Source organism: Amblyomma maculatum, chromosome 11, assembly GCF_055883805.1.
Source record: "Amblyomma maculatum isolate TAMU_Amacu chromosome 11, ASM5588380v1, whole genome shotgun sequence".
Lineage (NCBI taxonomy): Eukaryota > Metazoa > Arthropoda > Arachnida > Ixodida > Ixodidae > Amblyomma > Amblyomma maculatum.
Window position 1 is genome coordinate 103,624,846 of NC_139354.1, and position 144,179 is coordinate 103,769,024.

Here is a 144,179-nt window from a genome sequence, read left to right on the forward strand (position 1 = left end):
GCTGTGTGCCGATCCTTCCACCATTCATATCGATATTTAACTGATTTAAGACTACTGCATCAGCCCATGTTCAGAAAAAAAACCAATGGCTGGAATTGATGACTTTGGTGTTCTCGCAGCGTTGCTCTCAGCTCGAGACCGAGTGTTAGGCATGTTTCCAACGCTTACGGAGGTAGCCCGGCTCCACTTCGGTCATTTTAAAGACACAGCTGCAAACCCTAAACTCTAAACGTCGCCGTCTCTGAATTTGCGTCTGAGCTATCACTGGTCGTGTAGAAAAAAATAATGGTTTTAGGCTTCAGCATGAAAAAGCCCCAACGCATTTTTTTTTCCTTCGGCCTTGTAATTCCAGGGCAGAACTTTTCCCAACCAAACGTTGTGCGTGGGAAAAAAACAACCTGACGTCCTAGGTCACCCAATTTCTCATCACTGAATACTTCCTCAGTGGATACGTTAAGAACAAGATTTCAACTTTACAGCAATCACGGCAATACAAATAGTGCCAATATACCAGCAGCATTCAACGTTCAATAGCAATCTGCACGCTGTCACAGACGCGTGGTGCGTTCCTTCCACAAAGCTAGCGACGAAATTTAAAAGTTAAAAAAAGTGCCCTCCGGAAGTAAACCAACTTTCAGAATGCCAGGGCAGCGCTTATCAAGGCTCTCAAAATCGGCTTTCCATAGCTGACGATGACTATCCTTTTTGTTACGCCGAGAAACGAAGCAAACGATCACGCTGGTCGTGGTCTAAGCTGAGCGGCGAGGCTCCCAGGACACGCGGAAAAAAACGTCGGATTTCCTCGCACCGCAAGGCTCTAGAAAAGGAGTTTTTCCTAATTTCAGAAACTAATTTGGCTTCGTATCATTCTTGACATCAATTTCTACATTGGGACTAGTCACCCAAATACAATAATAAAATCTAATTAGTGGGTGTTTGTTAATTACATGAATTGCATAATATTTTGTGGGCGAGGGCAGGGAGTGTGTTCCCGGAAATATTTTGTTTGTATTGTTTATCGACTATGTTTTAAAATTACCTAAAGTATTTATTTATTTATTTAATTTACACCAAATTGCAACAAAATAAACCTTATGCCGAGTAATGAACTTTTGACTAGAAACTATTTTCAAAATCAAACTATAAAAACTCCCTTCCTAGTGTCCCTTAAATATTTTCGGAGAATGTTTAAGAAGTAGGCAAGAAAGTGAATGAAAAAAGATGTTGAATTGTCACCTCCTCCTGGGAGAGGAGGAGGTGACAGGAGAGGAGGAGAGCGCAGTAGCAAAACATGCAATTCATATTTAGGATATAGCGGAAGCTATGAGTGGAAAACCAAAACGACCTTTTGAAGCGAAAGCTTCACTATGGCGGGTAGTGTGAGCCTTCAGTTTAGCGTCGGGTTTCGGCTTCAAGTGACATTGAAAAATACTGCGCATTTCCTTTTTTGTAAACCATTTTACAATGGAAGCGAAATCTTCGCTGCACTAGGTATAGCAGGTCTTCGTGAGACCCTAAATTTGCCCTTCAAATGACCTTAATGTAATTTATTTTGAGTACAAATGATTTCCTGGTGTTCAGCCAAACGTATACCGCCTTCCTTTCACCAAAACCATGTTAAATGTTTTAAACAAATTTAGAATATAAGATAAAACATATAAAAACCGATCTTGACTTGGGTGGTAGACGTTCACATTTCCGTGGCGTCCCCTAGAAAGAATAAACCCCTTGATTTGCCCAAAACCTAATCTAAATAAGAATTATGAAAAATATCGCGAATTGAAAGTCTGGTGTTACACAGGATATCAATGCAACATACAGCTTTCGCTCAATCACTAGGTTCAGGAGAGGGAGGAAGATGAGGAGGAGAAATTATAGGGAAGTTAGCCGGTAGAAGAAACCGGTTTGCTAATATTAGGTTATAGCCGAGCTTAAACCCACAAAACATTTTTTTTTCTCTGCGCATGTCCATAACTTCTGCGTCCAAAACAAAATGCCAGCATGAAATCAAAACATAAACACATAACAGCTTCGAAAAGGGAATGGAAATATTCTCCTGGTTATGGTTTCCTTCAAAGCACTGGTATCATTATTTTCCTAGAATATAAATTAGTAAATGCTTTCCAAACGTAGACATTGATCTCTTTCCGACTATAGAGGTTCAACACAACTTGAGATGATTCTTCCCGCTTGTTATTGTATATTTAGTGTATACCCTTGCCTTAGGTGCCTAAATTGACTCCTGACATTTGTTGATAATTTTATTATGCTGTTTTTGTACTTGTAATTTAAAACGTTTCATGGTGCATTCTGTCGATGAATGCCAGTTTTAGCGGTTATTGGGTGCATTATCAAGGTGATCTCAGCAGCGTTTATTCATTTAACCTTGCCGGGATGCCACTTCTAATCTTTAAGAATAACACATTAAATCGAATTGGAATCTTACTACTAATCTTACGCACTAATACTCTTCGGAATGCATAAACTAATACAGGATCAAGAAATGATCTAAAAATTATTTCATTCCCTTTCTGGAGGTCGCAGCACTATGGGTCACCGATACATTTTTTGGTCACCTTCTGTGCCTTGTGCACACATCAGTCACACTGCAGGTATTCCTTCTACCGGTCCTCATCCACATGGTGGGGGCGTGCCCCTCCACCCATTCCTTACATCAACACAACCCTCCCCGCCCCCTCCCCCCCTACCCAGGAGGACTGGAGGTGACCCTACTCGCCTGCTCCAACCTTAAAGCCCAAAAGGCGATGCTAAAACGAGTAATGGCGGCAGCGGAAGCCACTGGGGTCCGTACTATGGACTCCATCTAGTGTTTGTAAGGGGAAGGCCAGTAAGCATGACCCCAAAGCAACCTCTCTGTAACTCTCTCTTTTAATAAACGATTCTACCACCACAGCTAACGGTGGCAACTTTACACTCATTTTCTACTGCTAAATTAATTGTTGAATTTCGTCCGCAGGCTCAAGCAACAGTTTATTGTTTTTCGGCCTTCCTGGTATGACACCAATACAGACGCAGATTTTATCCCATTCGTGCTGTCTTTTCTAATGTTGTTTAGGGACGGCTGGCGTTTTACTAATCGGGCCACGCCATCGCAGGATTCTTGTTCTATGTTCTGTTCCAGAGAAGAGCCCCCTCCTCGACCGCCGGGATTGTGGCAGGGGATGCTCGCACAGATGCCAGCATAAAAGTGCGCGGGAGGACTGTCAATAAATGTGTTTAAATCACTTTATAGTCGCGTAGGTCTTTGGCCGCACTTCGTACAAACGATATTTGTTTTCATATGGCCACGTATGTGAGATGATCGTAAGAGAAAAAGGCATTCTTTGTTTTCCCCATGCATGTTGCCTAAAGCAAAACCGGAATGTGCCGTTTCATAGTCAGATACAAAGAGTGATATCGCATAACACACATTTTACATCCCACAAACCAGAGTATATAAAATTGCTTTGCTCCAGACATGGCCTATGTGCACTATTAATCGCTCAAAATCCCTACGGGTGGAGAACGCCTTCACCGGAGTTACCTGGAAGCACTGGCGATGTGGTCTGTTAAGATGTGCTGTTTGCCATTTAACTCGGTTGGGATCTCCCTCCGACACAAACTGTCTAGGCTGTCACAATTGTTCGGCTATATCTGCGAACAAATGTAGACCAGGAAGCGGCATGTTTGAAGGCACAAGATACTAATCGGATTCTAAGTAACACTCGGCTATATCAGTCATGTTCGGTAAGGGAGGGGGCATCGTGAGTACGCATTTTTTTTTTCATAATTGAAAATATTTCCCCTTCAAAATTGGATACTTTTACTGGTGTTCTTGAAACTACTGCCCATAAAGAGATTAGACGCTGTCTTCATTTGTTGAAATGGAAAGAACAGTATATTATAAATTTGTTAATATGTCTGCGCCCCGCCGGCGGGGTGGCGCTATGGATAGGACACTCGACTACTGTGCGAAAGAACACTGCATTGAATGCCGGCCTCGGCAGCCACTTTTCGATGGGGGCGAAAAGCTAGGCGCCCGTGTGCTGTGCGATGTCATTGCGCGTTAAAGAACCCCAGGTGGTCGAAATTTCCGGAGTCCTCCACTACGGCGTCTCCTACAGCCTGAGTCACTTTGGGACGTTAAACCCCAAAATAACAAAAATATGTGTCTGCATGGTCTACACATTCACGTGGAATACATAGGGCATGTTTTACAAATACCCTGCCTTTTGAATAGAGTTTCATAGTGTGATTTTCACGGCTTTTGTTGCAAAAGCAACATTACGCCAGGTTTCAGGTCATACCGTATGCGGTCCGTGTCTGTCACGGCATATGTGAAAAATTTAAAGCAAGCGACTGTGTAGTACCGGCATCGCGACCACCATTATGTACTTCTGCCGATTCTACAAGAGTAATAAGTTTGATCTTTGATAGCATGATATGGTACAAAATGCCGCATTATTCTTTTTTCCATATCTTCTCTTGATACTTCTTTAACAGTGTGTGAAGAAGTTTTAGAAAAATTACGAAAGCATATTTTCTATATTTAGGATTAGGTTTCCTACGCTTCCCTATGCCGTACAAAAAGTAAAGTCAGTTTTGTTTATTATTGCACAAGTGGCAATCAGTTTTGAAAATCATAAAAAAGTGCGGCTTGTTGCCGCAGACACAAGACAGAATATTTGGCCACTTTTTGAGTTGTCTTGCTTGTATTATATAACACAATGAGAGCATGCACCACCGAAGTGGATTTATGTACAGTGGTACATAAATCCACTTCCAGGTACAGTGTACAGCCCTGTCCAGAGCATGCTGACGGTGCTCCGCGGAGAAAATTCGCGCAATCTTATAATTAATACCTTCCAATCTCACGTTACCTTGTCGTAAAGGAAGGGAGGAATGTGACACCTTTGTCACCCATTTTACTCGAAGCATCATGCACCGCCACGTTCGCAACAAATGCTTTCCCTCTTAACCACTTTAGTCGTCAAAGTGCCTCATAATTTTGTTTTTGGCCTCATGTCCTCTAACTGCTTCCGTTTCATGCCTCCAGGTACATGCCTAATATGTAACAGCGGCCGGAAAACGAACGGGTTTCGCGCGACACACGAAGCGCCTAGGCAAGCAAGTGCAAGTGATATCGGGTAATCGCCCAGTTTTAAAGCAAGTGATAGCGGATAATCATGTGTCTCAAGCACGAGCTAGGATAATATCCCTGTTACACAGGCAGAGTTAACCACGGTTACTCGAAACCATGGTTATCGCATGTTACACGGCGGACCGAACCGTGATTACGCCACTAACCGCAGTTATCGCGAACCGAGCTTAGCGACCTCGGTTTACGTTGTTAACCGTGAAGATGGCAACGTCCATGGACGGAGGCAGCGCGGCGGCAGCGCTCATGACCGTGTTACAAACTTTTCATATCAATACTTTTGCGAATCAGGACACTTTTCACCGAAATCATGTTTAATAACAAATATCTTCTAAATAACGCACATATATGCTTACGGCACTTCGTTCCGCCGAATCGTCATGTCAGTTCGTCTTTTACACCGAAGGGGTCGTTAGCTGCCACAACAGAGTAAGGCTCCCTATAACTGAGGACTCTCGAGTGCTGCGTAAAAGCGACGAACCGCGATTTGTGATGACCACAGTTCACTTCTGTAACCACGGCTAACTCTGTCCGTCTAACAAGGGTATAAGAGGGAGAGAATCGGGACCAGTTGTTTTTGTCTGTGTCTTCGCCTGGTCTACATAAGGTTACCACTACGCACCATGCGTTGCAGGCATATTGTTGAATGGCGGCTCTTTGAGCTGGATTGTCCGCTACTAGGGAAACCGCTTTTGGCATATCCGTACAGATATAGAAATTTGACTTCCTTCACTCGAAAGCACAGGTGCAGCTACTGGTGAGTATGCCGGAAACCGCTTTAATCGGCAATCACTCGTGCTCGCTCTCTTGGCCGAGTCGTTATACTCGAGAAATACAGCGATAGAGACGCGCAGGTGACCGTCGCGGCCTAAGAAATGCAGGTAGCGCGGCCTTAGCGGCACTAAAGGTACTTGCAAAAAGGGGGCTGCACAAGAAAGCGATGAGCAGGCACCTATTTGATTTGCCAGGCATGCACATGGCACGCATAACACAAACCCAGAGCCTAACGTTAGATGTCGTTGACTTGCTCCACAGAGCACTGTTGGCGCGCTCTAGACAAGGCTGCTCAAAACCACCTTTTTGTCACGGTAAAACCTCCCTTGATCCTTACCGCTCGTTTTGTATTTTTCTATGTTATATACTCAATATTACGTGGGTATTCTAACCTAAAACAAAATATATTAAACATCTGAAATATTTTGCCAGTTTAATCAGTTGTGAAATCACCCTGGCGAATATTTTTATATATTTTTTGCGTGTGTCGAATATTACGTGCTGTCATTCTAGTTGCACAAAAATGTGAGGTGCTGGAGGCATGGAAGCGCTGTCGTATTTTCGTTATCGATCTACACGCTGCTATTATCGGGCCATGGTGGCCCTATCGCGCAATTGCGGTATCGGGGGATTCTGTGCTTTTATCAGGATTATTCCTACGGCAAGCAGCTGCTACCTGCCAGTGGAATGGTTCATTATTAGCCGAAATTGTCAAAATCATGCACATTACCTCAATTGCATAATTTTCATGGTTATTAATTCTTTTAGAGGATTTGTTACATTCTAGACCGTCTTCTGCCGCGTTATTCAGAGGGCACAATGCGAATGCGACATAATATAAACAAGACAGTTGCGTTAGTCTCGAGCTAGCTTTTTCGAGGGAGAGCACATGATTTAAAAAAAAAAAAAACGACAGTCCATATGGTCGCATATGTTAGTTTCTTTTATACGAGAAAGGAACTCACCCGTGGCGCCTTGGACTGAAGGATGTTGTTCGCTCAGTGAAGCCCCGGTCACTTGTACTTGTGGCGTCTCATGACCAGCAGTGCACAGCTCGGTTGCTGTAGGCTCTGCAGCTAGTTTCTTCAAATCGCTGACGAATACCGCTTGCTGGAAGATACCCTCAAGGGGGCCAGGTGAGGTTTGTCCGAGATATATGTCATCACCGAGCGCAGAGAGAAACGCCGCATGTGCGGCAACTTGAATGTGGTCGCTACTGAAATGCAGTGCCAACAGTGGGCGTGTGGTGCATAACGCAAGATAAACGACCGCTTGTTCTACAAATCGTTTACGCAAACTATCTATCAACATATAGCAATAAACTACACTGTCAGGCAAGACCCATTTATGAGGCACTTTGATGCATTTGTAGTTCAACTGTTGCAGGGAGGATGCCAACTGAGCCACGAGAGTTGCGACATTTTGCGGTGTCTTAGGTTCAAGAACGCGGTAAATGCACCACTTGTGGATATCCTGGAGAGGTATCAGCCAGGCGAAAACTGATGCTGTGCACTGGAGGCGTTTCTTTAGTGGCTTGATTTTCTTCAAAGCTTTGCAAATTACGTCAGGTATGCTGCTTTGATCAAGGTCTCGCAGTCTAGGAAGCCAAGGCCAGTTGTAGTCATCGAGAAGCACCAGCTTTTCCGGCTTGACTCCCGTTAGCAGTCGATGTATATCCATAAGTCAAATTTAGTGACGTCGCCAATCAAGTCCTGACAGCTCAAAATGGCGGCGAGCTGATGGTGAACTGCGCTCGAACGATCCCTGCTGACTATTATGCTTAGCACGAAAAGGAAAAACGTGAGAATGGGTCAACCGCTTTTGTAAGGGAAGGAAAGGCTAAGCAATAACTACAAGCTACTTCCTTATTGTACCCAATTGTGAAGTATGGGCCGCGGCATTTTCGCTTATCACACACGCCTAAATGTCGACAGATGTGCCCAGATTAGGTGCCACATATTAAGTTATAACTTTAAGGTTCTGATAAGGAAGTTTTGTAACGAGGATCCAATTGGAGGAAAGAACGCCTATTGGCACTGTGGTAACTAGCAAGTACTGTATTTAAAAGAGCAAACTACAGCACAAGGCCGCAGCTGCACGCTGCGCAACAGTTGCAGGGTTATCTCAGATGACTGTTGGATTGAGAGGTCAAGTGATATGGCTAGGTAGTCTAAAAATAATGAAAATGTTCGTCACTGATAATTTCAAGTACCTGCACATATCTAAAAGAACGAGAAATTGTTCAGTTAAACGTAATCGAACCGGAATATACCCGCCCATACCGCTTTCGCGATATCTCTCTCGTTTTAAGTTTGCCCCTAGCAAGAACCCTGCTGGTAAGTCTGGGGTATTTCTATCTTTGTAAATTGCGAGGCGCAAGGCTGCGGCGTACCGATCTTTGTTTTTGTCTTCCAGCTGGATCAACGGCTTTTAGACCCGAAGCCGGTGAAATGTAAAAGTCTGATCTGCTGGAAGCGTAATTGGAAGGTTGATGTGAAACTTTAGACCTGTTGTACCTTAATCCTGCTCTTTATTCTTCTATTGGCTGCAGCCGAAACACACGTCTAATCTTGGTTTCCACATGTGTGATATAGAACATAAAAGCGCTCAAACAGATTGGAAATATATATTTCAAGCACTTCTGTAATAAGTGCGCAATTGACCCAAATACCGAAAGTTACATTTGTCAGCAGGGCATTTTATATTCAACCATCTGCAGTTGCTGCCGATCTTATGTAGATTCAGTATCAGTATTGGTCCTATGGTAAGCATGTGGTTTATTATGACTGACATTCGCGGTTAGTCCGTTGCCATTAAGAAGGCTGCACAGGTGCGACACAGTCCACCGTATTGAATAATGCAAGACAGAACGCGTTGATATTGCAATAGCATCTCCGTGTAATGCATGTTTTGAGTGATATGAGTGCGATAAACCAGATGTCTGTGTCTGCTTTTATACGAAGATCAAGCACTTTCAGTTTGACATCGTATCAATTGCGAGGTGTGATCAATGGCACAAAATGATATGAAGCACATTTCTTTCAGCTCTTCACAACATGTGCGTGATATCAAATACACATCTATACTGATGGAAATATTCGTATCACAGTCTATTGCAGAAGATCATTCAGGTGGTGCTCGAGATTATTATAATTCCGGGATACCCCATCGTTCAAGACCATCCGTTCTGTTTTGGAGATATGTGACAGAAAATCTGCTGTGGTGTGCAGATTGCTTTATTATTGGACATCATAACCAAGATGTCGCAGTGATTATTACGTTACGTTTTAAATATATCCCAGAAACAAAATGAATAATTGTAAAGAACGTAACGAACCGTTTCACAGGTTTTCATTTACTTGATTCTTTGTTGAAAGGAATTAATACGGAACGGCAGTGCAAAAGAAAACTGCACAATTTATAATTAAGGTAATAATTGGTTATATCGAGCCATAAATTGCGATAAGAAAAATTCTACAGTAGAATCATGCAGTGCAAATAGCAATTACGCGTTTTATCCTTTCCTATAACCAGGCCTTTGGCACGTCTTGGTCGTTTTATGTACAGCTATACCACTGCCAATTTTTACTTTTCACTTTCATGTATCATCAAACGTAATTTTGTGAGTATTACAGTCTGATCAAACCAAAGGTAATGACAACACAGTAGAAATTTTTGAATTGCAATAGGTGTGTCATGCACTCTACAGCATGTGTACAAGTTCGAAGAAAATATTTTCTAGCTTTAAATAGCAATTATTACACAGCAAATTACATGAGCTAGACGAAACTAGATTGAAATATCAGCAGACTCGTTTCTGTAATCGTTAGGTGGAGAACCAATTCGCGGAACTCGCCACCGAAATTGCTGAACATTGCTGATTTTCTCGTTTTGCATATTGTTCTGCAAGTAGGAAATAGCTACTGTATAAAATTTCTTTTTTTCTTCTAAGAGTAAAGCACCGCCAAAGTTTTTATATGATTTATTCAGCACAATAAGAGTGCTACATTAGACTGAATTCACGGTATAGAGCCATTTTACAGATATTGAGAGAAACAAAATTTACTCAGAACAAAGTGCTCATCTCTGCATTTAGAGTAACAATTAAACTGACTATAGAGCTAGTTGGTATATTTTCAAGGAATAACAGCACGGACATGAGGGATAACGGACAAGGAAGAAGAGAACACTGGCGCTGACTATCAACTGCAGTTTATTAGCAGGAAACAAGCAAAAAGAGACACGCAAATCTATTTGACAGCCAGGCTGCATTGGCTTCATTGATTGCTCTCTGTGCTTTCAAGGCAAGGTTAGTCTCTTGGCATGCCAGACGAGCGTTGTGCCCGGTGGAGGTTCGCATGTTGGGCGGCGGGCTGCTTCCATCAAAGGGCCACACGCGCAGGATGTGCCGGGTAATGTCATCCGAGTGGTGGTGACCACATCGCTTCTACAAGGACTGCCTCTGGGTAGCTTGCTGCCAGGATGACCATCCCGTCCAATGTTTCCGTGAGTGGTGTGAAGTTGCGCACAGCACACGAATTTCCTTTGGTACTCGTCCCGACATTGGCTGCCTACGAGGAAGACGCCTCCAAAACCCGAAGGGAAGCAAGTGGTGTTGGGTGAGCAGCGAGTATCAGAAAAGTTTCAAAAAGTGCTGAAATTCAGACTGAAGTTTTGTTTTCAGCCGATGCCTAACAAAGAGGAAAAAGTGGCTCTCAGAAGATCTATCTCGTATCATGCCCGGAAAGAGGGGCGCTCTAGGTGCCTGATTGAATGTGTTGACACTTTTAAAAAGACTCAAGGCGTAACTATGAAAATTGGTAGTTTTGCACCATTGATCTGAAGTGCGAAAGGTTAAGGGTGATTTTTTCTGACAAAGAGGGGTATTTTGTTACTTTCCCGGAAAATGTGTTCAATGAAAATCTTGCGAAGCTATTGCAAGAACTTTAAACAATCTCCTGTCAATGTAAAGCAGAAAAAGCGTGAAGCGCTGCGGTTACTCGCGGAAATGAACCTAGCCGTGCTTTAGTCTTCTGATAAGAATGCAATAAGGACTGTTTAGATGTATTTTTGGTTCGGTGAAAACGCACACGCCTGATTTTCCTTTACGCTGCATTATTACAGAACGCGCAACTTGGCAATACGAAGTTTTGATTTTTTTTTACAGAAAACTCTTGGTTCTCTCACAATCGACGATCCGCTTCTTGTGTCTCATTCTCTGGGTGTTGCTGATTATTTGAAGTGTCATAATCAAGATTTGTGCAGTATATTCATTATAGAGATTCGGGATTTGTTTTACTCCCTTCCGCACTATAGCTGACTTCAGTTTGTTAGCAAATGTAAACACGATGATAACGATGAAGAAGAATTCATTTCGAACTGCAGAATTTCTGGGGTTTTTTTGAACTTTTGTCATTTTATCTTGGATCCACCTTTATTGAATTGGAAGGAAGACTGTATACTCAGAAAAAGTGGGCATGCATTGGCTTAAAGGAGGCTCCGGTACTAAGTAACATCTTTCTTAGCTATGTAGATAAAGCTATATTAAGTATCCTGTAGGTCAAAATAAAACATCTTGGTATGTCGATGATTACATTGTTTTTGTCGATCGCGATGACTTCGATAGGCAGGTCATCGACGTTTTAAAGATTATTGGGGACAGCGGACATGGCCTTACATTCACCTTTGAAAAGCCTCATATATTACAGCTGCAATGTTTAGATATCAGACTGGAATTGAAGCCGGTACATGTGTGATGATCTTTTCTGCAAAGATCCGAAAATCATTTACTTAGTTACCATTCCGCGCATTCTAAGATTGTAAAATGATGTATAGCAGTTAAAATGATGTATAGTGTATGTAGTGTAAAATGATGTATAGCTTGCTTAGGTACCGCCATTTATAAATCCCGTGTACATGCTATCAATGACAATTTTAATCGACATGTTCAGAGGTTTCAAGATGATGTTATAGTTCTTCCATGCAGGAAGATAATAAAAAGGATAAAATATTGCGATAGACAAGAGTCACCACAGCATTCCAAAAACAGAAAAATGAAATTGCAGTCCTGCCGTATATTCACCAAACGTGTCACTGTTTGAATCAAGTAACTAGCAGATATTTTCTACACCTAATAAGCTGGGAAACATATGCGCTATGGCAGAGGCAAAAACAAGGGATAACAAAAAGAAACGAAGAAAAACGAAAAGAAGGTACCATATAAAACATGACTTGAAGTTAGTCTGCTGCGCAGAAGGAGTTGTGTATAAAGTGCCTTTTACATGCGGGACGACTTACATAGGTAAAACGGGAAGGTGCCTTAATACCCGCGTACGTGACCACAATACTTCATTGAAGGGCGCACCCTCTCAAACCTTGCTATGCATTACAGGAACTGTTCTCATAACGACCAACCAATTTGTTCATAAAATTGATGTATTCCCCTTTTTAATGAAACCAAAATTCTAGACACACACAAAGGTAAACAAACTAGAGACATCAGTGAAGTGTTTCGTATTCATAAAAATCATGACTTGTGTCTAAGCACCCCTTCTCTAAGTGTTGATGACTGGGAATTAATATATCTTGATTCCAAAGACTCATTTATGTGTTCGGCGGCTGGTGTTGCACATGCGCTCCTGGTTGTGAAAAGAGTATATTTTGCGTGTTCTTTCTAATAAACTGCAGTTGATTGTCAGCGCTGGTATTCTCTTCTTTATTGTCCCTTGTCCCTCATTTCCGCGCTGCTATTCCCTAAAATTTAGATTGGCCGTGAAAGAGAATGTGAATAGGTACGAAAAATTGTAAATAAATTTGTATGCTAGATGAATGTTTTAATAATTCTGTAATAATCATATTTGTGTCAAGCCTTTTGTTTTGAAACGCGCTTAAATGATAAAGTTTTACATCGGAAGTTCTTTACAGATTACTATTACTTCTACCTACTACCATGGACCTTTGTAGTTCAGTATCACATCTGAATGTTTGGTATTTAGTTACCCACTAGCAGCAGTGTAAACGCAGCTGGACTACTTGTTGCAAATATTAATTTTAGTACATTCTTTCCGCCGTTCTTGAGGTGTTTCATTCACGAAAATTGGCGCATCACTGAAGCGTAAGTGAGCGAACTCGGTGACAAAGTCATCCCCATTCGTTGCGTTTTCTGGCCTAACCCAGCACCGTGGTTTAAAGGGACACTAAAGACAGCCAAAGATAGTATGAAAATCTAATGAACTACATTTGGTGACACTGTCGCCGCATATCCGGCAGCAAAAAATAGAATAATTGCTGAGATATTGCGATAAGAAGTTGAGGTTTTTTCTTGTTCCCGCCGGTCGAATTCAAACTGTGCCCTCCGACTACGTAGTCGGAGTTGAGTGACGCACACTATGACGTAAGCGGAGACTCCGTGATAGCTAGCCAGCCGGCGCGGCCCGCGGCGTCGCATCCCTCAGGGGCCAACATGGCAACAGCGTACTCGCAACGACGGCCTCAGCCGAAATAAATAAAACAATGAAGAGAGTAATTTACCGAGCGATGGACCCATAAAGGAAGAAAAAAAAACATAGAGCGCTTGTAATGCACAATACTTTACATGTTTCTCAAGCTTTTGAGCTTGCACTGTGTATAAACAAACCGAGCCCTCGGTCATCGCAACGCTTCCTGACATGTTTACATACAAATAAGATTTATTTACCAGCAAAATAGTGTCCTCGCTGCTGCGCTTGTCAGTTTTGAAGCTTCGTCGCACTTTTTCCTTCAAGGTTTGTGCTACAGCTCCGTGTTCAGCGAAAATTACGTCCGCGGTAGCAGAACATGACCGAAGTGCCGGCGCCACTACATTTGCCAGCGCTGTGAAATTCCACATGTTAAAATAGATCCAGTGCACAATATAGTGCGCATAGGCATCCAGAACATTAGTTGCAAGACGTGAGAGCAGGCAGCATACGCCGATGATCAAGAAGTTGTAATGTTTAGATCGGCAGCAGAAACACTTTATTGTAAATGGGGCCATGACATAAAAACTAGAAATATTTCCCAGGTACCTGTGGCGCGGCGTAGCCGAGCGGTTAGCGCCGAACGTTATGGAGCAAGCAGTAGCGATTTCGAGTCTTACAGCTACTAGATTTTTTTTTTTTTTTAATCGATTTTTACAAATCGATTTTTTTTTTACCTTTTGTAATGTATTTCTGGTGCTTCGTTATTTTTAGTTTTTAGTTTTTACCTGAGGCCCTTTTTTTGGCCGGGCGACGAGCGCAATATATCGACGCTCTCCTTGGTATGAGCGGCAAGTATGCCCCTTTTGTTTACAACGCCTGCAAATAGCACGTTGAAGGTCTTGTTGACGCAGTATATGTTGGTCAGATGTGCCATGATTTAGTGAACAATTGAATGATAATGCGTTTTTCCTTCGGCACTTAGCATATGTATGCTTTTAGTGGCGTACGTAGCTGCAGTCAAGCGGTCAGGTCGCAGTCGAAGCGGCAACGGCGGCGATATGTTGGCGCAGAAGTGTGAACGAAGGAGCGTGTCGGCGGTAGCGGATTTCGCTCGCGTGCCTCCGAATGCTCAAATGGGAACCATCAAGGCGCATCTGCTGCTCCAAGCTTGTAATTCAGGCGCTGCAGGTTCAAACAAACTATCCGAGTGCTTACGAAATGCCTGAGCCGAAACATAACCAAAACTGAAGTGGGCGCCTGTGGCGCCTCCAAGTATATTTTTGTATTTGCCTTGCAACGTTTACGTTATCTTTTCGCAGTCGTTTACGTATGATAAAAGCATGTTATCATGTTTGAGAAAAAACGTACTACCGCATTCAAACATGCAATGTAATTCGCATTTGTCAGCCTCCGGGATTCCTAGCGCGTCACGTGATTTGTAGTTGCGAGCCTCGGCCGTTTGGCTGTGGTGGCGATACCTGTATTTCTGTTATTCTTCTTTACTACCTTATAACAGCTCTGTTTTCAGTAAGAGTGGTCTTTTTGTAATCAGGAACTGGTATTCTATCGATGCAAACCCACTTCCTTTCTCTCTTTAGTGTCCCTTTAACGTATCCCTAAAACACCTGCTGAACAAGAAACACGTATCTATCGGCGCCTAAAGCGTACAAGCATTGATGATAATTGCCACTCCTATCTTATTACTGCGTCACAGCACAAATACGGCCTCCAGCACGCTAAGCACACTTTTTATCACAACACACTGCCCGAATTTCACGCTTCCAATACTCAAAAAGGCTGGAATATCATTAAAATGCGATAAGATAGACTTCATTCCCAACATAACGTCCCGGTTCCACTTAAAAGTGTTGTGATGTTTTAAACGATGCATTTTTCTAATCATTTACCAATACTTTGTTGTCTACTTTACCCGATATTTTGGTTTCAGAACTGGCCCCGATGAAGCCAATTACTGCATTTTTTATCTTTAAGCGAATTGTACAAGGACAAGATGAAGATTCGTAAGGGGTACCCAAGACCGCGTGCGGGGATATATTTCCTGGCTGTGATGTCGATAACTGCTGCGGTATGGAAAATAGAGCAGCACCGCACAACAATTGTGTGTGCTACCTACACGAAGTGGAACTTCCGGGTGGGATCATCCATTGCTCTTTTTTGAATAGTATGCGTGGTAATTTCTTTTCCTTTTCAGAAACTTTGTTTTCAACTGTCTGTCATCATCATCATCAGCCTGATTATACCCAATGCAGGGCGAAGGCCTCTCCCATATTTCTCCACTTAGCCCGGTTCTGAGCTAGCTGCATCCACTTGACCCCTGCAAACTTCTTAATCTCATCCGCCCACCTAACTTTCTGCCGCCCCCTCCTACGCTTTCCTTCCTTTGGAATCCAGTTTGTTACCCTCAGCGACCATCGGTTATCCTCTCTTCGCACTACATGTCCTGCCCATGTCCATTTCTTCTTCCTAATTTCCACTAGAATGTCGGTAACTTGAGTTATTTCTCTGACCCACTCTCCACGCTTCCTATCTCTTAATGTTACCCCTACCATTCTTCGTTCCATAGCCCTCTGGGTTGTCCTCAACTTAAGTAGAACTCTCTTGGTTAGCCTCCACGTTTCAGCCCCATAGGTGAGTACACGCAAGATGCAACTGTTGTATACTATCCTCTTGAGCGATACCGGTAAGCTGCTAGTCATAATCTGCGAGTGCTTGCCAAATGCGCTCCATCCCAATCTTATCCTTCTTGTTATTTCATTTTCATGGTCCGGATCTGCGGTTACTACCTGTCCTAAGTAGACATATTCGCCTACTACTTCCAGTATTTCGCTACCTGTCTGTGCAGTCTGCTAAAGGGGATTTTACGATGGGCGGACATTGCGTGCGTGATACACACAATGATCAGGAGATTATTTAAATTGCCCTACTCTTTATTTTAGCGGGTAATATTAAGAAAATGAAGCCATGTATAGAGCAAGTAAACCTTGTTGTCAAAGTGTTCTTAAAAGGTTTAGGTGGAATGAACGGAAGAAGAATGCTATGCGGTATGAAAGAGCACTGAACAAGGCTAAAGGGGGAAGCCTCAGTTAGCAGGTGCAGCCAACTTTTCGACAAGTAGACTTGTATTCTGCACAAGTCCACTTGTGAAACCGTTGGCACGACTTTAAGAACTTTGTGATTCGAAATATTCAACGTCAAAAATGCGCATTTTAAAGCTCACTTAGTTGCCTTTCGTGCAATGCGAAGTCATAAATTGATTTCTGTCGCACATCTTGAGTATCAAATACAGATTTGCGTTGTGACCGAACGCTCCCCGTGTGTTATTTTGGATGATAACGGCTGATCACTCCCCACCGGCTGTCAGTTTTAAGCACAGTGTCCCGTACACGCATTGCAACGTTTTGCAGTTGGTTACACACTGCGGGCGTGGCTTGTGTCTTCTTGTGTTTTCCTCCCCCACTGACGCGCGGTAGCAGAACGGTTCCGCCGCTCGCTATCTCTATCCAGTCACCTCGCGTACTGGGGACGCGTCCTCTGGTCTCCCAGTGCAGCATAAAAGGGCAGACGGCGCATATAAATTTAACCGCGTCACCTGAGTATTGTAGACGCATTGGCTATTGTGGGGGCCCACCCGCAGTGCCGACTGCTTGAATGGACTAAGACAATCGCTGGTGGGCATCAAGCTATTGTCTACTGTACAATGGTGTGTCATAGCTTTACTTTAATTAAAACCTACTCTGCAACTTCTCTCTGTCTCTCGCCATCGTTTTCTTTCCGCCGATATAGTTCAGGTATTTCAGTTTTTCAGATAGCAGATACTAGAAATGGTAAACATCTTTTACTTCGTTGTTTGATTATTTCAAAGTAAAGATCGACGTACTACCTAATAGATAACTACATACCATGAGCTTACCATGAGTACTACTTCTTCTTGTACAGTTGTGAATTTAAATTAAGCACGGGTTTCGCGACTTGTGTGGCTAAGGCGTCGATTAGCCTTCATTGTAAGGAATTTGATCCATTAGAAAAGTCGTTAGTTAGGCCTTGACTTTGAATTGGCTTTGAATTTTGTTCTTCATCTTCTTCCCAATTTCCTGCCATTCCACCGGTTGGGTTGTGCGCGTGCTTTTCGGAAGGAGTCTTCGTTGTTTTCTTCTGATCAATAAATATTCAGTTGATAGTCCAGCTTTGTCCTTTCCTCTTCTTTCCTGTGTCTTGTCCTTTGGCTGGTTAAGTATGAACCCCTACCAACGTGCGCAGTCGTCAACCTTGTTGGATATAATGCTTTAATTATGGTACACAACAAAATGCGCGCTCATAACTTCAAACAGAATTTAAATTGATCTAGAGTGGTGCAAAAATGTACGAAACATTATAACCAGTGCGGTTAGCCAGCTGAACTCTTATAGAACAATTCTACTCGCTGGACAGGGTTAGAACAACAAACTGTTTTGATAAAAACGTTATGGGAGTGAAGCCTTTTGGTTGTGCATTGAAAAATATTGATTTTATGATATCAGGGCAAACTATTAGGGTGCGCATCCTTTTATAAAAAAGAAAGAATAGTCCTCGCTTCTCTCTGCTAGCTGACAGATATTTAAAATTGCACATTTTAAGCATTATTGTGTCATCGTCATCATCATCAGTCTGACTATACCCACTGCAGGGCGAAGGCCTCTCCCATATTTCTCCAATTAACCCGTTTCTGTGCTAGATGCATTCACTTGACCCTTGCGAACTTCTTAATCTCATCCGCCCACCTAACTTTCTGCCGCCCCCTGCTACGCTTTCCTTCCCTTGGAATCCAATTTGTTACCCTAAGCGATCATCGGTTATCCTCTCTTCGCACTAAATGTCTTGCCCATGCACATATCTTCTTAATTTCTACTCGAACGTCGGTAACTTGAGTTATTTTTCTGACCCACTCTGCACGCTTCCTATCTCTTAATGTTACCCCTACCATTTTTCGTTTCATAGCGCTCTGAGTTGTCCTCAACTTAAGTAGAACCCTCTTGGTTAGCCTCCACGTTTCAGCCCCTTAGGTGAGTACAGGTAAGATGCAAGTGTTGTATACTTTCCTCTTGAGTGATACCGGTAAGTTGCTAGTCACAATCTGCCAGCATTATTGTGTACTCGTAATTAAAGCGCTGGCCTAGGTACCTTGCTCTCACTGTACATGAGTATGTAGTAAGTAGTGGTGTAAGCCGACCTGCATTGACCGCGCATGCACATCTCTCGTATAGTTTTTAATATCTGAGAGGGTTCTTATTTGCCCCTGAAGACACATTCTAAGTGTCAACGTTCTGATCTAATACATCCTGCTCTTAAATGGCGATGCCGACAACAAGCAGTTCGCCTCTAATAATAATATACCATGAAATACAGTCACAAAGGCCACTCTTATCTAAATTTTTAATTTATTAACCTGACAACTGCAGAAAATTTGAAATATAGATTGCCTGCAGTACCAGATAATTTCCCATGCGGCGATAATAAATTTGGCAGACAGATACTAGAAGATTCGCAGTGCTGCCATTTCCATAAAATAGCATAAACCCAACATGTCAATGACAGTGTAATTAGTTCCAAATATCTTACCGGAAAGATTGTTAAACCAAATTCGATCTCCCATAGAAGCGCCTTTTGAGTTCACACAGACTTCAAATTCGCCGACAAGTGCCAGAGAAAAAATATTCAGTTGATAACAGCTCAAAGTTATACCTGAACGAACCCCATTTTCTCTCACGTCTTTGCTTTCAAACCCTTCACGAGTAGACAGGAATTATTCCGCGGCACTCACCTTGGAAAACTAGATTTTATATTTGACTTTATTGATGCTGTTTTAGATTTAACTTTATCAATTTCGAATGACAGCTGTGGTGTATATTTGATGCTTAGGTCAAGTGAGGATAGAATAAACGACACTACACCTCTTGGTATCGCATTTGGTTTCATCCCAGCCCTTGAAGTAGCATCGCTTATGCCTAGCAGCTAAAGCAAAATACGCAGCGATTAGAGGTTTCAGTGCCTCAAGTGTCCTTATTTAAACGGGCTAGAAGTAATCCTACCGATGGGAACAGTTCTTGAGAAAGGCTCGAATCTCAACGGGTAGCGTTGCCTGGCGGCTCGAGTTAATGCGGGAGCATCAGCGAGTCCTAGCAAGAGACTATAGCGTCACGTAACAAACACTTTTCATGTTGCATCACGCAAACCACTGAAGCAAGGACAAGAAAGGAGATATGATCACACAGCGGGTGCCTCGATAGCGTCTCATCTGCAAGTGCGATCGCAGCATTTATATACGCGGCACATCAGAGCAAGATTGGATAGAGCTAGATTTTAACGATAACAAATACTGTGGCCGGAACTTGTTCAGTCCGGCCGCACTGAAGCAAACGCAGTGATGCCGGCGGAACCTCCTCACCCAGGCGGTGTCGGTGCTTCTCTCTCCGAAAGCAAAGCTTGATAAGCGTGAGTGCAATCCCACGCACACACACGAAGGCACGTGGGGATCCAAATCATCAGAACATGCTGGCCGGAGAAAGCTTTGGGCGATGGTCTGCGCTGCTTTGAAATGCCTCGAAGTGTCCCTTCGTACTAAGTATTGAACTTGAATTGAACTGACGCCGCAACGGCGATCCGACACGAGAGTGGCAAAAACATAACATACCGTCCCGACGAGGCAGGGATATGACGATGGGAAGGACACTTCATTCTTTGTCTAGAAGGATTGTAACTGTGGTGCTCCTACCGAAGTGTGCCATCCTCGGCGTTGAGCCCAGCGCAACAAGAAGGCGTGCTTCGAATGCGCAGGTTCGCAGATACCACAAAGTAGCTACTGGCGAGTTTTTATTTGTTCCAATTAGGCGCCATAACTATGCGAAAACCTCAACGATTCAGTCAGCAAACGCGACACTAAGTACAGTGAGTAATGCCAGGCTTTTCTCTGCTTATAAAGCCATGTACTCTCTTACAATAGCTCTGGATCACTTGCAACATGTCCACATATTAGAAAGGTGTAACAGAATACACATTCGAAGGGAACAAATTGTAGCGTATCAAGACAAAGACGAATAGTGAAGACACACACACAGGTGTGTGTGTCTTCTTCGTCTTTGTCTCGGTGCGCTACAATTTGTTCCCAGCAATCATGTACTAACAAGCCCAAGCATCTTCCCTTAAGTAAACACGTATTCACTTGAAGATATTAGCAAAAATATTATATTCAAACTTCAGGAACAAGAAAACCACCAAGTAGCCAACTTAAGGCTAGCACAAATGTTAAGAGCCCCTACGTAAGCCGTCGGCATCACCGTTCAAAACCCTTTTTGGAAGGAACCTGAAATGAATACAGCTTCGAAGCAAGATTCCAGCGGAAAAGAAGTCGCTTCTCGTGAGTCTCTAGCCACGCCCGGTGGAAACACGCATTCACTGCTGCGACGTAATGATGAAATCGAATGTCTTCGCGAAGCCTTGCCAAGTTTGCCGTCCTATTCATCAATCCGCAGTAGCGTGAAAAAGAGGGACGGCACCGCTGCGCGATGTTTTGCCAGACGAGGGAAAGCCTGCCGTCCATCCTAGCTTAGGGCAGTAGGCTTTGTAGTAAACCGCTGAATCTTTCTCATGCCACCGCCTCTTACTGTGCCGCAAGCAACTTACGGCTGTGAATTAAGCTTTATTGTTTGCCCTTCGGGATTCCACCATCTAATGTTGACTTCGAATGGCAGATCCGAATCAAGGTTTTCTTCTCCGTTTGGGGCAGTGTTATGCCAATGACAGAATGGGAAGGAGAGCTGTCTATTCCAATGGCAGATTATGATCGGGTGTGGATTCCGAATCACTCCATAGAGCAGTGATAATTGCTCCGCCGAAGTCGGAGGATACGGCGGGAAGCCCGTATGCCGCTTCTCATGTTTCCGCTTCTACTCCCTGCCACAACCTGTGAATCCTCGCGTTCTCGTCGCTGCACGGTGGTCCGCGCAGCTGTGGATAACATTAAAGCTGCGCCTGCTAGCCGACCTTCAAATAGGGAACTTAAGCAGCTAAATACTCGGGGCGAAAAATCTTGCACGGCGGGATGTATAGAAATCGAGAAAGGAGCAGACGCCGTCGGCAAGCACCGGCATCAGTCCTATCGCTGTGGGCAGCCTTATCAGAAGAGCAGTGGCTACCGGTCCCAAAAGAAGTTGCTACAGCATAAGACGGAATAACTTATATGTAGTAAGCTTTTCTGTGTTGATAACCTTACAAAGCACTTTAGCTGAGTTGCATGCATTATTCTCAACATTGTTTCTGCATCCTTCGGCAGCAGCAAGGCGACGACACCCCGCAGCCAGCCGCAGCCAAACATTCTAGGCTTATTTTTTTTCGCATTAGGATCGCGTAAATGGTTCCGGATCATTAGGTTATGCTTTATCAGAAACGCAAATATTTATGCCATCTGATAAATCTTTGACAAAAGCTGCAAAAATGTGCTCGAAATAGAGCGAACAATACGGCGGCCATTGCAGAAGGCGTAGCCACGAGAACCAGATCTGCGTGGTTATTGGCTTTCACCAGGGAGCATGCAGCCGTGGGAGCAAGCACATTCCAATGGCAAATATGGACGAAGAGATCGGAGAGATGCGCTGTGTTTGTGAACGATTCGTTTTCGGTTCCTGACGCGAAACGACTAGGTATTCTGATTAGGAACAATATCGACCGAGCCGTCTCCGTAGCCAATCGTTAGCGCTCCGAATGTGATGGACCGTACATTTTATTCGGAATGCTTTGTTACTTAGTTGGTTTCCGGCTCACACTCTGTCCCTTCGAACTGAGCACCACCCGTTAGACCATGATCAGGTCTATCGTGCACAGCAGTCGCGCACACTGCAGCCTTTGCCCAAGCTTCCACAACGGCTTGTTAGAGAGCAGCGCTTCGTGAATCTTTTGCGGTTACGTTCAGTTGGACTCCACTTCGTTCTTAATGCGATGTTTTCAGCAACACGGCCTGCTTCCTTCTCGCTGCGTTTTTGTCCTTCTCTAAGTTCCTCCTTTTGTGCTGCCCTAAAAGCTTTCGGTTCATGTTCTTCGAGTGCGGACGTACCCGTGTTGTCTGCGGATACAGAGATGGCACAGAGAGGGTTCTAGGGACCTTCCTTTGGATTGCAAGGTTATTTTGACGCATGCTGTTGGTTTTTCGGCGGGTTGCGTCTTGTTGTTGCGAAAGGCTCCCCCTCATTCTGCGTTATCTTGCTATACCGACTCCAAAGAGCGGCTAATAAGCTCCGAGTTTTACTTCACAGGAAGACCTGGAGACTTACCAACTATTTATGTGCCCAATAGTGCAGCTGAGCGTGTTGATATGTTTGAAGGCACGACTACACTCCTAGACATTGATAGGAATGTTGTGCTAATGGGAGTCTTTAATTGTACATGTCACCTGAATGATCGTGCCGTGCCTAGTGCACACAGAAACAAAAGTGGGGAAATTTTGCATGTTATAGATGACGCAGGACGCATTGATACAGGGGCCTCACATCGTGCAACTACACTATTCACGCATATCCATGGGAGGTTCCAAGCGCGCCTAGACAGGATTTATGTTTCTTTCTCGCTGGTTTCCAGTGATATATTGTGGGAAACTGTACGGGTCCCTTTTTTAGATCATTGTATGCTGGCTGCTCTGCTCGGGTGAACTTACTGTTTAAAATTTAGGTCACAGTGGGAGCTTTGGAAGCTAAATTCTTCGCTTGAAAATGACCAGGAGTTGCATTCCGAATACGGCCACACCTACACGTGTAGTTGACAGTCGCCATACCAATGTTGTCCCGTGCCGGATCAAATTATTCCACCACCGAAAAAGAATATCTGGCTGTTGTATGGGCGGTGATGAAATTTTGACCCTGTCTTTACGGCCGGTACTTTCGAGTCGTGAGCGACCACCACTGTCTCTGCTGGTTAACGAACTTGCGAGATCCCTCCGGACGCCTTGAACGATGGAGTTTACGGCTACAGGAGTTCGACATGACCATCGTGTATAAGTCTGGACGTCAGCACAATGACGCCGACTGCTTGTCCCGTTCACCTGTCGAGGCTGCGTGGGAAGACGAAGAACCATACTTCCCCCTTATCGCAGCCGTCGACGCACTCCCTGTTTCGCAGCAGCAACGTGGCTCCCGGCTCTCGCATCACCTATCGATTTTATGGAAGCGTGCAGTAAAGAAGTTCCCCGTCTCTTCGCCAGAACTCATTCATCGTTTTGCATGCGAAACAATGTTTTATATAAGATCAACTTCGCTCCGACGGGAAGAGATTATCTACTAGTCGTACCAGAGTCTCTTCGCGAAGAAAATTTACAGGCATGTCATGACGGCCCCACCGCGGGTTACCTGGGGTATGCTCGAACTCTGACCCGAATTAAGAAGAGTTATCACTCGCCAAACCTTGCGGCCGCAGTACGACGTTACGTGAGAACATGCCATGATTCCCAGCGACGGAAAACACCGCCTATGAAACCGGCCGGTGTACTACATCCTGTTGAAGTGCCAAGATACCCATTTGAACAAGTTGGCATGGATCTGTTGGGTCCTGTTCCAAATTCTGATTCGGGCAACAGGTGGATAATTGTCGCTACAGATTACCTCACGCGTTACGCTGAAACAAAGGCCCTCCAGCGTGGAACGGCAATCGAGGCAGCGAAATTTTTCATCGAACGCATCGTCCTGAGGCACGGCGCCCCGACAGTTATAATAACGGACCAAGGCACTGCTTTCACTGCCAAGCAACTGGAATCTGTCATGCAGCTAAGCGGGACTACACATCGCAGGTCAACTGCCTACCATCCACAAACTAATGGCTTGACAGAACGTCTGAACAAAACTCTCGCCGACATGATGTCCATGTACGCGGATGCTGAACATCGTTCTTATGATGACGGCCTGCCGTAAATCACGTTTGCGTACAACATGGCGCAGCAGGAAACAACACAAATGACGCCGTTCGCCTTATTGCATGGCCGCGAAGTTTCGACAATGCTCGAAGCAATGTTGCCCCACGGCGGCCGTGACCTGGAAGTTGGCGCCGAGGACTTCACTCAACGCGCAGAAGCGCGACAGCCGGTGAGGGCACGCATCCGGAAGCAGCAAAGTTGAGACGCCCAGCGTTACGATCACCGCCACCGTGTAGTGACTTTCGAACGGGGCGACAGTGTGTGGCTCTGGACTCCGATTCGACGTCGTGGACTATCCGCGAAACTTCTGAAGCAGTACTTTGGCCAATACAAAGGGCTCCGTCCGCTGAGTGACGTCACGTACGAAGTGCTTCCGGACGGCTTTTCTTCTACTCGTCACCAGCAGAAACCCGAGGTTGTTCATGTCGTGCGCATGAAGCCAATTACTTTTCGCGAGAAAATTAGCGCACCGCCTACCGCATGTTTGTTGCTTTATTTTTTTCCTCTCTGCTTTCGAATTCATCAAGGTGACGTTTATTTTTTTAGAGAGGGGGGTAGTGTAGCATGTGCAACAGCAGCCGCTAGGCGGCGGCTCGTTGAGAGTCTCGTGCGCGGACTTCAAGAAGTGGCCCCGTGGAGTTCGATTAAAAGACGCTGAAGTTGGCTGCTGTATCTCGGTACTCTGGATATGCCATTTTGTCTGAGATCATCATCATCATCACCTGCTCTCCTGTGCCTGCTAGATCAACCCCCCATTAAAAATCAATCTTCTGGTTACGGGCCTAAACGGCTACGTGACAATATGCTAATCTGAGTGATTTATATAGATGAAAAATAAGAGGGGCCTAAGGACAGATCTCTGAGGCATGCCAGCACAGACTTTAAAAGAATATGAGCCCACACTGTTTACCTTTGCATATTGTGAATGGTTCTAACGAAAGCAGTGCAGCCATGCAAGTACATTAGGCCCTATGTTAAGGTTATCTAATTTAAGAAAGTGAAGCTTGTGAGAGGCCTTGTAAAACGCTTTCGAGCAGTCAATCAATAGGTAATTATCCTGAGACCTGCGTTGGAGGATGTAATGAAGGAGTGAATTTAAGGCTCTTGCCTCACTGTGAATAGCGTTCTTTTTCACCAATACCTTGTCGTCGGTACCACACCGTCTGAGACGGTACAGTCGACGATAACTGGCAACGACAACTTGACTCGAGGGAAAACTGAAACGAAAACTTTATACAGGATTGTATATATTAACAGCAGGAGAAACGACAAGCACGATACCATGGAACTGGCTACACTCTCCGGCATGGCCGACGAGGCGAGGGATCAAAATCTAGCTCAGAACAATTCTGCAGGCCGCGGGCCCAGTTTTCCACCTTCTGAGCCCGGCTTACATGTTTCATCAACCAATCACAACGATCTAACACATGATTCGTTCAAAAACACATTGGCGTGTTTCTGAACGAAAACAAACAATGCAACATGGACAACAAATTCGTTTCAAAACAGAGTTTTGAGAATGGACTTCGAAATGATTGCCACACTGGGTCACGTGCCACGCCTTATGCTTTCACAGTGTTAGATAGTGTTAGGAAGAAAAACTTCAACACAGTAAAACACATAGAAAACTCAGTCCCACGTGCAGCGCAACCATCGCCCAACGTTGCGTCCTTGGCGGCTCTTTTTACAGGGAAATTATCGGTTCCGAGTCGGCAACTTTGGCTGACCACATCAGAAGAGCTGAGTCGCGTCTTCACGGTCCAAATTTTATCCATCACTGTTACACACGCGCCCAGATGTCCGTTCAGCGCCGCCGTCTCCCACCATTGTTGGCATCCAGGGTTAGAATCGTCCCAGAGACCCACTCAGCGCGCCTGTTCCAACTAATTGTCACTCTTATGGGCGCCCCAAGGACAAGGGTCTTACACCATTCAGTTTGGAAGCGTTTGCTCTTTAGACACTGTGCTGTCCTTTTAAAAGATGCGCTGCCTCCGGGCGATGGGTACAGTCGGCGTACTACGAGGTCGGCGGTGTAAACAGTTCGTAACGCTCTTTAAAAAAAAAAAAAAGCCCTCCGCTCGAAGCCACGGCGAGAACAAACTGCCTGTACCCGTGTCCTCGAGCGCGTCCGCTAAGTGTTTGGAAGAAGGGACCTAATATTGCTACGGAGAAGTGTTTAGAGGAGCCAGGGAAAAGAAAAAAAGAAGAGGTGATTGAGCTGTGCGCGTTTCTCTCGGTAGCTAAGCCCTGTCTGCGAGCAGGTGTTTAGCGCGCTTTTGCCGCGTAAGGCAGTTGTTAAAGCACAGGTGAAAGTTGGTGGCAAAATGCTCCCAGGTTGTCAGATAGACTTCATGGTTTTTAACCCAGACTACAGAGGTATGTGTCATGAAGAAAACCACGTTGGCAAGCTAAGCGGTGGCATCCCATCGGTTGTAGCGGTGCACGCGTTGATATTGGGTCAGCCACTCGTCAAAGTCTTCGCAAGCCGCTCCTACGAAAGTCCGGAGCTTTCGATAGTGTTGCGAGAAACCGGCCCTTGCGCTCACAGGCCGGTCTCCAGCATGGATTGCAGCGTCAACGTGGGCTGCTGGCGCGGGCCATCGGTAGGTTGCACAGCGCTGGTCAGTGGTTCAAGGCCCGCGAGGCAACGACTTCTTCGATGCTCTAGTTCTGGCTGCGCTGAATGTAGTGCCTAGGATGTTTCCTCGACACCACCACGACAATGTCGCGCCCATAACGTCATCAGGAAGACCTGGCAGGTTTGACAGGTCAGGATCGCACAGACAGCTGGCAGTAAGCCCAAGCACCACCAGGGAAGGTACATTGGAACGCGCACGTCTCGTCCATCTCTTCTTTCTTGCTTTGCCTGGCTCTCCTGAACATTTCTCGTAACAGTATTGTCAACGCCGTCAGAGAACAAAAACCTGAGATTTAAACTTTTTCGAAGTTTTAAAATCGGAATGACCACCTATTTCGACGAACGATACGAGGAGGTTAATTCATTGGGTAGATAAGCTGGGATGAATGAGTTCGGCTGGCATGAAAAAATACCAACCCAATGACGATGGTCCATCCAAACGGAAACCTTATTTTTCGTTGATAAGTCTTTAAACAATACATATTTGCAGCGCGTTCAGCACTTTGTCCTGTAATTATAATCTTCATCTAAAATGCCTTAATAGACGGCAATCGTGCAATATTTGGCGCCTGCTCTTTTTATTGCGAACTAAAAAAAAACGAGAAGTCACGCCACGGTGACTTGCGGAATAAAAACTGTTGCTGTTGTTGTTGTGCCCTGAGATGATGTGTTACATTTAATGTGATATAAAAAAGGTGCTCTTTAAATCCTACACAATATACTCCAGATCACATATCTGGAAATGGGCATAACTGAAACATTTTTTTTATTTTTTTTCGGCATTATAGATACCGAAACCACATTATTGGTGCAGCGTATACAACGAGCACTAGAGGAGACGAACACAGCGCTCTGTCTCCTCTCGTCGTCATCGTATGCGCTGCGCCGATAATGTGTAATCAGCATGCCCAATCGTCTACCTTTTCTTGAAGCGATAGGCACTGTGCCGTTAAATCGGCCTCATGCAGGAAAGCAAAATATACGCCTCTATAGTCTCTCTATCTATCTCCAGTCTATGAACGATTTAAAAGAAAACGAATGCATGAATTCAAAACTTTTGCAGCCAGGCATTCTTAGAATAATTATGAAATTCAAAAACTACAAACCTACATACTGTACCTGTTATCAGCATGCTGAAACAAAGCCCATTAAGATGTCATCCGAGATTTCGTCGAAGTGCTTACTTTATTTCAACTAAACTGTTCTCTTTTGCAAAAGCAAATAAAAACTCTTAATATCCATAGCTCAGAAAAGCCAAACTGGAAGAATTACACCATTCCAGTGATTTATATATCTCGCTCTATCCTATCTAGAGCGCGATAGTTGTGTCCAACCAGTGGCTCTAACAGTCGCGGCTTGATACAAGCAGCCCCATGCATATAACAACGCCCGCAAGCCACGAGTGAACAAGTTCCGAATCTGCTTCAATGCCTACGATATTACGAACACTTGAGGCATCGCATGCGACTCACTGAGGAGTGGTATGTAGGACATGATACCATTGCAATGCCACGTTTTGTCGCTCCATATGTAGTTAGTATGGAAATTTTAGTTTATTTGGCAATAACGCCGCGTAGTGGTTTAAGAGGATAGTTTTCCGTAACGAAGAGATTTCAAATTTGTGTAGTCCGTAAATTACGTATTGTCTGGATTTGACACTTCTCAGATCTAATGAAATAAGAATTGTCATAATTGAAATCGTTTCTGTTGCGATGTTATGGTTTCATGGTGATGAAATCAATGTGTCAATGAGGGGGAATTCTATTATGTTTATAGAGAGGGCGCCATTTCTGGTAGTGTATAAAATACAGGTGTGTACTTTTCCTAATTGCATCATAGAGTTATTCAACACAGCAGCAATGTTCAACTATCTGTAACGACGTAGAAAAGCTTCCCGCGTTGGCGGCGCTGATATATGCAGCGCAGAGAACAGCCTTCTTCCAGCATATATTATAGGTAGTGGGCGGGCTAGCTGAACGCATGCATAGCGGCGCGATTATTCACATCTTGACCTTCACTCTCCAGTGTGCATCAGAAAGTGTTCACCGAAAGTAGTCATTTCTGGAAACCGCAACCCACAATATGGGTAAAGCAAGTCTGGGCAGAGCATGTGTGGATCAACTGGGAACAACGGAGCGCATGCATCGCATGCATATTGGTTGCTGAGAGATACATCTCCAGGAGAAGGTATGACGGTCTCGCTGGAGGAAGCCTTGTCTGCTCCGAAAATTTGTGAAAGGCGCTTTTGTTGTTCCCTGCGTAAGAAAAGCGCAATTATTTTAGCGAGAAACTATACTTACAAATTTTTCCATCAAAAATAACAAAATCACGAAGTGAAAATCACGGATCAAGGAAGGAACGCACAAAGCTCTAACTTCCAACCAACGCTTATTTAAGAACATAAGGGTGTTATTTATACTTTTATAACAGAGCGAGCCATCAGGCATGTGCTCTCTAATCGCCTCTTACAGACAGGCGAGTTTGATTGGCAACATTATAACAGAAGCACTAGGTTTTTTATTTGATATCATGACTATGTTGGTTCATGATATTCATGATACGATCTACAATTCTAAATTTCTCTAAGTAGGTTTGAAGCGTGCTTAGTTTTTTAGCAATTAGAGGGAAATAGTTGAAAAAAATGTTCTTTCAATATTTATTTCTATTACCATGCAGGTTATCTTACAAGTGTTTCTTAGACCAGGAATACAGCGCCTTAAGAAATATATACTTTCTGAACAAGCAGTTGAAATAGGCTGGCGTTATTTTGCCGTACATGTAAACCTGACAAGAAGAGAAAACGCAAAAGGAAGAGAAAACTAATCGGAAATGGCTGCGCAGGGCTCACTGGGACTGGCAGCCGACAATCAGTGGAAAGCCTTTCTACTCGTAGCTAGAAAAATATGAAATTTGGGATTGCCGTCATATATCCACGGAAGAAACACTCATGGATTTAGAGGTGGAACTCAGCTGACGCCAAGAAATTTCACAGGTTGAACTAGTTGCCCCGAACGTCGTTTACCTGCAGCATTCTTGATTTTTATTTTCTCAATATCTTTCAATAATGGAACATTCTCTCGTTCTTTTATTTCAAAAGCGTCTGCACTAAAACCGCTTATAATTCCATGACCATCATGTCACCTGAAGAGTACAGTGGAGACTAATTTTGATTTTAGTAAACGTGAACAGCTGTCGTCGACATTAAACAAAGTGCTGTAATTTAATCCAGCCTACTTGGCGGTCGGCGCTCGCCGACTATGGTATCGAAACAGCTGTGGGTGTACTTTTATCAGGAGTACAAAAAGAGCATTCTCAAAATCGGGACCAGTGAGTAAATGAAAGGGCAGCTCAGCATGAGCGGTCATTAAAAAAGATACGTGTGCATCGTTCCCTGTATTGCGCTGAGTGCTATCAGTAGCCTCGAGGGGCAGAACAATCGTCACGGGTGAAATGCATGTACTGTAAAAATTGTCCTCCACGATTTCAAGACAAAAATTCTAGGTAGAAGAGGAGGATTACTTCTGGTGCAAAATTCCATGTCTTTTGTGAACAGGCATCTGCACGTACTTATCAGGTAGATATCTCATGTTACAAGATCTCAGAACGGATGGAATTGCCTCTGTTCCGACTGAAAGGAGAACGCATACCTAAGAGGTGTCCCCCGCGAATCATTTCATTATCTCTTTATTACTATTCGGCCTGTAAACCCAATATAGAATCATCAACTTCAAAAAAGCGTTCTCTCCTTAAAACAAAAAGGCTCCGAGAACAATTGGTCAGCACGATTTAAACGATACTATGTAAGAACTTAGCTGCAACTTATACATTTAGTAGGCATGTCTCAAACAAAATATATGTACCAAATATGGCACAACACTTTTTTTTTCAGGATGGGCACATTTCGCTCTAAAATATGTAATGAGATTGCGCAGACTGTACAGAAGCGGCGACACATATGATGTTGATCGCCAATGTCGCAAGAATGTATGACGTTACTGCAAAACTGTTTTTAGAAAAATAATGAAATCACGCGACACAAAAAATATGTCCTACAAATTAGTTGTGTGGTTAAAACCCGCAGCACATACGCAATATCTGAAAAAACCTCAAGAGCAGCGGTATGATCATCATCAGGCTGCTTATACCCTTTGCAGTGTACAGACCGCTGCCATATTCCTCCAATTAACGCGCTCCTGTGCTAGCTGCATCTACTTGACCCCTACGAATTTGTTAACCTCCACCGCCCACCTAATTTTTTGCCGCCCCCTGCTATGTTTTCCCTTCCTTGGAATACAGTTACCGTAAGCCATTAGTTATCTTCTCTTCGCACTATAAGTCTTGCTCCTGTAGTAACTTGAGATTTCTCTGAACCACTCTGCGCGCTTTCTGTGTCTTAACATTACCCCTACCATATTTTGTTCCATAGCTTTCTGCGTTGCCCTAACCTTAAGTAGAACCCTTTCCTTTGTTCCAGCCCCACACGTGAGCAGAGGTAAGATGCAACTGTTGTAAACTTTCTACTTAAGCAATACCGGTAAGCTCCTAGTCATCATCTGCAAATGCGCTCCATCCCATTTTATTCTCTTTGTTATTTCCCTCTCAATAACCAGATGTGCTGTTATGCCCTCTCTTAAGTAGACATATTCGCCTACTCACTACTTGTGCGTCGCTATGTAACCTAAATTGCTGTTCCTTTCCGAGGATGTTGAATATTGCATTAGTCTCCTGCATATTAATTTTCAGGCCTAACTCTGTCCTGTCTATGTTATCAATCATTGTTTGCATTTCATCCCCTGAGTTACTAAGCGAGACAATGTCATCAACGAATAGCAAATCATTGAGGTATTCTCCACCGACCCTTATTCCCAACTGCTTCAATTCCAAGCCACTTAATACTTTCTCTAAGCAATCGGTGAATAGAGCTGGAGGGGTCGTGTCTCCTTGCCTAACACCTTTCTGTAAAGGAATTTTATTTCTATGCAGAACTACGTTTGCTGTGCAGCCACAGAAGTATATTTGAATTTTCGCAAATTATATAGTGAGATCCACTTTTGCACTCATCTGATAAATACAAAAGGCTGTCACGTGACCAAGACATTTTATCGCCAAAGTGTTTAGGAGATATTGATTGAACCGGTTCAGTAAAGGACCAGAAATGTTATCGACAAGAACGGAGGGGGCCGAGCGCGAACCCTGATACGTTTTGCATGCAATGAACCTGCTACGTATAGGGGTGGCTATATTCTGAGCAGTTTCTATAGATGGTACAGTACCCTTTCCGAAAACCTGCTTGATGATTTTTTTTATTGAAGTATATTAAGCTGACTATTAGCGACTGCGCTATGCTGAATTCCAGTTTGACTAAAGATAAAGCGCACAGGAAACACACACAACAGAAGCAAACACAGGACATGCGCTCACTTTCATCTCACTGAAATGAAAGTTAGCGCGTGTCCTGTGTCTGCTTCTGTTGTGTGTGTTTCCTGTGCGCTTTATCGTTAGTCAAGCAATGCACCATCTAGCCCAACTTCAAGTTTTCTTAATTTCCAGTTGCAGACCATTAATGGTTGGCCGCATCAAAAAAGAAACACATTGCTCCGGTGGAGTCTCTCCAAATTTGCCTTTTGAATGTGTTCTCTTCAGCGGGAGCAGGGTCACGTACACATGAGCAAATCAGCGCGCAGAACAGATTTTTGAGGACCACCCTCGCCAACACATACGTCCATAATCGCACTGTTGCGAGCACGTTTTTGAAACTGTTGGCAAAAACGCATATATAACGCCATGGTTCTTTGCGTTTGGGAAAAGGGTAATCAGATCTTGGATTGAACCTAACACATGTTTGTGAAGCATCAGAGGCGTCGTTTGAAAAAACTACCGACGCCGAACTGCTTACAAACAATGCTTAACAATGCTTACAAACAAACCTCTCACGTCAATTGTGAAGCGGAACCATTTAAAAGTTCAAAGTGCGATAAAATATCCCTCAAAAATCTATGTTGTTATGACTGATTGCGGGATTTTGTCGCATTCGTGCATGAACAACGTTACCAATCATGCGTATGACTCCCATGATATGCCTGGTAAGGCTAACAAGAAATAAATGTTTACGACAGATATATAAGCCATGTCGTGCGACAATATCAATTACGCCGTGATAGACGGTCAGGTGGTACTTCTTCGTGGTGCTACTCAAACTCGGAAGGTACGATATTTATAGCTGCCCACCACGCATTTTTTCTTACGCCATTTCCTTTTTGTCGACGCTTGTGTTAGTCCGTTGTATGCTGCAGAGTTTCTTTGCATTGGGCATCAACAGCAAGAATGCAACGGCTCCTCACTGCGATTGGCCTGGTGGCAGTGCGTGTCAGCGGGGTCCTTCCTCTCTTCGAGGATTGTCCAACGTTGCCGCTGCACCCCGCCGCAGGAGATTTCTCACCGCCAGAATATCGATGTGAAAGTTATTTCCTTGGAGGTCGGCAAGCAGAAGATAAAGCGTTCATGCCAACCTTATCTTACCTGACCACCGTGTAGCGATGAAAGGAAGCCAGGATGAGCAGGTCGTAACAAGGAGCAGAAGCGGAAACAATAGAAATGTCTTACTGTTTTTCCGCTACATCTCAGAATTCGGCGGAGCGAGTAACGGTCGACCCAGGATCGGACTGCTGATCCCAATCTGCCATATTAACAGGCAATCTCTCGCTCCTATAATGGCATTAGTATACGATTCTCCGTAAAAGCAGAAACCTTCATCCGTATTTAGCATTTCAAATTAAAATTATTACATCTATGAACATAAGGATACTAAGCTGAGGTTGTGCAATATTTCAAATCCTTATGATCAACTTTCTTATGGGTTAAGATAATGTTACCATTCTTCCAAAACTCCAACTCAGATGCACATCTCAAAATCTCTTTAATGTTGTAGGAGAATATAAAATGCACCTGACCTTGGTAGGTCCCAGTATGGGCAACGGGGGCATAGGTACTGCCCTTCAAAGTCTGTTGAGTGATGAGACCAATGCTCCTGGGCACATTGTGGCGACGATATGTGGTGGCTTCGGTCTACGTCACAGAATATGGCGCGCTGAGGGTTAACCTCTACTTGGGTGGTGCCTGCAATGGAACGTGTAGGGCCTAAAACTTTCTTCAAATGTCAGGTTAAAATAAATACACGTATTATATTCGTGGGCATCGCATGTGTTCTGTCCGTGCAACATGGGCACACGACCATACATAACTTCTTCAAGGGGCACACAAATGTACCTTTTCTAATCTAGAAAGATATATTTTCAGCGTATGTTTCAGTGAGAATTAGATTCCTTTTTATTTTACGTATTCTTTCATGGAAAGGAAGCTTTGGAGTAGTGCATGAGCTAACATTTTGTTCTCGAAGTAGCATTCAACAAATAGCAATTTACCAGGATTGCGTGTGTATTTGCCAGCAGCTGCCACATATGTAAACCAGAGGTAATCTAAATATTCCGAACTTTCCCCGTAGTCAGTGTAGTGTTGCGTCGAAGTTTAGATTTGGGCACATCACTAAGCTTACGTTCCTACTAAATTTTATTGCTACTTACGTGAAACTTTGAGCCTTTTCAGCCACTAAATCTCATTTTTTCAAAACTTGACGTATTCCATCGAGCGAATGTTGCCAGGCCATTTCCTATAATTCGACTGTCAAGCGCTTACAGATGAGACTACCGCTGCCAATGGTATCAAATTTGGGGTCAGTAGAAGAAGCGATTTTGCTACAGTGATAAATTATAGGCATTGTGAAATATCTGTCAACTCAGGACACACACTGACGCCGACAGTCGCTCATTCACTCTATTGCCATCCAGCACTGCTGATGCTGGCCTGGATGATGATGAATTCTTTGGAACTCTCAAATCAACATTTGCTTTACTATAACGAGACTACGGCGAGGTTTGCCTGCTCTTGGATGGAATTGGAGCCAGTTTAGATTGACGTGACATGCCGACGTGAAGGACGCTCCTCACATCTGTCGTTTCTCGTATGCGCGGAACGCATTGTCCGAAGGTAACAGCGTACTATAAAAAACACATATCCGAGCATCTCAATCCATGTTCATGGGCGGATGGACGTAAACAAAGCGTGAATTTTTGCTTATAACGTTTTTAGAGAGTTGGCTATTGAAACGACCAGCGGCGGTAAGTCCAGACTCTTAAGCGCCAGTGCACTTTCTCTTCGACTAATAACGTTTTTGTATTCCAACAATAAAGGCATGATTGCTATTAGAACAGAATGCGTGCTCCATTTTCTCCTGCCCGCGTTTATGGTCAACGCACGTTGCCTAGTTGTCACTGCCATTGTTCCAGTTGGCGACTAAAAAATACTGCCGCCATCCGCTTGGGTCACTTCAGGCGCGAAATCACAACATGGCAGATTAGATGCCCATATTTGGCCGATAACTTGTTTGTCTAGCTTCCCTCAGCGTAGCCAATGTATGGATGGATAGATGGAATATAGGAGCGTCCCCATTGAAACGGGGTGTAGCAGTTGCTATGATGCTGAATTTCCCCCCGATATCTTAATTACTGTTTCAAACTGGTCAAGTATACCATCATTCTATTTATCGCATTTTTGTTTCTATGCAATACTAACATCAAGTCAATTTTCTGCGTTTGCGCCACCAATCTTCCAACGGCTTTTTGCTAGCTTCCCCGCAGGTTCATTCACCCGGCCAATAGTATCTCTAAACCTCAGAGCCTCAGGAAGAATGACTGCGCTTGCATCGACTTCCGGATGGATACCAATACATTTCAGTATAATGTGGTCAATTTTGTTTTTAGTATTTTAGTTTTTATTTATTTGAAATGCATTTCATTTTTACAGTTCAGGAAGGAGGCCAAAAGGCACGACGCCTGACGTGGGCCTTCGTCCCTGGGGGAAGCAAATTGTATTTCACACATGTATACAAAACAAGCAAATACAATATGTGTAGCGGTCATCATGACATCAGTTTCCACAAGCACATGAAACAAAATCCATTTCAAAGCTAACAATACCTGAACCTAAGGTTTTCTGAAAAAAAAAAGAAAAAAAAAACAACAGCATGAAACCATCACACGCCACGACTGCTGGCACAGCAATCTACGATGAACATACAAGAACGAAAAGCTGTACAGAGCATGTTACAGTAAATTCAAATTTCTTGAAAAGAAATGAATAAATACAGGAAGTTATGAAGGGAAAGAAAGAAAAAGAATCATGTTCACTGATATGAATACACAGTATATCACCGGATGTACCAAAACGTCCTGCAGTCAGCAGTGCGATCACTTTTCTCTTGTAAAGTTTTTTACTTTTACATTGGTACAAGAGGTCATGGATATTTCTGTTTTCATTTAAAAGGGCCGTCATTTGATATCTAGACTTTTTAAGCCCGTAATTTGCTCTTGCTTTTGGTGCTCTTATTTCTATATGCCGAAGATGATATGAATTTTGAGGTAGTTTTGACGTTACAAAAACCTGAGGTTCAGAATTAATTGTATTATACGTTTCAAGCGCTAGCCGAAGAGTTTTTAACTGAAAAATGGTTAATAGCTCTAAGCTGTTCCACCACTGGCCCGTGCTTTCCAAGTAAGCTAGGCTAGCAGTTGCTCTAATGGCCTTTTTCTGTAGCAGAAACAAAACATTTAAATTAGCCTGTGTCGTATCGCCCCATACCAGCAGACAACAGTGAAGATGCGATTGAATTAAACTGAAATAAAGTTGTTTTTTTAGCCATATTGGTAATAGAAGCCTAAATTTGTTTAGAAGGCCCACAGATCGCGAAATCGTTTTTTTTTTACTTGATTAATATCATCAGTTCACAGCAGGTATTCATTAAATATAACTCCAAGAACTTTTATTGACTGTACACACTGTATAACGTTTGAATTGTATAGTATGATTGGCTCATCTCCTATGACTATTTTTAGCTCTGAATATTACATACTTTGTCTTCGTGATGTTTAATTCTAACCTATTGGCCCGCAACCATAATGAGAGATTTTCTAGCTAGATATTTGCTTTACTCTCTATAGTTTGTGAACTCGCGTCAGTAAAGAAAATATTTGTGTCGTCGGCGTATAAAACTGTTTCGGAGCACGAAGGGATATTAATAATATCATTTATGTGAACTAGGAATAGAATGGGACCCAGTATTCAGCCCTGTGGCACACCAGTGCGTATAAGGCCATAGCTGGAAGGTATGCCGTTGATCATTGTAAATTGCGCTCTAGATGACAAGTAGCTCGCAAGAAGACTGAGGGCTGAGCCTCGTACCCCGTAGAATTCTAGTTTGCGTAGTAAAATTTTGTGACAGACAGAGTCGAAGGCTTTTCTAAAGTCTAAAAATAGCCCAAGTGTAAACATTCTGTTTTCGATGTTATAGATTATTTTGTCTTTTATGAGAAGTAAAGCTTTTTCCGTAGATTTGTCCTTCTGAAATACAAAATGTTCTTTGGCTATAGCTCCGGTCTTAGCGAGGTACAAAATAAGGCGGGAGTTGATAACTTGTTCGGCAATTTTCGCGAAGACAGGCAGAACAGATATTGGGCGATAATTATTAGGATCGTTATAGCTTCCAGTCTTATGTACTACGCAAACTCTTGAAACTTGCCTTCTTTGAGCATTTGGTTGCATATACGTGACAACAAAGGTGCGATAATATTGGATACAGCTTTCACTACCTCTCCCTTAATGTTATCAGCACCTACGGAACAATTATTTTTTAGACACATCGTATACCTAGAACTTTCGGCTGTTGTTGTTGGGGAGAGAAATATTGAACATTTTGGACTGACTTGAAGAAATGACATTGGATCAGTGCACGTCGTTTGTGCGGCCTGATTTTCACCAACCGTCAAGAAGTGTTCGTTGAACATGTCTGATAAGGGACGACCTCTGAGGTGGACGCCATCTACCACAATTTCTACTGGAGTTGTTTGAGATCGTTTTGATATTCAGTAGTTGTATGAACTCCATATTCGATTGGGGGCATGTTTATTAGCAAACGCTTTTGCGTATTATTCATGTTTTGCGGTTTTCAATTTGGTGTTGAGTTTATTCTTTACGGTTTTATACAGTTTCAGTATATTCATGTCCCTACACTTTAAAAAATCAGCTAAGAGGTTGTGTTTCTGCATTATTTTTTGTAGAGCTTTTTTGTGACCCACGGCTTCTTAGACTTTTTGTATTTACAGCTGCTAACAAGAGGAAAGGCGGCATTATAGACATTTTGAATTTTTTCTTCAAAAGACATCGTAAAAGCGACTAGGATCCATTTCATTAAAAACATTTGACCAGTCCACTTCTGAGATCATGCGTCGAAAGCTATTTATTGTTTTGTCAATAATGTTTCGATAAAATGAATAACTGTGTTTTTAGAAAGCGTTTTCCTCGAATGGGGCAGAAAAATAAAAAAATGGAAGATGGTCACTGACGTCGCATGCCACCACACGCAACTTGACATCGTTTGGTAAAAAGTCAGTGAAGCATAAATCAAGAGCAGTACCGGTACTTGCGGTGATTCCTGTAGGCAGGTTTATAACATTTGTGCAACTTTAGCTAGACATCATAGCAATAAAGTTCTTAGATACAGTATTCTCAGTTAATATATCTATGTTAAAATTGCTCAGGACGGCAACAGATTGGCTATGTCCTGTAAGCGAGTGTAGTACACTGTCGAGGTAAGAAAAAAACCGTTCACCGTTCCTAGACGGTGGTCGGTAAACAACGATTATAAGAACATCACAAGATTCGGTAACAAGTACTTCAAAATCATAATAAACAACGGAAAATGTCTGTAGACAGGCGTGTGATACACCATCACGAAAATAGAGTTAGAGAGAGAAAGGAGGGAGTTACCGTATACTGCATATGCGTCATCTTCATTGTTAAATGTTTTCTTGTAGCTGCGTGTTCTAAGGCAACCGGATCTAGCTTCAAGAAGTCGGGCACTGCCTCATGAGTCATCAAAAAGATCTTCCTTCCTGATCTGTCTTTTCCACTTTCGGTACAGTCCCAAATTTTGTTTATCTTCAATAGAATTTATCCAATTTTTACCTTTTGTGTTTTTCACCTGTTCCCTAACGATCTTTATTTCTTCGTCCTTGTGACCAGCATACTTAGTCGTTAGATGTGTGGTTCTTTTCCTCCATTGTGAGTCAACGCGTTTTAGGTATCGGTATTTAAATACTTTAGCTGCCACTCTCTTGCAGCTCAATTTCCTCAGGAGTTCCTCATATAATATTTTACACTGAGCTTCCCGTACTTTGAAAGATGCCCAGCCCATATCTCCCTGTACCGCCTCATTTGTGGTTTTGCCGTGGGCACCCAGTACTAATCGTCCAACGGCTCTCTGATTTATTTCTAATGTTTACTGTACCTCTGATTTTAGGAACGAAACCGTATTTCTGAATGTAAGCCAGGGCACCATAATTCCTTTCTAAATACCCCTCATAACCTCATACCTGCTGTATCCCCAAAATGCCCTATGCTTCATTATCCCGGCATTTCTTCGCCCTTTTGCCACATAGCTGACGTACGCCACCTGTGGGTTCGACACAGCGTGGAAGGTGCTACCGGTTAACGCAAAGAGAGGGCGGGGAAAAGTATTATGAGTGCACCAAACACTGTGTGCTCCTCTCGCTAGGCAATGTGTTACGGCGTTACAATAATCATGGCCAACTTCAGCTTATGTCCCTAATAGCCATACGTTGTACCTGGCGCTCTTCGCGTTGAATATCAGCGCACTGTTTATGATGAACCACCGACTTGAGACCTTGGCCTTGTTCGCCGATTGGTGCTTATTCATGAGAAGTACTATCGGCTAAAGCTTAGCCTGCCCTGACTGCTAGCGCAAACGCAAGGCTCCTCTGAAGTCTGCTGGCTTACTGGAAACTGTCGATCCTATTAAGGCTCCGTTTGAAGAAGCTGGTATGAACTAGATGGGGCTATTTCTCACGTAATATCTGGGACAGACATTGATGGTGGTCTCCACCGAGTTCTTATCCTGTTTTGGAGAAATAAAAGGGATGAGGCAAAGGACCACTGCTGAAAAACTGTTGTTTGTAGACGATATCCTGCTGCACCACGGCTTTCCAGCTGTTGCTAACAGGGTGGAGGAGCCCGCACTTGATACTCAACTACTGAAGGAAGTGGTGCAGCTTAGGTGCACTGCTCATTGCAGAACGACCGCATAACACGTCCAGACGAACGGACGCATGAAGTGCCTAAACAAACATGTGCCTTATATATATACGCAAAATATATGAAGACGTCGTGGCTTAGAACAATTTAATGACATTTTGGACGCGGAAATGGCCTTCGTCAAAAAAAGCGCGAATGCTTAGCAGCGTCATATATATATAGGTTGACAGAGGCAACATGTCATGATAATGACAACAGAAATATCTAGTCTCAAAGGTTCACATGGTAAAGCAGTAATATAAAACTGCAGTGGTGTAAACTAGATTTCATTACATATCGGGATTCCAAGTCAGAGGCCGACAAAAATAATCAGATAATAATATTAATAATACAAATGAAAACGCGCGTAGCAAAATCATATGTTTAAACGTTCATGTTGTTTAAAAGTAGGACTCAAGTAACGACCCTATATTGTTTGCGTATATTTCTCACCGAGCATCAACCTGAACTTCCCCAGCGCATCTGATACCACCTGTGTCCAAGGTGACTCACAGACGAAGTATTTGCACGTGTACTTTGACCCTAAAGAAAAGGATACACCTGCTTTTGTGTCCCAGGCCGGGTACCCACATCAGCGATTTCCTAACCCTCCTAAATCTTGTGCCCCTAACGACGAAGAATAAATTTACACGTTGGGACCAATGACCTTACTTCGAGCCGAGGTTTCACAGGTTTTCAGAAAAACCGCAGCCTAATTAAATTCATTGCCAAAAATCTTCCAGTCTAATTCTGCCAGGCAACAGGCGTCGAGCCACCTGCAACAATATTTCGGTCCATCACTGCAATAGACAAGCAAGCCTTTTTAATAGCCTAATTAGGTCTCCGTTCACATCTAGTATTCTAACACGATCACGGACTGAAATGGCTCCCAACTAACCGGGTACCATCTTCTGATGGAGAGCACCCAAGTTTTGAAGGCGCAGCACTACTCACTTGCCATATCTATCAACTTTGCATCAAGCAAAAGTCTGCTGCGGCGCCCACATAATGTAAGAATGTTCCAAACAGCCAACCTCCTCCATCAACTGTTCATGGCACAGCTGTAACACCCGAACTTCTATACGGTGCGAGCAAACCTTTGTACAGCTCTGGACAATCAGGCTCTGTGAGTTCCTAACCTGCGAGCCAGCCGTCCACCAGCGTTTCCACTGCGACGAGTGTTCACACAGTTCCACGCGGCACCTCTTCAAAAAGCAAGACGCCAATTTCACTCCAGAACCGCCCGGGCATACCAAAACAGCAGCCTACTGGGAAGCAGCCCGCCACTGACCAGCGGGATGGTTTTTTGTTCGACTTCGGAGTGAATTACGTGAAATTTGCCATAGTTTGTTTTTAGTTTTCCAAGGAAACGTGCAGTCACTTCGGTCCGCCTCGGTTTGTCGAGGCGATCGGTTTTCGCGGAGTTAGTAGCGATACAAGTAATTTTGTTGTTCGGCCAGGGTGGCGACCACCCGCCATGGAGCCCAACAAGGGGAGGTGACAGGAACTTGCAATGCAGTCCTACCAATGCCAGCCGTACACTCAGACTATGACCGAATAAAGCGTAACGCTGGGTGGTTAGCCACACAAGGTTAACCCTCGCCGCGTGGCAAAGGAAAAATCAAAGAAGAGAGGAGGAGACAGGACAAATATACGAAAGAAAATAAGAAAGTAAAAGATGGAAGGGAGGACACATAAAGGCGACTGCGGATTTTCCCCGGGTGGGAAATCGGCAGTCCGGAGGTGCCATCTATGGGAAGCGTGGGCCAAAGTGGTGTGTTGCCTTCGCTGAGGGGCCTTAAAGGTCCAAAACCTCAGCGTTGGCTCAACCACCAGGACCCCCTTTTTCCCAGACAGGATGATGCCACGCACGGCTAAGCGTGGGTGCTCGGGGTCCGTGGTGTCACACAAAACACACAAACACCTGCTTAGACAGGTGCCCCCTGGCACCTGGCACCTGAGGGGGGGGGGGGGGGGGGGGGCTAAAAATAAAAGGTAATTCACATGCATCACCGAAAGTGTTGTCTTTCTGCTTGCCGGCTTCAGTGTATTGCAAAAACTACTACATCATTTCCCTTGTGTTTTAATAACCACAAACCTCAAAGCAACAGCCTTCCCAATTTGCCATTATTCAAGCATTTAAGCATTCAGTGTCACTCATTTGATAAACTAAAGGCTACAATTTTGGAATCAGGATTTAGAGCACACTACAACCGAGAAGTCCGGGAATCGTTCCTGATTCATAAACTTAAAGCTGCCTCGTCAGGCAACAATGAAAGCATTGGCGAATTAACCTGCATGTTGTAATTCGTCGTGTTCGACGACCTTGCAAATATCAATTGGGTCGTGACCGCTGTCCTGTATTTAAACCACGGGAACGTTCAAACATAGGATTTTGCTACACGCGTTTTCATTTGTATTTGTTAATTTTCCAGTAATCTCGTATTTTTTTCTTTAGCGTGCATCATTCTAGTACATTCTTTTTTTTGCTTTGATATAACCGCCGCGTGCTCTGTGTCGCATAGTGCTACATTTGCATTTCCCCGCTTGAATTTCTCCTTCAGTGATTATTTTTGAATACCCCTAACTTGCTATCATGTTATGTAATCAAATCTAGTTTGCGCCTTTTTAGTTTAATGTTACTGCTTTCAGACGATATAATTCTGTACTTGTCATTTTCTTGCCAATCGCCAACCTATATATATGACGCTGCTAAGCATTCCCGCTTATTTTGACGAAGGCCTGTCCCGCGATTGGAACACGTCGATCACAAATCCTAGCATGCTGAATTATACCTGCATAATTCTCAGTGCTGTCAACGCTAGGGATTAAATGATTGATGTGAAATATGGTGAAGGCTTGTGAACAATGTCGTGAGAAACAAAAACAAAAAAAACGGCTATCGCAGATAATATGCGCGCTAAAGCTATGTTGCCAGTTCGAAGCACTAAATAGCATTGTGATACATTCGCCTCTCAAGAACTCTTTTTAGATATATATGCACGCTTAGGATGCCTTTTCTTTTCATCCGTGTACGTCAACGCAAAGGCATCACTTCAAATTGCTCTTCGGTAGCATATAGTGCTACAGTATATAAGCCTCATCACGTGATTGCTTACTTTAAAGAGATGACGACGCATTTCAATTAGCAATTTTTCTACTAGTCTCACATTCGTGGTCACAATTTTTTCATCCCTCTAATTTCCAAATTTTTACATCGCAATTTTGACAAAGAATCAGAACTTTCTGAGCAGGCTAGGTGTACAAGCTTATGTTGTTAGAGGGTTTATATCGATGGTGGGATATCCCGAACCCATATGAGGATCATAACGTATGACATAATGAAACAGATGAGTTGTTGCATGCCATTTACCTCTACTCCTCTAGGTGCAGTAATGTGTGGACCTCTGCAGTGAAAATATAATGCCACGCGCCTTCGCACACGTCGACGGAAGATGAAGAAGAACGGTCGGGTAGATAGGTGAAGAAGAAAGAAGGAGAAGGGCAGACGGACGTTTGTACGCGTCGCCGCAGTTCTGTTTGGACCGGTCTCTGTAAATAAACCCCCTGTGCGTACAAAGCACGTAACATCTTGGTGGAGGCGCTGGGTTACAAATCGGAACTTATAACATTGAAAACAGTTGGAGCGACAAAATATCTCGACGCAAACTCACTGCCATTTGTTATCAGACACTCTCGCATCGAAGGTTATCTAATAGGAAACATAGCCCACCGCATCTTTTACGCGAACCTTTTAAAGGGCTCGATAGTGCCGGATGGTCGGCGGAATATTTGTTGACGACTTTGAAGCAAACGTTATCTCACACGTTCTTGCTTTGAGGTAGACGGCAGGTCATAATGCCAGGCGCTGAGTGGCAGGAATGTCGTGATGTAATCAGGCTACATGACATGCAAGTATAACACGAACTGCAAATTTGGACTTACTGTTTGGAGGCAATGAGGTGACATAGAAACATGACCCATTGGAATACTTCGATCACAAGCAAGGCTTGCTACACTAAGGGCATACATGCTCCCTCGTACAGTATGTCAAAACCAGGGTATTATAATTTGGCTGATCTTTCATATAGAGTTTAGCTTACGATTGTATGATAATGAGATTTTGTGCGATAAAGGCGCAGGCAAGAGTTAAGGAATTAGGATCAGGCGAGCACAACTATAATACCTACGAACAAGAATCCTAAAGAGTAACTGCAACGATCAATTAGGTCGCCTCCTAAAAGAAGACTTTTAAAGTTCAATAAACTCTCTGTTAATGATTTTTCATGCCATACATTATTACATATTTCTCATACGTGCCTTCATGCTTCTGAAGGGAATCATCAGCTCTAAGTGTCAGTATGTGAGCGTTGCAGAGCGGTCACAATAATGTCTAGTTATTGCCTGGTGCTAACAAGCAGCACTGCAAAACCATAAGAAGAGGTAAATCCATGCCAACTATCAGCTAGAATCTATATTAGGTGCTGCTTGAATCACATTAGTGCTGTCTATTTTTGAGGTCAGCACATTCTACGCATTAATGCTTTGTTCCCCACAAGTTGCAATACGGTTAGAGCAGATGATGTTTTTGGAAAACTTTTTAATGAACATGTCCAAAAATTAAATACGATTGTTACAGATTTCTCAAGTATGAAAGCTGAAAAAGAGCTAGGGAAGAGTTCTGCAAGCTGTTATACAAATTGCCCTCTTAACCATCTTCAAGTACGCTCAAGCGAACACTTTAGTAGAAGACAGTCGATACGCGTCGTCTGGGCCCAGGTCACGTACAATGAAACGAAAATTCTGAAGCCTACTCTGGTCTATTTTGAACAAAATTGCTGCTCAAGTGGCCAAATAGTTGTTTGGGGAATCTGATAAATAATAATTTCCTCAAATGGCAAGTAATGCACGCCTCTGCAATCATAAATGCGTCTCGGTATGATAGGCATGCAGACCTTAAGTTTCGAGCCGGAGAATGCTGATTATCAGATGAGTTTCTTCTCTGTCAGCGCCATAGTGCACCTCATCTTCTCTACGGCCACAAGATCACGTGTTGCATTACACAGTCTGCGGGATTCTCACCGAGCAATGGGTAATTCTGACTTTCAGTCCCGGGATACTCCTGACAGGTGACCGGAATTCAATTTTTCTCGGAAAACAAATAAGCTCTGCCCTCAAATAAAGCTCCAGGGCCGGAGGCCATATTGAGTTCGACTTCGAGCGCATTCTGCGCACTTTTCGTTTTCCTGACGACGAGATCGCCCACCAAACAATCAAGCTCCATACCCTCTCGCTAAACTGCTGTAAGAGTATAAATCGTGCATCTCAGATTATTCTCTTTAATTTCACAACACCGGGATGCGTCACAGCGCCTAACATTTATTGTTTATTCGTGCTGTCCAGTTATTCAGCGGTTTCGCGATCTTTTCAGCGCGCAGGTCTGAAATTGTCGCATGCGAACCGCTGTGTACTGGAGCGGCTAACGCTTGTTTCAAACATTTTTGTAAATGCTTTCGTATGCTTTCGAGTGCATTTAATTGGACCCACGCAAGAACATCGCGAGTGTCTTTGGCAACAAACCCTGCCAAACTGAGTTCTGCAAAACGTTTGGCATGTGACGCTGCTTTGCAGAAAAGGCACAGTTTGAGTTTTGTGGGCATAACGTCCCAAAGGAGCTCAGGCTATGAGAGCCGTTTTAGTGGAGAACTCAAGAAATATCGATGACCTGGGCTTCTTTTCCATGCACTGACATCGCAAAGCACACGGACGCCTTGCTTTTCGCCTGTATTGAAAAGCAGCTACCATAGCGGGATTTGATCCCACACCCTTGGGCACAGTAGACGAGCGCCTTAACCAGAGCACCACCACGGCGGGGCAAAGCACCGTTTGATTCGCGTCTGTTATCTATATTTAGTATGACAGCGCGAAGGAAAGAAGTCGCCGAGACTGATGGTTCCTATCGTCCGATAAAAGAAAACGGTGGAGAAAGCTTGCCAGGCACGTGCCCATCGCGCTATATACTTACTGTCAGAATGGAATCCGAGACCTGTCAGCAAGTAGTCAGGGGCTAGAAAATCGATTTTACCCAGCTGTAGCATTTCACTGGTCACAAATAAGTTCCTGAGTTGTGATCATGTTTCAGCGAAAGCTGAATTGACCGCGATGCAGCGATTTCGCCGTGGCACCAATTTCCGCCGTGGTTGCACCGGTCTCAATTCTGCCGCTTAGCAGCCACCTCCTCGCCATCTAGAATGTATACGAACAGAGCGTTTCGCCCTAAGACAGGCCACTAGTGCGCATGAGCGGAAACCGAAGAGGGGCAAATGGTGCCTGCGTATGACATCACAGCGCATGGAGGAAAGAAAGAACTTAGGAGAGGCCCTGACGTCGTTTTTTCAAGCCGGCGCGCCCGCGCCGCGACCGGATGCTGCAACGTCGCTCCTCCTCATTTGCCCTCCCCATTTTCTTTCTCCGCGACGCTCACGTACCTAGGGGCCTTAGCAACGCGATTGCTTGTGGCCCGAGTTTTCATAGCAACAGCGTCGCCGTTGCTAGTGGCCCGACTTGGCAAACACTAAATTTTGGAGTCACTTCCGCCACACCTTTTCCAATGCATTAAGAATGTCACAGCGCAGCAGCAGCAGCAAAAAAAAAAATAAGAAGAAGCGTAAGAAGGCGAAGAGAGCAGAGGATTCTCTCGAGAGAACAAGACGTGCGCCGGACCCTTTGGCGTGCAGCCGGGGAGGTAGGAGGGGAGATAGCGACTCGGCGCCTGCTTGTTTAATCATGGAAAGCGAGTGGGCAAGGCTTAAATAAACCAGGCTTATGCGTTGGAATGAAAGCAGGCGAAGGCGACAAGCCGAAGAGACTTAACCAGACAACTACATTAACCTGGACGTGCAATCAAGATTAACCAAGGCTAACCAAGCAATGGTTTAGCTTCCGTTACGTATGTTCTAGCATATAGTCAAGCTAAGCCAAAGCCAGAGTTTTGCACAGCCGTGCGGCGAGTGCAACATATTGCAACCTGTCATTCTTGTTTCACAGAAATGGAAACGGTGGAGGCTCCTACACCCTCAACCTGCACGCTTACATGACCGGCGCGCCACCCTTCCTTTTTTGCGCCATTGCATTATGAGTGGTCGCTGTGCTTTTTCCGAGTACAGCCAAAATTAGGGGGCGACTTAAGATCTCCCGTTAAGGGTATAGCCCAATAGCGTTGTAGCACGTAGACGATGTGTTTTGATTGCTTATTGTTACACACCATCACTTACCATGAGCAAATATTGGCCTTCCCTTCGGACAGTGTGACACTACTAAACACCATTTTTCAGATTTTAAATTCTTTCACTGGAATGATAAAGTAAATATTCTATAGTTTCTCAATTAGCTTCATCAAGCTTAGTCCATTCATTCCGAGTAGTTTACACCTCGGAACCGCAATTATCAATATGCCAATTTTTGACATTTACGAGTAATAAGTTACTCAAGTAATTATAGTAGCTTCCTAATATTGGCATCGCCATTCATACAACACTTAATCACGATAACTGCAATATAGCATGAAACAACATTCACGCGCTCCCCGATTATTTTCTATGCGTATGCAGTGCGGACAACTATTACTACTACGACGACACCGACGGCTTTTCGACTAAACCAGCCCAGTAAGCTATTGCTTATGGCGCGACCTGTAAATGCTGAATGGAATTGAAGATGCTTTCCAATGACTAAAAGTCATCGCTATTATGCACGCTATGTCAAAGGCTTCATTATTTGCAAAGCGCGACTGGGAAAATGGCTTTGTTCTACTAAACGAAGAAGTAGACCTGTCTAACTGAATCACTATGGCACTCTAACTAAATATTCTCACTGAACGAAAGTATGAACCATCTTTCTTTGTAAAGCAATACTTCAGCTTGTCTCAAATATCAGACCATTAGGAGCGCAAACTTCACTGCAATTAAACATAGCACATTCAGAAAAAAATACAGTTAGATAGGTACATATTTGTCATGGATTCAGATATACATCAGAACTTTCTCCTGCGGAGTTATTCTGAAGAAACAACCCATGTTAGTAATATGGGCATTTGCGATAGCTAGAAACAGGAAATACATTAGGGTTATACCAATTGTCCTTCAGATTCATTTAATAAGTATATTAGCCTTCAACCAACCTTATCGAGCTACTGTTAATGACGATAAAAAAGCATACAGCCCATATTTCACGATAATCAGCATTTTAAATGAGAATGGAACTTACCTGTTCTCCCTTGCAGTGAAGGCTGTTGTTCGCTTTGTGAAGACATAGCTGCTTGTTCTCGGGGCATTTGATGAGCATAGGTGCACTTCCTGCTTTCTTCTTGCTCTTCAAGTAGATTCTTAAAACCCGTAACGGCTTGCTGGAAGACTGCCTCAGGTGGGCCTCGTAAGGTCTGTCCGAGATATAATATGTTACCGACAAGCGCCCCGAGCACCGCCTCGTGCACTGTCACTTGAACGCTGTCTATGCTGCAGTGCATTACCAATAGAGGGCGTTTGGTACACAAGGCGAGATAGACGACACCTAATTCCACATAACCTTCACGCACGACATCTATCAATAGGCAGCCATAGACTGTACTCCCGCGCAAGACCCAGGCATGAGCTACTTGGCTATCATTGTGTTTGAACAGTTTCAGGGATAACGCCAACTGAGCCACCAGACAATCCATACTTCGCGGTGTCGGTGGTTCACGAATGCGGTAAACCGACCACTTTCGGATGTCCTGGAGAGGTATCAGCCAGGCGAAGAGCCATGCCGTGCACTCGAGGCGTTTCTCTGGTGGCTTGACTTCGTTGAAAGCCCCGCAAATTGCATCAGGTAGGCTGCCATGATCCAAGTCTCGCAGAGTAGGAAGCCAAGGCATCATGTAATCATCAAGATGCACCAGTTGCTGAGGCTTGAGCTGCGTTAGGAGTCGATGTAGCAACGCCATGGGGGTCAATTTAGTGGTGTCGCTGATGAAGTGCCTGCAGTGCAAAACAGGGGCCAGTTGTGCGATGCGCTGAAACGATCCCTGCTTACTATAATAGTTAGCCCTAACAAAGAGAAGGTTTCTACTCCTAGGGTCCAAGAAGGAAACAATAAGTAATGCGAAAAATCATTTTCTTATCGTATCTATGTGAGAAGCATAGGTCGCGGCACTATCGCTTATCACAGCTGCCTAAACCAGGACTTATATACCCAGATAAAGCACGACGTATTTAGTTATAAAGTTTGAATTCTCTAATAAGGTACCTTTATGCGACTAGGGTGAGAATGGACGACAGAAACCTTATTTACACAGATGGTAAATAGCAACTCAAGTTTTTTTCAAGAACAAGCTGCAGAAAAGGAGTTCGTCTGCGCAAGCGTAACCCTTTTAGTGTAACCTATGCATATATGGCCACTTGAGTGTGAGCACAACTGAGATAGCAAAAGCAGTCGGAAAACAGCATGAAAACTTTCTTTACTGCTTCTTCGGCAAGCAAAAGACGAAGCGTTCATACAAATCTTATCTGATCAGATCACCGCATACCAACGAAAGGAAGCCAGGATGCGCAGGTCGTAATAGGGAGTAGAAGCGCAAACAATGGAAATGTCGTACGGGGTTTGGTTGGTTGGTTGGTTCATAGGAAGGGAAAGGCGCAGTATCTGTCACACTTGCTCTGTGGACACCTGAACCGCGCCGTAAGGGAAGGGATGAAGGTGGGATTGAAAGTGGATAGAGAGAAAGGAGGGCCGTAGTGGAGGGCTACGGAGTAATTTCGACCACCTGGGGATCTTTAACGTGCGCTGACATCGCACAGCACACGAACGCCACTTCGTTTCGCCTCCATCGAAACGCAGCCGCCGAGGCCGGGATTCGATCCCGGGAACTCCGGCACAGTAGTCGGGCGTCTTACCACTGCACCACCCCGGCGGGGCGTACGGGGTTTCAGTCAAATTCCCGATTTCGGCGGAGAAAATAACGGTGCTCCACGAAGCAATCAGGATTCGACAGCTGACCCCTATCTGCCATTGTAACAATCTAATCTCATTCCCATTATGACATTGGAATAGAATTTCCCGTAACAGAGCAGAAATTTTGATCCGGATCTTCCATTTCAAATCAAAATTATGAATCTTTCTACCTAACGGATACTAAGCAGACTGGAGCATTTTGTTCAAACACTTAGCATCTTTTTTCTCACTGAGTAGGATAATATCAATGTCCTTCCAAGATTCTAACTGAAATCGACATTTCAAAATCACTTTAAAGTTATTAGAGATTAAAAAATGCGCCTGACCTTGGAAGATCCCAGTATGGGCAACGAGGGCTCAGGTACAGCCCTTTCACGTCTGTTGAATGATGCCAATGGTTTTTGGGGCATTGTGGCGACGATAAGTCCCGGTTTAGGTCTAGTAGGGTGCACTGGGGGTCAACGCCCGGTTGGGTGGTGCCTGCGAAGGAAGTTGGAGGGCAAATATTTCATCAGAGGTCAGACCGAAATAAATACACGCCTTTCACCTGTGGGCATTGTATGTGTGTCCCATCCTCGCAAGAGGAAACCTGTAAACCCGCCCAAACATATATTCGTCAAGAGGCTAACAAATCCACCAATGCAAATGTAGAAGATATTTTCAATCTATGTTTCACTAAAATGTGCAGATTCCTTTCTATTTTATATATTCTTTCACGGGATAGAACAAACATTGTTATAAAACGTGTAAAAGTGCATTGGCTATTGTTTTGTTCAAGAAGTAGGATTAAAAAAACAGCAATTTGCCAGGACTGCGTACGTATTTTCAAGCAGCAGCCACCAATTACGTAAACCGGAGGTTTTCTAACCATTAAAAAAGTTCCCCCATGCCAGTGTAGTGTTGCGTCGAAGTTTAGATTTTGGCACTTCGCTATGCTAACATATATTCTAAATTTTGATTCGTACTTAAGTGAAACATTGTCCCTTTTCACCCGCTTAAGCTCATTTTGTTTCAGAAAATGACGTATTCAATCAAGCGACCATTTTTAAAGCTACCCAAGAAGGCATATTTTGCTTCACGTACTGTAATGCGCTGTCAAGCGCTTAGAGGCAAGGCCATCACTGCGAATCGTACCAAACTACCTGTCAGTAGAAGAGGCGATCGTCTACAGTGGTAAATTGTAGGCATTGTCAAATATCTGTCAACTCAGGACACAAACACACTGACGCCGACAGCTGCTCATTAACTTCATTGTCATCCGGCCGTGCTGATGCTCGGGCGGGATGATGATGTAATCTTTGTAGACGCCACATCAGCCTTTGCTTTACTATAACGACACTACTGCGAATATCGCCTGCTTATAGTTGGATGTGGAGCCAGCATAGAGATTGATGGGACATGCTGAAACTAAGGACATACGTCCTACACGTCGTTTCTCCCATTGCCTGAATTCCTTTTTCCATGGCAACAGCGTCGTGTACAAACACTTTTCCGAGCATCTCAAAGCATGTACATGTGCGAACGAACGTAAAGGAAGCGTGGTTTTGCTTTTACGATTATCGAGCGTTGCCTACAGAAACGGAAGCCGCGTCGCTTCCAGACTCATAGGCGCAAGTCGCCTTCTTTTAGACTAATAATGTTTTTGTATTTCAATATAGAAGGCGTAATTGCCTAAGAACGGACATGCGTGCTCCATTTACTTCTGTCTGAATTCATAGGGGAATCTGTGCTGCTTAAGTGTCACTACAATTGTCCCATTTGGAGACTAAAAACCAGTGCTACCTTAATTTTAACAAGGAAGGAGCACCTCCGACGCCCTACACATGCTATGATACCTCCGTGTACCGCGGTCTAAACCTTGCAGAGTAGGTGGCGCTTCACAGGATTCGAGCTGGGTGGCCCTAGAAATTTAAGCGATTCAAAAGTGGCCTCCATTTCGAGATTCGTATTCCCACCCTGCGTGCCCCGTCTACAAGTCCAGACATTCAGAAGCGATATTCACTACCTGCTGTGGGAATGTCTAGCGGTCAAGCCGACGCGGATGCGGCAACGGGTGGCAGCTGGCCCCTTCCCCCATAATCTGTCTTCATACGCCGTTTGGACGCAGGAGTTGCATTATTATTCAGTCCTACACTTCACTACGTCAGCCAACCTTTTTTTAATTTTTGTCCACACCTTCCATCCTTCATAACATTGCTTTTAAGCCCTGAGGAAATAAAGAGCGCAATAAAACTTCTATCGTATGCCGCTTAGATCAATACGAACGCAAATCACATTTTATTCAATTAGAGGCCTATATTTGGCCGATAACATGCTTCTCTTGCTTTGCTCAGCGTAGCCCAGACAGCTGACGCATGCCACGTGTGGGTTCGACTCAGCGTGGAAGGTGATGACGATTAACGCAAACAGAGGGCGAAAAAAAGCATATGAGTGTAACAAAAACTTCATTCTCCTCTCACTTGGCTATGTGTTACTGCGCTCCCATCGGCACGAGATACTTCAGCGCAGGTTCCCAATAGCCATTAGTCGTACCTGGCGCTCTTCGCGCAGAATATCTGCGCACTGGTTAGGACGAATCACCGACTTACATGCTAAATATGCTCGCTCATCCCCCTCCCCCCCAACCGAATTCGAAATAAATATTATCGGCTAAAGCTCACCCTATCGACTGATAGCGCAGACACATGCCTCCTATGAAGGGCTTGCTCAAAACTGTCGATCCTGTGAAGGCTCCATTTCGAGAAGCCGGTATAGACTGGATGGGTTTTTTTTTTACCTAATGTAGCATGCGCTGACGACGAAGACGCGCAGAAGTGTGGAACAAAGAGTGCTCTAGTTCCGATGGTGAGCTGAAACGCTGTTACGGGAACCTGAGACCTGCCTCGGATGCAACTGCGAGACTCGTTTACGCGAAATTTTGGTGGAGGTGCTGGGTGAGAATTTCTGCACCGGATGCTCCTACAAGCCGGGCCCAGAGCTCAGGACGCACCCCTCAAATAGTGACCCCAGTACACCAGAGCAGTCGCCGACTGTAAGGTTGCCTGCCCGAGTGTGGTCCCCTCTCTGACCACAAACTAACAGCAACATTGGTGCAAGCAAGGTGAACCCGCCGGCATTGACAACTCCGGTCCTGCTTCACCACCAGCGGGATCAACCACATTTCCACTGCCTGCCTCGTGAGGACGCTAAAGACTGATTGGAGCAATTCGACTGGGTGGCTGTCTTAAACGCCCAGAACGCTGACTCCAAGCTGCGCCATGTATATTTCGCACTGGAAGATTGATCGAGGACATGGTTTGAAAATCACGAAACATTACTCCGAATATGGGACCTATTCAAGACGGAATTCATGCATATGTTCGCCAGCACACTTTGCAAGGAAAAAGTGGAACTGGATTCAAATAGCTCAACACAACATCCGAAAGAAAGTATGACGGTCTATGCCGAAGTGATGAGTCAACTCTTTCGATGTGCAGAGCCGGACATGTCGGAAAATAAAGTACGCCATTTGATAAAAGTTTTTTAATAACAGTTGTTTACTGGCCTAGTGCGAAGTCCACCAACAACAGTAGGCGAATTCATCTGTCAAGTGACCACCATCAAAAAGGCACTTGACATGAGCGCCCGCTATACCAGCGTATTACTCTGTCCATGGTCGCCGCCATTGCAGGTGAAGCCATGCAATTTTCCACGGAATCATTGCCTGATACGATCCAAACGATAGTCCGGAAAGAGGTGGTCAAATACGCGCCGATTCCACCATAGCTACAGGTCGTCAACGTTTCTGACATTATCCGTAAAGAAGTACAACAGGCGCAGGGTGTGGCCGCACCCGTCGCCACTACACCATTGCTCCAGACCTTGCGTTGCGCCACAGTCACCAGCCGTTACCTGCCGCATTCGACACCACCCTACTAGCCACTCGCACAGGTCACCCCTGTGTCTTGCCGGCCAAATGTACGCCGCCGCGGCTTTCGAAGGACCGATGTCTGCGGAACACCCCACCACCAACCGTTGGGCTATTATTGCGGGGAAGCTGGACACATCTATCGCCCCTGCCCCTACAGGGAACTCGGCCTCCTTGGGTTTCCTTATGATGCCCATTGTCTGTTGCTTGGACAGCGGCCACGCGAAAATGCAAATTATATTTCGCATCCCGACACAGGCCCAAGCCGCTTCCGATCACCTTCGCCACGCAGGAACAGTTCTCCTGGGCGCCAAGAGCTTCTCCAAAGTCCCTGTAGGGGAAACTAGATGCAGCAGCCTTTTGAGGCGCGACTGATCAAGTACGAATATTCCAAGGTTCTCCAAAGACGCACTACAGTCCTTCACCGCAAACTACAGTTCATTGCACACGGATACTAGCAGAACCGACGCCAAAGCGAGAGCCCGCCAATCCTCAACGTAACCACGCCGCCGACGTTCGATACACCACTCCTTCATAGCACCGAAGCCGAGATTAACTCCTCGAAATTTTCGCCGCCCGATACCACCAAGTGCCGACCTACAGATCTCCATCGATGTCACAGGCGTTACTGCACTACACGACACTAACGCCGATTATTCGGTTCATACTGGACACTTCACAGAAGCTCTCAGAAAGGTGATAACAGCATGGGATGGCCCGCAAATACGCACCGCTGGAGAACATTTAATTATGCCAACGGGTGTGTGCACGTCGAAGATTACTGCACAAGGGAAACCTTTCTGGTGACGCTCATCGTGTTGGCCCAGTGTTCCCGTGATATCGTCCTCGGTATTGAGGTTCTAACGGAAAACGGCGCTATTATCGATTTGCAGATTTGGTCAGTAAGATTTTCAATTGAAAAAGCAATTGAAGCCAATAGCAAGCTTCTCGCTCTGCTTCACATTTTTGATGACCATTTGAGTGTGCCCCCCTCCCCCGCCTTTCAGTATTATGTTGTCCCTGGGTTCCCTCCCAATGCAAGACACAGAAGGTGTCGACGAGACATAACAGAAACTGCTCATAGAAAGAGGCACAGCAGTTTCCATGCCAATTGTTTTCAAGGACGAATGTTTTTTGCGGTCGCCACCGATTACACATCGTTTTCGGGCGAAATAAAATGCATGCGGCGATGGACCGCTGCTGAAATAGCCGAGTGCTTTGTGGATAAGATCGTGCTGCGCCATGGCATTCTATCAGTTGTTACCAGAACCATGCAGCCCGTACTTCATGCTCAACTATTGAAGGAATTGATACAGCTTAGTTGCAGTGCTCACCGTAGAAGGACCGCCTATCGCACCCAGACGAACGGAAACACAAAGCGGCTACACAACCTGCGTCCCTCATATACCGAGAGTCCCAGCTAATTTAAAGCAAGTGTTAAAAATTACAAGGCTTCAACGCTGCTTAACCAAATATTGAGCGAAAGCATTAGCTGCGGTTGACCGAGGCTCCTTTTTTTCTTGTTCCTCAGCCCACATATAAAGCCCCGCTTTAACCAAGCCGTATGAACGTGCCTTAGTAGCCTATAGGGTAACGTGAATGCCAGGATAATTCTGACATAACGGTCCCAAGTGAAACGAGAGACCCAAGTTGGCTGCTCCTGCCAGCCCACGTGGGGAGTGACGTCACCGGCCGCGCTATGCTCTCGAAACCTGGAGCAGTATTGCAATAAAAATAATATAATTAAGGTATGCAAGGGAAAGCAGTTCCACACGAATTCCAGCCGTCTTGCGCACCGCAGGAAAGGTTGATTTTGAAATGGCTTAAATGGCTGGTTATGTTAACTTTTCAAATTTAAAATGTTGAATTTACACCAAAAATGTGAATTGAAATGTTACAGAGCACCTTCAGAAACCCCCATTTTAATAATTGCGATAAAGAAAGTCTCACGTGTACCTTTTTTCCAGGCTCAAAAGAAAGCCCGCGAAACACAGATATTACCACGTGACTGGATCATTTGAGCGCCATCATTGTGGTGCTGTCAGTCGTCGTTTGATCGAACAAAATCAGCTGCGGCCATGACCCTCTGGTCCCTTTGCAGCGGCAGGCTGAAATGTTGGCGATTGTTGGAGCGAGCTCGAGCTCACCCGTCGCCACCGAGATATTGACAAGGCCTGCGCATCAAAGCAGCCTAATTCACGACAGGCGGGTTACGTTAAAGTAGCAGCAATTGAAGGGGTGAGCGCAAACCTGAGCCCGGAAAAAAAAAGATATGAGTGATGCCTTCTATATCAAAATTGATGTAATGGGGGTTTCTGAAGGCGCTCTCCAACGTTGCCATTCACATTTTTGGTCTAAAGTACATATTTATTGAATTAGAAAATTTACATTTTTAGCCAAATAAGCGATTTCGAAACAAAATCGCCTGTGGTGCGCAAGGCGGCTGGAAGTTGTATGTAACTCGGTTCCTTTCAATACCTTGAATATATTATTTAACCCTTGATTCAAGTTAGCTGGGACACCCGGTATACCGGTATATATATATATATATATATATATATATATATATATATATGCCTGTAGTCACTATGTACTTATGCGTCAAAAACGAAACCTGGCACGCGGTAGTAAACCTGCATAATTATCAGGGTAATCAATGCTAGAAATCAAAATTAACGTGATTAATGAGGAGGATCTGTGGGCAATTTCGATTGGAGAAACTAAACAAAGACGGCTGTCGCAGGGAATATGCGCGCTAAACCTATGTTGCCAGTCCGAATCACCAAAAAGCAGTGAGATATATTCCCCTCTCCGAAGGCCTCGTTTCAGGTATATCTGCGCGTTCAGTATGCTTTTCTTTTCATGCGTTCACGTCATTTTAGAGACGCCGCCCCTCTAAAACAAGCCTCTTCGCGTGCACATGGTGCCGCCTTACACCAGCCTCATCAGGAGCTTGCTTACTCTAAGGAAATGACATCGCATTTCATTTCGCAATTTTTCTGTGTGCCTCACATTCGTGATCATATTTTCTTCTTCCCTCCAAATTTCTAAATTTGGACATCACATTTTTTACCAAGTGTCAGCACTTTCCAAGAATGCTTGGCGTACAGGCTAATTCGTTTTAGAGGGTTTCTATCAATGGTGGGATATGCCGAACTGATATGAGAACCAAAATATCGAACGTAACGAGTAAAATCAGTTGTTTCATAACAATTACATCTACGTCTCTCTGGTGTAGTAACGTGTGTACTTCTGAAGTGAACGTATAAGATGAAATCGCCACTTATAATATGTAAAAAAGTAGGAGCGACAAAGTAATATGAATCAGTCGGACACCCATTTGCTGTCAGAAGCTCTCGCACCTTTTACGCGAAACCGTTGAAGGGCGCGATAATGCCGGATAGTCGGCAAAAGATTTTCTGACGATTTGAAGCAAAATGTTTCTCGCATGTTTTTACTTTAAGGCAGATAGCAGGTCATAATGACAGGCTCTGAGTGGCAGTAATGTCGTAATGTCACCCGGCTACATCACACATGTATAACAGAAACCGATAAATTGGACTTACTGTTTGGATACAGTAAAGTGACATAGAAACCTAACCCATTGCCAGATTTCTATGGGAAGACATGCTACACTTAGGACACACATGCTCCTTCGTACAGTGAGTCGAAGGCAGCGCATTATCATGGCTGATATTTCATATAAAGTTTATCTTACGATGGCATGATAATGAGTGTATGTGCGAAAAGGGGCGCAGGCACGAGGTAAGGGATTATGATTGGGTGAGCACCAACTTCATGCATACGAACAAATATATTGAATAGTAACGGCAACGATACCATTAGCGCTATTAGCCCACCCCCTAAAGGAAGACGTTTGGTGTCCACTAAAATTCTGCAAAGAAATCTTTTCATACCGTGCATTATTAGCTATTACTCATAGGTGCCTGTAGCATAGTTAAGGGAATCAGCAGTCCTAAGTACCAGTTTGTTGGCGTCACACAGTGGCCACAGTAATACCGGGATGTTTCATGGTGCCAACAAGCAGCTCTGCTAAGCCACAAGAAGCGGTAGGTTCATGCTAGTTACCAGCCAGAGGCTTTATTAGGGGTTCCTTGCTTCAGAAAAGAGCGGTTGATTACCAGGTGTTGCAATCAGCAGAGTCTACGCATTTATGCTTTGTTCCCCACACGTTGCAATAAGATTGGAAAAATTTTTGGTTTGGATAACGTTTCAATAACCACGTGATTATCAAAATAACTATGATGATTACAGATTTCCCAAGTACGAAAGCTCAACAAGTGCAATGTAAACGTTCTGCAAGTTCTTACACACGTTGCCCTCCTAGTCATCTTCCTTTAAAACACGCTCTAGCGAAACCTTAAGTGGAAGGCGGTCAATAGGTGTTTCGAAGGGTACGTCGGAGTCATCTGGGCGCTAATCACATACGATGAAATGAAAATTCTCAAGCCCACTCTCGTCTATTTGAACAGACATGCTGTTAAGTGTCATTAATATTTGATTGACAAATCTGATAAATACTAATTACCTTATATGGGAAACATTGCACGCGTCTAGAGTCATGAATACGCCTCGGTCTGCTAGGCATGCAGTCCTCATGTTTCGAGCGAGAGAATGAAGACCAGCTTCTTTCCCCACATGTTCTAAAAAAACCGTTTGTCGGCGCCAAAGTGAAACTGATCTCTATGGCCACGAGGTCGCGCGTTGCATCACATAGTGAGTGGGATTCTACATAAAACAGTGAGTACCTTTGACGCTCACTCCCGGACAACTTGCAGAAAGATGTCCGGCATTCGATTTTTCTCGGATAAAAGTAAGCGCCTCCCACCAATTAGGCTCCCGGGCTGGCGGTCCTATTGAGTTAGACTTCCTGTGCATTCTGAGTACTTTTCTTGTTGCTGTAGACGATATCGTGGGTTAAAACAATGCCGAAAGGTCCATACCTGCTCTCTAAGGGGCCTTAAGACGTCTAAAACATGCATATTTGGTTTGTCTCTAATTTCGGCACGCACGGATGCGGCAGAGCCACGAGCAGAGATTCTTTGTTCCTGCTCCCCAGTTCTTCGGCTGTTTTGCGATCGTTTCAGAGCGCAGTTCTGAAAGCCTCCCAAGCCTAACGCACTATACTGGAGCGGCTAACGCTTGTTTCAGACGTTTTTGTAAGCGCTTTCGTATTCTTTTGAGCCCACCTAACCCGGCCATTCTTTGTGTTTATCTCGTTTCCAGCGCTGTTATTTGAATGTGGAATACCAACTAGCCCGACACCTCGCTCTAGTAAAACCTGGCAAACTGAGTTCTGCAAAATGCTTGGCATGTCACGCTCCTTTGGAGAAAAACACCGTTTGAGGCTTGTGGGCTTTAACGTCCTAAAGCAGCTCAGGCTATATTGGGCTCCGGAAATTTCGACTACCTGGGATTCTTTAACATGCGCTAAAATCGCCCAGCACACGGACGGCTTGCTTTCCGCCGCAATCGAAAAGAGGCCGCCATCACGGGATTCGCTCCCGTAACCTTAGGCACAGTAGCCGAGAGCCCTAACCACAGCACAACCATGGCGGAGCAAAACTCCGCTTGATTCGTGCCTCTTATCTACGCTTAGTATGACACGTGCGTCGCGAAAACATGCGCGCGCAACGCCAGCGCGGCCGAACTAATCGCAGTGGATGATGGCTGCCATCGTGTGCTGAAAACAAAAGATGAAAGGACCTTGCAAGGCACGTGCTCATCCTGCTACTTACTGTCAGAATGGAACCCGAGACCGGTCAGCAAGTAATCATCATCATCATCAGCCTGACTACCTACTGCAGGGCGAAGGCCTCTCCCATATTTCTCCACTTAATCCGGTTCAATGCTAGCTGCATCCACTTGACCCCCGCGAACTTCTTAACCTCATCCGCCCATCTAACTTTCTGCCGCTAATAGTTAGGGGCTGGAAAATAGAATTTCAATTATAACACTTCATGGGCCACAGACAAATTCCTGCGTTCTTTTAACTTTTTGCCGAGCCGCGCGGCGAGTGCCAAATATTGAAAGCTCTCATTCTAGTCGCACCCAAATGGTAGCGGCTGGCGACTCCTAAGCGCCGTCCCATTGCCGCACTATTTAAATGTTCATTTGTTCTTATTCGAAAGCCACTGGCCTACGCCCTATCATTGTGATTCTAGTGCGCTTATCGATTTTATATTCCGTGTTTGTTCATGCTCGTTGTCACAAGACAACGTTTTATCATTTTCTGTCTAGAAAGATGAGTCGGGACGTATCTCGCGAAGATTCAAGCCGCTCGCGTGTGTTTCTGCAATGCTCCAGGTCATGCTACTACCATTTACATCGTTATCTACATATTTCCTCTCCGCCCTTATATTCAGTGCTGACAACTGAAACGACCTGTTTTTTGTTTGACGACCACCGAGCAGAATTTTTGCTATCGCCGCCGCCGAATCCTTTAGTTCTTTTGCGGGCGCAAGTAAGCCCAATAAAGAGGTAATTTCAGTACTATCAAGTCTGCGCCTTCTTTTCGTGTCTATGACCTTGTCACCACTACGTCACATCTGGTGGAGGGTCTGCCCTTTGAGTCCAGGTTTACCCCTTCAAACCAAGACACCAGTCCTGTTCCTGTTACCCTGGAGGACCAGTCAAGATGCCATTGAACCAGCCGCCGACTTCGAGGGTTCCAACCCGAACACGGTCTGCTGCCGGACACCGTTAGATCTCGGAAGGCATCGACGCTGACAATGGCCCAGCCTACATCATGGAAGATCCTCTGCTTCCATGGACGACCGGACGAGGATGCGGAAGACTGGCTCGACCTGTTCGAACACATAGCAACTTTCAACGTCTTGAACGATGAACGAAGCTCAGGCAAGTCAATCTTTCTCTTGAAGTATCTGCCAAAATATGGTTCCAAAACCATGAGGCAGCTTTGAAGAATTGGGATATTTTCAAGAAAGTTTTTAACTGCCTTTTCAAATGTCGTCAGAAAGAAAAGAGCCCAGGCACTCCTTCAATCATGACTTCAATTCTCTAACTGACCTGCCCTGGCGTACGTCGAGGAGATGAAGCACCTCTTTCGGTGCGCCGACCCTAACGGACCGAAGGTGAGAGAGTGAAATTTTTAAATAGAGGGGTTAAAGAGCCCCTTTTTGCAGTGTTTGTCAGGAATCTGCCCAAACTGTGGCGGAATTTTAAATCGAAGCGTCTACCATCGAGAAGGCGGTGGACACCCGGATGCGCCACTCCCAACTGCTACTCGAACCTGCTCTAAGCAAGCCCCTAGTTCGAGCGGACAGCCCCTACGGCACTTCTGCGAGCAGACAGAGCATTTGAGACCTCACCCGGGATAGCGTGCGAAAATACATCAGCCGGTTGCTGACACCATCTCAACAACCCCAGGTGGCGACGCTCGTGGACGTCATCCATGAAGAACTCAAGCAGGCACTCGATGTTCCTCAAGTGACGGCTTCGATTGCTCCAATGCAAGCAGCAGCAGCCATGAATTATGCTGCTGCATTACGTCGTCCTGCAGTCCGACTTGACTTTCCAAGTCCTCGTCACTACCGTTCTGTTCCTGAAAGGCGCCCCTGAGCCACCGCACGCCGTCAACCAACAATTGCGAAGCCCCAGAAAGTGCGACGCCTGAAGGACTGCGAACAATCGGCCTTTATGCTTCCACTGCGGTGAGGCCGGCTACATCTTACGCCACTGCCCATACCGATGAATTGGCTCCCGCGGATATGCAGCCCACGACCCACGACCCGTACCGCTGGCGGTAACCTTATTACGCCGCCGGGGCGATATACTGCAAGAGTTACAGCGAAAAGACGCACCTACCCTACCATCTTTGTCGTCCTACAGCAATGCTCACGCGACGTGATTTTGGGCATGGACTTCCTAAATGATCCTAAGTGATCATAGAGGGATCATAGAGTGATCATCGACCTCTGATCCAAGCTCATCAAGCTATCAGGGGGCAAAGCCATACCTACTATGGCAACTTCGACGAAACAAATTTCTCGAAACGTACTCGGAGACTTGACCCTGCCGCCATGAACAAAAGTCATCGCCTGCGTGGGTAACGCAGATATTGCAAACGCCGAAGGCGTCGTTAAAGGAAACACTCAGTTGCTCTTCGAGCGTGGGCTGGGAATCGCAAGAGGCGCCACTCATTTCCGTCATAGACAAGCTCAAGTACTAGTGACGAACTTCCCTGAAGAACACCGGCACCTGAACAAGGCCACGACGATCGCTTTCCTAGAGCTAGCGGAAATACAAGATATCTTCGCCCTCCCAAGCCAACCCTGAAGACGGTGCACCCAACCGAGCACAGCAACCGACGTTCGGCATGCTGCGTGATGACGTAATCCAGCCATCGAACAGCCCCTGGGCGGTACCAGTCGTTTTGGTGAAGAACAGAGATGGCACAATTTGCTTCTGCGTTGCTTACCGCCGCTTGAATAGCATAACTAAGAAGGATGTCTACCCGCTTCCAGGCATCGACGACACTCTCGACCGGCTCTGCATTGCAAGGTACTTCTCATCGATGGATCTGAAAAGCGGATATTGGCAAATTGAGGTCGACGAAAAAGATCGCGAGGAGACCACGTTGATCACACCTGACGTCCTTTTTGAGGTCAAGGTGATGCCATTTGGCCTTTGCTCAGCCCCATCCACGTTTTAAAAAGTAATGGGTACAGTCCTGGCTGGCTTGAAATAGGAAATTTGTTTGGTATTCTCGGACGACGGCATTGTCTCTTTGTCAAACTTTGATGACCACCTAAACGGCTGCAGACAGTGCTGGATGCCATCACGTCATCGAGACTAATCTTAAAACCAGAGAAGTTTCATTTCGCCTACGAGGAACTGTTGTTCCTCGGTCACATCGTTAGCAAGGATGGCGTTAGATAGCTGCAATCACACAATTCCCACCGCCTATCGACAAGAAAGCTGTGCGCCGATTCCTTGGGTTGAGCACTTATTTTTGACGATTTGTCAGAAACTTTTCGCGCATCGCCGAACCGTTGACACAGCTTACAACGACTGACGTACCTTTTAAATAGGAAGCGCCGCAAGGAGAAGCCTTTGATGGACTCAAGCGTCGCCTGCAGTGCCCTCCTGTACTTGGCCACTTTGATGAAAGCGCCGAGACCGAAATTCACACCGACTTGAGCAGTGTGGGCCTAGGAGACGTTCTCGTCCAGAACAGTGGCGGACAGGAGAAAGTGATCGCCTACGCTAGCAGGTCCCTCACAAAAGCCGAAGTCAATTACTCGACGACCGAGAAGGAGGTTCTCACAATAATCTGGGCCACATACAAGTTCCGTCCATACCTATACGGTCGACTATTCAAGGTGGTAAGCGACCACCACGCGCACTGCTGGCTGGCTAATCTGAAATTCTACTCCAGCCACCGTCCCAGATGAAGTGTACGACTTCAAGAATTTGACGTGACTGTAGTCTATAAGCCAGGCCGCAAGCATTCCGACGCAAACTGCATATCCCGAACTCCCGCCGACACGCCCCCGAAGGACGATGACGACGACGCCTTTCCGGAAGCGGTAAGAGGCAGCAGTTTCGCACAACAGCAGCGATCATATCCACAGCTGGAAGGCTTAGCCGACTACTTGGAAGCCAAGAACGCTTCCCCTCCTGTTGTGTTTTGGCGTTAGTTCTCGTCGTTTGCCTTGAGCCATATATGACGCCCCCGTTAAGAGCTTCGTGCCCAACAAGATTGAGCAGCTTCTTGTTGTGCCTAAAAGCCTCAGGCAGGAACTTCTTCATGCGTTACGCGACGGGACACCAGCAGGACATCTCGGCTTTGCGCGCGCGTTGCATCGAATTCAGGAGAAGTACTAATGGCCATGACTGCCTACCGACGTTGCCCATTACGTGAAAAGGTCCCGTGAGTGCCAGCGACGCAAGACGCCGCCAATCAAACCATCTGGGCTACTGAACCCGATACCGCCCCCAACCCTGCACTTTCAGCAAATTGGGATGGATCTCCTTTTGCCATTTTCTATCTTCTGCCATTTTGCCATTTTCTATTTTCTGTGCGGGTAACAAAGGGATCATTGTGGGAACCGACTACATTGCCCGCTACGCTGAAGCAAAAGCACTGCCCAATTCTACTGCGGCTGAAGTCACTAAGAATTTTGTCGAACAAATTCTCTTGCAGCATGGCGTCCCCCCCCCTATCGAAAAAACCGTATGAGTCACAATAACCTCATACATATTTCTCATACTAAACTCATACTGAACTCAATCAAATCTCATACAATCTCATATATTTTTCATACGTTGAAATATATTTGTAAGAGATTATATGAGATTTAAATGAGTTTAGTATGAGAAGTCTGTATGAGGTTATTGTGACTAATAGGCCTTTTTTCGCTAAGGAAGTACTCATCACAGAGAGGAGAACGGCATTTATGGTAGAGCTGACAAAAGTCATCCTGGAATATGGTCATAGACGCCATCGACGAACTACTGCATACTATCCTCCTTCAAATGAACTCAACAAAATAATTGCCGACATGATTGCAGTGTACGTCGACGCCGAACACACGACATGGGAAGCCATTCTACCCTACGTCATCTTCGCTTATAATACGGCCTTCCAGGAGACAACCAAGTCGACCCCGTTCAGCATCGTGTAGGCAAAAAGCCCAACAACGACGCTCGATGCGATTCTGCCGCATATAACCGACGAGGAAAATCTGGACATCACCGCCTACCTTCAACGTGGGGAGGAAGCCCGAAGACTAGTCCGAATGTGCATTAAATATCGCCAACAAACCGACGCCCTACGTTACAATTTACGACGACGCGATGCTGTGTACAAGCTGGGAGATCAAGTCTTGATTTGGACACCGTTTCGCCGCCGCGTAAAGAGAGAAAAGCTATTACGCCGATAATTCTATCCGTACAAGGTGGTTCGCGGACTAGGACAATTGAACTACGAGGTCGTTCCCGATGGCGCGACAGCATTTCAGGGGCGCCGATTGCACCCAGAAAGTTTCCATGTTTTACGCCTTAAGCCATATTATGCGCGCTAAATACAATTCATGTTTGCTGTGCAATGTTTATGTTATTTCAAGTCTGTTTATTTTGAAACATCGAGGTGATTTTTGTAAGAGGGAGTAATGCCCAAAACTATTTAAATATTTATTTGTTCTTATTCGACAGCCGCTGGCATAAGACCTTATTGTGATTCTAGCGCGATTTTCGACTCTGCATTCCGTGCTTGTTCATGCTCGTTGTCCCGAGACGACGCTTTGTTATTTTCTTTGTAGCAAAAGATGCTTTGGGAAATATGTCGAAGGTTCGAGCCGCTCGTGTGTGTTTCTACAATGATCCAGGTCATGCTAATAACGCTTGCATCTTTATCTAGATTTTTTCTCACTGCCTTTATATTCAGTGCTGACAATTGAAACGACCTGTTCTTTGTTTGACGACCACCGATCAGGATTTTTGCTATCGGCGCCGCCGAATCGCTTAGTTATTTTGCGGGCGCAAGTAAGCCCAATAAAAAGGTAATTTCAGTGCTATCAAGTATGTGCCTTCTTTTGGTATTTACTATGGCCTTGTTATCACTACGTGACACTAATATCGACCTCGACATGTACGCTATGATCGGACCGCCACTTCTGCTTTTGCGCGCCATTGCATTATCAGTGGTCGATGTGGTTTAGCTGCGAAAGCACCACTACACGAGCCATTTCGCGCGACACAGCGTGGAACAAGCTGCGCATGCGAAATGAGCCACATGACGTCAGAGGCAGCAGCAGTTTTATCACTGCTGCTGTTGCAGCCGCGCTCCGCCGCGTGCTCCGCCGGTGCCAGAGAAGTGCATTTATAACCACAGCCGGCGCCCGCTGCGCACCACTATCTCCGTTGTGTTGTGTGGAGAAGAGGTGTGTGTGATGTATATATAGCTTGAAGCGCGCGGCCAGAATCGACCAACTATAGACGAGCGGCCAGGCGCTGCTCAGCGGCACAGAAGAGCGCAGAAGTTAAACTCATCTGATCTCGAGGATTTTGCCTAGCTAGTGGATGCCGATAATAGAAGGAATGAAAATAAGAAAGCTAAGCGGGCTACAGAGACACCGTAGTAAAGACAGGTGCGTCTTTTGCAACTAAATAAGTTTTAACCAGAGCTAAACTACTGCCATTTTTCAGTGTACGCACAAGATTATGGAGAGACTTAGGATCCCCCGTAATGCTGTGGTGTGATAGCGCTTAAAGATATGGACGATATGTTTTAATTTGATTTGTGCATATTGTTATACACCAAAACTTCCATGAGCACCATTGACTGTCCTTTCTGGACCGCGTGACATTAAATTTTTTTTTAGGTTTTAAATTGCTTCACTGGATTGATAACCTTCTAAATTTTTCGAATTAGGGTCATCAAGCTTTTCTCTGATTCTGAGACATTTTCACACCTTTGAACCTCCCTTTTATCAATATTTACATTTATTATTCAATCAATAATTACAATGATTTATTTAAATTGTCATCAGCGTACACGCGCCCATTATTCACCACAACTACAGTATAGCATGATAGGTTTTTTACGCTGTCCCCAATTATTTCCGAAACGTATGCAGTGCGGACAACTATCACTACTGCGACGACACCGACGGCTTTTCGACAAAACCAGCCGTGTAAGCTATTGCTTAATGTGCGACCTGCAAATGCTGAATGGAATTGAAGAAGCTTACCAATGACTAAAAGCTATCGATATTATGCACGCTATGCAAGTTGGAGAATGCACTAGGCTTCACTACGTGAAAAGTGAGCGCGACTGAAAAAATTGCTTTTTTTTTTTAACGAAAAAGTAGACCTCTCTAACCGAATCATTAGGGTCCTCTAAATAGATTTTCCCATTGAATGAGAGAATGAACATTTTTTTTATAAAGTAATACTTCACCTTGTCGAAAATATAAGACCATTAGGAGGGCAAACTACACTGCAATTAAACATAGCACATTCGGAAAGAAATAGCGTTATATGGTTACCTGTTCGTTATGGAATCAAATACATTTCAGAACTTTCCCCTGCAGAGTTATTGAGAATAAACAGTCTTTGTGAGTAATATGGGCATTTATGTTAGCTGGAAGCAAGACAATACATCAGGGTTATTCCAACTTTACCTCATCTTCAGCCAATAAGTATGTTATCCTTTAAGCGAACTTATTGAGGGATGCTCATTACGGAAAAAAACATACAGTCCATATTTCACGATCGTCAGGATTTTAAACGAGAATGGAACTCACCTGTAGTGCATTGCAGCGAAGGCTGTTGTTCGCTTTGTAAAGACACAGGTGCTTGCGCTTGTGGCAGGTGATGACCAGAAGTGTACTTCTTGCTGTCTTCTAACATTTCAGGTAGTTTCTTAAAATCGCACACGGCTTGCTGGAAGACTGCTTCAGGTGGGCTACGTAAGATCTGTCCGGGATATATGTTACCGGCAAGCGCGCAGAGAACCGCCTCGTGCGCTAGCACTTGAACGCGGTCTATGCTGCAGTGCATTATCAACAGAGGGCGTGTAGTCCACAAGGCGAGATAGACGGCATCTAATCCCACACAACGTTCCCGCACGTCTATCAGCAAGTAGCCATAGACTGTACTTCCGCGCAAGACCCCGGTATAAGGTACCGTCTTTGCCAAAAGTAACCAGGCTGCTCCGAAGGCTGGCGGACCAAGCGCGCGGCCGTGTGGCGGCGTTGCGCTCGCTGTGGCTTATCAGTGCTCGTCAGCTACGAGGGTACAAGAGCTGACGTAACTTCGCACCCTCACTCTCACCCGTTGGATGATAAAAAGTAGGCGCGCATGATGTGTCTGCTGCAGTTTCACGTGTGCGAAGCATGGTTGAGCCCAGCGAGGGTGCTCAGTATAGCGACGGGGCTATTCGCTCTTCTTGGCAACTTCCCAGAAAGCAGATATGTCGCGTTTCTCGCTGTATAATTATACGTGCTTGTGTAATCCGCAGCTGAAACGCACCAGCAGAATTGCGCTTTCCTGTGTGTTTGATGCGCCTGTGCATCGCACCATGAAATTTCAATATGCTTTCTTCAAGGTGCCTGGCGTAGTGCCACATTGCGGGTCGTAACTAGGGAAAGCTTGTGAACCCTTTCAAGCCACCTTATCTCTCTTTTAGGCTTGCGAAATTGTGTTAGCCCCTCAGGGTGGCTTTTTAAAAATAAGTGAAATGATTGATTGCAACAAAGTTTTGCGTTTGCTTGTAGGTAAGTTTTGGTTTAAGTAAAGAACTAAAATGAAACCTTCCTCACGGTTACCCATTATATGCACATGATTGCTTTCTCGCTAGCGGAACCCTTATTTCAGGGCGGCACTGTCTGGCAAACCTAGCACATATTCGTCCTAGAAACGAACAAGAGCTAACCGTGTCTACTATCACTTGCTTTTCTGTTTTCCGCAGTTGCCGAGAAGAGCGAATAGCCCGTCGCTATACTGAGAGCCCTCGCTGGGCACAACCAGGCTTCGCACGCGTGAAACCACAGCCCGCACATCATACGCGCTAATTTTTCTCATTCAACAGGCGAGAGTGAGGGTGCGAAGTTACGTTAGCTGTTGTACCCTCGAAGCTGACGAGCACCGATAAGCCACAGCGAGCGCAACGCCGCCACAAGGCCGCGTGCTAGCTCCGCCAGCCTTCGGAGCAGCCTGGTTACTTTTGGCAAAGACGGTACATGGTTACCGTTGTGGTTGAACAGTTTCAGGGAGAACGCCAATTGAGACACCAGCCTGTCAATAATTTGGAGTGTCGGTTCAAGAATTTGGTAAACCGACCACTTGTGGATGTCCTGGAGAGGTATCACCCAGGTTAAAAGCCATACTATGCACTCGAGGCGTTTCTGTGGTGGCTTGACTTCGTCCAAAGCGCAGCGAATTGCGTCAGGTAGGCTTTCTTGATCCAAATTTCGCAGTCTAGGAAGCCAAGGCCTGATGTAATCATCGAGAAGCACCAGTTGTTCCGGCTTGAGCTCCGTCAGGAGTTGATGTAGTAATGCCATGGGGTCCAATTTAGTGGCGTCTCCGCTGAAATCCATTCCGCGCAGAATACGAGCCAGCTAATGTGCGATGCGCTAAAACGATTCCTGCTTACTAATATATTTAGCACTGCACTAACAGAGACAACGGTTCTACCGCTACCTTCAACTAAGGAAACACTAATCGCGACAAATTTCTTTCTTTTTGTACCCATGTGTGAAGAATAGGTTGCGGCACGGTCGCTTATCACTGCTACCTTAACCTCGACATATATACCCAGATGAATCGCAACGTATTTGTATAAAGCTTGTAGCCTCTGATAAGGTATTGTGCATATCACAATATTGTCGGACGTCAGAGTGCTTAGCAGAACTGCTTTCTGCGCCACCTAACGGCAGCCACTAGCTCTATCGACTGTCGCAAGCATCTCTGTATCACCACTCGCATTTTACGCCATCGGTTGCGATAAAAACCGGATCCATATGTGCTCAAGACGCCGCGATGGCTGAAGACGTAAAAGCACATCGCGTGCTGGCGGCACAGACACTGGATAAAGAGAAAGAGGGGCCGGAAATATTGCTATGCGTCACTGCGTTTGCGTTATGAAGGACGTTCGCCAAAACCAGCGACACTTGAATGCTCCATCGTCCTGCATACGAGTACCAGCGAATGTAGCCTTCACCTTTCAACAGCTTCCCAAAATATAGGGCGCAGTTTCCCTCTCAACGCCCACTCATGCCCACATGCCCACTCATCGGCATCCTTCACAAGAGCCACATTGCAGCAATCGCTGCCCTCGCTACATAGGATCCATACCCTTCTTCCAACTGCCACCCCGCCCGCCGTAACTTTCGAAAAGGCCCCCCAACTTCCCCTCGTCTAGATAGGCTACTCTCCCATTATACCTCCCCTCTCCCGTGTCCACCTCCGGAAGACCTGTATGCACATCACTAAGCAATACAGTACACGGACATCCCACTGCAAACGCCTACTATCGGCTGCTTTTTGTAACTGGAATATATCAAGCGACAGCAATGAACGTAGCAATGACTAGGTTAATTACTACGACTGCTTACTCCAAACCCTGCCGTCACAACGTGCAGCCGATATGTGCAGAGTGCTCCGGTTCACACCAATACTGTCCGTATATTGCCGCCGACTCCAAGTTGGACATTGCTCTTTCAGAATGGTATGCACGCAGAGGTATCCTATGGACATGACGCGAAGAACAGTTGTATTTTTATTTTTGACACGCCGCTATAAATTGCATTTATTTCGCTGCTACGTTTAGCGTCACCAAATGTTTCGAAAGGACATGGTGTTCCAAGCTTCTTTCCGATCAGGATTATTTAGCCAACCTGACAATCTTTATAATGGAAACGTTCAGTCCTCGTGCGCGCATTTAAATCCACCCCTATAGATATGAAGCCCGTCAGAATAACAGAAAAAATATAATTGCAAGCACCGTGGCCACCACACAGTGTTGTGGCACCCCGAAAGATTTACTCAATATACTCCATCCATGACGCTGGAATACAGTATTCATGACGGTAACTGGACCACACTCTAGCCTAATATATTGAAGCAAAACCTGGCGCCGGTTTCGATCTAGGACAATTCGCCTAAAGTAGGAGTGACGATAGACATTTTGCGATAGCCATGCAGACCAGGCGGGTCCCTTTAGAGGGCGTAGAACGCAGTGTTTCCACGCTCTCCGACATTCCGCAATGTTACGATCGCGACAGTACGTTTCGCTACCAGGGTGCGAATGGACAACAAACAGTGCCCCCTAAGCGCATCCTACCATTCTAGGCTGCGCGTTGTAATCTTCATATATGACCACCCGAGTTGGAGTGCTTATCTTATTTGAAATAGCAAAGTAGTATGAAAACTGCAATGAAAGCATTAATTACAGTTTCCTTGGAATACATGAACATATCTAAGAAAACCAGAAATTCCCACGTATGCGCGGTCGAACCGAACTTTATATATACCGCTTTCTCAGAAAGCTAGGCTGAGAGTTAAGCGAGCAGATGAGGTTAAGAAGTTAGCAGGGGACAAGTGGATGAGCTAGCAGAATAGCGGGAGAGTTGAAGTAATATGGGAGAGACCTTCACGCTGCAATGAATATGTATATATATATATATATATATATATATATATATATATATATATATATATATATATATAGTAGAGTGGTAATCTTTGTCATCATAACCACTGTAGGAATCGCGTGCTGGCGCACTCGAGGACGAAGAAGTTGGTCGCTGCTTGGTGCTTCGCTACGCCTGACGCTCCGCTGTGAGTTCATCCTGAGCGGCTGGATCGATCTGGGTCGACTTAATAAACACACCCCTACAAGTGGTGCAGGTGCTTCTGGATACGTTCCTATCCACCATGGAACAAAGAAGCCGCGCATTGCCCTCTGCTACTACCATGCCAGACCAGACCACCTCTACATCGCCTCCCACCCCAACCACGGTCCTGTGTTCTGGCGTTCCACGGTAACATGCTCCATGCCTCTTCACTGTCACGGCCGACTAAGACGTCGACGTATGGTTGTCGGCGTATGAGCGTGTCAGCAGTTACAACAGATGGGACGACACTATCAAGCTAAGGAACGTAATCGTTTACCTGACCGACTTGGCGAACCTCTGGTTTTACAACCATGAGGCAGACCTGTCATCTTGGTCTGCATTTAAGAAGAATTTTGCGAAGGTGTTCGGCCGTCCTGCAGTTTGCAAGCTCAGAGCAGAATAACGCTTGCGTGAGCGCACTCAGCATGCCGACGAGTCATTCACCAGTTATATAGAAGACATTATTGACCTGTGCAAATGCGTTGACCCACTTATGCCCGAAGCGGCTAAGATGGGAAACATCCTGAAAGGTATCTCTGAGGACGCGTGTCAGATGCTCTGGGTGAAAAGTCCTGTCAACGTCAGTGACGTGATTAAACTTTGCAAAGCAAAGACGAGCTTCGTAAGCAGCGCGCTTCTACCCAGCAGTCCAGTGTTAGAGACGACACCATCGCTACACTAGCACTGGGAGGATCTACTCCCAGTGCTACAGCCCTCTACAGCCCTTTGATTCAACAGAATCCTTTGATTCAACAGGCCTTTGATTCAACAGAATCAAAGGCCTTCGTTCGAGAAGAAGTCGCCCGACAGCTGTCCCTGGTCCCGCAATTACAAGATACTGGCCGCATTGTTCCTGACATGTCTCAATCTTTGGCACCTACCATACGGCGTGTCGTGCAAGACCACATTGCTGATGTCCTCCCACCCAGTCCTGTACTGCCGCAAAGCCCAGTGCAGGCGCAAGTAACGGCGCCACACACGTACGCCCAAGATGCGGCCAGCCCGCTATTGCCAACCGCTTCTGTTTCAGACCAGGCCGCCCCTTCCAACCATCTTTTGCCTTTTCCTGGGTCTGCATGTCATGTCCCTGTTCCAAGGGTACGCCAACGCCCTACGGAAAATTGGCGTACCGAGGACAACCTGCCAATTTGCTACACTTGCGGGATGCCGGGCCATCTTGCACGCCTTTGCCGCCGACGCCTTCCACCTTCTCGGCCTGACCTCTGGAACTACTCGTACGACACCGACCAGCCCTCGCCGAGAACTCCACCCGGTTCCGAATTTGTACCTCGGGACAATCAAACCTATACGACTCACCGATCATCTTCCCCTCATCGCTGCTTCTCCGACGTTCTACCGGAGATGTTGAGGGAAACTAACAGTTGCAGTTTCCGCTAAGATGATACAAGTGTTTGTCGACGGCGTCGCAATACTCGTTCTTGTTCACACCGGCGCTGCCATATCCATCATCAGTGAACCTCTTTGCTGTCGTTTTCGCAAGGTGACCACCGCACTGTCCGACCTTTCGCTTCGCACCGCTGTATCCCAGCGCATTCATCCCTCACCGGCGTGCCCGGCCCGTGTTTTCATCGGAGACGTCTTATACACCACCGAGTTCATTGTACTGACTCACTGCTCACATGATATCATCATGGGCTACGATTTCCGTTCCACTCATCGTGCCGTTATTGACTGTGCCCGCGCGAAAGTTGCCTTTTTCTTGTTTGTGATACTGTCTTGTGTGAAGTCCTTACCAGGTCTGCAAAACTCCTTGTCGCCAATGACACAAAAATTCCTCCATTTTCTGCTGCCCTCGTTCCACTCTTCTGTGAAAGGGTTACTACTTCGACCGTATTCTTCACACCTTCCGATGCCGCCTCAGGCCATCCCTGTCACCTGCTTCCAATTGTTGTTCTCATGTTCGAAGATGGCCTCAGTGCCAAGTACAGTCGTGAACACAAGTGGTATACAACAGCCAGCCGGTGGCAGGCCTCGAGAAAACTTCATCTAAATGCCATCTAGTGATAGCGACAGGGGCAGCGACATGTCGATGAAATGGAGCATCGTCAAAAGTTTCTTGATCTGTGTTGCTAGATAGCGTTGAAATGAAGTTTTTTTTAGTTCTGCCATAAGCTGTGTATTGTATACCATTTTTGCCCACGACTGTACGCCTCAAATCCCTTTTCGTGCCCGTCCGTCCAGCTACGTGGCGAGTGTCTCGGTTGTATTAAAGAACTTGATCGTGCGCTTGTCAATACTCTTCCTGCCACGCCTACTTCATTAGACGTCAATGTTCTCAACTCTTGTGACATAACGACCGCTTGGACACAACCCGATGTTCTTCAATAAGCTATTGACGCAGATCTTCCACCGCGCAACGCGATCAAGTCGCTGCTCTTCTACAGAACTTCACTTCTGCCTTCGACCTTCCTCACACTGCTCTGGACCGCACATCTGTGATTACGCACACAATCGACACTTTTACAAACGCACCTTTGTGACAGCGTTCATATCGCGCGTCGGCCTCTGAGCGCCATGTCATTGCTAATAACGTGGACGACATGCTCCGCCGGGGTGTCATACAGCCATCTAACAGTCCATGGGCTTCTCCGGTTGTTTTGGTCCCCACGAAAGATGGTTCGGTCCAGTTTTGCGTTCGTTATCGCAGGCTAAACTAGATCACGGGCATAGACGTCTATCATCTGCCATGAATCGACGGCATCTTGGACTGTTTACAGTGTGCCGAGTATTTCTCCTGTTTGGATTTGCGCTCTGGCTACTGGCAGGTGCCGATGGCTGATGATGACCGTTCGAAAACTGCCTTTAAAACCTCGGACGGCTTATACGAGTTCAAAGTTATGCCCTTTGGCCTTAGCAATGCCCCGGCTGCTTTCGACCACCTGATGAACACTGTTCTTCATGGACTTAAGTAGCAGACCTGTCTTTGTTATTTGTATGACATCGTAGTTTTTTCTACCAACTTTTCATCTCAACTTCTCCGCCTAAAGCATGTCCTCACGTGTCTCGCCAACGGATGGCTTCAGTTGAATCTGAAGAAGTACCACTTTGCCGCTCAAAAACTCACAATTTTAGGCCACATACTTTCTAAGGACGGCATTCTTCTCGACCTCATCAAGCGTCGCGCAGTTGCGTAGGTTCCGAAGCCAACCTCACTGAAGCAGCTCCGGAGGTTTACCGGTCTCTGCTCCTACTCTCTACGTTTCATTTTGAACTCCGCCTCTATCATCGCTCGTCGATCCACCTCCTTGCCGGCAGCTCCGAGCTTTCCGCCTGGACTCCAGCCTGCGATAAAGCCTTCGACACTTTACGCCGCCTTTTGGTTTCGCCTCCCATTTTACGACACTTTGATCCGCCTATGGAGGTTCACACTGACGCCAGCGGTATTGGGCTTGGTGCCGTCCTAATCCAACTTAAGCCTCGTTGCAGCGAGTATGTGGTGCCATACGCCAGCCGAACTTTGACAAAAGCAGAGTCTAACAATTCAGTAACAGAAAGGAGAATGTTTGGCAATTATTCGGGCCATTGGAAAATTTTGTCGCTCTGTATATAGCCGAGCGTTTTATGTCATGACCGATCACCACGCTTTGTGCTGGCCGGCCTCTCTGAAAGACCCATCTGGTCGCCTTGCTCGCTGGGCTGTCCGTATCCAGGAGTATGACATCCATGTCATTTATCGATCAGGTCTGAAGCATACGGACGCGGACGCTGTTTCCCCCTCGCCATTGTCTAGTGATTCCTCGCCTGACCACGTCTGTGCTAACGATTTGTCGACTCTTTCCACTGTCGACATGGCCACAAAGCAGCGGAATATCTCACGAGTTAGGCGACAAACCTAGGCTTGGATGGGTAGGGAGCTGTCTCAATTTTCACGAGCACAAGTTTGCAATGCCTTCTAGATTTCGATGCTTATCTATGTGATGCAGATCTTGCATTGCGCAACAAATTACAATCCATGCATAGAATTTTTGCAGATTTTGTATGGCACTCTGAATGGGAGGCTATCCGTCGAGACAATTTGTTTCTCCTTCTGGAGGCTGATGGAGCGGGTCTTCAGCAAAACAATCCCTTCATACTAGCGGTGTTTAACAGACGTTTAAGTCCCATTTGCCTAATTAGTTTGTTTCCACTGGTCGTAGGAGCGCGGGTACTTTGTGCGGTTTTCTTAGAGAAGTTGCCGGCACTTCTATTTCCTTACCGCATCGTTTTTTCTAGAACACCTATACAGTCTATCCAGAGAATAGATGATATGAGTTCTGATTGCGATGTTATTTGCTGTACCGAAGTAAATTGGCAGCGTTACCTTCCGTTTCTACGCAGTAGTCTAATAAAGAGAGTGCCAGCGATGTATATACGATCAGCTTCACAGACTTTTCTTTTTTAATTCACACGTCAACCTTGCCCTTCAAAACGTGGCCACGTTCAAAACGGACGTTTTTGCCATGGTCAGTTGACTATCGCTGTGTCAGAAGCAAGAAACTATAGCTTATTGCTTTGTCTATTGCCTTGATGCAGTGTTCTTCGGAAAATTCTTCAACGGACCCATAAAAGAACATTGAAAAATGCCCTATACAATAAAATTTTTGCCTACCATGGAAGCCTCTGAGGCTCCATGTGAAATTTTTTTTTGTCGATATTAATTGCCTCGAGGCATCAGTAGGATATGAGATGAAGGATGAATGAATTATTAAATGAATGGAAAAAGGTTGGCTGATTTTATGAAGTCAAGAAGTGAGCGATGATGAGGTCCCTGCGTCCAAGTGACGTATGAGGCAGGATTTTGTTGCTGAAAGGCCAGCTATTCTCAGGTGCCGAATTCGTGTTGTTTTGAGTGCTGGGCAGTCCCACAGCAAGTGGTGGATGTCGGCCTCGACATCTTCGTTTTTACAGATTGGGCATCCTGGGCGAGGATATAAGGGTCTGTTTAGCCTGTAGAAGAGGCACATGACAGATCGCTTCTCAAAACCACCGCGTTAATCGAAGTCTCTGTTCAAGGAGCACAGTGCTATAGTGCGGGGGTATATGCTGCTCAGGATCGACCTCCTGCCTTGTTATCATTACTTGATGCATGTATGTGTCTCCCATATTTTTGATGTTTAGGTAAAGTGAGAGCTCGAAGCTGGTGACACTGTGCATGACAGGCTGCGGGATGCGATATGGTAAATCAGGCTTGAAACATTACCATGCTATAAAGGAAAAAAAAAGATCCCGCTCTTGGCGCAGTAGGTTAAAGCGCTCGACTAGAGATCTAAGGGATGGTGGTTCGGTTCCCGCGGTAGACAGGATATTTATTTTTCTGTTTACACCTTCATGACGTCATTTTATTGACAGCTATAATTTGACAGAAAGCCGAGAGGGAAGCCATCAAATGCTTTCGACTTAAAACATGCTGCAAATATCACAGACGCTTCTTTTTAGACCCTTCCCATAAATGCAAATCACGCCCTCGAAAACCATGCAAGCCGCACTTAAGACACGTTTGCTGTGTACATTGCGGCGAAGAGCTTTTCAGTAATAACGCCGCCGTTTGAGCACTCACCTCTAAACAAGCACGCTCGACTGAAAACTGATTGCTGCAAATGCGAAGAACACTGAATATTTTCAAACTGATGGTGCCTTTGTTAAAACTGATAACTATAATTTCCGGTCTAGGCATTTTTACACCTTTAACTCTTACCTTGAAGTCAGTTTGAAATCAAGTTATCTCGAAGCGTTACGTACAGCGTTATCGAAATCGCCTGTAAAGGCACACGTGGCGTGAATATATCGATAATCCAAGAAAAGCTACACGTCATAGACACGTGAGTTGCATGTGCACTAGTGCGCCACGAAATCGTTTGTTCGTCACGCATCCTGCTAACCATCGTCGACAGAAGTAAATCTAAGTCTACTCGCAGAAAGAGTACGAGCGCGGTGCAAGTGTGCGACCAAGGCTTGCCTTGCAACTAGCAGCAAGCCGTTGTTGCACCTCACTGCTGCAGTCTTCTATGTAAGACAGGCGAGCAATACCCGCGACTTATCATTGTCTCTAAGATGGGAGCCTATATCAAACAGCTTCGCGCATTTCTTCGGAAATTCAAGCCAGAGGAGCTGCTCTTTTTTGACGACCAAAACGCAACGTGGCTCCCGCGACTACGGACCCTCCATCCGGACCTCGTCAAAAGCGCTATTTGTTTCGCCGTGAGTTCTGTTCAGCCGGAGCTGGAGCAGCTACGATGTATTGCATCGATTCGTTGCTGGCTGATTCCCTCCATCGATGCGCGAACGTGGAAATTTTACCGCTTGCCTGAAGCACCGACGCCGGCGAAATGCACCGCAACGGTGGCAAGCTTGGCGTCGTCACTCACACACCTCGGCCGCCATCCTACCGAAGCCGTTCATGCTTGCATGCTGCGCGGCAATGTAATCTATGTCTGCCGGATGTTACGCACGAGGGCTTCTGGTTACGACAGACATGACAGCGTTTACGTGGTCATGTGGACGACACTTCCCCTCATGGCCGCCCACTGGCCAAACATTGCAAGCCAAAAGGACGTGACCACGGCACTTAGCACTGCGCTTAGCGGCAATTTCGTGTTTCTCTTGCACTTGGGTGATGACCCGCTGTTATCGTCCTTACAGAGAGCAGTGGCCATGGTTAGCAAACAGCTGACGGAACAAGAACGCGGACAGTGCCGCACTGCTTATGAGGAGCTTCGGAGACATTTTGCGGTGGGTTTCTCTGGCAAACATCTTGATTCTCTTCCCAGCGCAACAGGTGAGTGACATCATCATTGAATATAAATTGTAGTGTGACATTAGACTTTGAACACCTACACTGTCATGAGAAAATACTGCTAGATTTGGCAAAATTATTAGGTAATTGTGGGAAAACCGACTTGGTTGTATAAGGAATTAGCTGTGACGTGCAGCCCCGGGCAAAACATTTCAGCAAGAAAGGCGCAAGAATGTAAATACATTCGGGGGAAGGGCGAGTATAGAGAAGCGATACCCACTACCGGGAGGTAGCCAACACGATGTAGTTTGGTAGCGTTGAAGTTTGGAACCTCTGGCTGGCACCGTAAGGATGAGCTCACGCTAGTCTATTAGCTCTCTCATTTCCAGGGATACCGTAATGCGCTGGGCACCAATGAGGTAGCATGCTGATCATCTTCGCGGAACGTGGATGCGTGACGCTGAATCTTCCGCGGTACACGGTCCGGTACCGGTAAAATAAATTGGTATTTTATATACCACCCTTAAGACATCGTTTCAGATTTCTAACGTTAAGGCGTACAGTCGTGAGCAGCCTTGTCTAGAGCTCGCCGGCAGTGCTCCGCGGAGCAAGTCAGCGCCATCTAACGTTAGGCTCTGGGTTTGAGTTATGCGACCCATGCGCATGCGCGGCCACAATAAAGCAGTGCCTGGTCGAGGGTTCCCGGCCCCATTTGCATTGTGACTGAGCTTCATGCCGCTAGGTACGCTCTTAATATTATGTAGCTGCAGCCCTAAAACCAACGCGTTTCGTGCGAATAACGAAGCGTCTATAGGCAAGTGCATTGTGATATCCGGTGATCACTCGGTTCAAAAGCAATTGCAAGTGATAGCGGGTGATCACGCGCTTCAAACACCACAGCAAATAGTGCAAGAATTGGGCCTAGTTGGCTGTTTGGTGTCTGTTTTCGTTCTGTTCGTATAAGGTTACGACCACGCACCATGCGTTGCAGGCGTCTCGTTTGATGGCGTGTTTTTGGGCCGCGTTATAAGCAATAAGGGACACAGAATTTGGCATCTTTACAGATATAGGAACTTCAATTCCTCCACGATAAAGTACAGGGGCGCTGAGTGGTGCGTATGCAGGAACGCGCATTAATCCGCTATCTGTCGCGCTTGCTCGCCTGGCCGTCTCGTTGCAGTCGAGAAACACGGCGTCATCGCGACGCTCTGGCGACCGTCACAACCTCACAAATTAGGATGCCTCGATGCGGAGAGCTGGTGCGAATCGAGGCACCCTATCACAAATGCAGGCAATGCTACCCTAGCGGCAAGGAAGGTACTCGTAAGGCAGGGGTTGGATGAGGAAGTGAAGAGCAGGCAGCCTTCTGATTTTTCGCGCATGCGCACAGGACGCATAGCTCATACCCAGAGCTTAACGTTAGATGTCGCTGACTTGCTCCGCAGAGCCCCGTCAGCGCGCTCTAGACAAGGCTGCACACGACAGTACATGTCAAGGAGTCTGTAGAGTGGAGAGTTGCGACAGTTGGTACATATTGGTGAAGATTAAAACTAACGGAAAAGACTTAAAGACGCAGGCGCACACCAGAGTTGTGTTGTGAGCTTCTCTCTTGTCTGCGTCTTTTCCGCTGGTTTTAATTGTTACCAATATGTCAAGGAGTGCATTGTATAATACCCCATGGCTCAAAGTAATTAACAAGACATCTCTAGGTATCCATTTGAAAGTGCGATGTTCTTGCACGGTGCGTTCGCAAGATATTCAGTTTTCTTTCTTACAAAATTAAAATCTTGAGACCCACCTGGCAATTTGTAGTTTGTTTTTTCTGCCGTTTCTCATGATTTGTGGCATAAGTCGTTCTTTCTTGACATTTCTTCTCCGATATGGTGATCAATCAAGTAACCAAATATGTCATCCTATTATATATTGAATACTGGCAAACATGGTTACGGGCTTCATTTCATAGTCCATGCATGAACCCTGCATGAACAGTAATGTTGCTTCCAGACATAGAATAAATGCATTATCATGAACGAATTTGAATGTTTGTGAAATATACACCGAAATTACGTTTAGTGCGTTTGGGGTGCTGATTAGGCTTCCCCCGTAGATGAGACAATGCAGTATGTTCCGTAACATGCCCTGCTGTTAAAATGTGACTTTACAAAAAACACAGCCGCAATTCATAACGAGAACTTTTGCCTGTGTCATTGTCTGGTGCATCATACGGGCAACATCTATATCGCTGTCCTCTTGCAGCTGGAACCCAAGTGGGCGCTACCGCACAACCCAACTTACTCTGCGGTAGCCGTCATGACCAGCAATTGCCGTCAGAAGAGGGTGTCGACGAGCACAGGTTGGCTGGGCATTCCGAAGACATCGAGGAGCGGTACGTAAGCTCCAGTTGCTTTTCAGCAAATCTGGAAACTTGCTTAAAATGGAACAGCAAAAACAAAGCACCAACTAGGAGCGAACAACGTGTTTTAGGTACTCCCTCTTAAGCAATTTTAAACAAGTTATCCCGTCCTGATGCCCACCCCGCCCTGCAATATAAGCCTTATTTATTGCCCATATTCGCCTCGAGACTTTGTTTTAAGTTAAAAACTGAAGTTAATCGTGGCATTTCAATCTTGACTATATAGAATTTATTGCAGTTTTTTCTTCATTGATCAAGCATTTTATTGTCTGCAGAAACTGCCAATAGGAAAAGTGGTTTGCGGTATTTGCAGAAAAAAGAAGCATTGTCTAATATTTACGGAAATCCCCCATTTTAGAGTTGATTTGTAGTAAGTGAGTAATTAGTCATTTACAACCACCAAAGCGCGGCAATACGGCTGCAAAAAAGAGCTATACAGCTTTCTTAAGTCACAAGAAAATTCTTTCCGGTCCGTGGATCGAAACCGAGACCACCGCCTTTCGGAACCAGTCCCTCTACAAACTGAGCTAACCAGAGCGGTTAGCAAAAGAGATGATAGGGCGAGAGCGAATCGAGCAATAGCTCCAAATGCGAACGGGGGAATACCCCAAAGTGAAGGAGTAGTAGTGTTGGTGGAATGACGATGACTCCTCACATCGAGTGGCCAATGAGCGTCGAATAAGTGTTGTTAATAAGCACGAAGCCCCTCGCTAGTGTGGCGCGGATTTTAGTTAAGCATGAACATTTACACTACAGCAACGGTATCAAAAGGCACTGTGCCTTAGCACCGAAAGGTTTCGCTTATCTTTGCGTCTTTAATCCCTATTTAATCCGCTCTGCTGGTGGTGGCTGTCGGCGTTACCAATAGTAATTTCACCGCGGGTATTCAAGCTTTTACCTGGCGTTACAACTACAAGCCGCAGTTGTCGCGGTGTTTGCATAGTTAGGGCGATGAAGTTCAGTCCTCACCACAACACACGCGGTTCAATTAGGGAAATCTTAGAATGCGACTAATATATAGCTAATATATAGCTAGTTAGAATATAGCTAAGCTAAGCAACCTCAGAGAGTCAGAATCACTACCCCACATGTTCCTCAGCAATGCTGAACCCAACAAATGGCATTCAAAATTGAATTCAAATTAAAATTTTATTCTGCTACCAAAACATTACATTCGTAATTAGCCGCTGCGAATTCAACTAAAACCGCTCGATATATAGGAAATGCTCCTGCAATCGAGCAAATCCGCGATGTTAACGCGCAGTGGCAATCTTCATCACGAAATAGAATAAAATAATTTAAGGTCATGCGGCATAAACACGGAGGAGTGCAGCACAGATCGCTCGCACAGGAGCTACTTCGAATACGTACAACTATCAAAGTAAAAAAAAAAACATATTTGGTGAACAGTTTACATAAGTACCCACATCTACGTCACTCCAACAAAGGAACAGGCCTACATATTACAATATGCTGGCTGTCTCATCGACAGATATTACCTGTGCATTCACATCCACATCTAAATATCCCATTACGTGTCTAAGAAAGCCAAACTCGAGCCATTCGTGACTTTTGAGGAATGCGACCGGTTTGGCGTAAAGGCGAATAAGCTCCAGCTTAGCTGTGACAAAGTGCTTCCGGCATATTTGCTGAGCCGGCGTCGGTATCCAGCCTTCGCGTTTCACCAGGGCGGCCCCTGTTTATGGCAACCTTTGTCGGCAATAAACATGTGCAAGCTTACTAAGCTTCATTCTCTGTGCCTTTCGGCACATGCCAAAGCGACGTAATTAGTCGGAAAGGTGCTTTTTGTTTTTTTCTGCAGTAGCAAACCAACCCGCAATAACGATAGACTAAGGCGACTGTATTTTTTTTTTAGCTTACCGCGCGAGCCACTCGCCGGTACCCGCTCGGCTCCAATAGTCGACCGCTGCTGAAGCCACGGGAACCACGGCTAAGAAGACCGATCATAACACCGCGTGGTGTTATTGAAGATATCAATTACCTCACGCTGATGGTCATTTCTATTTCTCATTCCTTAAAGCTAGGGTAGAGTAGGCAAGGAGTGCGCTTGCTCATTAGCAGCTGGAAGCAAATTCCCCATCAATGGTGCTGGTGCGCATGAAATCGTTACTTAGACCTGCTTTACTACAGGCGCTACAGACACTACAGGCGTTCACTTCGCACACTCTTAAATTATAAACGTTGTTTTGGGGTTACTGTGAACGAATAGGTGTCGATGAAAAAAAGTGTTTCCCGCAACAGTAATTTTCTGAACTCTTCTTATTCATTCCACACACTTCCTCATCAGTTAAAAAAGTCCGCCATAAAACGTTAAGCAGCCACAACGCCATATATTCATCCTGTTCTAACCGTGAATAGAGTCTGAAAAATACTGCCTTCTCAGCGCATAACTAAATTATGCTAGCGCTGTTCCTGGCTTGAGATTATGTTATATTTAACGAAACTCCACCTGATATTGTTATTTTTATGAGAAACAGTATTTAAGGAATTGCAATAAAACGTGGGGTATACATAAGTTGAAATTCAATGCAGATCCTGACAGTTCCGGTTAAGATCAGGCTTGAATTTTTCGGTTCTGTTAGGTTAATCATATTGTAGTTGGAAAACTAGGAGAAATGTCTGTTGAAAATGCAGATCGGGATTTATTATCAATTCCAGATTGCGCCTGGGAGAAGCAATATTTGCTCCATCAAAATCTGTGAAATTCTCTCGAGACCGTGCAACGTTTGTCTTGTTTCTACTCCTGTTCCCTGCCACAACCGTCACATTCTCGCTTCTTGCCGTCTCTCGCGTTGGTCCGAGCCTCTGCGGATGACATGAACGCTGCATATTCTAGTTCTCGCCCTAAAAGAAGTGAACTTTCACTGCGAAATTCTCGCAGAGAAACATCCTGTGTGCGGGCTGCAACGAAATTATCGGACAATCCTCCAAGAGAGGAAGGAGCTGAGACCACCGCGCACTACCCTTCGGCCAATCCCAGTGAGTAGCTGTCGCAGCCGAGCAAAAGACTTGCCTACGCCATAGGGCGGAATAATGAACATATAAAGAGTGTAAAAAAAGCTCGGTGGCCTATAAGCATGGTACCTTCCATAGTTTGAGGAGCAGCCGGATTCAGTACCTCGTGAGCATCGGCCACGCAGTATATTGGCCGTTGTCGCACGAGTTTGCTTATAAACCTACCGTAAGCTTTTATTTCATGTTAGCCTTACAAAGCATGCAATATGATCTATGCGCTTGATTTTTAACGTTATTCATGAACACTCCGATGGCAAAACGATACAAAACCCATCAAGAATTCATGGCGAATTCTCTACGCGAAGAATATTTTTACACTGCAATCTCGTAAATGGTTACACTTTACATCCGCCGTTTGAAGAGGGACTGAAAATATTCTTTGTATTACAAACCGTAAGCGTCTGAAGCACTGCAGAGAGGAGAAACTTGAATTTACCTCGCACGTTTACAGGAAAAGCGGAAAGGTATACGGTTGCAAATCAATACGGAGGAGGCAAAGGCAATGTTCAACAGCCTCGGGTACGAACAGTGGTTTATGTAAAGTTGTGAAGCACTAGAACCAGTACACGAATGTGTCTAGCTAGGACATGTAATAACTGCAGATCCGGAGAATAAAAGGGAAATAACAAGGAGGAAAAGATTGCGATGGAGCGCACATGGACAGCAGTTGCAGGCTGTGACTCACGCATCACCGATATCACTCAGGAGGAAAGTATGCATCAGTTGCATCTTACCTGTATGGACCTAGGGACTAAAACATGGAGGCTAATGTAAAGGATTCTAATTTTGTTGAGAACAACGAAGTGGGCTATGGAACGAAAAATGGTAGGGTTAACGTTATAGAGATAGGAAGCGCGCACAGTCGGTCAGAGAAAAAACTCGTGACTGATACTCTAGTGGAAATCATGAAGATGAAATCGGCATTGGCAGATGTAATGCGAATAGAGGATAATCGATGGTCGCTTAGGGTAACTAACTGGATTTCAACGGAAGGAAAGCGTACAAGGGAGCTGCAGGAATTTAGGTAGGCGAATGAAGTAAAGAACTCCGCATGAGTCAAGTGTACGCTGCAAGTACAGGACCATGTTAATTGGAGAAATATGGGACAGGCCTTCCCCCTGCAATGGGTATAGTCCGGCTAATGATGATAATGACCTGGCGCTGGGCGACGGCAGCTTTTTCAAATGGTGCATCGGTCGCCCTGAAGACGTGTTAGCATCGATCGAATATTTGGTTATGCTATATCAGGAATGGAAACATTCCAACAATTCGATATCCTTATTTAAAAGAACTCTCATAATGTGCTCGCAATAGTGCGATGGCGAAAGCGGCCATTGCATAGGGTGCCCCTGCAATAATTAATTCGGTGCGCTGTTTGGGCGACGTCTCCTGAACGCGGGCATGTGTTCTTGAGACCCCACCCTGCAATTTGTAGTTTTCTTTCCCGCCGTTCCTCATGATTTGTGGCCCTAGTCATTCCTTCTTGACATTTCTTCTCCGATATGGAGATCAATCAGGTAACCAAATACGTCATCCTATTATATAATGAATACTGAAAAACATGGTTACGGGCTGCATTTCATAGTCCATGCATGAACCCTGCCTGAACAGTAATATTGCTTCCAGACATAGAATAAATACATTATCATGAACGAATTTGAATATACACCGAAATTACGTTTAGTGCGTTTGGGGTGCTGATTAGGCTTCTCCCGTAGATGAGACAATGCAGTACGTTCCGTAACATGCCCTGCTGTTAAAATGTGGCTTTACAAAAAACACAGCCGCAATTCATAACAAAAACTTTTGCCTGTGCCATTGGCTGGTGCATCTGACGGACAACATCTATATCAATGTCCTCTTGCAGCTGGAACCCAAGTGGACGCTACCGCACAATCCAACTTACTCTGCGATAGCGACAGTATCCAGCACTTGCCATCAGCGGAGGGTGTCGATGAGAACTGGTTGGCAGGGCATTCCGGAGACATCAAGAAGCGGTACGTAAGCCCCGGTTGCTTTTCAGCAGCTTTGAAAACCTTGCTTAAAATGGAAGAGCACGAACAAACCACAAAGCTAGGAACGAACAACGTGTTTTAGGCTCTCCCTTGCAAGCAATTTTAAAAGCGTTAACCCGTCATAATGCCCACCCGGCCTTGCAATATAAGCCGTATTTATTGCCCATATTCGCCTCGCGACTTTGTTTTAAGTTAAAAAAAGAAGTTATTCGTGGCATTTCAATCTTGTATATATGAGGTTTTTGCAGTTTTTTTCTCTATAGGGCAAGCATTTTATTGCCTGCAGAAGCTGCCAATAGGAAAAGTGGTTTGCTGTCTTTGCAAAAAAAGGAATGTTTACGGAAATCCTCTAATGCAGAGTTGATTTGTAAAAAGTGAGTAATTAGTCATTTACAACCACCAAGCGCCGCACTATGGCTGCAAAAAAGAGCTATACAGCTTTCTTAAGTAACAAGAAAATTCGTTCCTGTCCGGGGATCGAACCCGGGACCACCGCTTTCGCAACCAGTCCCTCTACGAACTGAGCTAACCAGAGCGGTCCGCAGAATAGATGATAGGGCGAGAGCGAATTCAGCAATAGCTCCAATCGCGAACTGTATTGATAGTATATTTATTGGAATCCCCCATGGTGGAGGAGTAGTAGTGTTGGTGGAATGACGATGACTCTTCACATCGAGTGGCCAATGAGCGTCGAATAAGTGTTGTTAATAAGCACGAAGCCCCTCGCTAGTGTTGCGCGGATTTTAGTTAAGCATGAAAATTTACACCACAGCAACGGTAGCAAAAGGCATTGTGCCTTAGCACCGAAAGGTTTCGCTTATCCTTGCGTTATTCGTTAATCACTATGCATGCCTATTTACTCCTCTCTGTGTGTGGCTGTCGGTTTTACCGATCGAAATTTCAACCCGGGTATTCGCGCTTTTAGCTTGCGTTACAATTACAAGTTGCAGCTGTCGCGGTGGCTCCGTAGTTAGGGCGATACAGTTTAGTCCACACTCCCGTAGTCGCGTTTCAATTAGGAAAAACTCAGACTGCGTCAATGTACCACACTGTGAGAATATAGCTAATGTAAACATCCTCACAGCCTTAATCAAGACCCCATATGTCGCTCGGCGATGCTGAACCCCACAAATCCCATTCACAAGTGGCCACTGCGAATACAACAAAAACCGCTCGATATATAGGTAATGCTGTTCCAAACGACAAATCAGCGATGTCAACGCGCAGTGGCAATCTTCATCACAAAATAGATTAAAATAATTTAAGGTGATCACAGCGAAGCTGTGATGCAACATAACCACGGAGGAGTGCAACGCAGATTACACGCGCAGGAGCAACCTTCCAATACGTACAACTATCAAAGTAAAACAAAAACGTGTTTGAGGAACTCTTCACATAGCTAAACACATCTACGTCGCTCCAACAAAGGAATAGGCCTACATGTTACAATATGCTGGCTGTCTCATCAACAGATATTACCTGTGCATTCACACCCACATCTAAATATCCGATTACGTGGCCAACAGAAGCCGAAGCCAAATTCGAGTCATTCCTGACCTTTGATGAAGGCGACCGGTTTGGCGTAAAGGCGAATAAGCTCCAGCTTAGCTGTGACAAAGTGCTTCCCGCATATTTGCTGAGCCGGCGTCGGTATCCAGTCTTCGCGTTTCACCAGGGCGGCCCCTGTTTATGGCAACCTTTGTCGGCAAGAAACATGTGCAAGCTTACTAAGCTTCATTCTCTGTGCCTTTCTTCACATGCCAAGGCGACGTAATTAGTCGGCAAGGTGCTGTTTGTTTTTTTTCTGCAGCAGCAAACCAACCCGCAATAACGATAGACTATAAAGTGACTGAATTTTTTTTTGCCTACCGCGCGAGTCACTTGCCGACACCCACTTGGCTCCCACAGTCCACCCCTGCTGAAGCCGCGGAAACCATGGCTAAGACCGATCGTAACACCGCGTGGTGTTACTGAATATATCAATTACCTCACGCTGATGGTCATTTCTATTTTTCATTCCTTAAAACTGGGGTAGAGTAGGCAAGAAAAGCGCTTGCTCTTTGGTAGCTGGACGCAAATTCCACAGCTATCATGCTGGTGCGCATGAAATCGTTACTGAGACGTGCCTTTACTACAGGCACTACAGACACTACAGGCGTTCACTTCGCACACTCTTAAATTATAAACGTTGTTTTGAGGTTACTGTGAACGAATAGGTGTCGATGAAAAAAGTGTTTCCCGCAACAGTAATTTTCTGAACTCTTCTTATTCATTCCACACACTTCCTCATCAGTTAAAAAAGTCCGCCATAAAACGTTAAACAGCCACAACGCCATATATTCATCCTGTTCTAACCGTGAATAGCGTCTGAAAAATAGTGCCTTCTCTGCGAATAGCTAAATGATGCTAGCGCTGTTCCTGGCACGAGATTATGTTATATTTAACGAAACTCCACCTGATATTGCTATTTTTATGAGAAACAGTATTTAAGGAATTGCAATAAAACGTGGGGTATACATAAGTTGAAATTCAATGCAGATCCTGACAGTTCCGGTTAAGATCAGGCTTGAATTTTTCGGTTCTGTTTTGGTTAATCATACTGCAGTTGAAAAACTAGGAGAAAATTCTGTTTAAAATGCAGATTGGGATCTGTTATCAATCCCAGATTGCGCCTGCGAGAAGCAATATTTGCTCCATCAAAATCTGTGAAATTCTATCGAGACCATGCGACGTTTGTGTTGTTTTTGCTCCTGTTCCCTGCCACAAGCGGCACATTCTCGCTTCGCGCCGTCTCTCACGTTGATCCCAGCCTCTGCGGATGCAATGAACGCTGCATATTCTTGTTCTCGCCCTAAAAGAAGTGAACTTTCACTGCGATATTCTCGCAGAGAACATCCTGTGTGCGGGCTGCATCGAAATTATCGGACAATCCTCCAAGGGAGGAAGGAGCTGAGACCACCGCGCACTACCCTTCGACCAATCCCAGTGAGTAGCTGTCGTAGCCAAGCAGAAGAATTGTCTACGCCATAGGGCGGAATAATGAACATATAAAGAGTGTAGAAAAAGCTCGGTGGCCAATAAACATCGTACCTTCCATAGTTTGAGGAGCAGCCGGATTCAGTACGTCGTGAGCATCGGCCACGGAGTATATTGGCCGTTGTCGCACGAGTTTGCTTATAAACCTACCGTAAGCTTTTATTTCATGTTAGCCTTACAAAGCATGCAATATGATCTATGCGCTTGATTTTCAACGTTATTCATGAACACTCCGATGGCAAAACGATACAAAACCCCGCAAGAATTCATGGCGAATTCTCTACGCGAAAAATATTTTTACACTGCAATCTCGTAAATGGTTACAGATTACATCCGCCGTTTGAAGAGGGACTGAAAATATTCTTTGTATTACAAACCGTAAGCGTCTGAAGCAGTGCAGAGAGGAGAAACTTGAATTTACCTCGCACGTTTACAGGAAAAGCGGAAAGGTTTACGGTTGCGAATCAATACAGAGGAGGCAAAGGCAATGTTGAACAGCCTCTGGTACGAACAGTGGTTTACGTAAGGTTGTCAATCACTGGAAGTTGTTCACGAATGCGTCTACTTAGGACATGCAATAACAGCAGATCCGGACCATAAAAGGGAAGTAACAAGAAGGAAAAGATTTTGCGATGGAGCGCACATGGAAAGTAGTTGCTAGTTGTGACTCACAGCTCACACCGATATCACTCAAGGGGAAAGTATGCACCAGTCGCATCTTACTGTACTGACCTAGGGGCTAAAACATGGAGGCTAACGCAAAGGGTTCCACTTTTGTTGAGAACGACGCATTGGCTATGGAACGAAAAATGGTAAGGTTAAGAGATAGGAAGCGCACACAGTGGGTCAGATAAATAACTCGTTACTGATATTCTAGCGGAAATCATGAAGATAAGGAAATGGGCATTGGCAGGAGATGTAATGCGAAGAGAGGATAATCGATGGTCGCTTAGGGTATGAAACTGTATTTCAAGGTGGGCGAATGAAGTAAATAATTTCGCATGGGTCAAGAGGACGCAGCAAGCACAGGACCGTGTTAATTGGACAAATAGGGGAGAAGCCTTCGCCCTCAAGAGAGTATAGTCCAGCTGATGATGATAATGACCTGGCGCTAGACGACGGCAGCTTTTTCAAATGGCGCGTCGGTCGCCTTAAATACATGCGTTAGCATTGATCGAAGATTTGGTTATGCTATATCGGGAATGCAAACATTCGAGCAATTAGATATCCTTGTTTAGAAAACTGTCATAATGTTATCGCATTAGTGCGATGGCCATAGCGGCCATTCCATAGGGCGCCCCCGCAATAACTTAATTCGGTGCGCTGTTTGGGCGACGTTCCCTGAACGCCGGCATTCCGACCCTGACCGAAAAGCGTTATTCCGCGGAAATCGAAAGCATTCGAATAGAAAATTTAGATGAGGGGACCTCTGCCCTTCGGAGCGATATGCTGCGTTTGTAATCCGCCGAGCGCTCGCAACCTGTCATATGTATTCGACTAAGCTTCTCTGTTAGGCGCATGACACCTTTTTATAGGCCCCCGCTGGTCTCCTCTGCCTCGCGGATTGGCCTTCGCGCACATAGCGTTTCCACCTAATAACGTCATTCTAAGGCGAAAGCCTTTATGGCGCATTTAGTCGGTTCCCGTCCGGTGACACTATAGCTATCAATCAAATGGAGTCACTATGACGTAATCAGAAAAATTAGTCTCCAACGAGAATCGAACGTTCATCCCTCGGATTCCCAACCGAGTGCTTTAATCAACTGCGCCACGCCCGGGATTTTTTTTCAGCTTGGTATTTATTACATGCTTTTGAATTCAGCGTAGTGCTATATATATATTATTTACAAATTAATAAGTCTGTATGCGAAAAGTCGAATTGAAACATAACACAGCACCACACAACTAGAATACGACTTAGCACAACTTGACTAAAACGGTAGCAAGGGAAGACAACTCATCAACAATGGCAGTCAGTCCGATAGTCACTATCTTCGTAAGTGTCTCTAAGCTGGTGCACCACCTGGCCGAAATGAGTAGCGGGGGAGACGAGAGGCTCAGCATTTCGATCCAACATACGCGTTTTCCACAAGCTGTGCAGTCCAAGGAGGAAAATCATCTCAAAGGGTTCGTGATCATGTTTGTTGGTTATTACGTAACGCACCCTCTTCATGGATCACTGCCTTGTCCTGACGGAAGGGCTAGCGAAACTCGATGAAGTCGTGAGGTCTGCTGTGTAGAGCCACCCAAGATAGACAGGTCACGGAAGAGAGTTCTGACAAAATGTGATTCAGTGGAGGAGGTAATGGCAACCCAGTCCAGTATTTCCTGCCAAGAAAACCCTATGGGCAGTGAAAATACCATTAATCATATGGCGCCGGAAGATGAGCCCCCCCAGGTTAGAACGCGTCCCACATGTTACTGGGGATGAACAATGGTCGATTCCTAGTAGCTCCAGGGTGAATGAAGCGGCTGGATTGAAGCCAAAGGGGCGCTCAGTTGTGGATCTGTCGGGAAGCGACCGGAAAGTTCGATGTTGCAAGGAGATATATCACGTAGCAACATGGAATGTAAGATCTATGACGCAAGGTGAACTGGATGTCGTCAAGCGAGAGATGGACAGGTTAAACATTGATATCTTGGGTATCAGCGAGCTCAAGTAGACCGGAATGGGAGAATTTAATTTCGCCGGTCATTATGTCTTTTATTCTGGACGCGAATCCAGCAGAAGGAAGGGGTCGATCTCATAGTAAACAGAAGAATGGGCAAAGCAGTGCTAGGGTACAACCGCAAAAGCGACCGATTGATTTCACTTCGAATCCAAGGTCACACTTTCAACATAAGTTATCCAAGTTCATGTACCAACCACTACTGCTGAAGAAGCTGACGTTGCGAGATTTTATATTGACTTGCATTGCCGTTAGACCGCACTCCATCATCAGACGTCCTTTTTCTCATAGGAGACTGGAATGCTAAGATAGGGAGTGAAAAATATCCGGAATTACAGGCAAGTTCGGTCTTGGTGAGCCAAATGAAGCTGGGCAGAGGCTAGTATAGTTTTTCAGGAAAACAACCTAAACATTCAACAGCACAAGAGGAGCCTGTACACATGAACTTCACCGGATGGTCTGTACAGGAATCACATTGATTATATTCTTTTCCGGCAGAGATGGAGAAGCGCTATACAAGCAGTAAAAACAAGGCCTGGGGCGATTGAGGCACCGATCATCAGCTTCTTGTTGCAAAATTTAAGCTTCGATTGAGGAAAACGGAGAAAATAGAAGGCCTTTAAGGTATGATCTGGATCAAATTCCATCAGAATATGCTGTGGAAGTGAGGCACCGATCTCAAGAATTTGATCTAGAAGACAGAGAACCTAAAGAGATGTGGACTGATGTTCGTGATCTAATTCAAGGAGTTGCTACTAAGGTAGTTCCAAAGCAAAAGAAATGCAAGAAAGCAAACTGGTTATCTTAAGAGGCTTTGTAAATAGCTGAGGAAAGGAGATGGCAAAAGTTATTGGAGAAAAAGAAAGATACAAGGTTCTCAACTCGGATTTTCAGAAAAAAGCAAGGAGAGATAACAATGCCTTCCTGAACATACAGTGCCAAGCAGTTGAGGACAAGAGCCAATTGAGGAACACAGGAGCTCCGTGTAAGACAAAGATATCAAAGGAAGCTTCTGTGCCAAGCTGGCCGTGATAAAGGACAAACGAGGCAGGGACCTCACTGAAACCTCAGAGATAAAGAAGAGGTAGAAGGAATACACAGAACTGTACATGAAGGATCCGGAGGTGCAAACCCAACAAAACATGGTTGTGATTACTGATCTTAAGCCGGGCATCCTGAAGAGTGAAGTTGAATGGGCCCTAGCCAATTTTGCTAGGAACAAAGCTAGCGGAATCGATGGCATTCCAGCTGAGTTGCTTAAAAACCTCAGCCATGACGCTGTTAACGTTCTGTATACATTATGTCAGCAAATGTGGACAACCCTGCAGTGGCCACAGAATTCGAGAAGGTCAGTTTACATCCCCATTCTCAAGAACGGCAGTGCCAAAGATTGTTCCAACTACCCCACGATGGCGCCTATTTCGCATGCTAGCAAGGTGATGTTGAAAATACTCCAAGGTAGGCTGCAGCAGTATGTGGATCGGGAGCTTCCGAACGTGCAAGCTGGGTTTCACAAGGGCAGAGGAACTAGAGACCAGATTGCCAACCTTCGCTGGATCATGGAAAAAGCAAGAGAGTTCCAAAAACCCATCTACTTCTGCTTTATTGATTATGCGAAAGCGTTTGACTGCGTAGATCACGGTAGATTGTGGCAAGCTCCCCAAGAGATGGGAGTTCCAATTAACTTCATCTGTCTCCTCAGGAACCTGTATGAAGGGCAAGAGGCCACAGTCAGAACTGGGCATGGTCTTACTGATTTATTTCCGATTGAGAAAGGAGTGAGACAACGCTGCATACTGTCACCCTGACTATTTACCCTATATGCTGAGTGCATCATGAGGAAAGCCGGTCTGGACGAGTCTTCAGCTGAAGTGAAGATTGCTGGAAAACGTATCAACAACCATAGATATGCGGATGATACCACTTTATTGGCAGAAAGTGAAGTGCAACTGAAGAGACTTCTGATGCGCGTACAAGAAGAGAGTGAGAAGTTTGGGCTTAGCGCCTTGCCCTATCAAGTACTGGAGCATCAATGGACAAGATTTGTGAGATTTTGTATTCTTCTGACCGCCGAAGCATTGACGCGTTTGAATTGCGGTGCTGGCGGAGACTCTTGAGAGTTCCTTAGACTGCTAGAAGATCAAATCAGTCGATATTGTTACGAGGCACGTCGAGATATTAGGAGGCGATGGTACGTCGTAGCCGCAACAGTTCACCGTCAGGGACACACTCACATGAGAACCAGACGTAGCTGCAGCGTCGTCTTTCTCTACTAGCCCAGCACTTCGTCATCGTCTCTTTCACTGCGTACCGTAACAATACCCCCCCGCGGAAGAAGCACAGTCCCGGTGCGTAGACCACACAGGTGAGCGCGAGATACAAGGTTCGAGACGGGCGACATGCACGACTTCTGGATGATGGTTTGCCGGAGAGTGGCGGTTCACAGGGATAATCTTGTACGTCACGTCGGTAAGTTGCCGAAGACCTGGTAAGGACCCACGTAGCGGGGCAGAAGTTTCTCACGCATGCCTACACGTCGAGCAGGGAGCCAGAGGAGTACGAGGAAGCCAGGAGGGTAGTAGGCGTCACGGTGCTGGAGATCGTAACGGTGCTTTTGAGAACGCTGGGACGCACGAAGCCGGTCTCGAGCAATATGACGGGCGGCATCAGCGCGGGCGACGGCATCAGAAGCGTAACTGCAGGAGGAATCGTCAAGAGGCAGTAAGGTGTCGAAGGGAAGTAGAGGGTCGCGGCCGAAGAGTAGGTAAAAGGGAGAGTATCCGGCGGTATCATGTCGTGAGGAGTTATAAGCGAATGTTATGAAAGGTAAAGAGATGTCCCAGTCACTGTGATGGTCAGAAACATACATTGACATCATATCGGTCAGGGTACGATTAAGGCGCTCAGTAAGACCGTTCGTTTGTGGATGGTAGGCCGTTGTGAAGTTGTGGCGCGTAGCGCATGAGCGCAGAAGGTCATTAACAACTTTATAAAGGAAGCAGCGACCGCGATCGGTGAGCGGTTGACGAGGAGCACCATGAAGCAAGATGACGTCATGCAAAAGAAAGTCTGCAACGTCGGAGGCACAGCTGGTGGGGATAGCTCTGGTTATGGCATACCGGGTGGCGTAATCAATCGCTACGGCAATCCATTTGTTCCCTGAAGTCGATGTGGGGAATGGCCCGAGCAGGTCGAGACCAACTCGAGAAAAGGGCTCAGTTGGAACTGCGAGTGGTTGCAGGGGCCCACTAGGGTGAAGAGATGGGGTCTTCCTGCGCTGGCACAGCTCACAGGCGGCGACGTAGCGACGAACAGAGCGGTAGAGGCCAGGCCAGTAGAATCGCCGTCGAACATTGTCGTATGTGCGGAACACTCCTAGGTGCCCTGCTGTAGGAGCATCATGAAGGTGCGCAAGAACAGCAGAGCGTAGATGTGTCGGGACAACAAGCAAAAGGTCTACACCATCTGGGCGCATATTGCGCCGGTATAATGTGTTATTAAGCAGCACAAACATACTGATGGGCGGATCGGTGCTGTCGTTGCGCAGGTGATCAATAATGGGGCGCAGGGAAGGATCACGACTCTGTTCGACGCCGATGTGGAGAAAGTTCGAAATGGACAAAACGCAGTCGTCAGCAGTATTGTCAGGAAGTTCAGGAGGGTCAACGGGGTGGCGGGACAAGCAGTCGGCGTCTTGATGTAGGCGGCCTGACTTGTACACAACAGTAAACGTGTATTCTTGTAATCGCAAGGCCCAGCGAACTAAGCGGCCAGTAGGGTCCTTAAGGGATGACAACCAACACAAGGCATGATGGTCCGTCACTATGCTGAAGGGCCGCCCAAACAAATAAGGGCGGAATTTGGTCAACGCCCAAACAAGTGCAAGGCATTCGCGCTCCCTAATGGAATAATTGCGCTCAGACTGGGTTAGAAGGCGGCTGGCATAGGCAATCACACGAGAGTGGCCGTGCCGGTACTGGGCAAGGATGGCGCCAATACCATGTCCGCTAGCGTCGGTGCGCAGTTCTGTAGGCGCAGACGGGTCGAAGTGCGCCAGTACAGGAGGAGCGGTGAGCGCGGAAATGAGCGTTGTGAAGGCCTGAGCTTGTTCATGGCTCCACGAGAAATTCGCGTTTTTCTGCAAAAGGGAGGTAAGGGGACGTGCTAGGTCAGCGAAGTTCCGAATGAAGCGACGGAAGTAGGAGCAGAGCCCGAGAAAATTTCGCACATCACTTGTATTACGTGGTGTAGGAAACTCGCGGACTGCACGAACTTTATCAGGGTGGGGCTGCACACCGTTTGCGTCAACCAAATGTCCCAGGATTTTGATCTGGCGGCGGCCGAAGCTGCATTTTTTTGCGTTGAGTTGAAGACCGGCGCGGCGAAAGACTGCCAGTATCGTAGAAAGCCGTTCAAGGTGACTTGTGAACGTGGGAGAGAAAACAACAACGTCATCTAAGTAGCATAAGCACGTTGTCCACTTGAAGCCACGGAGAAGCGAGTCCATCATGCGCTCGAAGGTCGCAGGAGCGTTACAGAGGCCAAATGGCATGACCTTGAATTGGTATAGTCCGTCGGGGGTGACAAATGCGGTTTTCTCTCGATCCCGTTCGTCGACAGCTATTTGCCAGTAGCCGGAACGCATGTCGATCGAGGAAAAATAGCTGGCACCATGGAAGCAGTCGAGGGCGTCGTCAATTCTCGGAAGCGGATAAACGTCTTTTTTAGTGATCTGACTGAGGTGGCGGTAATCTACACAGAATCTCCAAGTTTGATCTTTCTTTTTGACTAAAACGACAGGAGACGCCCAGGGACTGCAGGAAGGCTCAATAGTATTATTTGTCAACATCTTGTCGACCTCCTTCTGTATCACGTGGCGCCCAGGAAGAGAGACTCGGTAAGGCCTTCTGTGAATAGGGCTGGCATCACCAGTATTGATGCGATGGGTAACGACAGATGTCTGGGCCAAAGGTCGGTCGGCAAAATCAAAAATGTCCTTGTACGAAAGCAAAAGGTTGGAGAGAGCAGCGGCTTGCTGAGGTGTCAAATCCGGTGCTATCATGGGAGTAAAAAGGGTCGAACGAGTAGCTGATACGGGGGTTCAGACAGAGGCACAGGCTTGAGGGCAGAAACTTCGCAGTCAGCCAACGGAAGCAAGTCAGCGAGTGCAATGCCATGGGGCAAGACTTGGACAGAGCGGCTAAAGTTAAGGACGGGAAGATAGGTTCTGTTATCCGTGACGGTCAGGACAGTGTGAGGGAGTATGACGTTGTATGAGGGAGTATGAGGGAGTATGAGTGAGGGACAGTGTGAGGGAGTAGGAATAGCAGGAAACGGGGCCAAAGGAACATACATGGCAGCTTCGGCCGGCAGGCGAACAAACTCGACGGAGCAGAGGCGTAGCTTGATATCTGTGCGGTCGGAGCAGAAAGGCAGGTCTAAGCGAAGGAGGCCACTTGAACAATCAAACAGGGCAGAGTGCGCCATTAAAAAGTCGATGCCGAGGATCACATCGTGAGGGCAGCGGTCAATTACAGTGAAGAGCACAGGGGTAGTTCGACCAGAAATGCTCACGCGCGCAGTGCAAAGTCCCACGACGGCAGCGACGCCTCCATCGGCGACACGAACGGCTGATGAAGAGGTGGGTGTGACAACTTTTTTGAGTCGGCGGCGAAACGAAGAGCTGAGGACGGAAATTTGGGCACCAGTGTCAATGAGGGCGGTAACAGGCACACCATCTACACAGATATCTAGAAGATTGCGGCGATGAGCGAGGGTCAGCAGAAGATTTTCGGGCCGGGTCGTCAATGCAGCTTCACCTCCGGGAGCTGCATTGATCAGTTTTCCGGGAACGGGCCAGAGAAGTGAGGGGACGAGGAACGGTGAGGTAGGGGCGAGCGGGAACGGCGGGTCTGGGGAGACGGCGATCGGCTGGACATGCGCGGGGATGGCGGGTTAAAGTCACGAGAGGGCATATCACGGAGAGAGGTTGGGTGTGGTCCGTAGGCGGTGCTGCGATCATGATAGTAGCGAGGTCGAGGTGGCGGAACCCAACGGCTGCGGCAATGGCGAGAAATCTGGTTGGCACGTGAGCAGTTGAAGCAGATGGGTCGGTTGTCGAAGGTCCGCCCTTCTTCTGGGTTGTGGTAGCGTCGGGTAGATTCGGGGTATCGCGTCGAGAAGGGCGCAGTCGGAGAAGCAGCAGCTACCACCGGAACGGTGGGCTGGACAGATGGCTGTGCGGACGGCTGACCAGAGCTGAGGTTTACGTTCGCATTAAGGCCCACGTTCGCGAATTCTTGGCGAACGACAGCTTGGATTAGTGCTATAGTAGTATCCGCCGGCTGAGGTGTGAATGCGACGGGGGCCATTGCCTCCAGCTCTCTGCGAACGATCCTGGTCAAGTTTGGCTCATGGGACGGCTGCTGCAGTGTTGGCAGATCTTTGCACGAAGACGTAGCAACTGTGTTTGGCAAGCGGTCGAAACGGGGAGCAATACGACGGTGTTTAGCTTGCTCAAACCGCCGGCATAACTCGAGGACGGAGTCGACCGTCGTACAATCTTTGCAAAATAGAAGGTTAAAAGCGTCGTCAGCAATGCCCTTTAAGATGTGGCCCACCTTGTCACACTCGGGCATGGCGCTGTTCACTTTGCGGCATAGAGCTAGTACGTCTTGTATGTACGACAGATACGATTCGGTCGACGACTGTGCTCGCTGATGCCAGGTCCTTTTTAGCGCCGAGCTTGCGTCCGATTGGCTTGCCAAAGAGATCCCGAAGCTTCTCTTTGCACATGTCCCAGGATGTTATATCTTCTTCGTGCGTCTCGAACCAGAGGCGCGCCGTACCAGCCAGGCAGAAAATGACTTTGGCAAGCATCAACGTTGCGTCCCATCGGTTGTGCTTACTGACTCGCTCGTATATAGCGAGCCAGTCTTCGACGTCGATGTCATCGGTGCCGCAAAAGGTTCCCGGATCACGAGGCTGCGCAACGACGACAGTGGGCGCTGGTTGTGCCGCTGTAGAGGTAGCTGCGTCGGACTGCATAGTGCTAGCCACTACGGAGATCCAGCTTGTGGTATTGATGTCTAACGCAGCAGCTCCACCAAGATGTTACGAGGCACGTCGAGATATTAGGAGGCGATGGTACGTCGTAGCCGCAACAGTTCACCGTCAGGGACACACTCACAGGAGAACCAGACGTAGCTGCAGCGTCGTCTTTCTCTACTAGCCCAGCACTTCGTCATCGTCTCTTTCACTGCGTACCGTAACAATATTGTCGACCATAAACCCTGACTGCTCATTGGAGGGGGAAATTGTAAAGTTAAAGCTCAACTACTGTGGTAGTATGATGAGAAGAGAGGAGTCGCTGGAGAAAGATTTGTTGTTGGGAAAGGTTGAGCGTCACCGGAGAAGAGTAGGCAGTGAACGCGATGGTTAGATGGCATCCTCGAGGTGCTGCAGATGAAGTTATGTGATGTTAGGCAGATAGTGAGAGACCGGAAAGCGTGGCGTGATATGGTTCATAGGGCCACGAAGAGTCGGACACGGTTGAACGACTGAACTGAACTGAACTGGAGTAACGCACACTGTGAGAATTCAAAATAAAGTCTTTCTTCAATGTTCTTTGCAGAACGCCCCGAAATAACATTGCATCTTTGCAGGCAATAAAACAATGTTCGATGGTTTCAGGTATATCACATAACCGACCATTAACAGAAGAAACGAAAATACTTTTTTTTTCTGAAGCCACAATTTAACAGGCAAAACCTCAGCATGGAGTTTGAAGAAAAACGTTTTTGTAAAAGGCAAGATCGCCATTTTGCGCACCCTTTTTAACACATCATGCCCCATACAATTAGAATAGAGTGAACGATATAGGAGAGGCGGGAACAACATAGATATCAATTCTTTGGATAAATTTTTCCGTGAAACAGCGAATAAGTACTCATGAGAGAAGCGAACTGCCAGAAAACGCACTGAATCGTAAACATCTTTCATAAAACCAAATAAGGGCCGATTGGTGCAATTGGAGGAGACTACTAACTTTGGAAGAAGGTTCACAAGGTTAGCTTGCAGGTATGCTCTGTTGGTGGTAATGCCACGCCCGGGATCTCGAAAAGCGTACCATATTTGTTCTTGTCTACCGCGCGGATGATAGTAGCGAAGGCAATGAGGCAGCGTATAGTAATAATGGCATGGATAACAGCTGTGATGATAATGGCGGTGCATATTGTTGATAATGCTAATGAGAGAAAATCTGATATAACCTTTGCAGCAGCCACGCTCAGGCTCTCGCATTTCTCCTGTGTAAATTCAACAATGCTCTCGGAACTTTTACATTGTTCGTCTGTTATACGTTACCTCAATGCCAAATAGTCGTAAGATACTACATTTTATCAAAGACAAACCGATTATTTCATAAATTCATAGATATAACCAGTCTTTATAAAGTGCTTGCGTTGTCCAGGGACAGGGTGTGGAACTCTGGGTCCTACACCCTTAAACAACTGACAAATGTTCAGTGTTCCAATTTATAAGATAACACCTACTCTCTCCTATAGAGAGGCATCAGTAACATCGTTGATTAGAAAAACGTGTACATTTCAACAGTGCGTGAAAATATTTTGAGCAAGTTCACTAATTTCATATTGTAAAAACGCATGCGTGTGGTAACGCACAACTGCGATTTAAAAAGGCGACGATTTCTAGGAAAGCGCTTAATACTAAGCAGTTTACCTTGGTGCACAGCCCTGTGTAAGGTTCTAATACCAAAATCGGTTTCCTACTGTTAAAAGTCAATCAGCAAATAATTATTCGTGATTATTTGCGTGATTTTGTATAGCCATTATTTCTATCCCATATTGTTTCATGTGTCATACGTAGCAAATCTTTCGAGTAACGGTAAACGGTTCAGAAAGTAATACTATCTCTGCAGCCTAATTTGTTATCGTTGGCAGCCCCTCCAGAAGTCAAAATTACTCTCCTCTATCCTGTGGCGCCTGAATATTTTCAGCAACCATCCAATCTCCATTGACAGAATCCTTGATATCAAATAATTCAATAAAAACTGACTCTGGAACAGACAATTTTTGACGGCTGTGTAAGACAAAAAAGATATGATACGGTTTAACAGTCCTTTAAGGGACTGTTAAACGTTTTAAGGCTCTTTTTGTTTTGTACGCAAGCTTACCATAAGGCATAGTTCAAGGCTCTTGCTTTCAGAAAAACGCTGATGAAGACAACGATGTGCAATCTACACTGCGTGAGTACTAGCAGTGTAATACTGGTGTTATCGGCTACGATACTATAAATACGACGTTCAGTGCACGTTTCCAGCGGAGAATTCCTGGGTTGATCCAGTGCACTCCGCCGATATTCTGCAGCAGATGCCGCGGTCGTGCATGCCAGAGAAACCACTGTGTGTACAGCGACTATGCTCAGGTGTTTACAGTTTTCTTTCTCGTGATATGCCATCTGGATGAGAACGTCCATGCCAAAAAGGAATCAAATGAGATTTCTATTTGGCTAGGAATAAAGCTGCATAAAGTTGTTAGCAATACATTGTTTAGTTGTGACATCGTAGTATTCTTGAGACTGTGCACACGGCGATGTCTTGAATCCAATGGGGATAGACGCTTGTGTGTGAGTGAGTTACATCCACATAATGACGCGGTAGTGTCAGCAGGTTGTCACAATAATTCCTATGCTAACTACAACTAGCCGAGTAAATTCGTTGAGGTTGAGTTTCTAGCTGAGAAATCTGTATTCGCCGTGGACATTGTGCCGTGACTCTCCTCTGCTGTCGGAATTTGAGGATGCAATGCGGTTGCATAAAAACTACGTTTATTACATCAGCCCACCGTAGTAATGCTCCTGATATAAAGGCCACGGCATACAAGGATGTGTCTCTAAATGACTGGATGGAAAGCATTCTGCTTTCCAGCACCTTTAATATCTTTTATTATTCAGTTCCGTCGTTCAGTCGTGTCCGACCCTTCGTGACCCTATGAACCATGTAACGCCACGCTTTCCGGTCTCTAACTATCTTCCTAACATCACATAACTTCATCTGCAGTGCCTCGAGGATGCCATCTAACCATTGCGTTCGCTTCCTACCCCTTCTCCGGCGACCCTCTACCTTTCCCAACATCAAATCTTTCTCCGGTGACTCCTCTCTTCTCATCAGATGACCAAAGTAGCTGAGCTTTAACTTTAGAATTTGACCCTCCAATGAGCAGTCAGGGTTTATGGTCGACAATATCGACTGATTTGACCTTCTGGCAGTCCAAGGAACTATCAAGAGTCTTCGCCAGCACCACGATTCAAACGCGTCACTTCTTCGGCGGTCAGCCTTTTTCACAGTCCAACTCTCGCATCCATACATCACAACTGGAAAGACCATAGCACGAGTTATACGGATCTTGGTTGGCAGACTAATGTCTCTGCTCTTTACTAGGCGGTCAAGGCTAACCGTTGCTCTCTTTCCCAGAAGCAAGCGTCTCCTAATTTCATGGCTGCAGTCTCCTTCCGAGGTAATCTTGGAGCCCAAGAAGAGAAAATCTGTCACAGCTTCCACTTCTTGTCCATTGATGCTCCAGGACCTGATAGGGCAAGACGCCATGATCTTTGTCTTTTTAATGTTCAGTTTAAGCCCAAATTTCTCACTCTCTTCTTGTACGCGCATCAGAAGTCTCTTGAGTTCCACTTCACTTTCTGCCATTAAAGTGGTATCATCCGCATATCTAAGGTTGTTGATACGTTGTTGATTATTAATAGAGCTTACCTCTATATCTCACACTGTCGCTTCCAGGGTCAATATTGGCACAATTCGACCTTGAGTCATCGAGCGAATATGCGTTACGTAATATCACTTGACGCAATGTGGGGAGGCACGAGCTGTGCTCTCTAGCCTAAAACCCTTCAAGGAACGAAAATTAGCGCCACCTCCTCTCTCCTCCTCCGGGGCAGCCGGTCCTCCTCTCACGTTTCGACCGACGCGAAAAAAAAAGAGCAAGAATCCTCGAGATAAAGAGGCGTAGTGGTAATCAGCGGCTTCGACCCCGCTTTGCTGCCGTTGATATTGCACCGATGGATTGTCGGTCCAACCGGTAGGAGCAGACATAGAGAAATGCATGGTTGCACTATAATAGCTTTATAGCGTACCTGTGCAGCCATGCTTGCCTGTACCAAACACCAGGGTAGCCAATCTGGCCAGACATTACGTTCGTGTATTTCTTTATTGGTTTTACGAGTGTGGAAAACAATGATACTTTTACTCAAGGCTCTTGTTCAGGTTAATACGTTGCGCTCATCTATGCACAGATGGCAGTGTAACTTCATTATTCATTTTCTTTTTCATTTACACATTTATGCCATTTTTAAAAGACTACGCCATGTATTGTTTCGGGCCATTCTAAGGCGTTCCTACGCACCGTTGCACATATGTACAACACTTCTTGTATATTCCATGGGTATTTTTTTATATATGTGTAATTCTCTTGCAGGGCAGACTCTCTTCGTTCTCAAACGTCCAGAGCAGACGGGAGTTCCGCCAGCAGCACCTCCATTTCTCAACTTACACAAGAAAGAAGCACAGAAACCGAACACTGTGTCATGCTTTTCGATATATGCCAGGCATGTGCTCAGTATTTCCCAGATGCTCCTCATTTACTTTATCCTTATTTGATGTGCCCCTATTGCCACCGGCAATTTCCAGAAATGACCTCCTTCAGAAATCACCTCTTCACGCACAACAACAAGTAAGAATCCTGACCTTAGACTATTTTTATACTTGTGTCACCAGCTCGGTGTAACTGTTGAGATGTGCCTGTACGGAGCAGCGATTGTTGCGGATTGGACGAACCAAGCTGTTGTGGAGTCAAAATGTCACAGGCTTTTGCTTTACAGACTATGAATTACTTGGAGCTCTAATGTATAATCGGTTACGTCACATTACGTGTGCTCGGCTAAATAAATATTTTAAAGTATATCACAAGGACCGGAGCCAACCCTTCATACGCTTACAGACTAGCTTAAGTCTTTCAAATTTCGTTTTCGTTCAGTGCAAAGAATGCTTGCGAGATGTGTTCGTGCAATATGAGTGGTCAGACTAAAGTATATTTCCAATTGGAGTAACGTTTAAGCACGTAGGGTTTAAGCGCAATGTGCAAAAATACATTTATTACATTAAAGTCATGGCATTGTTTTCCAAACAAAACAACTTTCCTCATTGCTTGAACATTTTAGTAAGACAATGTTCTAATGCACATGTTAGAGTGACCAACATATGTTTATAAATTTTAAACATGGATATCGTGATTATGACTGGGGTTTTTTGGTTTCACTGTCAATATTCTACAGAGGTGAAAAATTGTCTACGAAAAACTCTACAAATTGGGAGGACGCTTAAGCTTCACAGGAAGAGAAGGCACTTTAGTACATTGAACATCGCCTAATAATTCGCAATGTCTGTTCTTAATTCTGTTAGATCATATTGGTAGTTTTCAAACTATCATTTCTGTAACATCAGTGCACATAAAAAAACATCTGTTGCGCCAGTTATGCTGTTCTGCGTGGCCTGTATCAAAAGTACTTGTGAAAATACGCCAGAACCTTTGCAATTCTAAGTCTGTAGAGTAAAGAAAGCTGCGTGATCGTTAAAGTTACACCAAAGAATCGCTGCTCAGGCAGGAAGCTAGTGACTCACGTGGCACGATTGAAAAGCTGCTGTCATAGACTTGTTGACTGGCTCGAGGAAGAGCATGGTGTACCCGGTGGCAACTGTTACGCCAGTTACCTTGCGCAGTGCGGCGCATTAAGAAGGACGAAGTGGAAGTGCGAGGTATGGTACTGTAATAGCCCAGACAATGACAGTTACACGTATTCGTGTATCATCCGTCTATTCTATAAATGATAAACCCATCCCCGTTACAATATTATTGTAAGCAATGCGCAGTACAACGCGTGCTCCACGCGAATCTATAAAGCACTTACTAGCAAGATATCTTCGTGGCCTGTACACTACATGCCAACCTAGCATTAAGGTGTGGGCTAGGACTCGAGTGGGTATAGTCAGGCTGATGATGATGATGATGGCAATTTTCGATGCAAAAATTTTCTGCTCATCGATGCAAAAATTTTCTTTGGTAGATACAGTATACTGAGCCCTCAACAACATGGTATCTGTTTACACAACTACACATCCTCCGCCATTCTATGTCTTGCTCAGAAAGTAAATATGACAAAGCAAGACAACAGGCTTTTTGCAGTTATCTGTATATACCTGAATATGGGGGCTTTCGATACTATCGACCACACTATATTACTGAAGAAAATAGTTTTCTACGGAATTCGAGGCAAGGCCATTTATTTATTACCCAGTTACATGAAACATCGGCAGCTCATGGTGAAAATAGCCTAAAGTCTTCAAGTCTATCAAAATAACTTATGGGGTACGGCAGGGATCAATTCCCGGGCCAATACTGTCCTCCTCATATATAAAGAGCTGCCTTATTTCACCGCATGTGCTAAATACCCTTATCTACGGAAATAGTAAGTGTGTAAGGAAGATGATACAGGAGGTTGCCATCACGCAGGAGGTTGCCGAGGCACTTCCCAGTTTTGGCCAGCCAGCGCCTCTCACGCCACATGTCGACCCTGTTCCATTGCACCGCTCGCCGTCCCCTCGCCGTCGGTCCTTGTCGCCAATGCGGCGTCGTAGCGTGACACGAGACTCGGAAAACAAGCAGCCGCAGTTCCTGGGGCACAGCTTGCACAGCGCGTGTAGTCACCGCGGACGTCTTATACGTCGTCGAGTTTTTAGTGCTTGCGTCATGCTCGCATGACTTAATTCTTGGCTGGGATTTCCTTTCCCGCCGCAATGCTGTTATTGACTGCGCCCGCGCCCACGTCGCCTTCTCTGCGCTCTGTGATGCGGTTCTTGACCATTCGACATCTTTTTCTTGAGCCAAACTTGTTGTCGCCGACGACACCGACATTGCGCCAAACTGTGCTGTGATTGTTTCCGTGTGTGTAGTTTTCTTTCGATGCGACTGTTCTTTTTGCGCCTTCTCCCATGTTCGGCTCTCGCCGTCACCTTCTTCTTCCCTTTGCTATCATTGATATTAACTGCGGTGCCGCTGACATAGTTGTTGCGAATGCCTCCACCGCTGTGGTCCCGCTACTTCGTGGAGAATGCCTTGGTCATGTTGAAGTTTCTGACCTCATCTCGCCGTTTGAGATTAATGGGCATCTACCACAAAGTGCCCACGTAGCCTCCGTAACGCCGATTACTGAGTCTTCCGATATACCAAGTTGGGACCTTTTTCAATCGTCTGTGGCCAGTGACCTCAACCCGACTCACCGTGAACAACGGTTTGCTCTCCTCAACCAGTTCCGTTCTTCGTTTGATGCTCAGACGACTTCCTTGGGCCGTGCGACTGAGGTTGTTCACCACATCGACACCGGTAGTCATGCCCCTCTTCGCCAGCGCCCTTACCGTGTTTCGCTACGGAGCGCCGTGTTATTGCGGACCAAGTCGACAACATGTTACAACGTGGTGTAATTCAGCCTTCATCTAGTCCGTGGTCGTCTCCTGTGGTACTTGTGAAAAAGAAGGATGGCTACATAAGATTTTGCGTTGACTACCGCCGTCTTAACAAAATTACTCGTAAAGACGTACCCACTACCCCGCATTGACGACGCCATCGATTGTTTACAAGGAGCCGAGTTCTTTTCGTCCCTGGACCTAAGTTCTGGCCATTGGCAAGTCCCTATGGCTGAGTCTGACCGACCCAAGACCGCCTTTGTTACCCCTGATGGCTGTGATGCCGTTTGGTCTTTGCAATGCTCCTGCTATGTTTGAGCGAATGATGGACAACATATTACGCGGCCTTAAGGGGAACATTTGTCTTTGTTATTTGGATGACATCGTCGTTTTCTCTACCGATTTTCCGACGCACCTCGTCAAAATCCTGAGCTGTCTCACTGGCGCCGGCCTCCAACTTAACCTGAAGAAATGTCGTTTTCGCGCCCGCAAGCTGACAATACTGGGTCATGTCGTGTCCAAAAATGGCGTCCTGCCCGATCCTGACAAGCTACGTGCGGTCACTGAATTCCGGAAACCGAAGTCTGTTAAAGAGCTGCGCAGCTTCGTCGGCCTATGCTCATATTTTCGCTGTTTTGTCCGCAATTTTACTACCATCATTGCACCGCTTACAAAATTGCTGAGTGGTCCCGCCGACTTGTCTACATGGACCCCACTCTACAACAATGCTTTCACTACGCTGACGCCTACTAACTTCACCGCCCATTATCCGCCATTACGACCCTTCCGCTCCTACAGAGGTACATACTGACGCCAGCGGCATCGGCCTGGGTGCTGTCCTCGCTCAACGCAAGCAAGGTCTTTCCGAATATGTGGTTGCTTACGCTAGCCGAGCGCTAACGAAAGCTGAATCTAACTACACCGTCGCAGAAAAGGAGTGTCTTGCAATTGTGTTGGCCTTAACGAAATTTCGCCCTTATTTATATGGCCGCCGCTTCAACGTCATCACCGACCACTGTCGTGACGCTGGGGCTACGTCGACCCGGCCTTCACTTGGTAGCGTGCAGAGACTCGGGGTTGAAGTAGGATTGAATCTTCGAAGTTGGTGAAATATGTACAAGCAGGTTTAATGGCACGTTGAGAAACTTATTTACAAGATTATTTACACGAAAAAGAAGGGTACATCAGCAAAATGACAAGCGTTAAGAGTTCATAGCGAGAAGCGACTGGATGAGCCGTTTACCCAGGGCTCAGAGCGACATTTCGTGCTCTGCAGCGTCCTTAAAACCCCCTATGTCCAGCCCCTCTCTGAAGATGCTGACCAACCAAATCCAGGGCACGCCCCTCAGATATCGGCATCCAATCGAACACATCACTGCACTGATGGTCTGAAGCACTGACTGGCCCGGCATTGTTTCGTTGAGCCGGGTCACTTGTTGGCGGGAAAAGCTTGGGAACGGCGAGGAGGTACATTTCTATTCTTCAGCCAAGAATCGATAGGCAGCTGGTTCCGGCAAGTGGATTTACTTCTCAGAAACCCAAGTGCACGTGGGCGCCGCATACGCTCCCAGCATTGTCCGTTTTCAACAATTGCAAATCTTTCCTGCATTCCCGGGAAATCATTTAATGGCCGTATGCGTCATGCTCCTTTCTTGTCCTGCACGTCAGCGGACATGTCACTCTGTCGTCTCCTTTGGATAGGAGGCATTCATCACTGGAGGATAGCACTTCTTGACTGGAAGGGTGAACAAAAGAAAGAAAGCACTTCCTGCTATTTCCCGCAGGGGGACGTTTCTTTGTGTTTTTCCAGACGTTCTCTTGACAGGGTCAATTTGGCATTTGCAGGGTGTCCACAAAGCAAAACAGGCTTACAAAAAGGATTTATGGAAACAGGCTCACTTAGAGCCATTGGACCATCACCACATATCCACAGCACTTATCCATGCCCACAGGCGAACAATAGAGCGCGCAAATGCGGATGCATGGTCGTAACAGCCTCCTCCCCCGCCAGAAGAGTCTCGGAGGGCAGCAGTCGCAGCTGCTGCATGAAGAGACAACTTAATGGCCTGCACGTGAACGCTTGAAGCTCGCTGTTGCTTGTCGCGTTGTCTTGATTGTCGTAGGCCAAATTGCTCGAGCTGTCTGAAACTCAACCACATGTCGAAGCAAGCACTCGGCTCCCGTCTGAAGAGACCAGGTCAAAAGAAAACTGCCATTGTTGTTCGAGAAAAGCCCACTCTCAAGACGTTCAGGACCCACGTATTCCTAGAAAACCAAACGTGCTGCTTTACATAGTCACACATATACAAGCGCACGAGAAAAAAAAATAAAAACCTGATTATCAATTTGGATACATGGTGAGGAACATCTCGGACCGCTTAGAAAGAGCGGCTAAGCGCGTCCGCATTCCCATTTAGCTTCCCCTTTTTGTATCTTATTTCAAAATTGTACTGCTGTAAAATCAAGCTCCACCTAAGAAGGCGACTGTTCTTCGATGTCGCAGTTTGCAGCCAAGCCAGGGGACAATGGTCCGTCTCTACGGTGAATTTGGCCCCTCCAAGATAGCACTGCAATTTTTGAATGGCCCATACAATGCAAGCGCACTCTTTCTCTGACGCGCAATAAGCCCTCTCTCTAGAACTCAGTTTTCTGCTCAAGTAGAGCACGGGGTGCTCATTACCGTCGTCATCTCTCTGGCAGAGAACAGCACCTAGCCCTCGATCACTGGCATCACACTGGACCGTGAATTCTCGGTCATAGTCTGGAGCTCGCAATACCGGACGGCTAATCAGCACAGCCTTCAGGTTTACGAAGGAGGCTTCCTTTTGTTCGTCCCAGACTACATTTGTCGGTTCTGTCTTGCGGAGAGCGTCGGTCAGAGGGCTAGCCAAAGCTGAATAGTTAGGGATGTAGTGATTGTAGTACCCAGTCAGACCCAGGAATGCTCGAATTTCCGTCTTCGTGCTCGGCCGCGGGTAGTCTGCTACCGCAGAAATCTTAATCTCGCTGGGTTTCCTGAAACCTTGACCTACATTGTGACCCAAGTAGTCCACGGTCGCCCTTGCCAGGCAACATTTCTCGGCCTTTACGGTTAGTCCAGCTTGACGCAAAAGGCTCAGTACAGCTCTTAGATGTACCATATGGTCCGCCCATGAGTCGGAAAAAACCGCAATGTCGTCCAAATAAGGCACCGCGAATGTTTCACACCCCTTTAAAACCCTATCCATGAGTCGGGAAAAACAAAATGGAGCATTTTTGAGCCCGAAACTCATCATTGTTGGCTGGTAGCTGCCCGTCGGAGTGACGAAAGCCGCGTATCTGCTGGCGCGTTCAGTGAGCGGTACTTGCCAGTATCCTCGAGTAAGGTCCAGCGTAGTCACATATGCCGCTCTACTGACCTGTTCTACTCTCTCCTCAATATTCGGAATAGGATACACTTGATCCCTGGTGAGAGAATTTAGCTTTCGGTAGTCTACCACAGGCCTAGGGTCTTTACCTGGAGCTTCTACTAAGATCATAGGCGAAGCATAATCGCTTTCCGAGGGTTTTATTACTCCCAATTCCAGCATGCGAGTTACTTCCCTATCCAGAATTTCTCTTTGCCTTGGAGAAAATCGGTAGCACCTTGATCGCACTGGCACGTCTGAAGTCAGCTCAATATCGTGCTCAGTCAAATCAGTTCTGCCTGGCCTGTCCACGAAGCAGGCCTCAAACTCTGTTATTATCTCGCCCAGATCGGACAGCTGGGATTTCTTTAGTTCTCCTCTCTGCTCCGTCTTTTTGAGAAGCTCCTGAGCGTTGCTTCCTTTTCCGCTGAGGCAAATCAAGTTGTCCCCCATCTCCTCGGGAAGGTTTAACGTTAGATTTACCACGGCTTCCCTCTGCACATAAGGCTTCATAAGATTGCAATGATAAATGCGCACTTCTTTACGCCTACCGGGAATTTTCACTGCGTAGTTAGTGTTAGAAAGCTTTGCAACGACTTCAGCCGGTCCTTCCCACTGTACTTCGAGCTTATTCTGCCTTGAACTTCTCAGCAACATCACCTGGTCCCCGATACAAAACGTCCTTTGACGGGCTGTCTTATCATAGTACACCTTGGAACGAGCCTGGGCTGACTTCATGCTGGCCTCAACGAGTTCCTTAGTGTTACGTAAGCGATTCAAGAGGTTCAGAATGAATTCTACTACTGTTGGGTCTTCTCCGCGCCCCTCCCAGGCTTCGCGCACCATTCGCAAAGGTGAGCGCAGTGACCTTCCGTACACCAACTCGGCTGGGCTAAATCCAGTGGATTCGTGCGGCACTGACCGCAAAGCGAAAAGCGCTGCAGGCAGGCAGGTATCCCATTCGCGCTTGTTTTCATAGCACAGTCCCCTCAGGACTCGTTTGAGAACAGAGTGCCATCTTTCTACGCTGTTGCTCTGCGGATGATGGATCGAGCTATGCACTACCTTAATGCCGCATCGCTCGAGAAATGAGGTGGTGAGGACACTCGTGAAAACGCTACCCTGATCACTTTGGACCTCGGAAGGGAATCCAACTCGTGCAAACACTGACAGCAGCGAATCCACTACACTCTCGGACGTCACCTCGCGCAGCGGAACAGCCTCTGGAAACTTTGTGGCTGGGCATAACATAGTGAGGATATAACGGTACCCTGACTCTGTCACAGGAAGTGGCCCAACTACATCTATTACTAACCGGTGAAACGGCTCGGTAATGATTGGTACTAACACCATCGGAGCTTTCCACTTATCTTGCGCCTTTCCAACCCGCTGGCACGTGTCGCATGACCGTACAAAATTTTCCGTGTCCTTAAAACATCCAGGCCAATAGTATTCTTGCAACAGCCTCTGCTTTGTTTTCTTTATTCCAAGGTGACATGACCACGAGCTGCCATGGGAAAGTCGCAGTAAGTCTCCGCGGTACTTTTGGGGAACGACTAATTGGTCCCGCTCTACTCCGCGCTTATCCTTGAATAAGCGATACAGCACTCCCTTTCTCATCTCGAAAGAAATATTGTTTGCTGTCTTAGTGGCGCGGTGGCGCTCCCTTATCTCCTGTATCTTGGGATCATTGGCTTGCTCTATAGCTAAGTCCTCTCGGGTTCCACTTAAAAGTCTCGTGAGATTACCAGACACTGGCGGCAAGAGGTTACTCTCAAGAACGTCCTCATTCCGCGTCTCATCAAGCTCCCTTTCAAGTTGACATATCTGAGATGCCTCGCTCTCAAAGTTTTCTGACCTGCTATCTTCCGCATTTACCACTGTTTTAACTGCCGTTTCCTCCGCTGTGGATTTTTCTGGAATGAGCAGTGTAGCTAGTTCTCGCGCCTTTGAACGTGTTAAAGCTTGCACAACTCTGTCTCCGAAAAGGATGCCCCTCTTTCGCAGCAGCATGTCCGATTTGTTGGAGAACAAATACGGATAGCACTTAGGAAGCTTTCCTGAAACGGCAGCCTCGGTTGTTAATTCGCCGAAAGGGCCCTCGATGACCACGTTCGCGATCGGCAAGCACACACTCTGTTCCTCAACTACCTGTCGGATCCATGCACACTGTCCTGTATAGTCGGAAGGCGATACATACGCCGGATGGACAACATCCATCGTTGCGGCCGAATCGCGCAGTACCTTGCAAGGCTTCCCGTTGACTACTAGGTCATGCAGGTAGGGTTCTAAAAGCTGCATATTTTCATCGCAGTCCCTGACATGCGAGAAAGCAATCTTTTCTTTCCGGCAGTTGACGGCAATGTGACCCTGCTCATTACACCTAAAGCATGTGAGCGGCTTCCTAGCCTCAAGCTTATTCTTTGTGTTCTGCACGTTGGTCACTTCCCCACTTTTCTCACTGCCGTCCTTTCTAGGGAATTTGCCTGAAGAAACCTTCATTTCTTCGTTTCCAACTCTAGCAAAGTGCCTTTCCTGACGGTTTTTCACACTGAACTTGGGATTGCGGGGCCTATCCACTGCTGGGTTGCTGAATTGTCGGCGCGAAGCATACTCCTCAATAAGTTCGGCAGCTTCAGTTGCCGACTTAATTTCGCCTCGGTCCTGTAACCAATTTCTTTCTTTTTCTGGGAGGCAGTTATAAAACTGCTCCAAAAGAATTCGCTCGACTACAGCGTCCCTATCACTGTAGGAATCTGTGCTCTTTAGCCACTCGCCCAAATTTACTCTTAAATTGTACAGGAATTCAGGGTAACTCTCGTCCCTGGATTTAGTAGCGTTCCGAAAACGTTGTCTGAACGCCTCGGCGCTAAGCCTATACTTTCTCAGAAGGCAAGCTTTGACCTTCTCGTAGTTGTCCGCGTCCTCCTTGCTTAGCCGCGCGACAACCTCCGCTGCCTCGCTGGGCAGAACCGTCAATAATCTCTGAGACCAAGTGTCTCGCTGGAAGGACAGCTTTTCGCAGGTTCGCTCAAAGTTAGCCAGATACAGACCGATATCCCCTGATATCACATATGGCTGCATGTACTTTGACATCTTGAAACCTGCCTCCTTGTTGAGACGAGGTACCGCTAGCTGGGGACAATCGCCCGACCTCTTGCTCAACTCTAGTTCTAATTTCCGGAGCTCAATTTCTTGGTCCAGCTTTTTTGCTTCTCTTTCAAGCTTCTCACGTTCGTGCTCCCTTTCCTCTTTTTCCCTCTCAAGTTCACGCTCCCTTTCCTCTTTTTCCCTCTGACGTTCGCGCTCCCTTTCCTCTTTTTCCCTCTCAAGTTCACGCTCACGCCTCTTTTCCTCTTTTTCCCGCTCTTTCTGCTGTCTGAGCTGCTCCTCCTTTTTTTGGGCGATGAGGTTCCATGCTTCACTGAGCTCTTCATCATCGGCTCCCAAATCTGTGATTGCCTTTATAATCAAAGGTTTTCGTGCCAAACCACTTGTATCAATTCCCAATTCCTCACACAATTGCAACAGTTCCGGTTTCTGCAGCTTTTGTAGGTCCATGATCGCTCCGAGTGTCGGCTACTTCCAAAACAACAGTGCAAACTACCAAACCTAAAGGCGTTTCAACACTTTTTACCAGTTCTAAAATCTAACCCTGTTCTAGAACCTGGTCCGCATCAGAAGAAAAGCCAAGCACTCACCCACACATGCGATCGATGTTCCGAGCTGCTTTCTTGTTGGCCGATTGTTGCTCCTGCTTGTTGCTTGAGATGCCACCTCCGATCAAAAGATGTTCTGGCTTGTAGATTCTGATCCACCTCGAATCACCAGATGTTGTAGCTTGTAAATCCAGATCCCAACGCTGGTCACCAGTTGTCGTGACGCTGGGGCTACGTCGACCCGGCCTTCACTTGGTAGCGTGCAGAGACTCGGGGTTGAAGTAGGATTGAATCTTCGAAGTTGGTGAAATATGTACAAGCAGGTTTAATGGCACGTTGAGAAACTTATTTACAAGATTATTTACACGAAAAAGAAGGGTACATCAGCAAAATGACAAGCGTTAAGAGTTCATAGCGAGAAGCGACTGGATGAGCCGTTTACCCAGGGCTCAGAGCGACATTTCGTGCTCTGCAGCGTCCTTAAAACCCCCTATGTCCAGCCCCTCTCTGAAGATGCTGACCAACCAAATCCAGGGCACGCCCCTCAGATATCGGCATCCAATCGAACACATCACTGCACTGATGGTCTGAAGCACTGACTGGCCCGGCATTGTTTCGTTGAGCCGGGTCACTTGTTGGCGGGAAAAGCTTGGGAACGGCGAGGAGGTACATTTCTATTCTTCAGCCAAGAATCGATAGGCAGCTGGTTCCGGCAAGTGGATTTACTTCTCAGAAACCCAAGTGCACGTGGGCGCCGCATACGCTCCCAGCATTGTCCGTTTTCAACAATTGCAAATCTTTCCTGCATTCCCGGGAAATCATTTAATGGCCGTATGCGTCATGCTCCTTTCTTGTCCTGCACGTCAGCGGACATGTCACTCTGTCGTCTCCTTTGGATAGGAGGCATTCATCACTGGAGGATAGCACTTCTCGACTGGAAGGGTGAACAAAAGAAAGAAAGCACTTCCTGCTATTTCCCGCAGGGGGACGTTTCTTTGTGTTTTTCCAGACGTTCTCTTGACAGGGTCAATTTGGCATTTGCAGGGTGTCCACAAAGCAAAACAGGCTTACAAAAAGGATTTATGGAAACAGGCTCACTTAGAGCCATTGGACCATCACCACATATCCACAGCACTTATCCATGCCCACAGGCGAACAATAGAGCGCGCAAATGCGGATGCATGGTCGTAACACCACCATGACCTCTGCTGGTTGGCTTCTCTGAGACCCTCCTGGGCGCATCGGCCGCTGGGCTCTTCGCCTTCAAGACTTTGACTTTGAAGAGATATATCGATCGGGACGCAAACACTCCGACGCTGACGCCTTATCGCGCTCGCCGCTGCCTTCTCCTGCACCCTCGCAATCGATATCCGAACCCTCCGTTGCAGCTCTCACCTCCGACAACCTGCCTTTTGAACAACGCCAGGACCCCTGGATATCTTCGCTCCTAGACGTCCTCACCGCGTCCTCAACGTCTTCATTCCAGCGAGCCCTTCGTCGCCAAGCTTCCCATTTTACGATCCGGGGTGGTCTTCTGTACGCAAAAGCTATCGCCCGGATGGTCGCAAATGGCTCTTGGTCATTCCCCGCCATCTTCGCACAGATATGTATGCCCATCACCATGCCGACCCGCAAAGCGCACATGATGGCCTGTTGAAGACATACGAGCGTCTTCGCCAGCGGTACTACTGGCGGGGATGTACAACTTCGTCCGCCGCTATATTCCGTCCTCTACTGCTTGTCAGCAGCGGAAGTCGCCTCCGCGCCCCTCCGCCTGCCCATTACAGCATTTGCCTTATCCAGCGTGACCCTTTGATCGTGTCGGCATCGACCTCTATGGTCCGCTTCCATCTTCGACATCAGGCAACCGCTGGATAATAGTCGCCATGGATCACCTCACTCGCTTTGCGGAGACTGCAGCCCTGCCTACGGCTAGTGCTCGTGACGTCGCCTTCTTCATCCTGCGTCACTTCGTTCTACGTCACGGGGCTCCTCGTGAAATTCTCAGTAAACGCGGCCGCGTCTTCCTATCTCAAGTGGTCAGCGCGCTGTTGGAAGCTTGTCAAACAATACATCGAACCACCACAGCTTACCATCCTCAGACCAACGGCCTCACAGAAAGGTTTAACCGAACGCTTGGTGATATGCTCGCCATGTACGTTTCTTATGACGCGTAAATTGGGATCAGGTGCTTCCATACATCACCTATGCCTATAACACAGCGTCTCAGGCAACGACTGGATTTTCCCCATTCTTTCTGCTCTATGGTCGTGAGCCTTCCTGTCTACTGGACACCATACTTCCTTACCATCCCGGCAGTTCAGAGTACAGTTCTCTTTCTGCTGTTGCCCGTAATGCTGAGCAGTGCCGTCAGCTGGCGCGCTCATTCACGTCGGACATTCAAGATCTTCGCCGACATGAGAGCGATCACGGAAAGCCCGCTGCTGACTTTCCTACCAACACCCTCATTTGGCTGTTTGTTCCGGCTGATTCAAAATTCTCTGCAAAGTATAATGGCCCTTATCGCGTATTAGAGCGTACATAACCAGTTAACTACGTCGTGGAGCCGGCAACGCCTTCTTCAGACCACCGTCGCCGCGGGCGAGAAGGTGTTCACGTCAGTCGACTTAAGCCATACTACGACCTCCTTGTCATACCCTCGCCCTAAGTCGCCAGGATGGCTCCCTCTTTCTGCCGGGGCAATTGTAAGGAAGAAGATGATACAGCACAGAAGCTAACGACAATGAAGAAGCTGATCAGCTGGCTCGCGCACTGAGAGCTCGGACCGTTTTGTTCGGACGATATTGTGCCTCGCTATACGATCGCCTTGTGTCACCGGTCGCCGTCTCCAGTTCTCCGAATAACTCCCAATAAACCCCTCTTCACGTGTACTATATGGACGGCTGATAACCTGGCGGAATCGGAGATACCCTAAAATATTAAACTTGAAAGTTGGCAGCCTGGATTCAATTCAGTAAATTAACTGTTAACGCAAAAACGACTAAGTATATTGTCACGTAGGGTGACAAGGTCGACGACACAAATGAAGGGTCGATGATTGCACTGAAGAAACTCCTTATTGGGCTGACTTGCGCCCGCAAAAGAACTAAGCAACTCGGCGGCGGTGATAGCAACAAACGTGCTCGTCGGTCGTCGGACAAAGAATGCTCGTCACACTCGTCAACGCTAAATTTAAAGGCTGCACAGAACAATCTAGATAACGTCGCAAACAGCTACCAGCACGGGCTGGAACATTGTGGAAAGACACCCAAGTGGCCGGAACCTTCGAGACAGATCTCGGTGCCTCTTGCGCTACAACAAAACTGATAAAGGTGACTCGCGACATCGAGCATTAAAAAAGATTACGGAACTGATACGCGGTCCAGAATCAGAGTGATAAGCCTGCATGCCAGCGGCTGTTAAAAAGCAACAAATACTGTTCTGAAGGTTTCGCGGCATTACTCCTCCCTTAAAAAAACATCGCCTCGATGTTCCAAAACAAGGAACTTAAACATAAACACTGCGAAGTTTAAACACCACAGATTCTTTAACGCGCGAAATATGGCTTCAGTCGTACATGTACAATTTCTGGGCGTGCGCGTCGCCGTTGTGATGCTGACGTTCCGTCGGGAATGACTTCATAGTCCAGTGGTCCCACGCGGCGAAGGATTTTGTATAGCCCAAGGTATCGACGCAACAACTTTTCACTTAATCCGCGACGGCGAATTGGGGTCCAAACCCACACTTAGTCTCCCGGATTGTACTCTGCGTGGCGTCGTCGTAAATTGTATCATCGGCTGTCGGTGCGCTGTTGGTCTTTAATACGCAGCCGTGCGAGTCGTCGGGCTTCCTCAGCACGCTGCAGGTAGGCGGCGACGTCAAGGTTGTCTTCGCTGGTTACGTGCGGCAGCATTGCGTCGAGCGTTGTCGTGGGCTCCCTGCCGTACACAAGCTTAAACGGGGTCGCTCTGGTCATCTCCTGGACTGCCGCGAAGATCAGATACGCGAAGATCACGTACGGCAAGATGGCATTGCAGGCGGCGCTTAAGTTCGTCGAAGGCTTCTCCTTGCGGCGCTTCCCATTTAAAAGGTACGTCAGCCTTTGTAAGCTGTGTCAACAGCTCGGCGATCCGCGAAACGTTTCTGACAAATCGTCGATAATAAGCGCACAGCCCAAGGAATCGGCGCACAGCTTTCTTGTCGGCAGGCGGTGGGAATTGTGCGATTGCAGCTGTTTTCTCCGGGTCTGGGCGAATGCCGTCCTTGCTAACGATGTGACCTAGGAACCGGAGTTCTTCGTAGGCGAAGTGACACTTCTCTGCTTTTAGCGTTAGTCCCGATGACTTGATGACTTCCAGCACTGTTTGTAGCCGTTTTAGGTGGTCTTCAAAGTTTGACGAGAAGACAACAACGTCGTCCAAATATACCAAACAAATTTGCCACTTCAAGCCTGCCAGGACTGTGTCCATTACTCGTTGAAATGTGGCTGGTGCGGAGCAGAGGCCAAATGGCATCACCTTGAACTCAAAAAGACCATCCGGTGTGATGAATGCGGTCTTCTCGCGATCTCTTTCGTCGACCTCAATTTGCCAATATCCGCTCTTCAGGTCCATCGATGAGAAGTACCTTGCATTGCAGAGCCGGTCGATAGTGTCGTCGATGCGGGGAGGCGGGTTGACATCCTTTTTCGTTATGCTATTCAAGCAGCGGTAATCAACGCAGAAGCGAAGTGTGCCGTCTTTCTTCTTCACCAAAACGACTGGTGCCGCCCAGGGGCTGTTCGATGGCTGGATTACGTCATCACGCAGCATTTCCTCAACTTGATCGCGAATGGCCTGGCGTTCTCGCGGCGATACACGGAAAGGGCTTTGCCGCAGAGGTCGGGCGTGTCCGTCCGTTATTATGCGGTGCTTGGCCAGTGGTGTTTGTCGTACCTTCGATGATGACGAGAAGCACTCCCCGTAGCTTCGAAGCAGACTGAGAATCTGGTCTTTCCTGCTGTGGGTCAATGCCGGGTTGATGTCAAATTTGGGCTGACGGAATAGGTTCGGTGCGTCTTCCAGCGTTTGGTCGTGGAGGGTGAATACATCTTTGAGGTCCTCTAATTCGTCCAGAAAAGCGATCGTCGCGCCCTTGTTGAAATGCCGGTATTCTTCAGGGAAGTTTGTTACAAGAACCTGAGCTTGTCCTCTCTGGAATTTAGCGATGCCTCTTGCGATGCCGACACCTCGTTCCAAGAGCAATTGGATATTTCCTTCGACGATGCCTTCAGCGGTTTCGATGTCTGCGCTACCTACGCTGACTGTGACGCTTTATCGTGGCGGCACGGTCAATTCTCCGTCGAGGACGTTTAGAGCGACGTGTTGCGTCGAAGTCGTCGTAGCAGGTATGGCTTTGTCTGCAGAGAGCTTGATGAGCTTGGATCGGAGGTCGATGATAGCCCTATTTTCATTTAGGAAGTCCATGCCTAAAATCACGTCGCGGGAACACGGCTGCAAGACCACAAAGCTGGTGGGGTAAGTACGACCATTTACGGTCATTCTTGCAGTACATCGTCCCGATGGAGTAATCAGGTTGCCACCTGCAGTGCGAATCAGCGGGCCATCCCAAGCGGTTGTAACTTTCCTGAGATGGGAGGGTAACGGTCCACTGATGACTGAATAGTCAGCTCCGGTGTCTACAAGGGCAGTGACTCTGCGACCGTCGATATCAACTTCAAGGTCACTTGTTCGCGTCCTCGCATTGCACGTGGGCCTTAGTGTCCGATTTCGTCTCCGTCGTTTCTTCAGGTCATGGCCGGGGCATACCGTTGTTACTTCGCTGGACGGCGGTGTCTGCTTGCATTCTGGTCGTGTTGTCGATGTCATCGTGTGGAGCTGCGATGAGATGGTTGCGTCTTCGTGAGTGGTCGTCGGCGGCGGAGGATCTTCGTCTTTTCGCTGTTGAGCAACCTCACCTCCAAAGGTTGCCGCCTTTAGTTTCCCCTACGGGGGCTAGGAGACCGTCCTTGCACGTAACCGCGGCCCGGCGACGCAAATCGGGCATTGTACGGTGATGGGGAGCATGACAGACGCCTTGGCGACGAGTGCTCTCCGCTGCGCAGGAATTCGTTGATTTCCTGAGGTCGCTCGCAGGGCGGGGTGGTTGGGCGTCGACAGCGAAACCACGGAGGCCGATACGCCTGTACGGGCTGTGTCCTGCCTCACCACAATGGAAGCAGAGCGGTCGGTTGTTTGCAGTCCTCCAGGCGTCGCACTTTTTGGGGCTTGGGGGTCGTTGGTAGGCTTGGCGGGTGGGGACCAAGGGGCGGCTTTCGGAAGCAGAATGGTAGCGACGAGGGCTTGGGAGGTCGCGTCGGGGTGCAGGACGACATAATGCAGCTGCATAGTCCATCGCTGATGATTCATGCTCTAGAGCCGTGGGAGTCGTCGCTTTAGGAACGCCCAGCGCCTGCTGAACTTCTTCACGGACGACGTCAGTGAGCGTCGCCGCCTGGGGTTCTAGCGATGATGGTAGCATTCGGCGGAGCTCCTCTCGCGCGATCTCCCGGATGAGGTCCCGAAGGTTCTCTCCGCTTGCAGATGCGTTGGGGTAGTGGGTTGAGCAGTCCGGCTGAAGTGGTCGCTCGTAGTGGCGCATCTGGGTGGCCAACGTCTTCTCGATAGTAGACGCCCCCGTTTCAAATTCCGCCACGGTTTTTGGCGGATTTCGGACAAGACTTGCAAAAAGCGATTCTTTGACACCTCGCATTAAAAATTTGACTCTCTCACCTTCGGTCATGTTAGGGTCGGCGCGGCGAAAGAGGCGCTACATCTCCTCAACGTATGCCAGGACAGGCTCGTCAGTAAGTTGAAGTCTTCACTGAAGGAGGGCCTGGGCTCTTTCCTTTCGGACGATTCTTGAAAAGGCAGTCAAAAACGCTTCCTTGAAAATCTCCCAATCCTTCATAGCTGCCTCATGATTTTCGAACCAAACTCGGGCATGTCCATGAAGAGCAAAGTAGACCTGCCTGAGTTTCGCAGTGTCGTTCCAGCCGTTGAATTCTGCCACACGGTCGAAAAGGTCCATCTAGTCTCCAGCATCTTCATCCGGTCGTCCGTGGAAGCAGGGGGGCTCACGGGGTTGGACAAGAACAACCGGTGCTGTAGAAGGCTGGGCCATTGTCAGCGTCGATGCCTTCCGAGATCGAATGGGGTCAGGCAGCAGACCGTGTTCGGGTTGTAGGCCTTGAAGTCGGCGGCTGGCTCGGTGACCTGTAGGCTGGTCTTCCAGGGCGACAGGAACATGGCTTGGGTCTTCGCTTGAAGGATCAAAGGCAGCACCTCCACCAGATGTCACGTAGGGGTGACAAGGTCGACGACAAATGAAGGGTCGATGATTGCACTGAAGAAACTCTTTATTGGGCTGACTTGCGCCCGCAAAAGAACTAAGCAACTCGGTGGCGGTGATAGCAGCAAACGTGCTCGTCGGTCGTCGGACAAAAAATGCTCGTCACACTCGTCAACGCTCAATTTAATGGCTGCACAGAACAATCTAGATAACGTCGCAAACAGCTACCAGCACGAGCTCGAACATTGTGGAAAGACACCCGAGTGGCCTGAACCTTCGAGACATATCTCTGTGCCTCTTGCGCTACAACAAAACCGATAAAGGTGTGACTCGCGACATCAAGCATTAACAAAGACTACGGAAGTGATACGCGGTCCTGAATCAGAGGGATGAGCCTGTATGCCGGCGGCTGTTAAAAACAACAAATACTGTTTTGAAGGTTTCGCGGCAATATCATTATCCACTCTAGACAAATAAACGTGCATTCCGAAATAAAGAAAATAACTATCATCAATTTCGAGCTGCAACAGACATGCACATTGCAATATTTGGGCATTATATTTGTCAAAAACTTGCACTGGCGTGAACATGTAAGTTATGTCAGCTCCTCTATACCTGCCGGATGCTCCGCATTGCTACAAACACGGAATACTTTGATACTGGTACTTTGCGGATCCTCTATTCTGCATTCCTTAAATTCCACCTTATATATTGATTTGCAGCTTGGGGTTTCACATATAAAGTTTTACAAAACTCGATAATAACCTTTCTATAGCGGGCTTTAATAATTTCCAGCTCTTCTAAGTATACTGATCTCTCAAAACAAGAACAGAGTTGAATGCGTACATAATTGTAGCAAAGTACACCCGAGCTTTTCATGTCTTTCTGTTTAATGTCTGTAATTGTTTAACACGAAGTGTCGATGTTAGGAAACTTCAATTTACCTCCAAATAACATCTATGGGAACCATTATTGGAGTTGGTGAGTACTAAAGTTTGGAATGGGTTGCCGCTTTACATACACCAATCATCTCAGTTTGTAGCGTAAGCTACAAAATAAGATGATTGAAAGGAGTTTCGCGTATCCTCAGAGCCGACCAAGCTGCGCATACGCCAAAGCCACGCTGCATCATAGGGGGAGAGGTGCCGGAATCGCCGCCGCAGCACCAGTGGAGGAAAAGAAGAAAGAGTATTTCGTGCGAGAGAGATCGAGAGAGCAACCGTGCCCATGACATCGTAGTTAAAAAAGAGGAGGAATAGGAGAAAGGGGGGGGGGGGGTGTCAAGCGAAAGAAAGGATAAGAGCTACTGGTGCCCATGACAGTGTAAATGGGCGTTCGTATCTTGGCATTTCTAGATCAGCGTTCGTAAACCACCAGTGTTCGCAGACCGGTGCACGCATACTGGCGTTGGTAGCATGGATGAAAGAAGGGGAACACGCTGTCGCGTTCCACTCTTAAAGGCTTAGCTTAAGAGTTTTACCAGGCTGTCGGCGATGGGTTGGTTGCTCCAGGCCCTACGGGGCTGGGACAGTTATGCACAATTATGCGCATTGAACTGTCAGGAGTGCTCTCACTGATAAGCTTCGTTGGTGAAAGCCACTTGTGCGCCCCAGTGCTCTTTTTATTATGTCTTCTTGGTGGCGTGCCTAACGCACTCGGATCTGTCTCTGCAGATACAGCAACCTTGGTTTGAAGCTTGAATATCCGTGAGTTTTGACTTTAGGAATTTGTAGCTTACTGAAGCCATATGGGCACGGACGCCAAAACGTGTAGGGCTCAGTTCAAATATATGATTGTCTCACGTACAATTATGGTGCGTAACGTTTTGAAGCACATGACGTCAGTCGATATCATTAATGTCTGTTTCAAGGTGGCACACTCTCGATACTTCTTTAAATCAGTATCGTAAATCCATGTCCTCGAACAAGTATGGTGTCATAAATGTCGGCGTTCGCCATGGCGTTGTTAGCGGAATATGATCATAGTTTTGGCAGGCGGAGATGTTTTGCAGGATGTGGCTCCTAAAGCAAGCTCGCGATTTTCTCTTGAAAAAGTGTGGCAAGAAAAATGTTTTCATTACCGTACACAAAGTTAATGTTGCATATATGTACTGAGTTTGGGCTTAAACTGAACATTAAAAAGACAATGATCATGGCGTTTTGCCCTATCAAGTCCTGGAGCATCAATGGACAAGTGGAAGCTGTGACAGATTTTCTCGTCTTGGGCTCCAAGATTACCTCGGAAGGAGACTGCAGCCATGAAATTATGAGACGCCTGCTTCTGGGCAAGAGAGCAATGGTTAGCTTTGACTGCCTAGTAAAGAGCACAGACATTAGTCTGCCAACCAAGAACCGTATAACTCGTGCTATGGTCTTTCCAGTTGTGATGTATGGATGCGAGAGTTGGACTGTGAAAAAGGCTGACCGCCGAAGAATTAACGCGTTTGAATTGTGGTGCTGGCGAAGACTCTTGAGAGTTCCTTGGACTGCCAGAAGATCAAATCAGTCGATATTGTCGACCATAAACCCTCCATGACTGCTCATTGGAGGGTCAAATTCTTAAAGTTAAAGCTCAGCTACTTTGGTCATCTGATGAGAAGAGAGGAGTCGCTAGAGAAAGATTTGATGTTAAGAAAGGTTGAGGGTCACCGGAGAAGGGGTAAGCAGCGAACGCGATGGTTAGATGCCATCCTCTAGGCTCTGCAGAGAAAGTTATGTGATGTTAGGAAGATACTGAGAGACCGGAAAACGTGGCGTGACATGGTCAATAGGGTCACGAAGAGGCGGACACGACTGAACTGAACTGAACTGGGTAAAATAAGAACAACCATTTAGCGAGATGCACCAGGTCTCCAAAGGCCCCCAGGTTCACCAGGAAGAAACGGCGTTTACCACCTTTAGTAAATACAGTTTTATTCCGTGAAATTCGCTAGGTATGTTGCAAAACTACAGTTCATACCTTTGGGTGGAGACATTGCTCCGCCTGGTATAAACATTCCACTGAAAACAAAAATTGCCAATAGACCTTGATGTCCGTTCTAACCTGAAGGATCCCACACACGCACATGCGCACGCACACAAACACACACACATATATGTATATTGTTATGGGGGATATAAGTTTAATATTGTCACGTGGTGGCATGACGCGATGGAACACGGCGACACAACAGAAACAGAACGACGTGATGACATGACGATGTAATATGCTTTAATTGCCAGCGAGCCTGGCGCGAGCGCTCCGCCCCGCAACACTGCCCGCTTCGTCAGCTTCGTAGCATTACCCGGGGCCACCGAGCCATCGTCCCGATTGATTGCTAGAAGTCTAATGCACGAAGCGACGATGAACACAGACACACGATTAGGACATAAAACGCTGGGCACCACAATGAATGGGAAGATGCGATGAATGCTTGCCTCGGAGCATCACGTCCAACCTTAATCGTTTGCCGAAGGCCAAGGCTCATGGACACGCCGAACGGCTTGGGCGGGGGTGCTGTCTTCGTCCTAGTGGTCGTGAGGTCGCTTCGTCGTGCGGTCGGTCGGGTCGGTTTTGGGCTCTTCTTGGTCGTCGTGTGTTGTGGTCAGGGTTGGGGACGGGGCTGGGGAGAGCGGCTGGTCGTGTCTGTCACAAAGGGCTGAGGTAATGCTGGGCGGCGATCTCCACGGGCTTTCGGCCGATGGACCCGCGTACGGTTGGCTTCGACAGGACACAGCGAGGATGAAGATGAACCGCACCTCCCCCAAATGTTACGTGGTGGCATGACAAGCGATGGAACACGGCGACACAACAGAAACAGAAAGACGTGATGACATGACGATGGAATATGCTTTAATGGCCAGCGGGCCTGGCGCGAGCGCTCCGCCCCGCACCACTGCCCGCTTCGTCATCTTCGTAGCAATATTTACAGAATATTCGGGGGAATTCATGAAAGTACGTACAGTCTCAAGCACAGTCTCAGCGAAGCTTGTTCGCGAATAAGTCTACGCGCCACCACTTCCTTCTCCTTTCTTACAAGCGCCACAGTCCACTTTGTCCTTCTCTTGCACATGCGCAACACCGCACGGCGCAGCGCAATTGACGTAAGTTTCCCCCGGGACAGATGAAGCTCGTCCTCGAGCGAGTGAACCAGATTGGGAATACCAGCGTTTCAGTCGTGCCACATGAGCCAGCTGAGTCGACCGCGAGCATCGATTTGTAGATGTTAGTTTAGCGATAACGTAAGTTACTTCACTTAAACGGCTTACAACAACGAAGGGTCCGGCGTATTGCCACAAGACCTCCTGGTACAGTCCGCGGCGTCGCAATGGCGTTCAAAGCTAAATCAAATCTCCTAGTTCGTATGTTACTGCAGCATGAGCCGCATCATACTGAACCTTCGTGCGGCCTTGGGAGGCGATAGTTCGCAAACGAGCAAGACGACGCGCTTCTTCAGCAAGAGAAAGAAGTTGCGAGACGGATGGGTCATCGTGCACCGAGAATGGAAGAATGGTGTCCAGGAAGGTTGATGTTGAGCGCGCGTAAAGAAGGTGTTATAAGCGTGTTATAAGCGTGAGTTACAAATGGCAAGACGGCGTCCCAGTTCTTGTGACTTCATGTTACGTACATTGACATCTTGTTAATGAGAGTCCGGTTTAGACGCTCGGTAAGGCCGTTTTTATGAGGGCGGTAGAGAGTGAAATGAAGGTATTCGGAGCCACAGAGCCATAACAGTTCTTCCAAGATATCTGCAGGGAACTGCCGACCCCGATCACTGATGATCAATCAGGGGGCGCCGTGGCGAAGTACAATTTGGTGTAATAAAATGTTCGACAGATCGGTTGCTTTGGCAGAAACGAGTTCAGACGTCTCCACATACCGGGTCAAATAGTCAATAGCTACGATAATCCAGCGACGGCCGTCAGACGAATTGGGCAGAGGAACAATTAGATCAATCCCAATTTTCTCGAAAGGCAACCTAGGGGGCTTGACAGGTTGAAGAAGGCCAGCAAGTGGCGTGGTGCTTCGTTTGAGACGTTGGCAAGGAATACAACTTGCTACAAAGAACTTTGTGTTCGGGTACAACCTTGGCCAATAAAATCGTTGTCGGACCCTCGTGAGAGTGCGGGCAAAACCAAGATAACCTGAAGTGATGCCGTCATGCATCGCCTGTAGGACAGCGTTGCGGAGAGAAGCCGGGACAACAAGCAGAAGACGGGCACCATAAGCTGAGTAGTCTTTTTGAGGAGTAGACCATCTTGGATAATAAAAGGTGTAGATGCAGAATTGCGCACCTTATCAAACAACGGATTAAGTTCATGGTCTTGACTTTGCTCTTGCCGCAACTTTACGATGTCGTAATATTTCGCTCACAGGCGCCAGGCAGTCGTCCAGATCATCTTCACCGACTGCCGTGCATGGAAGAGGAAATCGGGACAAACAGTCAGCATCAGCGTAGCGGTGACCACTCTTATAGGACACAGAAAAGTCATATTCCTGTAGATGTAATGCCCAGTGGGCTAATCGACCGGAGGGGTCGCGCAGGCCGACAAGCCAACACAGGGAGTGATGGTCGGTAATTACGTTGAATTGACGGCCGTGCAAATATGGGCGAAATTTCGTAACGGCGGAGATGACTGCGAGACATTCAATTTCTGTCACTGTGTATTTGCGTTCTGCTTTCGTTAAAGTGCGGCTTGCATATGCGATGACATGCTGGGCACCGTTCTGGAGCTGGATGAGAACCGCACCAGCGCCCACGCCACTCGCATCGGTGTGAACCTTGGTGGTAGCAGCCGGATCGAATTGGCTTAACACAGAACCAGATGTGAGCAGAAACTTCAGCTGTCGGAACGAGGATTCGCACTTCAAGGACCAAACAAACGGAGCATCTTTTTGCAGGAGGGAAGTGAGCGGATGGGAAATTTGGGCGGATCCTTGAATGAAACGGCGGAAATATGAACGTAGCGCCAGAAAGCTTCTCAAATGCTTCACGTTTTGAGGTTTTGCAAAGTCTCGCACAGCAGCTATCTTTTGGGGTCGGGCCGAATACCTTCCTGATGCACTAAAAATCCAAGCACCAAGGTCTGCCGTTCACCGAAGTGACACTTTTTAGAGTTCAAAATTAGTCTGTTGTTTCGGTTAGGAGTCCAGCACAAGACTAAGTCACTGATTATGCTCCCGAAATGTCGTTCCATAGATGATGACGTCATCTAGGTAGCACATGCATACCTCCCATTTTAAACCACGCAGAATTGTGTCCATAAATCTTTCGAATGTCGCTGGTGCATTGCAGAGTCAAAAGGGCATCACGTTAAATTCATAAAATCTGTTAGATGTCACAAAGGCTGTCTTTTCTCGGTCCGACGGATGCATCGGGATCTGCCAATAGCCAGACCGAAGATCTACTGACGAGAAATAGGATGCAGATTGAAGATAATCTAAGGCATCATCAAAACGTGGAAGAGGATAAACGGCCTTTTTTGTAACTGCATTTAACCGACGATAGTCCACACAACATCTCCACGAGTTGTTCTTCTTCTTCACCAAGATGACAGGGCCTGCCCAAGGACTGGAAGACACCCATATGACACCTTTCTTCAACATGTCCTGGACTTGTTTGTAATTGTTCTGCGCTCAACTTGTGATACTGGTTTGGGCTTCTGTCTGATAGGGATCGCACCACCAGTGTTGATCTTGTGTGACATACGTAAATTTGGCGGAACAGAAAAATCAGCTTGTTGAGCAAAGTCAAACACAAAGGCGTAAGGTGCCAGAACTTCACATAACGCTTGCTAGTCGGATGACGAAAGCGATTTGTTTATCATCCGGATTATATTCTTGCTGCAATCAGGATCCACACGATGTTGCGAATGAAGAGACACAAACCGAATAGAAAGAACCTCGTAGTCGTCAAATGTAGCCAGCCTGAGGCCGGATGGTATATATATATATATAGTCACGGACAACAGGGCTAGATGTGACTAAGACGACGAGGCGAAGCTCAACCAGCAGGCAAAGTTCCGCGCACAGCACGCGAGACAACTTCGACGTCCTTTTCTTCCAGGTGCCACCTAAAAACATCTGGGACACCAGGTGGCATTACTCCCCCTCCTAAAAAAACGAAAGCACAGACTAGGCGCGAGCGATGGGCGATGCAAGTCAGTACAGAAAACGAATATAAAACAGAGGCGGTGCCCTACACAACTAAACGAGTGCATAGTACACCGCACATTACTACGTGAAATACGGTTTCATGCGGACAACGTGCACCACCTCGGAGCGTGGTTGCCGACGCGAGGTCTGCGAGTTTAGGCCAATAATAGGCTTGACGAACTCGGGCGAGTGTGCGTGTAAAGCCCAAGTGGCCGGAGGTGGGCTCATCCTGGCAGGCAAAAAAGGATATCGGCACGGAGGTCGGCTGGCACTACGAGGAGGAACGCTCGGTCAACAGTGCTGGAGTTCTGTTTGTATAGAACGCCATTCCGGACACAGAAAGCAGACAGGTTTCGAGCAAATTGCCGAAGGATATCAGCAGCGCGACCCTGCAGGTGGTCAATGACAGGTCGAAGGTCCGGGTCAGCTCGCTGTCTGGTCATTATGTCTGAAGCACTCACCAGTCCAAGAAAACCGCTCTCATCGTCCGTGCTCTCATCGACTAAACCGACGGGTGCGCGCGACAGCGCGTCAGCATCTTCGTGCTTCTGGCCAGATTTATACACAATGGTGTACTCAAATTCTTGGAGGCGAAGACTCCATCGTGCTAGGCGCCCCGATGGGTCGCGGAGGTTAGCCAGCCAGCACAAGGAATGATGATCGGTGACAACTTTAAACTGGCGGCCGTAGAGGTAAGGCCTAAATTTCATGGTTGCCCACACAACCGCAAGGCATTCCTTTTCCGTAGTGGAGTAGTTTGTCTCGGCGCGGGAGAGCGTGCGGCTGGCATACGCTATTACCTTTTCGACGCCAGCTTGGTGTTGAACGAGTACAGCGCCAAGGCCGATATTGCTGGCGTCGGTGTGGACTTCGGTGTCAGCGTCTTCACGAAAGTGCGCAAGAACAGGGCTTGTTTGCAGTCGGCTGCGCAGCTCCGCAAAAGCCTCTTGTTGCTCGGCGCCCCACACGAACTGTGTATCATCGCGCGTGAGGCGAGTCAGGGGGGCGGCAACTTTGGAAAAATTGGCGATGAAGCGGCGATAGTACGTGCAGAGACCCAGGAAGCGTTTCAAACTTTTCTTGTTTGCAGGAACGGGAAATTTGGCGACAGCAGCAGTCTTGTCGGGGTCTGGCCTAACGCCTGCGGCACTCACAAGGTGACCAAGAAACTTCAACTCTTTGCAGACAAAGTGGCACTTCTCGGGCTTGAGCGTCAAGTCAGCTGACCAGAGGGCATCTAATACTACGCGCAGGCGTTCGAGGTGTTCTTCAAAGGTTTCAGAGAATACGACAACGTCGTCGAGATAGAATAAGCAGATTTGCCATTTGAGGCCGGCGAGGACGGTGTCCATCATGCGCTGAAAAGTTGCCGGCGCTGAACATAGGCCAAAAGGCAGCACTTTGAACTCGTACAGTCCATCTGGGCTGACAAAAGCTTTTTTTCGCGGTCCCGCTGATCAACCTCAATCTGCCAGTACCCACTCTTCAAGTCAATGGAGGAGAAGTACTGGGCGCGACGAAGCTTGTCGAGCGAATCGTCGATACGGGGCAGCGGGCAGACGTCTTTTTTAGTGATGGCATTCAGCTTTCGATAATCGACACAGAAGCGAAGGGTCCCATCTTTTTTCTTTACCAGCACGACAGGGGATGACCACGGGCTGTTGGATGGTTGTATGACACCATCACAAAGCATCTCCTGAACTTGTGTCTGAATCGCTTCACGTTCCGTCGTTGAGGTACGGTACGGCTGCTGGCGGATAGGGCGGGCGTCGTCAGGAGTAATGATGCGGTGCTTCACGAGAGGCGTTTGCCGTACTTTCGATGAGGACGCAAAGCAAGAGCTGAACTCTAGTAGGAGGGCACGTAGCTCACGATTCTGTGTGTCCGAGAGATCAGGACTAATATGAAGACGGTCAAGTGGGGGCTGCACAGTGCTAAGAGCCCCAAACGTAAAACATTCAGAAACATCCGCTAAGGAGTCAGCAAACGCGATGGCATTAGCACGAAAAAGATTCCGGGGTTCGTTGGTGAAGTTAGTCACCAGGAGATCAGACCGGCCGTCGCGGAGGTGGATGAGGCTGCGCGCTGTACAGATGCCGTTGGTGAGCAAAAGTGACTGGTTGCCTTCCGCGACCGCATGCCCGTCACGCAGTTCGTCGCAAGTAACAGTCACAAAAACACTGGCGCGTGGCGGAATCGAAACGCTCTCGGCGGAAATTCGAAGGGCGGCGCGGTGTTGGCGATTCTTGACGTCAGTATCAGCAGCTTTCTCGGTTGAAAATGTCACTGTGCGCTTTCGGAGATCGATAATAGCTCCATACTCCCGGAGAAAATCAACACCAAGGATAACGTCACGGGAGCAGTCAGGTGTAACGAGGCAGATTACAATAAACGTGGAGCTGCGAATTTGAACTCGTGCCGTGCACAGGCCACCAGGAGTTACGACATGTCCGCCAGCGGTGCGAATCTGCGTGCCCGACCATGGTGTCATGACTTTTTTTAGAAGCGCTGCTAGCTTCCCGCTTATAATCGAAAAATCCGCGCCAGTGTCCACCAATGCGCTAACCTTATGGCCGTCGAGAAGCACGGGTATGTCCAGCGAGAGTCGATGTTCATGCGTAGGAACTGTCGTCGGTGCCGTAAAATCCAGATCGCTCACAGGTCTCCTTGTCAGGGGGTCTTTGTCACGTCGATTGCAAGCGGCCTCGCCCCCGGAGGTCGCTGTCTTTAGTTTTCCCGGTGGGGACTTGGCGAGCGTCGCTGCGCCGTCCAGGATGGCCCGCGCTGCGGCGATGGTCGGCGTGGGGACGTGGATCGTGACTGCCGCTGAGAAGTTGGCGCCATGCTCTGCTGCGCTAAGTAGTCTTCAATCTCCCGGGTCTTTGGCCTATTGGAGGGCGACGCATGTCGATGGGAAATCCGTGAAGTCCAAGGTGTCGATAGGGGCACTGGCGATAGAGATGACCTGGCTCCCCGCAATGGGAGCACAGGCGCTGGCGATTTGGGGCGCGCCACAGGTCCGCCTTCCGCTGGGGTGGTCGTCGGTTGTCGACGAACGGCTCAGTGTGTGCGGAATACAGTGAGCCTTGATTGGGTGGCGGTAATGGCGCCGAAGCAGTGGCAGGGCGTCGCGCCATATCTGCATAAGTTGGACGCAGGTACTCCGTGGGGAAAGGTTGTGGATCAGCGGACGCTACCGAGGGTTTCAACGCTTGAAGCTCTTCGCGGACAATGCTAGCTACAGAGCCGACCATCGGCTGTGGAGTACCGAAAAGCTTCTGGAGCTCTGCGCGTACAACTGAGCGGATGATGTCGCGTAGGTTCGGGGTAGCCCGAAGGCCGAAAACGGCTCCACAACCGAAGCGGCGACCACCGGCCTGTCGTAAGTGGTAGACCGCTGCTGGAGCATCCTCTCTATTGTGACAGCTTCCGAAAGAAACTCAGCAAAAGTCCTTGGTGGATTACGCACGAGGCCAGCCAACAGTTGCTCTTTAATACCGTCCATAAGGTGGCGCAACTTTTTGTCTTCGGTCATGGCCGGGTCAGAACGCCGGAAGAGCCGGGTCATGTCCTCCACATACATGGTCACAGTCTCATTTGGCATCTGTATACGAGACTGTAGAGCCCTTTCTGTGCGTTCTCGCCGATCCGCGCTGGTATAGGTCTCACGAATTCGTCGCCAGAACTCACGCCATGATGTTAGGGCGTCTTCTCGGTTCTCGTACCAAATACGAGCGCCATCTTCCAGGCTGAAGAAGACATTTCGAAGCTTGGCGGCGTCGTCCCACTGATTAAACGAGGCGACCCGTTCAAATTAGATAAGCCAGTCTTCGACGTCTTCGCTCTGACTGCCGTGGAAGGGCTCAGGCAGTCGTGGATTTTGCAGGGTGTAATAAGTTGGAGCTCCTTGCATAGCCGATCGAGGGGCGCCTGCGGTGTTGAACTCCAACGGCCCGTGCTCAGGTGGTAGGCCTAGGTTCCTCCGGCTAGCGCGGTGAACAGGAGTGTCGATTGGCACAGGACCTGAATCCTGGGTATGCGGAGGAGTTCGGGACATATACTGGGATCGATACCCTGCGCCGACACCAAAATATGTCACGGACAACAGGGCTAGATGTGACTAAGAGGACGGGACGAAGCTCAACCAGCAGGCAAAGTTCCGCGCACAGCACGCGAGACAACTTCGGCGTCCTTTTCTTCCAGGTGCCACCTAAAAACATCTGGGACACCAGGTGGCAATATATATATATTGTAAGGAAGAAGATGATACAGCGCCGACGCTAACAATGATGAAGACGCTGATCAGCTGGCGCACGCACTAAGAGCTCGGACTGTCTTTTTTTTAATAACGTTGTTTATTGCCTCAGGGCATAATGGAATATGTAAAAAATTAAAGAGGGTATTAAATGAAAGAAAAAAATGTTTGTTCGGATGAGATTGTGCTTCGCTCTACGATCGCCTTGTGTCACCGGCCGCCGTCTCCAGTCTTTTGAATAACCCCCAATAAGCCCCTCTTTTTTTGGTGGAACGTGCCGGGGTACGACTCTTACACGATCAGCGTAGAGCTCCGCAGCCATACGATATCTATGGTGACAAACGAGGTAAGCCAACAGCCAGTGGCAGCCCCTTCACAGTCCATCTCATGCTCCGGTGCCATTCGGCAGCGATACCCTGCAGTTTTCAGCGGGCAGGGCGACCAGGATGTTGAATATTGGTTGGTCTCGTACAAGCATGTGCTACTGTTATCGTCCATTGCCTGTGTAGTCTGTTTTCGTGTGTGTGTGTGTTTGTGTGTGTGGTCGGATACAGTGAGTTCCCTGTTCCTTTCGCCCTTCTTCTCCCACCCTGTGGGAAAGATGTTACAGCATGGAAGAGAAGGAAGCGTGGTGGCAGCGCGCGGGCGGAAAACGCGTGGATAGTTGAGAAAGAAGAGAAGGATGGAGCTGATGGTTTCGGAGTGACTGTCCGTCTCCGTGGCTGTATTTGTGAGTCAACCCCGTGTGCGTCTACTTACTGATTGTCGTCCCTATCCCGTAACAACCCAGTCGGAAAAAACTACAGAAACTTTTCTGATGTTAAGACAGAATTTCTGTGCGGTTTTTCACGGGAAACCTGTTGTGACAACAGAACATTCTGTAGTAACATCAGAAATTTCTGTAGTTACAACAGAAAAGTGCTACAGAACTACAGACAACAGAAATATACTACAGAAAAACTACAGAGCTACAGAAAAGTACTACAGAACTACAGAATATTTTGTCGTATGTTTGACAAAGTTCTGTAATATTTTTTCGACTTGTAATATACATATATATATATATATATATATATATATATATATATATATATATATATTGTGAGCTTTCTGTGGACGTTCTTTAATATGTACATGCCATCATCTTCCTTTCATTTGTACATACCATCATCATCGTCCCGCGGCGCCGGCTCCGGCACGCGCCTGGGCTTTGTCATCGGAGTAAAACGCCAGACACAGCATCCCTTGCCTTGCCGTCTCGACCTGGCCTTCTTCCACACGTGGTGGAGGTGAGACTTGATCCCCTTGCTGTTTTGTGCCCTGCCTCTCGCTGGAGCTACGTTCCGGTCGCTGTTTACCGCCTGCCACCATCGTTATGTCTACCGAGAGTACCCACGAATCGGCAGCACCCTCTATCTCGGCTGCACCACCCCGTCCGACTGTACCCAGCACCTCCACCACGTGTGGAAGAAGGCCAGGTCGAGACGGCAATGTCGAGACGGCAAGGCAAGGGATGGTCTGGTGTTTTACTCCGATGACAAAGCCCAGGCGCGTGCCGGCGCCGCGGGACGATGATGATGGTATGTACAAATGAAAGGAAGATGATGGCATGTACATATTAAAGAACGTCCATAGAAAGCTCACTATATATATATATATATATATATATATATATATATATATATATATATATATATATATATATATATATATGCATTCTTCAATCTCTCGATCATTTCCATCCATAGATAAATCCATCCTTTTTATGAATGTCAAGGGCCTCGCACGATGACTCATTGAAAATTTTAATTTTAGCACACTCAGGCGCGTCGGGTGTGTTTTTTTCTGACTGGGCATCGGTTGTGTCCTAAAGGCCCATTTACACACGGCCGATGCGATGCAGACGCGACGCTGACATCGGTGGTCAGTGGACCTCCAGGCCGATCCCGTCGATGATGCCCCATTGTGTCCCGCCAGGCCAACGACAGCCGCTTGATGTACTGCGTGCCGTCGTAGTGTGGCCGATCTTTAAGGCAAAATCCTTTAATGGCTCATACTGTCGCAAAAGCGGGATGTATCCCGCTTTTGCGGCGGCTCTGATTTGCCGAGGCGGGATGAAGTCATAGAGGTCTTGACTAATCACAGAGACCACCACAGGATGCGCGAATGCGTGCCTTATATGGCCATATGCCAACCATTGATCAGTTACAATTTTTTTTATTTTTTATTTATAGGTAGTGCGATCTGGTACAGATCATAGCAGGGTGGGAAAAACAAAAAGAAATACAAGCATAAAAACGCACTCAAGTTCATAACCAAATAGTTTATTTTATGGCTAAATATTGATGCAGATTGGTAATTTGAAGTTCTTTAGTTACTAATAATGATCTAATACATAAAAAATTAGTTATTATATAATTAGACGTTAATTTATCATTAGTAACCAATGACTACATAATATCTAATTATCGACTAATGAATAAATACTTAATATTCACTAATAATTTTATAATCACTACTAATGATCTAAATTAACAGATGCTTCTAACGTTGTGCAGCAATGCTTGGAAAATTCTCAAACTCGTCATCACTTGACAGCTCAATGCGCTACCAGAATGTGAAGAAGAAGTAGCTCGCTTTACTCGCAGCATCAATCATCGCTACAGGCGCAACAGTTGTGTACCAGAATGCGGCATTCAGGGTTTCGCCTTTCACTATTTTAGTCGCTAAAACCCCTAGTATTTTTTTTTTCACCCTGCGACGCTGACGTAGTGTATCGGCGGCAGGTGGTCGCCCGATTGGTCCTGGCAGATCGTCGAGCGGCCGAAAATGTAATGACAACGAACTAAGTACGGTGCTGCGCTTCTCTCTGTCGTATACAAGCCAAACTTAAGCAGCGAAGAATGGCTTTTGATATGTTCACACTGCGAAACTCGCAGATGCTGTTTTCGTTGAATATGAGTCGACGCTGGCCCGTCCTAAGGCGAATAGGCCTAACGAGCTCGCAGGGTTCGTGTGATTTCGACGATTGGGAAGCGCAAATTGACATATTTTATCCAGTTGAAATGGTCATCGAGGGCAGTTTTGGTTGTGGTGAACTGAAATCAAAGTTTGCTTTTATCACTGGACGCCGGTACAGAAAGCGGTAAGTGCGGGCATGACCCGGTGTGTCGAGCAATGTTGGAGGCGGCTCGTAGCAGTCTGCGGCGGTACTTGTGGGACACAAGTTATTACACCTCTAATTTGTGAAAATGGTGGCTGAACATACTTCTGCATAAAGCGGATCAGAATAAAGCACTGATGGCATCGAAGAAAGCAAATACAATTAGCAGAAAGCGCTGGCCTCGTGCGATATAAAAAATCACGAGGTATGTCTCATCATCTGTGCTTGTTGCGGAGTTAACGCAATGCGTAAATGTGTAATGTTGGTGCTGAAAAGACAAAATACCCAAACAGTTTCCGAGATCACTGTAGAATCTTCAATAGGGAAATGCGTAAGCCTGAGCGTTGCTATGTCGTCAGCGAAATGTTTGAGCGCAATTCCGCGAGTGACAGATACAGCGTCTATCCTTTCCTGTAAATCAATTATAGAACAGCGGTCAACTTTGATGCGTTAAAAGGAACAATCAGGGACGCCACACTGAAACACGCGGACTCCACTGAGACACGTGGCCGGAAACTGAGAAATGAAACCGTAAGTTGGCTATCGGTCATCTTGGCTCCCAATGATACACCTAATTGGCTCTAATTCCCTAATCAACCCACATCCACCATTTTGTCATTGGCGACACTTTCCTTCATGCTTCATCCGATGGTACCATTTTTCTCCAATATACCAAATTCCATTTTTGCACCTCCGACAACGTCACGTCCATGCGAAACCCGCCTACATAGCCGTAGAATGCTTACGCATTATTGAAGTGGAGCCTAGCCTGTGCTTTTTTCCACGAAAACGTGAAGTGTATGTATGCGCACCTGTATAAACTGCAGCAACGATGCTATGCACTCGTTGTCATCGGCGCATTCTCGGAAAAATGTCTCGCTCACACGGGCGTTGGTAAAGTGTTTTCTATTGTCTTGAAGTATTCATTTAGCGAATGCATGAGCCAGTTGCTTAAAAAGCGGTAAAAAAGCGAGCAGAAAACATCGAAATGAATGGCTCCGAAGTCGGCATCAGATGCGTGCCACCGCTGTGTGCAGGGCGAAGTGAAGGCGGCGACGGCTGTTGGTCGGCGCGGACAGTGCGGCATCTCGTCGTCGTAGTGACACTAGGAAATCAGCCGACGGCTACCCGACCGCTTCCCTCTATAAGTCGGACGACTTACTAGTTACAACCCTGTCGGCTGACTTTCGGTGCGCTGTCAGCGTCGGCGCAGTGTGACAGGTGCGACGACCACGTAAAAAACGTGTCTGGCGATGGTCTGCCTACATTTATCATCCTAGTGTGAACGCGCCTTAGCAAGCTTCCTTCCTGTAATGTTCAATTACTCCTTCATTTCCCTCTCAGTTATTAGGAGGTTGATGCAAGCTTCGCTAACAATCGTTTTCCGTAGCGAAGCTCCAGACCTCGCGTAAAGAGCAGAACGTCGGATCAGGCTTGAAAACCACCTGTCATGGGGTGTCATGAAATCGGCGCACGTTTCTATTGAGTAAGCGCGGCGTAAGCGAAGCGCATGCGCGGCGTCGCCTAGAGAGTTCCAGAATGTTCGAGAAACGTGTCCTGCTCCGCTCGAGAAGAGATCTTAGCTTGCGCGCATCGCCGTCGCACCCACCTCCTCACCCGGCGGAGAGGGTGAGTCAGCAGGACCTGAATGTGTTAGCCATCCCGAGAAAGTTCTGTAGCGCCTAATTAATGAAGATGCGCGGCAAACTAGGCGGAAGAGAGGACGCTTGAAGAGCGAACGTTACGTGCATGCGGGCGCCGCCCTTGGCTAATTGTAACCGACAGACGCGATACTTCCTATATTTAGAGGTCGCATTGCTTGTCCCAGCCAGCCAGTGTTCGAGCGAGCGTTGCAGCGAGGGTTTCTGTGCTACTTTTCGGCTCTACAGAACGGCCCCATTATTACTCTCTAGATGTCGGTCTGCGACACTGCCCGGTGAACAATTTTTGTATTTTTACACACTCTTGTGTATTGTTCAGTGTTTTAAAACCACTGTTTATTGAAAGCCTCTTTAGTTGAATGCTTCGCATTGCCTGCCAGTGAAGCTCTTATCTGTGCAATTTAAGTGTTCGTGTGAATTCATCTGTATCGTCTATTACTGCGTAAAAAGATTGCTTACTTGTTAGTTCTGACTCCAACCCTTGTTCCCGCTTGAATCGGTGAAAACTGGGCACCACAAGCTCCCCCCCCCCCTCTTTTCTGTCCCTACAGGTAGCTGACTTTCGGCTGAGCTTGCCACGAAATTAGAGGGCATCCCCTTTGAAACCGGATCAGCTGCCCCTACCGACTCTAAGGGTGTCTGGACATGTGTGCAATAATAGTAGCGGTTGGTTAATAGAATCATAACTATAACGGGTGGCAATTATTCTAGCGTCCGCGACAGAACGTTTGGTGCGCTCAAATTCAGAGACCAGAAAACGAGATGGACAGGCTTAAGAAGAAGTAAACAGTGTAGCAGGAGAGCGATCGCTAAAGGTGGTGGCACGCGGAATCGGTTGCGCAAGGTTCGCTAAGCAGACTTTAGGCTACAACTAAAATATTCTGGCTTCAGATATGAACCTGAAAGAATTGAGTGAAGGTTGCACCCAGCTGCGGTTGTCCAGAGCAGAACTACGAAAATGGGTTAGCCACAATGGAACAGGGTTTAAAGAAGATGGAGAGAGGGCTCTAAAGGATGCCGAGAAAGGAACAGACAGATTGGTAAAGTAATAAGAAGAATAATTTCAGCGGGAAAAGGAGTGCATATTCAGAACGTTTAGCTTCAAATTTCACGCTGAAGCAACAGATCAGCTGAAGTGCATAGCACCAGTGAAGGATATAGCGCCTGGCGGATAGATGCAAGTCGTTTCCTGCTACAACAAGAAAAGAGAACATCTCGACGCGTTTCTCATGCGCTTCGAAAGGATCGCCGAAAGAACAAAGTGGACAAGCGGTGAATGTGGTACCGTCTTGAGCAAATGCCTTAGCGGCGAAGCACATAGCGTCTTCTAAAGGCTTTCTTCTGAGGTTGCAGCCACCTGTAGCAACGTGAAAGCTGCCTTGAAAATTTCGATTCACAGCTGAAGGGTTTCGTGAAAGATTCAGGACTGGAAAGCCCATCGACGGTGAAAGCGTAAAGCAGTATGTGCGGCGTTTTTTACTACTATAACCGCTGGACGGAACTCTCGAAAATAAACCTGGAGTACAGTGCACTTCCTGAGGTACTTATTAAGAAACCCTTCCCGAGCGGCTGTTACCCTAATCTTTCACTTTATTCAAAATAGAGGAAAGCTCATACCTTGAGCGAAAAGGTGGATCTTGCAGACCACTAATGGAAGCCCAGAGAGGTGACAATTTGGCAAGACTAATGTTACGTATATGCCACTAAAGAGGACGACGATGGACAAATCAGTGATAGACGACGAAGCTGAAGAAACGGTTGGTACTTGCCTGAACACCTACGTCTCTCATCACCTGTTGTGGTTTTCCCTGTTGTGGTACTAGCCTTCTGCTACGTATCATCTTGGTGGAGGTGAATCAAGATCCCCGTACGCGCCGATTAGCCCATTTACGCCGCCAAAAGCTGGCTTTGCGAAGCGGCCGCCACCTACCTGGGATCACAACCACGTCTCAGACAGCCAAGATGACCTCCGAAGCAGCCCCTACCACCGCGGGAACATTGCCTTAGCCAGTTGTTCTAACGATAATTCGACACCCTCCCATCTTTAATGGCGACGACAACCCAGACGTTGACGATTGGCTAGATGAGTATGAGCGCTGAAATCGGAACAACCACTGGGACGCTACCATCATGTTCGCTAATATCTTTTATATGGTGGGAACAGCTCGAACATGGTTTCAAAACCACGAACAAGAGCTCATTACTTGGGATATCTGCAAGCGAAAACTTAAGGACTTGTTCGGGAAACCGATTGGGCGCGCTCTGGCTGCAAAAAACGCAATTTTCTTCTCGAGTTCAATACTCCACTGAGTCCTACCTCGCCTACATTCAGGATGTGCTTGCGTTGTGTCGCAAGATTAACACCTCCATGCCGGAAAGTGACAAGGTAGGGCATATCCTGAAGGGTATAGCGGATGATGCGTTCCACATCCTATTCTGCACGGATTGCTCTACCGTCGACTCGGTGATCCAAGTCTGCCGAAAAATTGAGCAGGCTAAGCAAAGACGTCTCTTACATCGCTCTGAGCGTCTTCTGAACACGGCGGCTACCTCTTCCTGCGATGACCTGGCCCCTTTGCACCAACCCTCCCATCCCACGACCGTGACTCAGATCGTCCGCAGAGAACTTGAGGCCCTAGCTCCTCCACCACTCCCATCTCCGCTGCCCGATACCGTGGTCATGATACAGGCCATTGTCCGCCAAGAACTTGCAAACGTCGGCCTCTCCTCTAGCTCCGTGCCGCCCCCGCCACCATCGCACCCTGTTCCTTAAGTGGCTGCTACAACCACCAGCGCCGCATCCCCACGTCTCTACCTTGGTCACAATCCTGCAGCGTTGCGCACCTCAGACGACCGGCCAATTTGCTTCATTTGCTGTCGAGCCGGCCACACTTCGCGGTATTGCCGTATCCGTACCCCTCCAGCTGTAGTTCATCGACGTAGTACGCACCGGGATTGTGCTTTTCGTGACGGGGTAAGGTTACGTATATGCAGCTAAAGAGGACGACGATGGACAACTGAGTGATAGACGACGAAGCTGAAGAAACGGTTGGTACTTGGCTGAACACCTACGTCTCTCATCACCTGTTGTGGTTTTTCCTCTTATGGTACTAGCCTTCTGCCACGTATCAATATAAATTCCGAAAACCCTCGAATGTCCGGCACCCAAAGCCACAAAATAGTGTTAACTCATCACCAAAATGCTGCTTCTGCAAACGTCTATGTCACCATGCCCCGTACTGCCGCACACTCACAATCAACGTTATGTCGGTGTGCCGCAAGTGCGGACAAAAGGGCCTCAAGGCGATGTTTTGTCCTTATGGTGAAAAGGCAGCTCCACTGGCAACATACGCAAAGATTCCATCGGAGATGCAATACCACTTAGACGACGACGATGCCGATGGCTTTGCGGAGCTCAAAAATGGCAAGAAGGTCCGTGCGGTGCGCCGCCTAGTCGATGTAGACGCTAATATTTCTGTGGAACTGAATAAAGGGAAGGAAGTCCGTGTGGTGAATGTTGTGTTACATGCGCAGCTAGGAACTGTGCTAAACAGATGCCGGTTTTAAGGGAGAGGATAGGAGACAAATCAGATTCCGTGCTGCGAGATACAGGTAGTATTGCTGCTATAGTAAAACGAAGCTTGAATCATAAAGACGAACTTACTGGTAAGACGACCCTTGTGAGGTTATTTTCCGGCTCAATATATCTACTCCCCGAACCAATTTTGTGTGTGCAGACGCCATAATACACGGAAAACCTGACAGCACCCTCAATGGAACGCGCTATCTATGATTGTCTTGAGCAATATCAGGGGAGCGAAAATTCCTTAGAAGCCAGATGAAACTCTAAGACTGTGTAATACATTCCGCATAAAACGAAAAGCGGAAATCGAGGCAAGCAGAGCCCTGAGAGATAGGGAGAAAACGCCGAGAACGTAATAATGAAACCGAACTTCCACATGTGGAAGCGCAAGGGAAGGTTATGGCACACGAAAATGAGTAAGGATGACTTGCAGAAGTTGGTGCAGCCAGCACAAACGTTTCTTTTGCTCATGGGAGCACGGTTGGAAATATTCGGCCTTCGAACGAAGGAATATTGGTACCTCGAGAAAAGCGCTGCCACAGTAATTATTCTGTGAGTCTGCTCGTTGACGGAGGTGCCCTTGTATTTGCCGGCGATTTTCGCTCTAGGCGAACCTCTAGGCGCACGTTGATTTTGTTATTTGGAAAGTCTTAGTCATGCCTAAAGGAATCTGCAGTAGCCAGAACTAGGAACAAGGATGAACCCAAGAGGATAGAGCCTAGACCTAAGACAGTCCCCGAGAGTTAGACATATTTGAAGCACTGGCGTCGTAAACAGGTGTGAAATGCCTGCTGAAATGCGAACTACGTTTTGGACTAGAACCTACTAGGGGTGCATTGCGAAATCGTGGTCTGCTATGTAGTGTACACTGCCACATTGCGCGTGTATTGAGTCAAAGTGAAGTGATCTGTGCTTGAAACATTTCTTGGTTGAGTTTGTGCGACTGTCGCCGTAAGAGTACGTGACATTGTCACCAAATAAGCGGCATATGTTGAATGTATCTGGACTTTTCGTTTTTATGGGGGACATCTCACTATGTTTTGCAGTTGAAAATAATGAGTTCGGTATGGCGTCTCGTGTTAAAAATATATGTATGCGCCTTATGTGCGCGTTTGCCTGTGACAATTGTGAGCGCATGCATGTGCGCACGATGTACGTGTGTTGAGAATATTATAAGGCAATATTAGTTAGGGAGGGTTGGCGTCAGAAATTGGCACAGAGTTTTATTGTGTCAGCGCGGCGTAAAAGAAGCGCGCCCGCGGCGTTGCATAGAGTTTGAGAATTTTGAAGAAACGTCTCCTTCTCCGCGCAGGGTGAGATCTTAACCTTGCACGCAATCGGCGTCATCCCCGCCTCATCACACGGCGGTGATTGTGACTGAACCGGCCGTAAATGTGCTATTCCTCTCGAGAAAGGTACGCTGCGCCTAACCAATGACGACGTGCGGCTAAGCAGGAGGAAGAGAGGATGGTTAAACAGCGAACGTTACGTGTAGTGCACGTGCATCTGTCCATGCAATCTGCCCGCGGAAATAGTTTCGCTTGAGATGTGCCGTTTCCTTTCTCGAAAACGTTTCTACGGAAGCTTTCAGAGAACGGCTTGTTGTGCCGGAGATAGGGGACAGCTGGGAATATGATGTAATTATGATGAATAAACAACCGGCGCTCTCCTTCACAAATGACAGAAAGAATTTAGGCACAGCAGTATTTTTGTGCAAGGTGTTTCGATAGGCCACTTTGATACGCGTGGTCAACCTTCCGGTCTTTCCGCAGCCGCTGTCAATGGAAAGATATTTATACTTAAGTCTACACATCTTGTGGTAGCACTCACTAGAATGTAACCGACAAGAGGCAAAGGTGAATGGCAACCGACGGATCAGCACGCTAGTCCGAAGGGTTGTCTTCTCTCGGTGCATGGGTGTCTTCTCTCGTTGTCCCCTGTCTCTTGCGCGCTATTTGCTACGTAGCTGTCACTTAATTAAACCGTCTTTTAATGCTTATAGAAATCTGTACCAAATAAACGCTTTGCCGTAGGACCGTGGCTAAAAGTGACATAAAAGTAATCTGAAATGGCTTTAGGTATCGGAGTTGGAGTGCAACGCAATTCAGCTGGCACATGCGCACAAGCTATCCAACCTTCCTTTTGTATCCTACCGAATATAAAACGCAAAGTGCTTGACTGCTAAGCCGTGGAGCAGGTGTTCTCTCCTGGCCGTGGTGGCCGTGTTTCCACGAACGCGAAACAAAAGGAGCGAGTGTGTTGTGAGGTGGATATAAACGCTCCTCCACAACTGTCGCTCACCTTGTTTCCCTTCTTCCACCCTTTCCTCACGACACTGGTCATGTGTCCACTATAATATAACACAGATACACAGTCGTTTTCGTGCACGAAGAAAAAATTATTTTATTTGATAAACTAGCATGGAGAAGCGCACGTGGTCTTCAGTTGATTCAAGTGGCAGAAGGCATCGGTTAGGCACCTTTAACATATTCTCTGCTCTGCATCACAATGACCGTGTACGAGACGATCGTTCCTGCAAGCTGAAAGCAATACAATACTTTTAAATAACCACACCGGACAATATAAAGCCACTTGCAAAGGAGCAAGCATTAAACCTTTACTTTTAAAGGTCGGTCGGTCAGCATGTCTAATGGAAACATTCAAACAGCGTAAGGGATGAGGACGGAGGCAGAAACAAGATAACGCTGACTTTCTGCTCCCTGGTTTCCGAACATTTACACACATACGCACACGCACGTACACACAGCCACATACATACATAGTACGCACATACATACATGCATACACACATACACACATAGCACGTACATACATTCAAGCATACAAACACATACATACTATAAGAACAGACAGCATTCAGCGCCGTGGCATCTCGATCGCCATTGCTTGTCTCCCGTGACCTTTTTTCCGGTGCTGAAGCTGTGACCTGTGGCTAATGGTTGCATTCATCACCTGAAGTACTGCGACCGTTAGCCATTGCATGAAGTCAATAACTCCTCTCTGCGCTTGGCGTTGTGTGTGGAGCATCTACCTAGGGCTGCGCAGTCGAAAGGTTACTACCACAAAGCGATCCGGCTTCAACTAACCAGCCACTTCTTCACCGCCACCAAAACCTCCCCTGTTGCACTTTGCCCATGGGATCCTACCATTGTCAGTGCACTCATGACCGTGATGTGGAAGACTAGTTGTCCTCCTACGACCGGGTGAGCGCTCGCAACCGGTGGGACGATAGCATGAAGCTCACGAATATCGGACTTCACCATTTATTCTGTGTCAAGACTACCTTCACTGAACTCTTCGAATGTCCGGCCATGCGCAATCTTCGCGCTCTTGTGCCCAACCGGTTAGTGAAAGCTTCTCAGCTCCATAGCAGATGTCTTTGGCCTGTGAAAGTGTGTCAGTGTATCCAAAAAACCAACTGACTGTACCAGGCATGTGCTCCAAGGCATTTAAACGACGCATTTCACGCACGTTTTGACGAGAGCCCCATCTGCGTCAGCGAAATTTTCAACCTGTGCTTGAGCTATGACGAGCCTAGTTGAGGACTAGTCTTGTTCCGGTTGCCCTGAGCACTGGCGGAGGCTCTTAGCAGCACCGACTCGACGACGAAAATCAGCAGTTCTCTAAATGCCCACAACAAACGTTTAGTCTGTTATGAGATTCCTCGACAACTGTCTCTTCTTACCCCAGTTTCGATCCCGCAATTCAATCTCGCACCGACCCTTCAAGAATCGATCCAGGAGCAAGCGTCCGAGGAAATGCCGTCAATTTGTCACCTGCCTCCCGTAGCTGCGCCGCGTACTCACGGCGATGTAGCCCGAGAGCCTCGCCTGTGTTTGGAGCTTCCCCTCGAGTCATCCCCGCTCCTTCTACACAGCCGCACCTCCACTGTTTCTAGCCATGGCACAAACCGGATTATTGCAGATTTGCTATGCCGGTGGCATGGTTGGACATGTGATGTAGCCACGCCACCGCGGCGTCTTGCCCTCTTTTACCGATGCCGACCGTGGAGCCTAGATTTATGATTCACCTCGGCATTTTACTCAATCCTCGACTTCCGAGCCTCTCAACTTCGAACACCGCCCATCTGCTCGTTGCCG

The 144,179-nt window shown here is 46.8% G+C and overlaps 2 protein-coding genes and 1 long non-coding RNA gene across 8 annotated transcripts in view; 1 reads left to right on the top strand and 2 right to left on the bottom strand.

Annotated features, from left to right (window-relative positions):
* Positions 1-25,512: 25,512 nt before the first annotated feature.
* On the bottom strand, positions 25,513-67,772 carry LOC146174532 (uncharacterized). Its single transcript, XM_084583652.1, has 5 exons — positions 67,344-67,772; positions 50,471-50,624; positions 48,423-49,171; positions 33,908-34,073; positions 25,513-29,212 (listed from the first exon to the last, which is right to left on the bottom strand). Exons 1-5 carry the CDS (start codon positions 67,597-67,599, stop codon positions 28,972-28,974), a joined length of 1,566 nt encoding a protein of 521 aa, XP_084439778.1. The 5' UTR covers positions 67,600-67,772; the 3' UTR covers positions 25,513-28,971.
* A 9,552-nt stretch (positions 67,773-77,324) lies between these two features.
* LOC146174533 (uncharacterized) lies at positions 77,325-104,291 on the top strand. Of its 6 annotated transcripts, XM_084583659.1 has the most exons (7): positions 77,500-77,636; positions 78,078-78,213; positions 80,428-80,557; positions 83,487-83,584; positions 85,488-85,617; positions 88,524-88,620; positions 102,848-102,960. In XM_084583659.1, the coding sequence occupies exons 2-6, from the start codon at positions 78,142-78,144 to the stop codon at positions 88,586-88,588; spliced, it is 495 nt and encodes a 164-aa protein (XP_084439785.1). In that variant the 5' UTR covers positions 77,500-77,636; positions 78,078-78,141; the 3' UTR covers positions 88,589-88,620; positions 102,848-102,960. The 6 variants fall into 6 exon arrangements, 4 of the variants coding, with proteins under 4 accessions (XP_084439781.1, XP_084439782.1, XP_084439783.1 ...); XM_084583655.1 differs by having other exon boundaries at positions 77,325-78,213; positions 102,848-104,291; XM_084583656.1 differs by lacking the exon at positions 88,524-88,620 and having other exon boundaries at positions 77,325-78,213; positions 102,848-104,290.
* A 38,155-nt stretch (positions 104,292-142,446) lies between these two features.
* The window catches only part of LOC146174534 (uncharacterized), a 3,820-nt gene continuing 2,087 nt past the window's right edge, over positions 142,447-144,179 (bottom strand). Inside the window, exon 3 of the long non-coding RNA XR_014701806.1 lies at positions 142,447-142,598. This is a non-coding gene — a long non-coding RNA (uncharacterized LOC146174534). The remainder of the gene's footprint in view (positions 142,599-144,179) is intronic.

Bases quoted from the DNA above. Each gene is read 5' to 3' on its own strand.
- LOC146174532 (XM_084583652.1), bottom strand. From the start codon at position 67,599: ATGCACTGCAGCATAGACCGCGTTCAAGTGCTAGCGCACGAGGCGGTT. The intron at 49,172-50,470 runs GTCAGGCGCATT...TTTGCACTGCAG, and splicing joins CCATACTGGGATCTTCCAAG to GCACTTCATCAGCGACACCA. The intron at 34,074-48,422 runs GTAAGTTCCATT...GTTCCATTGCAG, and splicing joins TTCACTGCAAGGGAGAACAG to GCACCACCCAAGTAGAGGTT.
- LOC146174533 (XM_084583655.1), top strand. From the start codon at position 77,490: ATGGGAGCCTATATCAAACAGCTTCGCGCATTTCTTCGGAAATTCAAG. The intron at 83,585-85,487 runs GTGAGTAGCTGT...GTCCTCTTGCAG, and splicing joins CTACCCTTCGGCCAATCCCA to CTGGAACCCAAGTGGACGCT. The intron at 85,618-88,523 runs GTACGTAAGCCC...ATATTCTCGCAG, and splicing joins TCCGGAGACATCAAGAAGCG to AGAACATCCTGTGTGCGGGC.